The following is a 144,179-nucleotide window of genomic DNA, read 5'->3' as shown; positions in this document are numbered from 1 at the left end:
CTCTCCCCTCTACTTACTCTTTTTTTAAAAAAAAAGCTGCTAAACATTTCCTGTCATCTGGAGCAGCGAATGAGGGAGGGGGATGTAAGCCCAGACAGGGGGAGGTGTGAACATGACAGCAAACTCTAAGGGCTTATTCCCTCCCCCCGACACACTGAAGGTTTTGATTATGACTGAAAGGCATAACTAGGTGTGAAGAGTAAGTGGAAACTGTTAAAAAATAATCAGTCCTCTTTAAATAGACTCCCGTTCTTGTGATCTCCATTTTTTATTGGTTTTAGATTTACCCTAGGACATGAATCATTAGAATTATATCAAGTGGATCAATCTATTTATTTACAAAATATTTAGAGAGAGCAGTGAGTGTGCAAGGAGGGGAGGGGAGCAGGGCCAGAAAGGCATGTGAGCTTTTTCCAATGAGACTCTCTCAGCTCTAATCAAATAGATGCACTTGAAAAACAAGCAAGGAAAAAAATCCTACAGAGATGATTGTATATTAAAACAAGGGAATTGTTTGCAGGGGTAACGGAGGTATAAAGCATGAATCATCACGTAAAGTATGAGAAATGTTAAGAAGACTAGACTAAAAATAGTCTCTTTGTTATCTGTTTTCTGTTGTGTTCTCTTTCCTTTGTCCCAGCTGGGTATTCTCTTCCTAGTGAAAAGATAGAGAGGGTCATCAGTGTGAACACAAGTTGAGAGGCAGTGATGCAGCCATAGGACCAAGAATTGTAGCGATGCTGTCGATTCAGCATTTTACAGTGTGTATCATTTCAAAGATGTTAATTTACCGGGTTGTCATAGTCTTGAGGCAGGAAAGCTAGTAAAATCCCTATTTTATAAATGATGCAACTGAGACTTGGATAAGTTGCATGAATATTTCAAAATCACACAGCTAGACAAAGGTAGGGAACCAGGGAAGGGCCAGCAAGAAACATAATAAGGGGACCAGGCAGTATTCATGGCATTGTGTTTATGAGCCACGGATATATATCTACTCTGACTCCTGGAAACCTGATATCTTAGAGTGACCATTCACTGATTAATTATACTCCCATACAATGGGGAAATAACAGGAACAAGACATAATCCTTTTTCTCATGGATTTCTGACATCAAGGGTGTGATAACTCTATGGTGGCCTGCCAGAGTCCACGGACAGGGCAATCTGGAGTCCTGGTCCTGCAGGGTGCGATGGGATAATATTGATCAATTCAATTTCTTAACCTGTTTCATGATGTGATTCATCACATTGTCCCAGAGCAGAGCAAGCAGTTCAGATAATTAACTGGCTCTTGGGTGGGTGGTATATAGGAAGAAGAAATTGGGGTGGTGGATGATCTGAAGTCCTGGAAGACAGGCAAAATGAAAAGCAAATCTGTCCACTGACAGTAGTAACCCAACTGCCAAGCTGGGATTTTAAGGGAGGTTTATGAAGCCTGGGGAGGGAGAGAAAGAACTGAGTAAGGCAGGAATCTACTCTTCAGAGGGAAATTACAGGATGAGACAGTGACTCCAAGCTGGGTTGCACCGGGGTAGGGTCTTGGAGCTCTGGACTTGGACTCAGTAGTAGAGTAGTGATGGGGAAGTGACAGAATTAACACTTGGGGAACAATGTCAAGCTCAATAATTAGCCATAGAACACCGTGATTCAGGGCCAATTTTCCATTAGGGAAACCTGGGTCACAATACTAAACAGAATCCAGATGGAGTTGTAGGAATGAGAACAAAGTGTCTTTAGCCTTTTCTGTGTCAGTCACCACTTAGTATGGGAGTAGAGAGGAGGGATTGCTACTATGGGTCAGAATCTCTCCTTAGAGCTATGTTTATCATCCCACTTGCTCCTCACAAAAGCCCTGCAAACTAGGATTTAACTCCATTTTCAGTGAGGAAACTAAGGGCCAGAGAGATCATGAAATCATTCTTGGGATACTTCTAATATTAATGGAAGAGTTGGGATGAGAACCCTCTGTCTAATGACAGATATCCCAGTATTTCTACTCCATTGTACTGTTTGATAATAAACACAGTGAGTTCAAAGGTGGGGTGAGGAGTGGGCCAACTGTGGGGTGATCTGGAAGAAAAGGACTAGGCAATCTAGGTGGTATGGGGAGAGGGGAGGTGGCCTTTATTGGCAGGGGGTTGGGCCTTATTATCATCACCATCTTCTAAGTAGTTAAGCTGCCACAGTCCAATGGGCAACAAAACTGCACACACACCTTGCAGCCATTACTAGTGTCACAAAATGCGAAGAGGTTGGATGGAGAGTTTGGGTAAATTGAGTAGATGGTCCCATCCCAGTTGCAACCACAGGCCCTGGTTGAATTTGAGCATGGCATGAGTGGGTTGGCAGGGTTGACAGAGTGGGGAGAATTTTTTACCTAGAGATTCTCCCTTGCCTCCAGAGCTGTGCCAATAAAATGTCTTCAATTTATACAACCATATAAAGCGCTACATTATTCCCATTTTACAGATGATGGTCATCACAGAAATAGGTGCCCAATAAGTGGAAAACAACTTGTGTTCACATAAGAGGGCAGCTAAGTTGTCCAAATTCATTCGTATGATTGTGTTGGTCATTTATTAAAATACTATCTACTCAGAGCATTTATTTTTAGTAATGCAAGAAAATGTACATGCTATGGTAATAGGTGAAAACTGGTTTGGTTTCTGAAAGGCGATAGAAGATATGGGACAGAATCCAAAAAGAGAATCACTGCTTGTTCAGATATTACTGTTATTAGTTATAAAAATAATAATAGTAAATAAACCAGTAAACCAGTCATAATAATCGCTAAAATAGATAATAAAGTACTGAATACTATGTATATACTCTAATAGTAAAACACTAATTACTAAATGTATACTAAATAATATTAAATACTAAAATACATAGTAAAATATTACTAAAACAAAAATAATGGCTTAATTGGTATAATTTATGTAATTTAGAAAGTAATTTTATCTATAATATATCATTTTAATCTGCTCTACTGTGTATAGATAGGCAGGATGGTTTCACATCCCAGTAAGACCCTGTAAAAAAAATTTCCAGAGGTATCTTCTTTTAGGCTGATTTTATAGTAGATGAATATAATATATAATAGAAAAAGTAATTTAATTTTCTAATGATTAATCCATTCTGGATATTTTTCAATTTATATCCAGAAAATTAAATGAAAGCAACAAACGTACCTCAGGGATCATGTTAGGTGCTGATGGGAGATATGAAGATAAGCCGTAGCCCGAGCCCAGGAGAGACTTCCGTCTTTTGGGAGAGACGATATGGGAGTTCTTGGAAAGAAAAAATAATTATAAATGATTTGAGTGATGGTTCAAGGCTGGTCTAGATGAGATGTCGCCAGCGAACTCACCAAGTTGATTGCTAACCAGAGGTATTCAGGCAAGAGAGAGAGCTGATTGAGTGCCATTGCATTAGTTAGGAAAGGCTTTTCCTGAGGAGTTGGGCTAAGATGTGGGAGTCCCAGAGCCTCCAGGCAGAGGCGGTAGACTACCCTCCTTTTGCTGGAGTCTAACAGGCCAAAGTTCAAGTCCGTTTAATCACTTCCTAATGGGATGACTGGGGACAGCTTACCTCTCTTGCTCAACTCTTAACCAGCATGAAGCTGTGAGGATGAAACCCAGAGAGCTGCACGGTGAACCCTCCAAAGATGTTGGGGTCCTTTCCCTCATCCTTCCCTCTTTAGCTGGGGCCATAGGTAAGCAGGGTACTATGAATCAAAGCTCCACAAATCATATGAAGACCTCCCAGACAGGTAGTTGAGCTGGGATATTACACTTGGGTTTCTGTTTTCTAAAACCTGAAAAGATCCTACAGGGAGCAGTTGGAGGTAAGGAAGAAGAGCACGGGCAGGTTCTGGGCTAAGACCATGGCAGGTGAGCCGGGTTCCGGCAGTACACTGATCTGCAGGTGACTTCTGTGGGCATTAATTTGCCGGAGGGGAAGAAGCTATGTAGGAAGATGGTGACTGGCAGGCATCTGAGGGAAGAGCTCCCCCGGGGGACATCTGGCATCTGCCTTCTAGCCTAGGTCCACAGACTGGTGTTGGAGCCTTGTGCAAAGGGGTGCAAGCAGAACCTGAGTGAGCTGTTTTGGATGGAATCCTAAGAATTATGGGAACAAGGGAGCATGAATGCCACTGCTCATGGACCCCCAAACTTGCTTGACATGACTGACAAAATACAACGAGCCTCTCCCATTCACAGCCAAATGCCATGCAGCTCTGGTGTCTTGAGGGCTCCAGGGAGAGGTGCCAGTCTCAGGTGGGCATGAAACCTGATGGGCAAGTCAGGCCTCACGGATGTCCTGCTGGCAGAATGGACTGCTTTGTAGGTACAAAGCAATGCTGGACACACATTGGGTTACTAGGGGAGGGCTTCCCAAGGTGCAGAGGGCCAGTGGAGCAGTATTTTTATTATTATGGCTCCATTTGATCCCACAAATAGATGACATCAGATCCCTTGACCACAGTGGGACAAATAAAGGCCCGAGCAGGCCCTGGCACCCCTCTTTCCAGTCCCCAGCTCCAGCACACATAGAGAAGCGCATGCACATGGCTGGTCTGTAGCCTGGAGACATGTGAAAAGGTTGTCTCCACATGCTGGTTTTCGAGGTCTCGTGAAGCCAACAGGCCATGGTTGCCAAGTGCTGCAAACAGCAACATCTTTGATCCCAGGAAGGAAAAAAATCTCTAGACTATATTTGTTTGGAAAAAGTTTAGCAGCCTTAAATAGGTCAAGGGTGGTGAATGACACTCTAAAGGTATTGAAAGGCACCGATTTCTTTCTTCCCTTTTATTTAAAATTTTGAGTGCTTTTTAATTCTTTTTTGGTAAAAATAATGCATGCTTATTATAAATAATTGAAAAGTACAGAAATTACATAATTAAATAAATAAAACATGATCCTAAATCCCAGAAAATGACAATATTTTGATGCACATCCTTCCATGCTCACATAGCTATATATTTTACACAAATGTCATACTGTTGCCTGCTCTTTTTTTTTTTTTTAATCCCACTCACCAGTATGAAAGGTTATTTTCCCATGTCATAAATACAAATCCACATCATATTTAATGGAAGCTTATTATTCCACTTCATATATACATTCTATAATTTGTTTAATCAATCCTATTCTTACAAAACATTTAGCTAGCCTTATAAAGTTTTCAAAATTATGGACAAAGATGAGACGAACATCCTGGGCAAACTTCTTTGGCTCTTGTTTGGTTATTTTCTTATGTTACAGTTCTAGAAGTAGGATTGTTGAGTAAAAGCGTATGTATAATATTCTGGCCTTTGATACACGAGAGTGGTTTCAGTCTGCCCTACAGAACTTCAAAAGGGGTGCCTTGGAGACCCCTGCAGGGAACAGTAGCAGGAGAGCATGAGAAGTCAAAGCCCCAGGCCCTCCAACTCCTCTCAACCAGAGAAGCTCCCTTTATATCAGTTTTATAGATTGGTCTCCATGTAAGATGTTGTATGAAGAAATAGTTTCTTGGTTTAAAAATTATATTTATAAAGTTTGAAAAGCACAGGTAAAGTCCAATGATTGCAACTTGGTGACACAAACTGGCTGAGTAAATCCATGCTTGCCTCAACCTGTGTGTCCTTGAACTGGTATGATGTTGATTTTCCGGGGACTCAGGGAAATGATGGTCTTACTTATCATAATAATGATGATGATTTTCATTGAGGCAAGAAGCCCAAATTGGACTAACTTTAATCAAGAGCTGAGGAAATGCCTATAAGGCACAGATTGGGGGAACTTCTGAGAATAAGACTGGAAATTCCAAGATTCCTAACCACCTGATAACATCTAGCTCCTACCAGCAGAGTAGAGGTAAGGGCAAGGGTAGTCCCTGCCTCTGCCTCCCTCCCTCCCTTCCTTTCTTTCCATCCCTTCCCCCATTCTGGTACCAGCAAATACAAGTGCACACAGAAAGCCATGGCTTGTTCCCCAGGGCAAAAGATCAACCGCATTGAGGGTCTGCCCACCACCCGACCACTAGGCAACTCCAAGGCATTTCCAGGATGAAGCCAGAGCTCCTAAACATCCTGGCCAACTCTGGCCTCGGGACCTCGGATATATCATCAGTGTCCCTGGCCTTTGGGGAAAGGGAGGCTTTCATATCTTTAGTCAAAGCGAGGGAACAAGAGTTCTGCCTAACTAGTCAATTTTCCTAATGAGCTATAAGAAGCTGCTTTTGTGCTGAACGCTCTGCCCTCATTATGACTGTGCTTCCCAGAAGCAACACTCTCTCTGCCCATTGTAATGAGCAGAATGCCGGAGTGAAACACAGTTTTAATGAGTTACAGCATGGATGTAAAGCGGAACAACTTGCATCTGAGAGCACCTCAAAGTAAGGTTAGGGCTGGCGGGTACATTTATAGCAGTGGAGTGAACCATTTGGAGGTGACTTCTCTCATTAGCCAAACTGGAAGAAACCAAGTGGGCTTCGTTGGAAACTACACCCTGACGGACAGGTGCCCTCTCAGGGCAAAAGAAAGAAAATGTACTGTGACCTTGAGAAATAGACAGATTAAATAGTTCCAAGTCATAGACATGGCAGTATTATGTTACTTTACAATATGCAATATTGGCACTGGCCCAGAGCACGCTGGGAATCGAGGTGAACAGAGCCAGGAAGGAAGGGATTCATTAGAGGAGCATAGCGGGTATGAGTGAAGGTCACGTGGAGATAGGAGAGACTAGTGTTCTGGATCTAACTTATACCAGCCAGTGAAAGCTAATTGCTAGGTGGTTAAGAATTTTGAAAAGCGGTCATTGACTATTTGTCATTATTAACATTTAAGTTATATGAACTGGCTATTGAATACATTATGTTTGTGAAATAAAATTCATGTTTTATGGCAAGACAGGAAACACTTAAACATAAAAAATACTTTCTCTGCCCTTTGGCCTCCTCTCTCCCCGCACTGTGCATTGTGTATCTGCATTATGCATGGACCAAATCTCCTCCATCTGTAGAAATACCTGCTCAACCATAAAAAGTAACATTCTCCCAGCATCAACAAGACAAGTCGTTAAAGATAACATTCCTTCTTGATAAGGGGTCACATGGCACTTAGAACTGGATTGTGTAAGCTGTCAATAATACGCCATTTAATGTACAGCCCCCATCTCAAAAAACTTATGTTACTGTGCCTCGACTTCTAACAGGTGGAACAGTTCTCAGAGCTTTCTGAGATGCTCTTCCCGGGTTATAATCCTCAAATTTGGCTCGAATGAAATTTTTCATTTCTTTCTTAGATCGACTGATTAATTTTTCATCCGCATATTATAAACAAAGATAATACTCAAAACTTCCTATTTATTTTACTACATTTTACATTAACAGTTCTCTTTAGGTTGTTCATGTCTGTTATATTCAATGATGTCATGTTGGTAGCTTGAAATTGGGCAGGGTGAGAGTATTACCAACATGGAAATCAGTAGATGCTACACATCAGGGCGTGGTTTATTGTTTTGTGGATTGTCTATGTAGAGAGCTATAGAAAATAATGGAAAAATGCTAATAATGCAGATTACACTTACAAGTGCATCATATCCTTAGCCATTACTGTGTGAATAGAGTACAAAAAATTTAAGGAAACACTCTTCCATTATGTGAAAACTATTATCCAAATCAGCAAGGAGGTCAGTCTGTCACTAATGAATGAGTAAAGTTCCCACATGTATCTTTGTTGTCTCATTTTCATCTTCCTCATTGACATAAAAAATATCAGCATTCGCATTCATGTTGGAGCTACACTCATTTATCAACTGAAGCCACAGGTTGGCTATAGAAATAAGGGTTCATAAAAAATAAAAATAATCATTCTGTAAGAATCAGCAGACTATGTAGAAATTTCAATAAAGAGTAGTGTATAATTCATTCTTATTTGTATATTATGTACCAGAAATCTTTTATATAAATAAAATTTATGATAAATGCATGAGATGTACATATATCACACACTCAGATATCTCATATATACATACATAATTTTTTGGGGGGCTATGTGGTTGTTAAACATTTACCAGGACACCACTGAAGAGACCACCCCATCTCCAAGGGTCTGTGAGCACTGAGCATCTCGGCGTGGTGGAGTAGGGGAATTAGGGTTTTGGGCCTAGGTTAGAATATGGGTGCTGGGTCTGACTTCTGTGTGTTGTTAGACAGTTACTCTCACTGAGTTTTAGTTCATCTGTAAAATGGAGATATTAATACTCACCTTTAAGGACTGTGGTAATTGCAAATGAGATCAAGTGTTGCATTATGATAGTGCCTGGCATTTAGCAGGCTGCTATTATAAATTTATTACTCTGATTATGATCATGATTATTTGCAAGCAAAGGTGTTACAGGTCCAGTTCAGTATCAGACATGGTGAAATGCCTAAGGATGCTCTGATTTGTGAGGAGGAAAGAGATATGACATTAGATGCCTTCAGAAGGGCTGCTCTCCAATATCACCAGTGAGTACTTGACCCTTCAGCTGGACTTGAGAAGCAGGGTGCAGGTTAATAAACATCGATTGTTTGCCAAGTTCTTCCACATGTGATACCTTACTTCATCTTCATGATAGTTCTGTAAGGGAACGTAGAAGATCTTATTTTCCAATGATGGCTGACATGGTATTTCCCTTCTCATATTTCCTAGAGCTTTGCCATCCCTCTGTCAGGAGGTAGAGGCTAATTCCCTCCCTTGAAGCTGGGGAGCCTTGTGGCTCAATTATAGCCAGCAGAAGACATCAAAAGTGACAGAGCATGACTTCCAAGGTGATGCAGCTTCTGTGTCATCGATGAGGACACTCACCTTCAGAGCCCTGAGTCACCGTAGAAGAAGTCCAACTATCCTGAATCCTCAAAGCTGCAAGGAAGCCCCGCTGTCTGGACAGTGGCCCTAAATTTCAAGTCCTCCGCATCCAGACTTCAGATCTGTAAGTAAATGAACCTGATTCCCGTTCTTGTCCTTTCCAAATTACTGACCTTCAAAATCTATGAATATTGTCAAAGGGTGGTTTTATATCACTAGGTGTGAGGTGGCTTGTTACACAGCAATAGTTATTGGAATTGAAATGCTTCTCACACGCCAGTTATGAAGACAAGAACACTGAGGCTTGGATTGGATAATGACCTTAACATGGTCACCTGGCTGGTCACTGGCAAACTTGAGATTCCCTCTCAGGGCTTCCTGACTGGAGATTCCATGCTCTTTAGACTATGCTACACTTGCCTGCTCCTTGGAGGGGAGAGGACTGTCGCTCTACTAACTAGCTGGGGCTCAGAGGGGCAGGGAGGGGAGGAGGAGGATAGAAGCTAGCCATCATAGAGAGTCCCAGGGCTGGGCTCTTGTTAGAAACAGTGGGGCTGGAGTGGGACCAGAGGAACTGACCCTTTACAGCACGGACGAGCTGGGTTCAGACTCTGAAAACAATTCTCTCTTAGGAAAGAAAAAAAACAACAACAACAATTCTCCTCTTAGAAAAAAAAAATCCCAATCCTGGTGTTTTGGTGTTTGCAGCTGCTTCTGTTGTGAACATAACACATTTCCACCTGGGGATTGATTTGATGAGTGTATTTGACAACATTTTCTGCGGTTATAATTCCTCAAGTTCTAGATATCAGAGGACGCAAGAACTTGCAACATTTCAACCTCACTTCCTAATATCAGGAGACAGCAGAGAGTTTGGTCTCCCTCAGAGGCTTCTAGGGCTCAGCGGGGGAGCAGCGGGCCTCCAACCCTGTACACAGCAGCTGCACACCAGTCCAGGGTTAGCTCTAGGGAGTATCTTCCCTGAGAAGGCAAGGTGTGCTGTGGATAAGCTCCCTAGCTTTTCCCTCGGTTACCTGCGTGCACCTTTATTCACCTGTCTTAAATATTTCTCCAATGCCTTCTTTTCAACCTTAGGTCTCTACAATATTAATAACAATCATTATCATCATCACTATTTTTAAACAGCTAATACATATTGATCACCTCCCCTTATGTGCTATACACATATATCTCATAATAAATTTACAAAATAATCCCACAAGAATGGCCTGATTATGACCCGCATTTTACAGATGGGGGCGAAGGCACAGAAAAGGCAGATAATTTATAATCCACAGAACTGGATTCACATCAAATGTAAAAGAGCGAACGGCTCTCATTCCTTAGTATTATATCTCTCTAGAACGTATTGTCAAATAACAGCAAGGAGGAAGAGGAGAGATGAGGAATTGATTATGGATAATAATAACTTTCATTTATTGAGTACTTATTTGGTGCCTGGTACCTTGCTAGTCTTCAAAATTAGCAATCCAACGTGATAAAACCGTCTTACGGATGAAGATTCAAAGGATCAGAGAGGTGAAGTAACTTGCCCCATGCAGTAAGACCTGAGTGTGTCTGATTCCAAATTCCATGTACCTCTCTACTAAGTTCTCCCAAGACAGACCCTATTCATGGTGGTGGGGTTGCTCCTAGGCCCCGCCACCTCACTGCCTCACCTGGTTCTCCAAACTCACATAGCTTGATTGACTTATGTTGTCAAGTTTCCTTAAATGCAGGACCTAAAGGAAGAGGCAAATGCCAGTTACCAAGGTGGTTCAGAGGTGGTGCCCCCTCTGGACAGGACCAGGCCCCATTCTGTTGCATATGGAGCACTGAGGCCTCTTGCCCTAGTCTAAGATTCTTGCTGAACTGAGCTGGCACCTGCCCTTGGAGTGCTTGGTCCAGTCTAGAGATGGTCTTTGGGCTGTGGAATCTTCATAAGTTCCTTCTATTCCTTTGAGGTTTGTTTCTCGCTTAACCTATACTGTGAAGCCATCTCTGACTCCCCTGGACACATTTGGAAGATTTCTCCCATGTCTTCCCCCAGAAGCAGGAACATAATTCTTTCAAGGTGCTAATTCCATTGTGTTGTTTATTTACTTACCCGTCTCAGTCCTTATCAGACTCATTTCCTCAAGGACAGGAAATGGATTTTCTTCATCCTCAACACCTACAACACCTGGCATAGAGGAGGAACTCAGAAAGTTTATTAATACACCATTCATTTTAATTGAACACCTACTTCCAAGTTCTTTGTTTAGATTGACTCAATTCTCAAAAACAACCCTGTGAAATAGGCACGATTATATCCTATGATGGTTAATTGTATGTGCCAAGTTTACTGGCCATCGGTGCCCAGAGATTTGGTCAAATATTATTCTGATGTTTCTGTGAGGGTGTTTTGGATGAGATTATATTTAAACTGGTGAATTTGAGTAAAGCAGACTGCCCTTTATAAAGTGAATGAGCTTAATGCAATTACTTGAAGGTCTGAGTAGAACATTTAAAAGAATGACATAGCCCGAGGACATGACAAAAACTGGTTAGAACCAACTAGGTCTCTCAAGCAAGAGGGAATTTTGCCAACAGAGGGCTTCTGGACGTAAACTGCAACACCTTCTCTTCCTGGGTCTCTAGGTTGCGGGTCCACCTTGCAGATCTTGGACTTTCCAGGTTCCATAATCACATGAGCCAGTTTCTTAAAAATCATCTCTTTCTCTGTACATACATGCATCCTATGGGTTCTCTTTCTCTGGAGAACTCTTGTCTAATGCATATCCCCATCTACAGATGGGGAAATTCAGGCCCAGAAAGAGTGAGTTATTTGTCCAGGGTTACACAGTTAATAAGTAGAAGAGCTAGGATTTAAACCCAAGGAGTTCTGACTCCAGAGTCTGTATTTCAAACCTTTCTACATATTGCCACTCTCCTGTGGCAGACACAGTTCTAAGAACAGTGGCAAGAAGATAGACAAGGTTTCTGCTATCTTGGAGCTTGTGTTTGAGTGGGGCAATGGCGGGTTATACAAATATGTGCAAAGGGGCACATTTGCTGCATCCTGGCTTGCAGGAGCCCAGGTTAAAGAGGGGAGATTCAAGGAGTAAAGAGAAGAATGAAAGGGGCCCAAGGGAAGGGGTTGAAGTTTCTAGAATCCAAAGGCTAGTTCATGCTAGACCACACGCACTCAGGGCAGGTACCAGCTCAGATAGCCCCAGTGTAAATGAATCAGTGTTTGGTTTAGACTAATAACTGATGTCTTGAATAAGGGAGATCAGAGTTCTATCCTGCCCCCTGGTTGCCCCTGTGGGACTGGTTGGAAGTAGCAGGTTCCTCTGTCTGAGTGTGGATGTTATGATATGTGATGGCCATGGTGCGTCTATCTCTGCTTTTTCTAAATTGAGCCATTTCCCCGTGGACAGTGTTACCTTCTTTATCCAGTCTTGGATGCTCTGTGGTCTCTAAGTTCCATGTAGGGAGTCGGCTAAGATCGATAAGACTGAGCTGGAATCCTCAGCATTAGAGTGGGTTGGGTATGGCAGATCAGATCTGTAATGGACAACAAGTGAAGAAGACACAATCCTTACATTTCCCAGGCACGCCACTCTGGCCCCCCTGCTTCGAGGCTCCAGGCACTTTTGAAAAGGAGGATCCAGAAGATTCTAGTGGCCTAGGTTAGTTGGAGGGAGAGGAGACTATTGGAGGTGCTGAGGAGGCTGGGGAGGAAGGGAAGAGTATCATCTCCCTTTAGGGTGTCATGCTGAAACAGGAGGGAAGGGGGCAGGGCACAACCTTTAAAAGAATGACATAGCCCGAGGACATGACAAAAACTGGTTAGAACCAACTAGGTCCAAGATGGCGGAAGAGTTGACTTCTAGTGAACCTTGATCCTCATTATACGCTCATTGTAACACATTAACATAAGCTAAGTGACACACCCACCAGCCCCATGACAGTTCTGAGGCGGACCATCAAAGATCAAAAAGTGGGAGGGGCCCAATTCCTGGAAATCCCCACCCCTTCCCCAAAATAGCTGGAATCCTCCTCCCACTTATTAGCCTATGAAATTACCCACCCCTATAAAAACTGACAGCCCCATACCCTGGTGCCACTTGCCTTCTGAGATGGCCCACACTCTGTCTATGGAATGTGTTTTTCTCTAAGTAAATCCACTTCTTACCTATTACTTTGTCACTGAATTTTTTCTGCCATGAGACATCAAGTGCCTGAGCTTCATTAAGTCCTGAGACCAGGTGTGTGATCCTATTTAAAAGACTGTTGGTTCAGGTCCCAATCTGAGTTGCACAGTTGCAGCCTGAAACCTCACACAGTTGACGAGGTGAGAAGCTGGGAAGCAGGAAGCCCTGTGACCTGCAGGTGTATGTGCTCCCTGGAGATCAGGGTGTGATTGCAGAAGGCATTGGAGCCGAGAGGGGCTGGCCGCTGGGCAGGCAAGGAGAGCTGCCAGTTTTGAAAGCCACTTTGCTCAGAGGCCACTGGGTTAGGTGCTGGCTGACCAATTTGTTCTGGTTTGTCCAGACCTTTCCTGGTTTCAGCACTGAAAATTCCAGGTTCTAAGAACCCACTCAGTCCTGGGCAAACTGGTACAGTTAGTCGTCCTGGGTGAAAATCCAACTCTGAGGTAGAATTGCCGGGTGAGATTTTTCATGGGACATACTTATACTAAATATGTGTGTGTGTGCATGTGTGTATGTGTGTGTGTACAAAATTTTATTTATTTTTCTGAAATTCAAATTTAGTTGAGTGTCCTGTATTTTCATTTCTATATCTGGCAACCTTACTCTGAGATGTTTGCTGTGTTGTTACCACTGAAGAAAGAAGGTATTTATTATATGAAGAAGCCCCCAGATGTGGCAGGTTAGGAAATTCTCTTTGTCTCCTCACCAAGAAAGGAGGGGTTTAAGGGAAGCGGGACCCGACCGGTAAGGTAATGAGCATCTTGAACTCAGACCTGATAAGAGCATCAATAGTTAGGAGTTGGTCTGCTTGGTAAGTGCATAGACTCCCAGAGCAGCAGGCCAGGTTCCAGTGCTGTGTCTGCTATTTACAGCGTCTGCTGCCCCGGACAAGTTATTTCATCTTCTGGCACCTCCATTTCCTCATTTGACAAATGGGGCAATGGCAGTACCTACCTCCTACGATTACTGTGATGACTCAATAGCTTGATATATATAAAGCTCTCAAACAGAGCCTAGCATGTAGTAGGGCTAGTTTTTGCCTTGCTGGCATTCTTCCTCTTTTGGCTTACACCACTCTGGTGAACGCTCCCTCTAAATTCTTGGGCTTCATGGTCCCTGAATCCAGGGTGGTCATGTGACACATCCTAGTCAAGGACCCTTTCAGAGTCCAGACCAGTAATTGGTCCAAGGATGGCAAGAATGGGCATGTAGCACAGGTCAGTCCAATGAAGGTCAATCCCATGGCTTTTGTCAGGTCAACTGAGGGAGAAGAGCCCTTTTTCCCTGTGGCTGGTCCATATGGAAGGACATGATCCTGGAACACCCAGGAGCCCTATACAAAGACTGTCTGCCTTAGAGCGGGAACTGGGAGTGGAGAAGAACAAAGTCCTGCTATCCCAGTGTGAGCTCCTGGACCAACCTTGCCTTGCACGTGGCTAAGAGCATGACTTTGGAGTTGGCTTGTGGGTGGGAACCCTAGATCTACTGCATATTCCCTGCACAACCTTGGGTGGGTTCTTGCGCCACCCTGTTCCTCATCCCCTTGGTTCAATGGGGATAATAATAGCGTCTCCTTAGAGGGCTGCTGTGAAGATTGCATGGGTTGCTATATGTAAACTGCTCGGAATGGTGCCGGGCACAGTGAACGTGCTCCATAAATACTGGCTGTTACCATCACCACTGAACCCTTCTGTCCTGTGAGGCAATACAGCCTCTTTGGGGCCCACATTGGTTTGGGTAGAGTGTATGTCACTTGTTACCAGAAGAATTCTCACTAATTAAAGTGCGTTTTTGGAGGGCCTGGAGTTCTAGAATGACTCATATGCCTCTCTGGGGAGAACAAATATTTGGCAAGATTAACTTGGACAGGTAACTCGTCAGGAAGAGAAATTTGAATGAGAGTTCATGGATGAAAGCAGTGGTTCTGGAAACTTGAACATGCCCTTGGAGAGCTTATTAAAACACAGATTGCCAGACCGCCACCTCCAGCGTTTTCGGTTTAAAAAGTCTGGGTGGGCCTTGAGAATTTGCATTTCTAACAAGCTTCTGAGTGATGCTCTGCTGAGGCTTCTGGTCTCTAGACATTACACTTTGAAAACCACTGGATTAGATGAAAGGCCAAAGCAATGACATTGATTATTAGTTTTATGTTAGTCAGTCTCGTATCATGGCTGCTATAAACAAGACACTGTTCTAAGTGCTTTATAAATACTAATTTATTTCATTTTCATGGCAGTTTTTTAAAATATAGTCACTATCACTATTTTGCAAAGGAACAAACTGAGGCACAGAAAGATTAAATGACATGCCTCAAGTTTGTTGCTGGAGAGCTAGGAAATGCACCCAGGCATCTGGGGTGTTCATAGCTTCTATTTTAGGCTGTCTCTCACTAATTTCTATGCTATATAGAAAATGAAAGGATTTGAAAAATACAGAGGCTTGAGTCCTGCCCTCAAATTGTGGTTCTCTGGGTTTGGAAGGGATAGGCCTATGTAGCTCTGCCAACTTCAGAAAACCACTCAGATGACTCCAAGAAATGGAAGCATTGCCTCTGATCCTGGCTCTCAGCTTCTCACCAGGTATGCCTTCCCCCGGAGGAGGGCCTTTCCTCTGCGGAGGTCAGGGGCACGGGGAGAAAGCCCCTCTCCACTGCAGGTGGTGGGATTCCTGGGGGAGCAGTCACCTGGAGCCAGAGGTTACATGATGCCTGTAAGATCAGATGTGATCTTTAGCAACAGTTAGCATTTCTCCAGCTCCTTTGAGTAGCAACTCCACTTGCTTTATTTTGTTCCACTCCTTGTCTGTCGGCCTGTTTCCAGTTCCTGAGGGACGCTCCGACCAGGCTTGGTAAAAACCTGTCCATGGTGTTTTGTTTTGAGCACAGGATGGCATTTCCATGCGGTTTCCATTGGCTTGTTGATTTATTCTTAGAGAGAAAAGGGACACCAGATGAGAAACTTGTCCTGTTTGCAACACTGTGAGGTGCTTGAATGTCCTTTTGTATGAACTCAGTTTCCAGTGCTGGAAATAATAGCGATGTATTAATAAATATAGAGATAAGCCAGTCCTGCCTTTCCTCTCAACTTCTACAACCACCGTTGCTTCTCTCCTCCAGAGCCACCTTTACAACAGAGGGAACTGTGCAGAGAGGGGAAATGACTTCCAAAGCTCTTGAACGACGGGGTTGAAATCAGGGTACAGAAGGAGGAAATACTTTTCAATAAAGGGTAATCCAAAGGTCAGTCTTTACATGAGTGTAGGTTGGGAGCAAGGCTCCTACCTGTTTTAAGTTAGTTCAGACATACCACCTAGATTTCCCCATGACCTTGACGAAGTACAGTTTTGCCCTCAGGGATAGTATATGGTCACCTTGGTCACTGGGACTAACATAGCAAAAATAATGCAGCAGGGTCATTGGGCTTTGTTTTGAGTTTGCTTTTGTTTGGATTTAAAACACCACAATTTCACTGTTCAGGAAGCAGTTCAGACAGACTTGAAATAGTAATGGAATTTTCTTCTATTCATGTGATCGCTCGTTCTTTCATTCATCACTGGTTTGTTGAGTGAGAAGCTCTCTGTGGAGGGAGAAAGAAAAAGACACGCAAGCCACAAGCCGTAGCCTTACTTTGGGAGCTTACAAAATAGTGAGGGAGGGAAATGCCTTCAGGGCAGTGTACAGTAAATTCTACATAGGGGACGGGGACTTGAATCAACATATATTATGCATAGGGACTGTGCTAGGTATTTTAAATATGTTAGGTTATTTTATCTTCCCTAAAATCCTCTGGTATAAATATAACAGATGAGGATACTGAGGCTTAGAGAGGATAAGTAAATTTCTCAAGATCTCAGAGCCAGTTAATGACAGAGCCAGGTTCTAACCCTGTTTACTTAGGTTCAATATTTGCGTTATCTCTGCTCTGCCATGAGCTGCCAGGCACGTAGGTGTGTGTTGGTAGGTAGATGTTAACAGATATAGACATGCGTGCATGTATGTTACAAAGAGGGTGCTTTAACAGGGGTGCCTAGTAAAGGAACCCCAAAAGAGTCTGTGTTTAGAAGATCAGCAGAGAGATGAGCATTCCAGGTGGAAAAAAGATCCAACAATGCAGTGAAAATTGGGAGGTATATGGCAGGTTTGTAGAACCATATGCCAGGAATGCATGGACTGTGCAGGAAAATAACGGGGAATGAAGAGTAAGAGGAAATCTGTGGCCAAATAATAGAAAAAGTAGAATGCTGAACCTAGGATCCTAGACTCTGCATGCTGTGGCTGTTGGGTGCTGATTGACGGCCATCTGTCACAATTTCACGCAAGGCTACAGTTCTCTCACCCAAGGCCCAATAGAACTCAATGTGATGGTGTCCCCTAGACCCCAAAGAATTGCTTCAGATTGCTGACATTGCCCCAGTTTTTATGAGGCTGATGTCAGCCTCAGCACAAGCTACTGTCATTCCATTTCAGTCATAATAAGAATTAACACTGGGAAGAAAACCCAAACAGTCTTGAAACAGCCCCTCAGTCCCCTTCTTCAAGGTAACCTGATCCAGGGACATCTCCCACATATGGAGCATCTGTGGGAGCATCGCAAAGAACCACAGCACTCCGGGCAAAGGGTCTTCATATCCAACCTCTTCTGACTTACATTCCCCTCATTCCCTACCTCCTCCACCCACATGCCACCTTGTAACCTCCTGGGAATTCCTCTCCAAATGGTTCCTTCCCCAGATCCTCTCTGCTTCAAGATAGCACCAGTAATATTCCAAGCCCCCTTCACTTCTCTGGCCACCTTGTAAAGGGCACTCACCCTGACGTTGATTCGTTAATCCTCATGCCATATATTTGCTTAGTTTGCTTAGTTTAAGTCACGCAATTTGTTCAGTGTCATTATTTGCAGTGCATTCTTTAGAAAGCAAAGGGATTAAATAAAAATTTCATGGTGTGTTCCCCATACTGACTACAGTGTCCACACTTGGTATTTCATTTTGGCAAAATATGATTGAGTGAAACATAGAGGTAAGACTTTAATGGGAACAGGAAGAGAAGATGTCAATGAAGGCAACAGCCTTATGGATAAAGGGTGGAAGGGAAGGGGAGAGGTATGGTGTATGTGCATATATTGACTGACACCCAGTAGATACTTAGGAGCAGCGACAAATAGCTTTGATTTTTTGTGCATGAATACCTTGGGTCTTTTTATTCTTATAATAATTATTATTTTTAATTGAAGTATCATTAATTTATAATGTTGTGTTAGTTTCAAGTGTACAGCAAAGTGATTCAGTTATACATATTTATATATATATTTTTTCAGATTCTTTTCCATTATAGGTTTTTACAAGATACTGAGTATAGTTCCCTGTGATATACAGTAGGTCCTTGTTGTTTATCTATTTTATGAATAGTAGTGTGTATATGTGAATCACAAGCTCCTAGTTTATCACTCACCACACACACTTCCACTATACCCGTTGGTAACCATAAGTTTGTTTTCTATGTCTGTGAGTCTATTTCTGTTTTGTAAATAAGTTCATTTGGATCATTTTTTTAGATTCCACATATAAATGATATCATATGGTACTTGTCTTTCTCTGTCTGAGTTCCCTTAGTATGATAATCTCTAGGTCTATCCATGCACCTTGGGTCTTTTTAATGCCAGCTGATGGGTTGACTTCTCTCTGTTCAAATACTTCCTGCACTCTATTGGAGACCTACTTTAAGTTTCTGTATCCAAAAAAAGATTCCACCGTGAACCAAATGCGCTGGGGAAACAGTGCCGTATAAGACATTGGCCCCGAAATTAAGGAGGATCCATTGCAGTCAGATGGCAGAAGGATAATTGAGATACAATGCAATACACGCAGTGGGGACACAGAAAAGGACGATGAACCAGGCCTGTGTGGGAAGGGGTTAGGACAGAGTTTAAGAAGGACCATGCAGCAGTGCTGACATTTGAGCTGAACCCTAAAGGATGTATAGGAGTTCATCAGGAACAACAGTGAATGGTGGAAAGGGAGAAGGGAATGGATGATATTCAAGAAGGAAGGAACAGCATGTATGAAGGCATAGAGAAAAGGAAGAGCAAAGCTATGGGAAATGGTGAGAAGGTTAATATAGCTGACTCTGGGTATAAGAACGAAAGCAATAAAAGGCAACACTCTTCTCTTCTGGCCTCCCTTCCAACTTGTTGGCTGTGCGGCTCCGTCTCTGCAAGCTCATCCTCCTCTGCCTGGTCATTAGAGATTAAAATCCTCAAGACTTGATCTTGAGCCTGCTTTTCTTCCAATCTGTGTCTTCTTCCTAGGCAACCTTATTTATGCCTGGTTTCAATCACACCTATATGAGAATCTCACATGTTTCTGTATCTCTAGTTTAGTATCTCTAGTTCAGAGAATCTCACATGTTTTTGTATCTCTAGTTTAGTATCTCTAGCTCAGAGAATCTCACATATTTTTGTATCTCTAGTTTAGTATCTCTAGCTCAGAGAATCTCACATATTTCTGTATCTCTACTTTACTATCTCTAGCTCAGAGAATCTCACATGTTTTTGTATCTCTAGTTTAGTATCTCTAGTTCAGAGAATCTCACATGTTTCTGTATCTCTAGTTTAGTATCTCTAGTTCAGAGAATCTCACATGTTTTTGTATCTCTAGTTTAGTATCTCTAGCTCAGACTCCCAGTCCTGCATATGCCACTTGGAATTCTCAAAGGCATCAAATTTGGTTAAACACTGAGCCTCTAGTCTTTACTTTCTTAAGCTGGTTCTTCTTTCAATTATCAGCACCACCATCTATCTAGTTGTACAAGTGGGACATTATCCTGAACACTGGCATTATTCCAAACACCTTTCTCCAAATTTCACATCCAATTCACCACTAATAACATTGATATTAGTTTTTCAATATTTCTCAAATCCATCCACTACTATCTACTTTTATCAAGTCCATAGCAGTTGAAGTTACAATTTCTTGCCTAGAGCATTGCTATATATCCTAACTTGTCTTCCTGTTTCTACTCTTAATCTCACTTTAAACTCTCTAGTTCAAAGCAAGGGAATCCTTAAAAAAATAGGAATCTGAGCATGATGGTGGATTAAAGGTCATAGCAATTTTTCCTAGTATCGAACTATGTTCGTTGGATAAATGCTGCATGGCTGATTTGGGAAAAAAAAATAAGGGGATTTCTTAGAGATTAGGCATTGAATAAGAGTGCAGATCAGCAGAATGTAGGATTTACCATGGTAGATTATAATCTGTGTTTCAATGGACCATGTATATCAGAAAAAGAAATCAAAGGCTGACCCAACACAGGACAGGAATAAAAGCAGACACCCAGAATAAATCTGAAACTTACAAAGGATGACATCCTCATGAAGTAAAATAGGAAAAAAAGATTTTTTTTTTTTCTGCTGAGGGATGTATGCAAGTATTTTTAATGACTATTCATAGAGTGGGAAAAATATCCTTTAAGAATTACTATTAACAAGTCTTTATTCTAGTCTTGTGACCTGAAGAAACAAAACCTAAGCTTAAATATACATATTTAAGGAAGTCAAGTTTAGTCATTCCCCAGGTGACTTGGAAAAAAAAACCAAATCCTGTCTGGAGGAACACAAATGCAGGCTTCAAAGAATTCCCACAAATAAAAAGAACATCAGTAAACAATAAAAAATAAATTAAAACACATGAAGAGGCAAAGTCAAGATGAGCAAAATTAAGCAACAAAACAAAACAAAAGCAAATTCATAAACAGACCCATAAAGTCTGCTTTTATTAGAATTTGGATACAGAATAGCAAAAAGGTGTTGAAGAAATACTAAGCAATTTGAGATGACAGAAAGCAAGATGAAAGAAGAATCTACCAAGATTAGTGTGGCACCTAGGAAAAGGAAACAAGTAAATATCCTAGAAATGAAAACCCTAATAATGTAAAATAAATTATATCATAGTTTAGACACAGATAGATAGAAAATTAATATAATGGAGGCCACTGGTGAATTAAAGAACTGCAATCTAAAAAACAGAAATTCTTGAGAATATAGACAAAAGGGCAGAGAAGATAGAAAATATCACAGTGTTCAAGACATATAGAAGAAAGAGTGAGAAGATATAATACTTATCTAATTGGAATTCCAAAGGGAGAAAATAGAGTGGAGAAAGCCAATATTTCAGTTGGTAATGGCTAAACTCCGTAATTGATAAAATATATCAATGGTTAAGTATAGAATGGCCACTAAATCACATCTAAAATAAATAAAATGAAACTTATTTTTAAATGCATTTTAATGAAACACAATATAGAAATTAACGAACATGGAGAAGTTCTGAAAAGCAGTCAAAGAAAAAATGTAGTTGAATTTTTTATGTTTTTCTGGTATTCTGAGACCTTACTGAAATCATTATTGTTTCTAACAGTTTTTTTGTGTGTGGATTTCTTGGGATTTTCTACATACAAAATTATTCCATCTGAAAATTGGGATCATTTTATTTCTTCCTTTCTGATCTGTATGCCTTTTATTTCCTTTTCTTTCATTATTGCATTGGCTAGAACATCTAGCACTATTTTGAGTAAGAGTGATGAAGGCAGACATCCTTCCCACGTTCACGATCTTAGGGGGAAACCATTCAGTCTTTCACCATTAAGAAGAATGTTAATTGTAGGCTTTTTTGTAGGTACTCTTTATGAAGTTGAGGACATTCTCCTCTATTCTTATTTTTCTGAGTGTTAATTATTAATGGGTGTCAAATTTTCACAAAGACTTTTTTTCTGCATTGACTGATATGAGAATGTGATTCTTCTTCTTTAGCCAGTTAATAGGCTGGATTACAGCAATTTATTTTCAAATATTAAGCCATTCTTATATCCTTGGAATAAACTCCCCTTGATCATGGTGTATGATTCTTTTTATATATTTCTACCTCTTATTTGCTTGTATTTTATTAAGGATATTATGTCCATATTCATGAAGTTATTGGCCTGTAGTTTTCTTTTTTTTTTTTTTGTACTGTCTCCATCTGGTTTGGATATCAAGTTAGTGTGAGCTTCATAAAATGTATTGGGAAGCACTTCCTCTTCTGTTTTTTAGAAGGGACATGTAGAATTGGTATTATTTATTTTTAAATATATGGTAGAATTCTTCAGTGAAACCATCTTGACCTGGAGATTTCTTTTGGAAAGTTTTTAAATTATGAATTAAATTTCTTAACAGTTATAGAGCTATTAAAATTACATATTTTATACTGTGCAAGTTACAATTTTAATCACCTTCAAGTTTACAATTAAGTGGTTTTATGGTATTTACAAGGTTGTGCAACCATCATCACCATCTAATTCCACAACATTTTCACTACCTTTAAAAACAAACCTTTTACTCATTAGCAGACACTATTCATTCCTCCCTGTCCCTGTCCTTGGCAGTTACTAATATTATACTTTCTGTCTCTGGATTTATCTATTCTGGGTTATTTTAAATAAATAAAATCATGCAATATGGGATCTTTTCTTTCTGGCTTCTTTCACTTGGCATAATGGTTTTGAGGTTCATTCATGTTATAGCATGTATCAGTGCTTCATTTCTTTTTTTTTTTTTAAAGATTTATTGATTGATTGATTGATTGATTGCTATGTTGGGTCTTCGTTTCTGTGCTAGGGCTTTCTGTAGTTGCGGCAAGCGAGGGCCACTCTTCATCGCGGTGCGCGTGCCTCTCACTATCGTGGCCTCTCTTGTTGCGGAGCACAGGCTCCAGACGCACAGGCTCAGTAATTGTGGCTCACGGGCCTAGCTGCTCCGCGGCACGTGGGATCTTCCCAGACCAGGGCTCGAACCCGTGTCCCCTGCGCTGGCAGGCAGACTCTCAACCACTGTGCCACCAGGGAAGCCCTGCTTCATTTCTTTTTATGGCTGAATAATATTCCACTGTATGGAATACATATTTTTTCCATTCATCAGTTGATGGATATGGGCTCTTTTCATTTTTTTGACTGTTATGAATAATGGTACTTTGAATACTCATTTACAAGTTTTTCATAAATTTATGTTTTTAATTCTCTTGGATAGACACCGAGGAGTAGAATTTCTGGGTTGTACAATAGCTCTACGTTTACTTTTTTGAGGAACTGTCAAAATGTTTTCCAAGGTGACTGCATCATTTTACATTTTTATCAGCAATGTTTAATTTTTTTTTAAAATTTTATTTATTTATTTATTTATTTTACTTATGGCTGTTTCGGGTCTTCGTTTCTGTGCAAGGGCTTTCTCTAGTTGCAGCAAGTGGGGGCCACTCTTCATCATGGTGCGCGGGCCACTTACTATATCGCGGCCTCTCTTGTTGTGGAGCACAGGCTCCAGACGCGCAGGCTCAGCAATTGTGGCTCATGGGCCTAGTCGCTCCATGGCATGTGGGATCTTCCCAGACCAGGGCTCGAACCCGTGTCTCCTGCATTGGCAGGCAGATTCTCAACCACTGTGCCACCAGGGAAGCCCATCAGCAATGTTTAAGAATTCCAATTTCCTCATGTACTTGTCAGCATATATCATTGTGTATTTTTGATTACAGTATCCTAGTGGGTAGGAAGTAGGATTTCATTGTGGTTTTGATTGTCATTTCCCTAGCGACTAATGATGTTGAATGTATTTGCTTTGTGCTTATAGGCTATTTGTATATCTTCTTTGGAGAAATGTCTATTCAAATTAATTGACCATTTGGTAATTTGTCTCTTTTATTGCCCAGTTAAAAGAATTATTTATGTATTCTAGATACTAGAACTTTGCCAAATATGTGATTTACAAGTAATTCCCCCACTTTGGGGGGTTGACTTTTTACTTTCTTGATAGGGTTGACTGAAACACAAAAGTTTTAAATTTTAATTAAGTCCAATTTATCTATTTTTTCTTTGCTCGTTCTTTAGGTACCATATCTAAGAAACCATTGCCTTTTCCAAGGTAAAAAAAAAAAAAAGATTTACCCTATGTTTTCTTGTAAGGGGGTTATAGTCCTTACATTTAGGTCTCTGAACCATTTTGAGTTTATTATTGTATGTGGTTTGTGGTATTAGTCTAACTTTATTGTTTTGCTTGTGAATGCCTAATTGTCTCATCACCATTTGTTGAAAAGACTATTATTCGTTCATTGAATTGTCTTGCACCCTTGTCAAAAATCAGCTGCTTAAAGATGTATGAATTAATTCTGAGCTCTTAATTCCAATTCATATATATACATTAGTACCACACAGAAGTCTTGGCACTAAAACTTGGTAGTAAGTTTAGAAATCAGTAAGTGTGAGCCCCCCAAATATGTTCTTTTTCAAAATTGTTTTGGCTATTCTGGGTCCATTCATTTCCATACAAGTTTTAGGATCAGGTCACGAATTTCTGCAAAAATACATTTGGAATTTTGATAGAGATTGCATTAAAACTGTAGAACAGTTTAAGCACAGTAAACCCAAAGTGATCAGATGGCAGTCTTAACTTCCATTTCTTAACAATGTTAAGTATTTCTATCTATGAATACAAGATATCTTATTTAGGTCTTTCAATGCAGCTTTTTTTACCTTTCTGTGTGCAAGTCTTGCATCTTTTTAAAAATTTACTGCTATGGATTTTATTCTTTCTGTTGCTATTGTAAATGTAATTGTTTTCTTGATTACATTTTTGAATTGTTTATTTCACATTTATATAAATGCATTTGATTTTTGTATATTAACTTGTATCATACTTTTTTTCTGTACTCATTTATAAGATCTAACAATTATTTTTAAGTTTACTTTGTATTTTCTGTATACAAAATCAAATCATCTAAAAATAGAAATAGTTTTGCTTCTTTTCCTTTTCAACTTGGATGACTTTTATTTATTTTTCTTTTTCTATTTACCTTGGCTAGACCCTCCAATACAATGTTGAATTGAAGGTGTAAGGACAGACTTTTTCTTGAGCCTGATTAAAGGGTAAAAACTTTCGGTCTTTCAGCATTATTATGTAGTCTCTGAATTTTACATAAAAATCCATTCTCAGGTTAAGAAAGTTCTCTTCCTCTTACAGTTTGTTGACTGTCTTTATTGTGATTGTTTATTCATGTAGAGCTAACCTTCCATTTCTGGCACAAGTCCCACTTGGTCATAGTGTGTATTCCCTTTTTTATGTTGCTACATACAGTTTTCTAGTATTTTTGTGTGTATATTCATGAGGGATTTGGGTTTCTAGGCTTCTTTTCTTGTGGTATCTTTGTCTGGTTTTAGTATCAGAGTAATATCAGCTTCATAAAATGAGTTGGGTGGTGTTCCCTCTTCTGTGTTTTTGAAGAGTATGTGAAAGATTCATGTTAATTTTTCTTTAAATGTATGTAAAGTGAAGCTTGTGTTTCCAGGCTTTATTCATGGGTAGTTTTTTGATTACTAATTCAACCTCTTTACTTATTATAGTTTTTTTTTTTTCCAGATTCTCCATGTCTTCTTGAATCACTTTCCATAGTCTCATTTTTCTAGGAATCCATTTTATTTAATTATCTAATGTGTTGACATACAATTATTCATAGTGTTCTCTTTTAATCCTTTTCATTTTTGTAAGGACAGTAGTAATATCCCCTATTTCATTCTTAACTTTAGTAATTTGCATTTTTTCTTGTTTTTTCATGTTCAGTCTACCTAAAGGTTTGCCAATTTTGTTGATCTTTTCAGAGAAACAATTTCGGTTTTGTTTATAGTGTTTTTCAAATCTTTTAATGTCTTGTTGATCTTTTTTTTAGTTGTTCTATCCATTATAAAAAGAAAGGTATTGAAGTTTCCAACCATTACTGCTGAACTGTTTATTTCTCCCTTCATTTCTGACACTTTTTGTTTTATTTATTCTGAAGTTTTTTTGCTAGGCCCGTATATGTTGAAAATTGTTATATCTTCTTGACTGATTGTCCCTTTTACTACTAAAAATATTCTGTATTGCTTCTAGTTCTAATTTTTATCTTACAGTCTATTTAGTCTGATATTAATAAAGCCACTCCAGCTCTTGTTTGTTACTATTTTGCATTTCATGTTTTTTTTCATGCTTTTACTTTAAAGATTTATTTTTCATATTTGAAGCTAAGTTATGTCTCTCATAGACAGCATAAAGTTGGATCATGTTTAATATGGACTGAACTAGTAGTGACCTGGGCTTCTTCAATAAGAGGCTCTAGGCAGATGCTTTCATCAGCTTCAAAGTGGTACATTTCAGAAATATTATAAGAATATGCTAAAGGTACCAATGAGGTGCCTATCTCATTGTGGATCCTGACAAATGGGCAGGGATCTCAGGAGTGGCACAAAGGGAGATGATCACCAGAACTCTGGAAGTGAGTATCAACTAGCCTTATATCCTACATGAAAAGAAATTTGTTTGACCATGATTGAGTTTCTCATCTGTGGATTTGGCATGGCTTCACATCTCTTCTTGTTATGAAACAGACGATTGGATACAAAGAGGCAGAGCCATCAGTTCAGTATCTGTAGATGACTTTTTCAGCAGTACTGTATGCTGGTGACCATTCCCCTTTTCCTCATCTGCAATTTATTTGCCCTAAAGCCTTGCTGGTGACCATTCCCCTTTTCCTCATCTGCAATTTATTTGCCCTGAAGCCTTCAACAAAATTCGGAATATTTGGGTGTTAGAGGCTGCTGTCCCCAGGAAACTAAATAACCATGTCCACATTAAAACATCTGGCAAAGCATCTGGCAGCTAGCGGGAACCAAGCAGGCAGAATGGAAATCCTAGAGAAACATGACATACGGTATATTGCAGTGACTAACTCAGCATGTGGGGGTGTGATGGTAATGAAAGAGATATCATGCATGATGGGGTCCCCAGATAAGCTCTCATGCCCTTCCCCTGTGGACCTGTGCTTCAGTTGCTAAAGAAATAACTGTAGGGGCTTCCCTGGTGGCGCAGTAGTTGAGAATCTGCCTGCTAATGCAGGGGACACGGGTTCGAGCCCTGGTCTGGGAAGATCCCACATGCCGCGGAGCAACTGGGCCCGTGAGCCACAACTACTGAGCCTGCGCGTCTGGAGCCTGTGCTCCGCAACAAGAGAGGCCGCGATAGTGAAAGGCCCGTGCACCGCGATGAAGAGTGGCCCCCGCTTGCCGCAACTAGAGAAAGCCCTCGCACAGAAACGAAGACCCAGCACAGCCAAAAATAAATAAATAAATAAAATTTAAAAAAAAAAAAAAAAAAGAAATAACTGTAGTGGGCTGATATTTTCCGTGACCTCTCTTTTTTAAATCTTCATCTTCTATGGGAAGCAAAGAAAATAAGAAACTGACCAGAAGGCCAAAAGCAACAGGATGTTGTTCCCTGTGCAGAATTTGACATTGTTGATTGACAAATTCCTTGTGAATTACCTTTCTCCCTAGGTAAACCATGACACCATCCTATCTGCTTCTCTTCTAACAGACACTCTGCTCACTCCCTCTCCCTTCCCTTAGCTGCATCCTCTTTTTCATCTTACTCAGAAAATGTGGTGTTGCTTGCCCTCTTCTCTACACACTCCTATTTCTTAGAGGCATAAACCCTGACAACCGTCACCTATTTGTTTGCGTTCAGGCACTCACAGATCATTCATTTATACAGTACCCAATTTTTTGCTGCTCTTACAAGAAAGGCACTAAGCAAGGTAGTGAAACCTCCTGCTCTTAAGAAGATGACAACCCAGAACAAATATCCAGCTACCCCCTCTCACCTGATATGACCATATTAGTGATTTATCTGTTCTAATTGGTTGGTTTCTGTGTTGTATTAGTATTTTGACTATTAGCTCTGCCTAGGTAGAGTATATCACACAATCAAGAAAACATATCCAAAGTTGACTTCTTTCTTGTACTCTACATATTCAGTTTTATGGTTTAAAATTTCTTATAGAGATCCAAAATATAAACAACTAGTTTTAACAAAATCTTGGTTTTAAAGGTTCAAGTCTCTCTCTCTCTCTCTTTTTTTTTTTTTCCAAAACTTGCATCACCAACACTGAGCTGGAAGGGACTTCAAAATTGGGCTGGTGTCTTATTTCACAAACGAGGAAGCATCCCTTAGCAGGAGGCTGTGACTTGCCTGGTCACGCAGTTGACTAGAACTCAGATCTTCCAATTCTAAGTTCAGTGTGCCAGCAATTTTGAGGATTTGGAGGTATTTTTCAATTTCCTACCAGCTGCCCTGGCATGCAGACACAGTATTACGATTCTTTAGAGGGGTGTTGTAGGGCATTATAAAGAATATGTGAAGACCACATGTACGAACAAGTGCATCATTTGTAATGGTCAGAAGGATAGAATAACTGCAGTGCTATTCTCAGGCCAGACCTTATTCTGCCACATGTTTAAATGGTGCCATTTTATTTGCCCTTCCCACATGGCACTTCAGCAAGGCCGTAGCTATTGTCAAATTAGCTGTCATGACAACGGTATGCCTGGATTCCTCAGGGACAGTACTGTTTCAAACAGTATGTCCCAGCAAGTTTTAATATTCAGGCATCCAGAGACATGTTCCAAATTGTTTTGCACACACACACACACACACACACACACACACACGCACACTCACACATACTCACACACTCGAGATACAAATGTCCTTTGCCAGATCTTGTGTCTTGATATTTGCCTAACAGTATATGGCCACTGGACCGATTAGAAACATAGCAGAGAACAAGAGGCAGAAACACTGACAACAAAAAAGTGACAGCTGACAGTCTGATAGTGAGGGAGGAGGCAAAAAAATTTAAAAAGAGAGAGAGAGAAACCACGGCAGTGAGGGCCCTTCTGTGTAGTGGAGAACTACTTGGCACATATCAACATTATTATGACAGTAGGGGCCAATAATGGACATTAGTAATGAAAATTCTGAAACCTCAGCGAAAAATGTCATTGTTTTCCATATCTTTTGTTTCAAAATGCCAGGATGTATATCATAGACTTAACATTTCCACTGAAAATGGTTAAAATATCTTAATGGTATCTTAAGATAATAATAGTGTAATAATAATACTAATAATAGGGAGGAGAAGTCTTTTTGCTTCTTTAAGGTTACTTTTTTCATTTGTCCTATCTATTGCAATCTTCAAATGAATCCAATGAAACAGGTGTTCTGCTAACCATTGTCACTCAGGCTAATAGTGGAGAATACAAAAGATTAAAACATTACTAGGAAAACACAATAGACTGTGGGAATGGCTCCCTCTCATGTGTCCCCAGACGTGTGGTGTCCACACTCATCTGTGGACTCCCAGGGCTGCTGGGTCTCTGGGACAACTTCCCTGCTGGACTCCACTGTTTCTGGGGTCCTTGCTTGCTGACCCCAAGATAATCCACTACAAAATATTCCTCTATTGTCTGATTGGGACAACTTGGCCATTTCTACTCCCCAACCCAGGAGACATAACCCCCTATCTCTCCTGCCCTCAGTGTCTTCCTGAAACCTCCACGACACAGGTTCTGTCTGACTTTCCATGATTAGATTTCCCTCCCTCTTCTGACATCCAAACCATGTGGAGTGGGCTGGTGAAGGCAAAAGCAAACAGGTCCTAATGCAAGAAACTGTCCAAGTTCCCCACCTAGGGCCTCCATGTCACCCTTTCACCTAACATCTGCGCTCTGCCCCACCTCTCTCTCTGTTCTGCTTGGGCTGTTGAGGGATGACCTTTGCTCTTTCCTGGATCAAGGGTCATATTCACCAGGCTGGCTGTCAACTCTGATGTGTGCAGTTGTCTGCCATTTCTATCAAACTCCTCTTGCAAATTAGACTCCTGAGTGGGCCTGGCCAATTAGCCCTCTAGACAGACCAAGATACGTTTGACCCTGAAAGGATCAGACTTCAGCTTTTTACAAGGGACATCTTTTGTGAGCCATGGTGAATCCTCTTGAACCCATCTTGTTGCAGCCATTGATAGTGAAGAGTCCTGAGCAGATTTCAACCAGCTTCCTGCAGGTGCAAGGAGACAGCACTTTTCCCTAAGCCCATAGAGAAATACTTCCCTTCAGACTATTCTGAGATGGATTTCATGCAATTCCTTGGAAGCTCCAAACTGGTTCAGCATCAGTTCCCTGTGGCGATGGCCAACTGGATAACACCTCCATGAACGGGTTGCCCTCCCTCTCATTCCACTGTCCCTCCTTCCTGAGATCATGTCCCAGATAGACCACCATGCCTGCAAGCCTTTTGTTCAAAACTTTGATCTTTATGGCTGGGTGGTTGGGGGGATGTGTAGGGAGGAGGAACTGGAGCTCAGACCAAGACAGTTTTGCTTTCTTGCTCCAGGTGAAAAATAACAATAAAAAAAAAAAAAGAGGCAATCTTTATTGAGCGCTTACCATGTGCCAAACACAGTTCAAAACACTTGGCACGCTCTAACAAATTTAATGCAATATGTGGCTTTTACAAATGAGCAAAGGGAGACTGTGTTGACAAGACTTGTCCTGAGTACCTCAGATGGAGGAATGAGGGCGTGAAGCTGGTTAGGTCTTCTGAACCTAGATTCAGAGTTCTTGCCATTGCATGAGGGTCAGTTTCCAGCTCTTTGGAAACCTTGGGGAGGCAGACAGCTCATTTCTTAACAGCTGAAGACCATGCTAGTGTAAACAACGTTTGGGACAGTTGCTTAGATTTTGGGGTATCTGTCATCTCCTGTCCACTTAAGCTGGTCAGAGGTAACATGCTCTGTCTTGCTCTGGTTTAGGGTGTACCAAGTCCCAGTGTAGAGAACCTCATTCGTGAGGTCACCAGGACCGGCATGCCTTTATCCCTCCAGGAGAGGGAAAGATGCTCCCGTGGCTTGGTGGACCCTCAGTGGCCAGCAGCCTTGATTGTCCATGTCACACGAGTGTTGGCCTCAATCTCTCTCTCTCTCTCTCTCACACACACACACACACACACACACACACACACACACACATCGTACATACATACACATACACCTCCCTAGAACTACAAATGGGAATAAATTCCATCCTATGTGTTATAAGGCCTAATTGAGCTGCAAAATTGCCTTTGGAAATGAAGGCTCCAGGAAACCCTCCCCTCAAATGCAACTCAGCAGACAGGCCCACCCCTTCAGAGACTGACTTGACATCTTTCATGAACCTCAGCCTAGCCCTTCACGCCTCACAGGTTCCAGTGCTTCGTGTTGGATGAAGCCCACATTCCCCAAAGCTGTCTCACACCTCCACTCAAAAAAAAGCAGCTGGCCATGCCACTGGCCGGTTTATGGTACAATAGCTTTCTTGCAGCATGCTTATAAATATTTATAGCACCGAGTGAGCAGTAATGGGCTGCTATTCAAACACACCTGCTGGCGAAGAAAGAAATAAAAAAGAAAAGGAAAAAACACTACACACACATATTTATGCTCACTATATGAAGGTCATTTTGGCATTTAGACCAAGAAAGCGTCTGCACAAAACTAACCAAACAATCGCTGCTTTCCCAAGGTCTGTGGTCCAGGCATGCAGTGTTTGCTGTGAGGATGCAGGGCAAGGACTCATTTTGTTTTCAAATGTTGCTTCCCCCCAGATAATGAACATATTTTTTGAACTACGTAGGGAAATACTGAACTGTACACAGGATAAGAAAAATATTACCTATATATCTTAACTCCCAGAGGTAATAGTGTTAACATTTTGGAATTTTTCTGTCTATGCACTAAGAAATCTATACTCTATGTGCTTTTTTGAGCCCTGTTTTATTACAGTTAATACGGTATCTTTAAAGAGTTTAAAAATCTTTTCTAATTTGAGAGTTGAAAATGATATTTTCTTGTTCCAATTTGCATTGATTTGATTATTGAGGGTTGCGTATTAAGTCAGTCAATACAAATATATCCCGGTGCTGCTGAGTGTAAAGTCCCTGGCATGGGTAATGGGGATGGGAAGATGTGAACTGGGCAGATCCTTCCCCTCAGAGGTTTACTGTCTGGTGGAATAGAAAAGGATCTTCTCTCTCTGATATATTATTTCTTCTTTTGTGACCTGTGTATTCAGATCTTTTAATAGTTTGGCTTTTGATTAAATGAGGGAGGCAACGTATTAGCAAGAGATATTTTATTTCTCTCCTCTGTCCTACCATCAAGCCAACTTTCAGAATAAAGAATGGCATGTACAATATTGCTTGTGAGTTTTCTTTCAAAGAATTTGGAAAACACTGCCTCTGGGAGGGCTGAGAGCAATTCCGTCAGCTGTCTTAACATGGGCAAGAGGGAGTTCAGGTTAAATCAGAGGAGATAGAGAGCAAGCTAAATGACTGATTCAAAAAGCATATGTGTTTGTGTATATAAAAATATACACACAGGTATATACATATGTGTGTGTATATATATACATATATATATATATATATATATATATATATATATATTCTGTACATGCCATGTTAAACCCTTACAATTCATGGGAATAGCTTTAGTAGTATGGCAAGTAAGTATGCTTCAAATAGCCTTTTTTTTTTGACATTTTATTTATTTGTTTATTTATTTATTTAACATCTTTACTGGAGTATAATTGCTTTACAATGGTGTGTGAGTTTCTGCTGTATAACAAAATGATTCAGCTATACATATACATATATCCCCATATCTCCTCCCTCTTGCGTCTCCCTCCCACCCTCCCTATCCCACCCCTCTAGGTGGTCACAAAGCACCGAGCTGATCTCCCTGTGCTATGTGGCTGCTTCCCACTAGCTGTCTTACATTTGGTAGTGTATATATGAACATGCCACTCTTTCATTTCGTTCCAGCTTACCTTTCCCCCTCCCCATGTCCTCAAGTCCAATCTCTATGTATACGTCTTTATTCCTGTCCTGCCCCTAGGTTCTTCAGAACAATTTTTTTTTTCAGATTCCATATATATATGTTTTCTCTTTCTGACTTACTTCACTCTGTATGACAGACTCTATGTCCATCCACCTCACTAAAAATAACTCAATTTCATTTCTTTTTATGGCTGTGTAATATTCCATTGTATATATGTGCCACATCTTCTTTATCAATTCACCTGTAGATGGACACTTAGGATGCTTCTATGTCCTGGCTATTGTAAATAGTGCTGCAATGAACATTGTGGTACATGACTCCTTTAGAATTATGGTTTTCTCAGGGTATATGCCCAGTAGTGGGGATTGCTGGGTCATATGGTAGTTCTATTTTTAGTTTTTTAAGGAACCTCCATACTGTTCTCCATAGTGGTTGTATCAATTTACATTCCCACCAACAGTGCAGGAGGGTTCCCTTTTCTCCACACCCTCTCCAGCATTTATTGTTTGTAGACTTATTGATGCTGGCCATTCTGACTGGTGTGAGGTGATACCTCAATGTAGTTTTGATTTGCATTTCTCTAATGATTAGTGATGTTGAGCACCCTTTTGTGTGCTTGTTGGCAATCTGTATATCTTCTTTGGAGCAATGTCTATTTAGGTCTTCTGCCCATTTTCTGATTGGGTTGTTTGTTTTTTTGATATTGAGTTGCATGAGCTGCTTGTAAATTTTGGGGATTAATCCTTTGTCAGTTGCTTCATTTGCAAATATTTTCTCCCATTCTGAGGGCTTTTTGTCTTTGTTTATGTTTTCCTTTGCTGTGCAAAAGCTTTTCAGTTTCATTAGGCCCCATTTGTTTATTTTTGTTTTTATTTCCATTTCTCTAGGAGCTGGGTCAAAAAGGATCTTGCTGTGATTTATGTCATAGGGTGTTCTGCCTATGTTTTCCTCTGAGAGTTTTATAGTGTCTCGCCTTACATTTATCTCTTTAATCCATATTGAGTTTGTTTTTGTGTATAGTGTTAGGGAGTGTTCTAATTTCATTCTTTTACATGTAGCTGTCCAGTTTTCCCAGCACCACTTAATGAAGAGGCTGTCTTTTCTCCATTGTATATTCTTGTCTCCTTTATCAAAGATAAGGTGACCATATGTGTGTCAGTTTATCTCTGTGCTTTCTCTCCTGTTCCATTGATCTATATTTCTGTTTTTGTGCCAGAACCATACTGTCTTGATTACTGTAGCTTTGTAGTATAGTCTGAAGTCCAGGCGCCTGATTCCTCCAGCTCCATTTTTCTTTCTCAAGATTGCTTTGGCTATCCTAGGTCTTTTGTGTTTCCATACAAATTGTGAAATTTTTTGTTCTACTTCTGTGAAAAATGCCATTGGTATTTTGATAGGGATTGCATTGATTCTATAGATTGCTTTGGGTAGTATAGTCGTTTTCACAGTGTTGATTCTTCCAATCCAAGAACATGGTATATCTCTCCAGCTCTTTGTATCATCTTTAATTTCTTTCATGAGTGTCTTATAGTTTTCTGCATACAGGTCTTTTGTCTCCTTAGGTAGGTTTATTCCTAGATATTTTATTCTTTTTGTTGCAGTGGTAAATGGCAGTGTTTCCTTAATTTCTCTTTCTGATATTTCATCATTAGTGTATAGGAATATAAGAGGTTTCTGTGCATTAATTTTGTATCCTGCTAGTTTACCAAATTCATTGATTAGCTCTAGTAGTTTTCTGGTAGCATCTTTAGGATTCTCTATGTGTAGCATCATGTCATGTGCAAACAGTGACAGCTTTACTTCTTCTTTTCCAATTTGGATTCCTTTTATTTCTTTTTCTTCTCTGATTGCTGTGGCTAAACCTTCCAAAACTATGTTGAATAATAGTGGTGAGAGTGGCCAACCTTGTCTTGTTCCTGATCTTAGAGGAAATGGTTTCAGTTTTTCACCATTGAGAATGATGTTGGCTGTGGGTTTGTCACATATGGCCTTTATTATGTTGAGGTAGGTTCCCTCTCTGCCTACTTTCTGGAGGGTTTTTATCATAAATGGGTGTTGAATTTTGTCAAAAGCTTGTTCTGCATCTTTTACGATGATCATATGGTTTTTCTCCTTCAATTTGTTAATATGGTTTATCACATTGGTTTGTGTATATTGAAGAATCCTTGCATCCCTGGGATAAACCCCACTTGATCATGGTGTATGATCCTTTTAATGTTCAGTTGGATTCTGCTTGCTAGTATTTTGTTGAGGATTTTTGCATCTATGTTCATCAGTGATATTGGTCTGTAGTTTTCTTTTTTTGTGACATCTTTGTCTGGTTTTGGTATCAGGGTGATGGTGGCCTCACAGAATGATTTTGGGAGTGTTCCTCCCTCTGCTATATTTTGGAAGCGTTTGAGAAGGATAGGTTTTAACTCTTCTCTAAATGTTTGATAGAATTCGCCTGTGAAGCCATCTGGTCCTGGGCTTTTGTTTGTTGGAAGATTTTTAATTACTGTCTCAATTTCAGTGCTTGTGATTGGTCTGTTTATATTTCTTCCTGGTTCAGTCATGGAAGGTTGTGCTTTTCTAAGAATTTGTCCATTTCTTCCAGGTTGTCCATTTTATTGGCATATAGTTGCTTGTAGTAATCTCTCACGATCCTTTGTATTTCTGCAGTGTCAGTTGTTACTGCTCCTTTTTCATTTCTAATTCTATTGATTTGAGTCTTCTCCCTTTTTTTCGTGATGAGTCTGGGTAGTAGTTTATCAATTTTGTTTATCCTCTCAAAGAGCTAGGTTTTAGTTTTATTGATCTTTGCTACTGTTTCCTTCATTTCTTTTTCATTTATTTCTGATCTGATCTTTATGATTTCTTTTCTTCTGCTAACTTGTGGTTTTTTTGTTCTTCTTTCTCTAATTGCGTTAGGTGTAAGGTTAGGTTGTTTATTTGAGATGTTTCTTGTTTCTTGAGGTAAGATTGTATTGTTATAAACTTCCCTCTTAGAACTGCTTTTGCTGCATCCCATAGTTTTGGGTCATCGTGTTTTCATTGTCATTTGTTTCTAGGTGTTTTCTGATTTCCTCTTTGATTTCTTCAGTGATCTCTTGGTTATTTAGTAGTGTATTGTTTAGCCTCCATGTGTTTGTATTTTTTACAGATTTTTTACTGTAATTGATATCTAGTCTCATAGCATTGTGGTCAGAAAAGATACTTGATTCAATTTCAATTTTCTTAAGTTTACCAAGGCTTGATTTGTGACCCAAGATATGACCTATCCTGGAGAATGTTCCATGAGCACTTGAGAAAAAAGTGTATTCTGTTGTTTTTGGATGGACTGTCCTATAAATATCAATTAAGTCCATCTTGTTTAATGTACCATTTAAAGCTTGTGTTTCCTTATTTATTTTCATTTTGGATGATCTGTCCACTGGTATAAGTGGGTTGTTAAAGTCCCCTACTATGATTTCCCCTTTTATGGCTGTTAGCATTTGCCTTATGTGTTGAGGTGTTCCTATGTTTGGTGCATAAGTATTTACAATTGTTATATCTTCTTCTTGGATTGGTCCCTTAATCATTATGTAGTGTCCTTCTTTGTGTCTTGTAATAGTCTTTATTTTAAAGTCTATTTTGTCTGATGTGAGAATTGCTACTCCAGCTTTCTTTTGATTTCCCTTTGCATGGAATATCTTTTTCCATCCCCTCGCTTTCAGTCTGTATGTGTCCCTAGGTCTGAAGTGGGTCTCTTGTAGACAGCATATATATGGGTCTTGTTTTTGTATCCATTCAGCCAGTCTGTGTCTTTTGGTGGGAGCATTTAATCCATTTACATTTAAGGTAATTATTGATATGTATGTTCCTATTCCCATTTTCTTAAATGTTTTGGGTTTGTTATTGTAGGTGTTTTCCTTCTCTTGTGTTTCTTGCCTAGAGAAGTTCCTTTAGCATTTGTTGTAAAGCTGGTTTGGTGGTGCTGAACTCTCTCAGCTTTTGCTTGTCTGTAAAGGTTTTAATTTCTCCATCAAATCTGAATGAGATCCTTGCTGGGTAGAGTCACCTTGGTTGTAGGTTTTTCTCCTTCATGACTTTAAGTATATCCTGCCACTCCCTTGTGGCTTGCAGAGTTTCTGCTGAAAGATCAGCTGTTAACCTTATGGGGATTCCCTTGTGTGTTATTTGTTGTTTTTCCCTTGCTGCTTTTAATATGTTTTCTTTATATTTAATTTTTGATAGTTTGATTAATATGTGTCTTGGCGTGTTTCTCCTTGGATTTAACCTGTATGGGACTCTCTGTGCTTCCAGGACTTGATTAACTATTTCCTTTCCCATATTAGGGAAGTTTTCAACTATAATCTCTTCAAATATTTTCTCAGTCCCTTTCTTTTTCTCTTCTTCTTCTGGGACCCCTGCAATTCAAGTGTTAGTGCATTTAATGTTTTCCCAGAGGTCTCTGAGACTGTCCTCAATTCTTTTCACTGTTTTTTCTTTATTCTGATCTATGGTAGTTATTTCCACTATTTTATCTTCCAGGTCACTTATCCATTCTTCTGCCTCAGTTATTCTGTTATTGATTCCTTCTAGAGAATTTTAAATTCATTTATTGTGTTGGTCATCATTGTTTGTTTGCTCTTTAGTATTTCTGTGTCTTTGTTAAATGTTTATTTTATTTTCTCCCTTGTATTTCCAAGATTTTGGATCGCCTTTACTATCATTACTCTGAATTCTTTTTCAGGTAGACTGCCTATTTCCTCTTCATTTGTTTGGTCTGGTGGGTTTTCGCCTTGCTCTTTCATCTGCTGTGTATTTCTCTGTCTACTCATTTTGCTTAACTTACTGTGTTTGGGGTCTCCTTTTCACAGGCTGCAAGTTTGTAGTTCCCATTGTTTTTGGTGTCTGCCCCCAGTGGCTATGGTTGGTTCCGTGGGCTGTGTAGGCTTCCTGGTGGAGGGAACTTGTGTTCTGGTGGATGAGGCTTGATCTTGTCTTTCTGGTGGGCAGGACTGCATCCGGTGGTGTGTTTTGGGGTGTCTGTGACCTTATTATGATTTTAGGCAGCCTGTCTGCTAATGGGTGGGGCTGTGTTCCTGTCTTGCTAGTTGTTTGGCATAGGGTGTCCAGCACTGTAGCTTGCTAGTCATTGAGTGGAGCTGGGTCTTATCATTGAGATGGAGATCTCTGGGAGAGCTTTCACCTTTGATATTACCTGGAGCCGGGAGGTCTCTGAGGGACCAATGTCCTGAACTCGGCTCTCCCACCTCAGAAGCACAGGCCTGACACCCGGCTGGAGCACCAAGACCCTGTCAGCCACATGGCTCAGAAGAAAAAGGAGAAAGAAAGAAAGAAAGAAAAAATAAATATATAAAATTAAATTAAATTAAATTAAAAAGATATTAAAATAAAAAATAAAGTTATTAAAAATAAAAAATTAAAAAGTAATAAAAAAGAAAGAAAGAAGAGAGCAACTGAACCAAAAAACAAATCCACTAATGATAACAAGCACTAAAAACTATAGTAAAAAAAAAAAAAGAAAACGGACAGACAGAACCCTAGGACAAATGGTAAAAGCAAAGCTGTGCACACAAAATCACACAAAGAAGCATACACATACACACTCACAAAAGAGAGAAAAAGGAAAAACAAATACATATATTTATAAAAAAAAGAGAGCAACCAAGCCAATAAACAAATGTACCAATGATAATAAACTCTAAATACTAAACTAAGATAAACATAAACCCAGAAACAAATTAGATGCAGAAAGCAAACCCCAAGTCTACCGTTGCTCCCAAAGTCCACCGCCTCAATTTTGGGATAATTCATTGTCTATTCAGGTATTCCAGAGATTCAGGGTATATCAAGCTGATTGTGGAGATTTAATCCGCTGCTCCTGAGGCTGCTGGGAGAAATTTCCCTTTCTCTTCTTTGTTTGCACAGCTCCTGGGGTTCAGCTTTGGATTTGGCCCCGCCTCTGTGTGTAGGTCGCCTGAGGGCGTCTGTTCCCGCTCAGACAGGTCGGTGTTAAAAGACCAGCTGATTCGGTGGCTCTGGCTCACTCAGGCCTCGGGGAGGGAGGGGTATGGAATGCGAGGCAAGCCTGCAGTGGCAGAGGCCGGCGTGATGTTGCACCAGCCTGAGGCATGCTGTGTGTTCTCTCGGGGAAGTTGTCCCTGGATCAGGGGACCCTGGCAGTGGCGGGCTGCACAGGCTCCCGGGAGGGGAGGTGTGGATAGTGACCTGTGCTTTCACACAGGCTTCTTGGTGGCGGCAGCAGCAGCCTTAGCGTTTCATGCCCATCTCTTGTGGCTGCGCTGATAGCCGCAGCTCACGCCCATCTCTGGAGCTCATTTAGGCGGTGCTCTGAATCCCTTTTCCTTGTGCATCCCAAAACAATGGTCTCTTGCCTCTAAGGCAGCTCCACACTTTTTCCCGGACTCCCTGCCGGTTAGCTGTGGCGCACTAGCTCCCTTCAGGCTGTGTTCACACGGCCAATCCCAGTCCTCTCACTGGGGTCTGACCTCCGAAGCCGGAGCCTCAGCTCCCAGCCCCCACCCGCCCTGGTGGGTGAGCAGACAAGCCTCTTGGGCTGGTGAGTGCTGGTCGGCATGATCCTCTGTGCGGGAATCTCTCCGCTTTGCCCTCTGCACCTCTGTTGCTGCGCTCTCCTCCGTGGCTCCGAAGCTTCCCCCCTACCGCCCCCTATCTCCGCCAGTGAAGGGGCTTCCTAGTGTGTGGAAACCTTTCCTCCTTCTCAGCTCCCTCCCACTGGTGCAGGTCCTGCCCCTATTCTTTTGTCTGTGTCTTTTCTTTTTTCTTTTGCCCTACCCAGGTACGTGGAGAGTTTCTTGCCTTTTGGCAAGTCTGAGGTCTTCTGCCAGCATTCAATAGGTGTTCTGTAGGAGTTGTTCCACATGTAGATGTATTTCTGATGTATTTGTGGGGAGGAAGGTGATCTCCATGTCTTACTCCTCTGCCATCTTGAAGGTCTCTCCAAATTGCCTTTTGTTTAATGTTTTCCTGTGGATTTCTGGGCAGCTGCTGTGATGCCTTCTGCATTTAAATAGTAAAGTGTTATAAACATTAAAGAACAAAGCCTCACTGAGTACATGCCAGTGTACTCATGTCAGACTTAGAGACTGAGTCCAGAGAAACTCAGAGATAGAACAGATGTGCTGTATCTGTTCCTCAATGACCCAAGAACTGGACCAGTGCTCACACTAATAAACTGGGTGGTTTCAATACTGTCCACCAGGCAGGGGCCATCCACAGTTACTGACACTGTGCAGAAAGGCTTGATGTGGGATAGACGTTTGTGTGGTGCCTATGAAACACTCCACACATAACTTGTGGTTCATATGGGAAGCTTTACAAAGGGAATATCTGGCTGTCACAGAGTGACTAAACTCAGCATCACTAAGAGTAGGTCAGCCAAACATTACATGCCTCCTCATGTGATGTGAAGTGAAATTCAGCACCTCCTGTGAACTTGCTTAAAATATGTATTCTGAAATTAATTAAGCCTTTAACTCTACACTCCACATTGCAGGAAATACAGGGAAAAGGAAACACGTTAAACAACACGATGAGAAGACAATCAGCCAAATCCAGAAAGTGGGATGTTTGTACAAGAAAAAAAAAATACCCTGGTCTCTTCATCAAGGATAAGGAGGAAGTAACTATTCTAGATTAAAGAAATTTAACAGACTTAATTATCAAATATAATGCATGCTTCCTGATTAGAGTCTGATATTTAAGACTCCTAAACTATACAAGACATTTTGGGAACAAGTAGGGACATTTGAATGCTATCTTATTGCTATATGACAGTAGAAAAAAATTTGTTAATTTTATTAGGTGTGAAAATAGTTTTGTGGGTGTGTTGGAAACGATCCTTGTTTTGGGAGATGCATGATGGACTGTTTAAAGATAAAATGTCACCATGGTTTATCAAAAATATAAATAGATAAATGTAGATAGATAGATAATAGCTAGGAGTGATAGGTAGATAAATAGATCATAAAATGATTTACAGGTAGGTGGAGATAGATTGATAGATATGAAGACAGAAAGATAAGAAGGTAGATGAAGCAAATGTAGAAAAATATTATATATGTTGAATCTTTCTAGATATATAAGTAGTCATGATACTATAATTTCTGCTTTTCTATGTATTTACAAATTTCTATAATTCAGAGATTTTAAAAAGTGATGTCTCTGTCAGGTGACCTCAAAATCCCTAGGGAAAGGGGGAAGAGAATTTCATTGCTGTTAAATTTCTTTTATGCCAAAATGGAAGCACAGAGAGTTAATTCAGGTCACTTATTCAGAGATTTAGAAACAAGGTTTAGTCATGGATTTTCCCAGATATCACAGGAAGCCTAGCATTGGGATGAAACTTTACAGTCTTTCTGACAGTTCTCATCTATGTTTTTCTCCCCCAAATATTTCACTGCTTGTGTTCCTTTTCTTCATCGTGGTGTATTGAAGTAGATAGTGCATTTGATGTAGAGTGAGAAGTTGTAGGTTTGGATTCAGGTCTGTTACTTCTAGCTGCTAGGCCTGGGGCAGATTATTTCATCTCTTCATCTTCACTTTCTTAAACCATAAAATTTGAATATTAAACATATTTGCTTCACAGAATTACTGTGAGGCTAGGAGAATGTTTCAAAGAGTCTACAGGTGTATTGTTAAGGGGTGAAACGTGTCCTCCCCAATCCCTAATTCATGTGCTGAAGCCTGAAACCCAGGACCTTAGAACGTAACTGTACTTGCAGTCAGGGCCTTTAAAGAGGTAAAATAGATGGTTAGTGGGAAGCAGTCACATAGCACAGGGAGATTAGCTCGGTGCTTTGCGAGGAGCTAGCGGGGTGGGATGGGAGGGTGGGAGGGAGGCTCAAGAGGGAGGGGATATGGGGATATATGTATATGTATAGCTGATTCACTTTGTTGTACGACAGAAACTAACACAGCATTGTAAAGCAATTATACTCCAATAAAGATCTATTAAAAAAAAAAGAGGTGATTAATTTAAAATGGGGGGGTGGGGCGCTTAATCCAATCTGACCGGTGTCCTTATAAGAAGAGGAAATTTGGACAGTGAGAGATTCCAGGAGTACACCTGCACACAGGAAAGACCATGTGAGGACCCAGTGGGACCATGAGCATCTATAAGTCAGTGAGAGAGGTCTCAGAAGAAGGTAACCTTGTGACACTTGATCTTGGGCTTCTAGCCTCCAGAACAGTAAGAAAATTAATTTCTGTGCTTTAAGCCACCCAGTCTGTTACATTTTATTCCTAATCAAACTGCTGTGTGATGCTCTCTCTGTTTTTTTTTTTTTTTTGGCCTTGCCTCAGGGGTTGCGGGATCTTAGTTCCCCAACCAGGGAAGCACGGAGTCCTAACCACTGGACCGCCAGGCAAGTCCCTGCTGTGTAATGCTCTTACCTTCTAGGATCAGTGTTTTTTCCCTTGGTCTCTGATACAGTTCTGTCCTGGACCCTATCTATCCTTCTAGCAGCCTTATCTCAAAGAATCCTTCTGTGACATGTGGGTACCCCTCAGGGATTTCATTTCTTACTGAAAGTACTTTTCAGTTTGTCAATCAGTCATTCAAAAAAATTTAATGATCTCCTACTATGTGTCAAACTATTATAGACACTTGAATACTTAAAAGAAGAGAAACCAAAATCAATGCCAAATTAATCTTCAGCCGTTAAACAGAAAGGTTGTTGAAGGGGTTCCCCGCTAAGCATTTTGGGAAAAAAAATAATTTCCCTGAATTCTCACAGTCCTTCTCTCCCTCATTCAAATGATTCTGCTGTCACCACCTTTGAAACTTTGTATAATCTTATTTGGAGTGTGACTGGTTGGAGGATGGATCAGTTAATAAGTCATCCAATCAACAGATATTAATTCCTGTCCTTTGTGAAACAACAACATTAGAGAAGAATGTAAGGCATGGAGTTTGCCCTCAGGGAACTTAAACAAATTTTTAAAAGCTGCACAACAGGAAGGCAAGGAGATATCACAAGGCAAGACGTGATTAATCACCACATGAGTGAATGGATGGTGTAAGGGATATTGTGGTTCCATATTAACAGGAGGGTGGTGGGGACAGTGGTGCTGCCAGTGACAAGAGGAAGGGGAGAGAAAGAACGAGAGAAAGAAGAGAGGGAGCGGAAGAAGTCGAGTCATAAAAACTTGGGGAAATCAAGTAAAATGCAGCAGAGAGGTAACCAGCCAAATGGATGGTGCTAAATACACACACGCATTTCAAAGCCGCGACGACTAATAAAGGAAAATACAAATGAAGTGGGACCAATTTAAAAACAAGTTAAGGCCAGCGTGGCCCAGAGTGAGAAAGAACGTAGGATAGGAATTTATACTTGTCATAGGAACCAGAACCAGCCCTGGAGGGAAAGCTCACTGGAGGGCAGGAGTGGTTGAAAATAAAATTTCAAATATGCATCCATATTTAGCTTTGCCGAAGACATGAGAAGGAAAGGCTTCTGGAGAGGACTGACAAAATTGCCACAATGTGCAGAGCTTAAGCCACCATTTTGGCTTAAGAGAATAGCTCTTTCTTAAAAAGAATGATAGGAACGGTTTGTCAGTGGCTTATGATTCTGGATCCAAATTGGAAATTAGAAATGGTCCATTGTTATTACTATTCGCATAGTTGTAGACTATCAGAGCTGTGTGGTGATTTGGTTGACAGTTCGGCATTAGAGCTGTCAGAAAAAAGGATGGACTTTGCTGGGGTCTTGTTAGACCACATGGGGCAATGGAAGCTGAATCCAGAGCACAAATCATTCCTGGCCTTGGGGATGTTCCTACAAAAGGAGAAGGGAAGCTCCAGGGTGACAGGGGAGTATCCTGGGATGAGAGCCGCTGGGCTGGGAATCTCACACACCAAGGAGATGCCTTCCCACTCTTCTCCTCTCTCTCTCTCTCTCTCTCTTCCTCTCTCTCTGCCTCAATAGTGATCCCTCCTTTTCATTTCTTTTTAACCCCAGTTTCACTCTCCTCTCTACAGCTTGGTTTCCTCAGTCTACTCTTGTTTCCTGCTCCGTAAATCATCAATATGTGCAGGACTTTGCTTTCCTTGGTGCAGACACAGCCCTAACTATGTAACCCCGAGACTGGGGTCTCCACAGCTGGGCCAGTGGATTCCCTGACGACCTAATTGCAAATCCCTAGGCAAATACAGTTGTGTTACAGCTCGTGTCGAGTTTCAGGTTAAAGTCTGCTTGTGAGACAAAAGCTGGACTTGAACATGCTTTGGAAGCACTACACTGGAAACTGACACCATCACTTTTCAATATGTCAGATCCAGCCACGGTTTCTTCTAAGAACTGGATTAGATTATGGTTTCTTTGAGTACGAGATGAAGTTGTTGATTTGCCTTTTGGAGCCAAGCTTTATGAAACAGGAGCATTTTAAAGACAAGCATGACGCTTAGCTTGATTAGATACTCACACTCTCAGAGGCACTTAGGAAACAGCACAGACCAGGGGATAGTAGATTCCTATCAACCATCTCAAGGCTACTGTAGCCATAGCTCCTCAATGTATGGAATGGTGCTAGGAATCCTTCGTGATATTAAAGTGATTTGTCTCTATGTCTGTCTCTCCCTCCACCATCATGTTCATATCTGAATTCTGCAGTGTGACATGAATCCGTTTCAAAGGGCCCCCTCCCACTCAGGTGTCTACCTGTGACTTGAGCAAAATGGGGATGAACTGCATGAGGCAGGCAAACTGCTCAGCAGGGCCTCTGAGAGGGGCAGTCCAGAGAAGATGGCGGTGGGGACCTGACATAAACCTTCTAGAATGAATGAGTTTTTATCAGGGAACAAGAAAGCCTGATTCTGTGGCCACTGTGTGACTATTAGCAGATAGATCCCTCTGAGGGTGGTGGGTGGTAGGTTGGTGGATTATCCTATCCGTCCTTGTTCTTGAAGCAGAGAGACTCAGGGTGCTTATTCCTGGCCTCTTCCTTACGCTCAGAGCCAGTTTCTTGGAATTCAATGAAATAGTTATTTGTAAGTTTGGAGTTGAATGAGAGCCTCACGTAAGGGTAAAGAGCACAGAAACCGTGAGTCCAGATGTTGAGGTTAGACAGTTGTGAGTCTTAATCCAAACCGTGCATATCAGCTGTGGCTTTGGACAAATTATTGAACTTTTATGGGCCTCAGACTCCTTACCTGTAAAATGAGCGTTGTAAGACTTACCATGCAGGGGTCTTGAAAGGATTAAATGAGATAACGCCCAATCCCCGGCACATCATAAATGATGTGCGTGAGAGTTCATAAAGGCTTATTTGAGCGTGACTGTCTGTGATGTTCTTTGGAGAGTGAGGAAGAGGGCAGGAGAGAGACAGATGGCTCAGGAGCCTATGGGCAGGACCACCTTCATGGGCGTACATCCTGTGCAGTTTCACTGACCCTGTGCTCAGAAGAGCTCCACACTTGGTTCAATGCTCTGCTCTCACTGTCTAGAAATTTTTAATTTTTGAATGAAGTGTCCCACTTTTTCGTTTTGCACTGGGCCCTGCGAACTAGGTAGCTGGTCTTGCCTGTGGGTGTTATGAGCTGTTACCGCCTGAATCCAGTGAGTGATCAAAGGAAAGGAAAGAGAGAATATAGTTAAGGAGGTTTCCAAGACCACCTTCAGGCTCTCTGATTCCCTTGAAGGGCTCACAGAAGCCAGCAAAGCCATTCTATTCATGGTCATGGTTTTCTACCACGAAAGGATACAGATTAAACTCAGCAGCAGAAAAAAAGAGCTTAGGAGAGGGTCCAAGAGAGACCCCTTGCAGAACTTCCAATTGTGCTTTCCCAGTGGAGTCATGCAGACGGTGCCTGCTTTTCCCAGCAATGATCGATGGTAACATGGGACCCAAGGCCCCCACCATAAATCACGTTGCTAGCATAGACTATTTGGCATGGCCCGAGTTTCCCAGATAAACAAAGACAGTCTTATCAGGCAGGACATTCCAAGAGCTTTGAGATTACTTCCCAGAAGCCAGTCAAGGGCCAAAGCATTCTTTGGGCAAGGTTAATACTTTACTGCACAGAGAGACCATCAGAAAATTTCAAAGGAAAATAAAGTGTGACTTAGTGAATGATGGAAAGAAAAAGAGCAGTGGGTGTAAGAGGAAAGCAGTGGTTCTCCAAGGACCCCAGGGAGCTTGAACACTGTGGCACAATGAACAGAAACTGGGAAACCAAGAGAGTTCTTCACTGTTTAAATAAAGCAAAACTGGCATTTATTGTAACTGTAACTGAAGGCATTACATTAAATCACAAATCAGTTATTAAGGATGGTATGACAAAGACTGTCCTTGTATTAACTGAGTGGGAGGCTTTGTGTGCTTGCCTTTTGCTCTGTCCTACTGTCCCTGGTAACTTGCTTGGAAGACTTGAATCAGCCTCTCTGGGGTCTTACCCAGGTCTCCCATTTCTCACTAGCAACTTCCTACCACCTATTCTGTTTCTCAGCTTCCCACCACACGCCACGACACATGCGTGTGCGCACAGAAACACACACATGTTCACACTCATACCCAAACTCTCACCTGGTTCACTGCCCAGGGTGACTGTATCCACGTGGGCAAATCTTCCTGCAAAAATGCTCACGGGAGGCCATTCAACCTAAGATGTGTTTCCTCCTACCAATTGCCACCTTCTTCACCAAACCTGCCCCCAACACAACTTCAAATAAAATCTCTCTGGGCCTTGTCTACAGCAAATATTATTCACCTTTTCAACCTCCACAGCTGGGTGCTTCATATGTTGTTGGGACTCAATACACATGAAATAGTTTGAATAATTGACCCCTTATCGCCATTTATCAGAAGCAGCTTTCCTTACATTTTACTCTTCCCTTAAAAGGAAGGCCTGCCACCCAGGTCTGCTGGATTCTCTTAGCAAGAAAAGCTATGTCCCTGGAGATGATAAATGGTTCCAGAAGCTTCAGCCCTCACATGCCAGCTCCCCACTTTGTGATAATAGAGAAGTAGCCCATTAATTCAGCAGAGATACATTTCCTTTTACAATGTCCTTGATTTTATTTTGCAGCGATTCCTCAAAATCACAGGTTAAGGGAGTGTGTTTGCTGTAGGTTGCCTCTACGCAAATTAAGAAGGGAAAAATTATTTGCTCCCTCTCTTCTTTGCCCCCTCAGACCCTCTTTCCTTTCCCTTTGGTGCTCCTGCCTACCCAAGTCCCCTCATCTGGGCCTCTCTTTAGCAGTCCCGCTTACAGTGTACTTGATGGACCCCTGTGTTTGGCATTGGTTCATGGAATTCAACTTTCCAAACACTTTGACATCATTCTCAAGGTCCCAGTGAGACAGATAGGGCAGGAGTCATCATCATCACGATCATCATGCTTTTTTTAATCCCAATCACTTTAAAGTTATAAAAACTGAGATCTAACTAATTTAAATGAATCAAACAGAATGCAAATTCAGACTTCTGATCCATTCTTTTTCATTAATCATTACTTTGGTCATTAATGCTGAGGGCAGGGCTGGCAGATATATGGCATTCTTGTTGGCACTTTCCATTCTGGTACCCACTGTAAGTATCCCAGTCTCTTGTTCCTTCCTGAAGAACCTAGAATAGCTTAGGAATACTTAGAATAGTGCTCTGGGCAATCATTACCCACTGAACAGTGTTGGCGTGTGAATTAACACACAATTTCTATTCTTGTCTAAGGTAGTGACTTCCCAAGTGGTATTGGAAGAGAAAATTCCTGCAGAGCAAATGCCTTTGATATTTCATGGAATGACTCTTACTTGGAGGAGTTTCAGAGGCAAATGCAAGGGAACTAATTTTAAAGTGTGCCTGTGATTTGCCAAACTTTGTGTTAATCCACATGACAACTTGTTTGCAATGTCGTTTGTAATTTTCAGTTGAGGAAACCAAGTCAGCATTTAAGTCACTTTCCCAAACACAAAATAGTGCAAGAGACAGAGTCAGGATTAGACTCAGTCTGAGCCACAACTCTGCTACAGACGTGCCCTCACCCACCCTCCTCCCAGCCCTCTGACTGAACTCCTTTTCATCTTATTGTAATAGCATGTTTCTCAACATTAAAAGAGAATGGCTCTAGAAAAACTAAAGGGCAGAGAAAGGAGATAAATATGGGAATGATGCCAAGCTGTGCTGTGTGTGATCTTGTGTATAAAGGTACGAAACCAGCATTATGTCATTATTTTCACTAACTAAGTGTTTAAGCATTATTCTGTGCAAGTATGTAAAATTTATAACCTGTTTTTTCAATTCTTCTTCTGTTTCCTTCAAGATACCCATGCATGTGTGTGTAACAGTTTTTCTCTTGGATGCTCTGCGGTAAGCAGATCAGGATCAATGACTGTGACAGGAGCAGGAGGGACATAAAAGAATATCAGAGGCTCGATCAGCCAGCCAGTATTGATTGAACACTTTTTGTGTATTTTTTATTGTTCTAGGAACTGTGGGACCACAGAGAGTGCAAGACAGTGTCACTTCTCTCTGAGACATTTTAATGAGATTAATTTCAAAGACCTTACTCTCTGATAGAGAAAAAAAATATCCACCCTAGGAAAGGAATAGCATCACAAAAAGTTAGGATTTGAAAGAGTCCTAACTTCATGTGACGTCATGTGACTTGCTGTTGCCTCCCTGGCTGAAGGGTTAAATAGATGAAATTGTGCTTATATAGCCCGACCAGCAGGGGCTCACACAGCCTTGTAATGGCACGTCTGTTCTCTGTGACTTCTACCCAATGACCGATTCTGCCATCGGGGCAGCTCAGAAAAACTCTCTTCCTTCTCGGAAGAGCTCCTGTTATATTTGAAGGCAGCTACCATTCCTTCCCTTAGCTACTTCTTTTCCCCTTGAAACCTCCATTCTTTTCCCATTGAAACCATTACTGCAGTCATGTTCCAGAACCTTCACCATCCTTTGTTTCAATTCCCTCTGCTTAGCCAGAGTCCTCCATAAATGTGATTGGCAGAAGCAAGCACAGTTCTCTAGGGGGGACTAACCTGGGCAGAAAATGCTTGTGTCATTTATTTCTAGCCCTGGACATTGTACCTCTTTCAATGCAGACTAAGTCTGTGTTAATATTTTAGCAGTTGCATAATGTTACTGGCATCTGTTAAACATAGGCTTCCTAAGCTTCATCAAATTATTTTTGTAGGAATGGATGCCAAATTAGAGGCACTCTAGGGCAAGTTTAAAGTATTTTAAAGGAGTTAGTCACGAGACTTGAGTGCTAATTCTGATTCCAGTACTTTTTGGCTGTGAATCCTTGGGGAAGTTCCTACCTTTTAGTGGATTTCAAGTTAACATCCCTGTCAAATAGGCAATTGAACTAGATGATTTTTCAAGTTCCTTATACTATGAAATTTCTGAGTCTGATCTATTACATCTTCTAAGAGAGCAATTGCTGTTTTGAACCTACGTGCAAAATTTCACATTTGTCCCATTTATTCCAGTATATTTTGCCCAGAGTTCCAGGCTTTTAAGACCTTTTTGACTTACAATCCTAGAACTGAGTGCATTAGCTTTTGTGTATTACAATATTTTATTAGGAGCAGATCAGCCATTTAATAAGCTCTTTTAGAATATTGCCTGAACAGCTTGCTTCCCAACCTTGGTCCTGCTCAGCCTTGATTCCTCAACTCAGCCCAATTCCTTGCTACTGACACTCCCAGGTTTATGAGCTGGCAGTTTGCAGAATCCATGCTTTACTGCTTTGGAAAAATTAGGGTTAAAATGATGTCGGCCACCTCTAGGCATAGTTCCTCTCCTCTCTGTCCCTCAGAGATCGCTATCACATCTACAGATTCTTTTAGCACGTGTGATGGACACTTTGCCATATAATTTTTGTCTGTCCAGTAGTCCATTCTTTCTTATTTTTGGAGAATTCCCCCACCGCACATACTGTTGGTAGATTGCAGTAACACCTTTCCCACGATGGAAGCCAAAGGAAAGAATGCTTTCCTCTCTGCACTGCCCTGCAGCCAGGGTAGAGGAGCAGGGTAGGCCTGGCCCATCACATCCTTCTGTCGGGGCTTTGATTTTGGAGGAAGTGATACAAGGATGAAGGGTGCGTTCTAAGCAGCTGTGGGGCTTTCCCTGGGTGTCTAAAATTGTCGCAAGTTGGAGAGCATCCTTACCTAATGGTTCACCCTCGAACTCAGATGTTATAGTTCCTGCCTACAGACCCTCAAGAGTCACAGAGGTCTTGCCATTTTTCAACATTTTCATCCTCTCCGTTTTATGAAACTCCATATCGTTTCAATAGATTCTTCCTGTAATTAAGATAGCCCCAAATTGCTAACTGTTGTTTGCAACAAAGAACCCTGAGAATAACAGCACGGTAGACACTGGAGGATGTGATGATTGCCAAGACACTGCCTCCTAAGGATATCTCTCCCTGAAGAGATTGGTGAGCACAGAACACTGCCTATATCTGCATATCCCTTACCTGTGTAGTCCTGACCTGCTCCCTTTGTGAGCCGTGCTCAGATTTACCAGTCCTAACTCAACCCATCTCTGGCTTTTTCTTCGTGTTCCCCATGTCTTGGACTGGTATACTCCTCCGTCTCTGTACCAGGGTTTGGATCCAACAACAATCTCAGCATTGATTCAGAATTCTTCCAGACTCCTTGTTCTGTTTCACAGTTACTTTGCTTTCCAAGGAACAAGAATGTCTTAATTCTCCCTTTGGCCTGGATCAGGTCTCTCTCTAGTACTCCTTCCCTTGGCAATATCAGCAGCTTACACAATTTTAAATACTAACCCCTTGATTGTAACTCCCAAATTTACATCTCTGTGTGACTTCTACCCTGAATTCCAGACTCCTATTTCCAACTACCTCCTTGACATTTCTAATTAGATAGATGACTAATAGGCGTCTCACACTAAAATTAAGCACACAACCCCTCATCCTGCTCTGCCGTAGCTGCCTCTACATCAGTTGATGGCTTATTTTTCTTCCATTTTCTCAGGCCAAACACCTTGGGATTATCCTTGTCTGTTCTTGTTCTCCTATACCCCACATCCAATATCTCTGGAAATTTTGTTGGCTGCATCTTCAAAATATATCCATAATCTAACTTGTAAACTTAATTTGATACTCTTTGGAAAGACCATTAGCTTTATTTCAAAAGCCTGACAAGTTGATTACAAATTTGTTTGGCAAAACAGACAAGCACGGCAAGTTCTTCTGAAAAAGAAGAACAATGAAGGAGTAGCCCAACAAGGTATGAGAACACATTATAAAGCCTCCATAATGAAAACAATGGGAATTGGTACATGAATAGCACAAAAGACCAATAAGACAGACTAGACAATCCAGAAATAGATCCTATTGTATATCATATATTTTTTATGGAATAAAATCATTACCTCAAACCAGTGGAACAGAGAACGAACAGGTTGGAGTGAACACAGATAAAAAGTATACATTTCTGAATATTCCTTATTTTGTATAATTGATATTGGAACTAAATAATATTCTACATAATTATAAGATAAAACCAAGTTAAAGTGAAAATAAAGCTATCCCTGGATTTAAAAGCTAAATGAAAGTAATGAACCTTAAAGTGTATCATGTTTTAGCATTTTTTTTTTTAAAAGGGAACCCTTGTGCACTGTTGGCATATAGTTAGTTTTTTTTTTTTAATTATTAGCGACTTTAATTATTATTTATTTATTTATTTATTTTTTGGCTGTGTTGGGTCTTCGTTTCTGTGCGAGGGCTTTCTCTAGTTGCGGCAAGCGGGGGCCACTCTTCATCGCGGTGCGCGGGCCTCTCACTATTGCGGCCTCTCTTGTTGCAGAGCACAGGCTCCAGACGCGCAGGCTCAGTAGTTGTGGCTCACGGGCCTAATTGCTCCGCGGCATGTGGGATCTTCCCAGACCAGGGCTCAAGCCCGTGTCCCCTGCATTGGCGGGCAGATTCTCAACCACTGCGCCACCAGGGAAGCCCTGTTTTAGCATTTTTGACATAACTATACAGAGTAGGATTATTTCAAGTGTATTTAAAATGAATAACTTGTGTGCTACACTTAAAAGCATGAAATAAAATTGCAGTCCCCGCCAAATCTTAAACTGCCTTCAGCAATAGTATTACTATTAATAATATTGTATTATTATTTTAAAACAGATACACAGCCATATAGTAAAATGTTGAGCCTGGAACCAAAAACAAAAACGTAGAAATACACCACACAAAAATTCCCAACTGATTTTTGGTCAAAAGTAATACCGTGATGGTAAGATAACTTTATCAATAAATGGTGCTGGGGCAATTAAGATGTCTGTAGACAAAAACAAAAAATTCAGCCTATGCTACCTCATGCTTTATACAAAAATCAACTTAAAGTGGATCATGGATTTAAATGTAAAATGCAAAACTTTTAAACTTTTAAGAAAAAAAATAGGATAAAATCTTTGGGATCTAGAGAGAGGACTGAGACTTGACACCAGAAGCATGATGAATAAAGGAGAATTTGGTAGATTGGACTTCATCAAAATGAAAAACTTTTGCTCTCTAAAAGGCCTGTGAAAGAAATAAAGACAAAAACTACAGACTGAGAGAAAATATTTGTCAACCATATATGCAGTGTAGGACTACTCTCCACAATATATAAAGAATTCTTAAAACTCAACAGGTGGTAAAGCAAACAATTCAACTTTTAAAAATGGACAAAAGACTTGAAGACACTTTTCTCTCAATAGGAAATATTGATGGAAAATGAGCACATAAAGAGAACTTCAGTACCATAAGCCATTACGGAAATGCAAATTAAAACCACAATGAGATATTAGCACATACATAGCCAAATGGCTAAAATAAAAAATAGTAACAACAGCAAATGCTGATGTGGATGCAGAGAAACCTGATTATCTATACATTGTTGGTGGTAATAAAAAAAAAATGGTACAGTCACTCAGAAAACATTTGACAATTAAAATAAAATAACATGCAACTACCATATGAATCAGCAATTGTATTCCTGGACATTTATCTCAGAGAAATGAGAATTTATGTCATACAAAACCCTGTACATGAATGTTTATAGAAACTCTATTAATAATATTCTGAAACTAGAAACAACTCAGATGCTCTGTGAAAGGTGAATGTTTAAATCAATTCTGATATATCCATACCATGAGATAGTACTTATAAATAAAAAGGAATGGGCTATTGATATACACTATAGCCTGGATGAATTTTCAGAGAATTATGCTAAGTAAGAAAAGCCAATCCCGATGGTTACATATAGTATGATTCCATTTACAAAATATTCTTGGTAAAATTATATATATCTAAAAAGAGCAGATTAGTTGTTTTCAGGGTTATAGGAGGGAGTGGGAGGGAGGTGCATATGGCTATAGAAGGCCAACATGGGGTATACTTGTGGTGATGGAAATGTTCTGTATCTTGACTGTATCAATGTCAGTGTTCTGACTGAGAAATGTTACTATAGTTACACAAGATGTTATCATTGGTATCTCTCTGTATTATTTCTTACAACTGCATGTAAATTTACAATTATCTAAAAAAATTTATCTAAAAAGAATAATTATGATAATGCATTGAAATGTATCAAATATTTTAAATCCATGAGTTCATAATGATACAAAAACAAAAATCATATTGTTCACTTTTGGAGGATGCTAGGAAAACAACTCATTATTCTGAAAACTGGCAAAATAAGGCAGATAAACATCCATCTGCATTTTGTTTTTAAATTATACCTCGAGTAAGTCAAACATTTGATATGGAAAATATTCTGTTTAGAGTTTTAAAGAAAATGAGCAAAAAAAGAATGCTATTGCACTACCATTAGTTTGAAAGGCTGAATGAAATAATGGATCAATGCAATGGTTCTGATGTCTACTAAGAATATCAAGGGCAAAACTAAGGGGAAATCCATGGTGGACCAGGGTGACAACATCTGAATCCCTGGCTCAATATTTTTTAGTTAATTAATTAATTAATTATATTTATTGCTGAGTTGGGTCTTCGTTGCTGTGCGTGGGCTTTCTCTAGTTGTGGCGAGTGGTGGCTTCTCTTGTTGCGGAGCATGGGCTCTAGGCATATGGGCTTCAGTAGTTGTGGCACGCGGGCTCAGTAGTTGTGGCTCGAGGGCTCCAGAGTGCAGCCTCAGTAGTTGTGACACACGGGCTTATGTGCTCTGTGGCATGTGGGATCTTCCCGGACCAGGGCTCAAACCCGTGTCCTCTGCATTGGCACCACTGTGTCACCAGCGAAGTCCCCCTGGCTCAATATTAACATCAGACAAAAGAGGGAAAGTCAGACACTAAGTGCCTCCCAGTGAAAATATATATCACCATCTATGAAATATTCTTAAAAAAATAAGAAAAACCACAACAATCTGAATAAGGATCTAAATCTAATTGCCAGAGTATGAGACATTTAGGGAACAAATAAACAACCCATAGGATGCATTCAGCAAAACCTAAAGTGTGGGAACATCTACAGTACTAGCAACCTATTTTCTTCAAAAATGCATTTAAGGAAAATACAAAAGGGGAGGCGAAATCCCTAGGTTATAAGACCTTAGGAGACGTCAAAGAACTGCAATGCCTGGGCCTTGTTTAAACACGGATTTGCAGAAGAAAATTGTAAAAGCAAAAATTATGAGACGATAGAGTAAATTTGATCACTGGTTAGATATTTGATGCTGCTAAGGAATTATCGTTAAGTTTTTCATACGTAAAAATGACAATGTGGTTATGTTCTTAACAAGAGTCTAACCTTTAGAGATACCTACGGAATTATTTATGGATTAGTTATTTGCTTCTCGCTAATCCCGTGGGAGCAGAGGACAATGACTGGGTATAGGAAAAGCAGGATATGCCACGACCTGAAGTTTTTTGATGAATCCTCACTCTACTTTTCTGTTCACACCATCTTTGTGTAGGTTTGAAATTTTTCATAATAAAATATAAAAATATATCCAGGAGCCTTTACTTCTTACTGTCAACTGCTAATTGCCTGGTCCAATCTACCACCATTTTAATTTGAGGTGTTATAGTATAATCCTAACTGATCTCCTGGATTCTACCCTGGTCCTCTTTCCATCTCTTTCCAACACAGTAGTCATGGTAATCTTCTTAATACCCAAGTCGGATCCTGCAGAGGAGATGTATACAGAGTTCTGCCAGGGCTCCCTCCTAGGTTGAAGTTATATCATCTCCATCCACGCAGGATGCCTGCGGCCTCCTGTTCAGCTGCCTACACCAGGCAAAGCTGCAAAATCTCTGGTGGTTGTTTGTAGCATTTCTGAGAGTATCAATTTTTCTGTGGTTCAGTCCCCCACACAGCATCCCCATGGGGTGGTTGTACACCTGTTTTATGTTTCTCCTTGCTCACGTGCTTTCCCGTCCATGTTTGTATCCTTGGCCTTTTGCAATTCGAGCTTGTTAGAGAGCTCCCCATGACACTACATATCTTACTTTAGCAGCATTTCCTCTGTCATAGGAATTGTCCATAATTATAGTGTCATAATTTCTCTTTTCAGAAATTCCCCATCTCATGTCCACCATGCTCTCACTTGGATTCTCTGACTATGAGAGACTCCGTACCATTTCTTCAAGTTCTGTGATGTTTCAAACCCAAGGAAAAGATTTTAATGTTTTCTGAGCATCTACTATGTGCCAGGCATTGTGCTCGCTAGTCATATATATCATTTCATTTCATTCAAACAATAGTGCTAGTAGCTAAAATGTTCATTTGTATATCCCTTAGAAATAAGAAAAATTAAATTCAGAGAATTTCAGTCAGTGTTTGAAGGTCATGTATAGAACAGTCAGTGGAATCAGGATTGGAGAATATATTTCTTTTCTATTAAAAAAATGAAGATTTCATGGCCACTTTTTTGATAGATCTTCTACAGACTCAAGCAGGTCTTCAGAATCATAATTTCTCCATTTCTTCCATCTCTGCTATCTGCTTGTTTCTTCTGTGAAGTGCAACATCATAGGGACTTGGAAGAATTGGGCTTCCAGCAGCTCTTGGACAGTTGAAATCCCTCTTTATTCTTTTATATCTATTTGGTAATGTACATTTAGAAGAAATCAGCCATGTCTTTGGACTGTGGAGAAGTATAGAATATTTGCATGATATTGAATCTGTTTAAAAGGATAACATAAGCCCTTCCCACTGGACATCTATCTCTGTTTAATATCCACTCTGAGGCATACTCCTTAGGTATACATTCTTACCACCTGTTAGATGAGAGTAGGCTTCTATCTCAATTCTCAGTTAATTTTAACTTTAAAAAAGGTATCTGAAGTGTGAAGTCTTTAGAGTTATGTAGTGGAAAGAGTGCTGGACTCAGAAAATTTGAGTTAAAAGATAACAGCTAAAGTTTATCAAGCGTATTCTATATGTGGCAGGCACAGCTGTTAAGTACTTTTCATTGGTTATTTTATTTGAGCTACCCAACATCCTAAGAGAAAACCATTATACAGATGAAGAACTGGAGGGCTGGATGGGGCTGTGTAATGTTCCCAATGTTACATAGCGAATAAGTACTAAAGCTAAATTCAGATCTCTGTGCTCTTAACTGCCACTCCACTGTACTTCCCAGCTCAGGCATTCCTAGCCCGAGCCTTGTGAAGTCACTGAACTTCCTTGATGCTCTGTGAATGGAGATAATAACAATTGCCTCACCAGTAGGGAACGTGAAAACTTTGAGTACACTGAAAATGTTTTACAAGCATAATGGATTACCATTGTATGAAATTGGCAGTGCCAGTAATAACAACAGTGTTTATTTGAGATACTGTATGGGCCACCATCATCCTTAGCATTTCATATCTCATTTAATCATCACATGAGCTGTATGGAGAGATAGCAAGATAGTATTATTCTTACTATTTTAGAGACAAGAAAAAACAGAAGGAAAGATATAATATAATATATAAAACTATGTGAACTATGTATAAAAATACATATGCTTTCTGAATGTCGTATTTCTGACCATAAACCTTTAGAGAATCCCTAGTGGAAGCAGTGTTGGCTCTTCATTTGTGCTTGGATAATGCTGTATACTCATTTCATTTTTTCCAGGAGGGTCACAGCAGTAGGTGAGAGAGCTAGAGGGACAGGTGCCTCTTCCTCTGCCCACCTGCCGATCCACAAAGCTCTGTATGACCACATACAGTTGTTTCTTAAAGAATCAGACACATGCACTGTCATCTCTCCAGGAAGTTTTGCAGCCATTGTCAGAATTCATTTTCGGTGACAAGACATAATGGACTTGGGGATTCATTAACAGACAGAGCACTCAGAAATCTGTTGTATGAGTAGGAACAATCTCAGACAGAAGGTAGGATTTACTTGGTCAATGGAACGTTTTAGAGGATTTCCAGTGTCGAAGCTTTGTATTTAGCTTTTTTCCCTCTGTGTCCTGAAGAAATGCCCTTAAGGCCTCAGCATTAAAAAGTCTGGGAAAATAAGCAGGAAGGGATGGGCTGGGGACACATGCTAGCTCATGCAAGCAGGGGACTAGACTTCAGAAGAAGGCTTTCCGGTCTCCCTGAGGAAGGGTCAGCTTAAGGTCAGTAGCTAGGGATGATTAAGAGTAGGGCACCCTCTCTCTAACCTCTCAAAGTACATTTGGCCAAGAAAGGCTTCCAGTTTTCTGGTGAGATCTTGTAGCACCTTGTCAAATCCTCTTGAAGGCAAGGCAGGTGAGAAGGTAGGGAAAGTGAGATGCATTTGACATGCTTGCAATGGAAATCAGGTACACGGGGACAGCACAGTGAGAAGGTGACACACGAGTGCTTACAGAAAGTGGACATCTTCTCACAAACAGTACCTCCTATTTAGAGTCTGGCACTGTTGTTCTTTTGCCCTCAGTTTTTTCCACCTGGTAACTCATACTCTTTCATTCAAGGCATTCATCCAATAAACTTCGACAAGAACCCTTCTCTGAGTCTGTCCCCCAGGTTACGGGCTCCTCTTTCATGTTTGCTACACTTTGTACGAGTCTTGATTGCAGTACTCTTCACCTGGTATTCCCTCGATGGTTTACCTGCTTATCTACCTTTTAGCACAGTGAAACCCTGAATAGCACAGAAGACATCTTTTACTGTATATTTCAAGCACCCAGCCATGCCCAGTACCTTGTAGGTGTGTCAGTCAATGGGGTTCAATGAATATTCAGTCTGAAAGCCCTTTAGGCACCAACAGCTTGGGAATCTTAGATAAGATTGCTTTCATAGTTTCTTCCTAAATTTAGTGGCTATATCAGCACCCATCTCAAAGGGGCAGGTCCCAGGATTCACCGTACTCTTGAAGTTATAATTCGTGTGGCTGGCTGCATGGTGTCTCCCTTGCCCACTGCCTCTATGTCTGCTTTCCTGCTGCAGGGTGTGGGTGGAAGCTCAGGTTTCTGCCAGGCCCTGATGACATCAGGAGACTGGAGAGAGAAGCAGAGTGCCTGCCAACTAGCCCTGCTTGTTCTGTTCTCTGTTCCCACCATCTTGTTCCCTTTTATTGATGCCCGTGGGATGGGGGCTCAGGTCTTCACTGGGCTCTGCTAATACTAGGAAGGGGGAAAGCTGACTAGGCTGTCTGGTACCAGCTTGTTCTATTTCCTTGATGCCAGCTGAAGGGAGAGGCCCAGCTCCACTCTGGGTCCCACTGATGCCCTGCATGGGTTGGGGGAAGTGGAGCCCTTCCTTGGACCAGCATGTTCGGTCTCACTGATGTTGAGGGATGAGGGTAGGAGGCCCAGCTATTGGCTAGTCTCTGCTGGTCCCCCTGGCAGGGAGATTGGGGTGCCTTTTGGTGGTGGGGTGCCAGCTCAGTTCCTCTAGGTTCTGTTGTGGGACTGTGGTTTTTCTGTTGGAGTTTGACAAGAGCAGGGAAGTTACTGCCAAAGCAGTTTTTTGTTGTTAGACAATCCATTTTCTGGTCCTTTGGCTAGAGGAAAAAGGCTTTTCTTGGACCTCTGCTGGTTGTGCCTCTTGGCGGTTCCACGTGGGAGGCTTCTGCAGTGCCCTGTCTGGGATACAGGCAGGGCAGCAAAGAGACCCAGGAACGCCCCACCATGCTGTTCCTTGAGTCCCAGTGTCCCTAGGCCGTCTGCCTGCTTCTGTGTCGTCTTCCTATGCCCATTCACCGGTTTTCTAGTTTTAAGGTGAGAAACTGGGGAAATGAAACTACTTCATGTTGGCCAGAACTCATACCATTTCTGGCTCATACCTGGATGTAATGACTTGAAATCGTGGCTCAGCCTTTCAAACTACCGCAGGCAGTGTGAGCAAAGACCCATCAGCCCAATTTGCCTATGGTTCTAGTTCTGTGAGGTGTACCATCCTAACAGCCTATAAGAGGAGCCCCCTTGAGGACAGGCACGGTGTCTTACTCATCTCTGCATTCTCCATGCCCAGCATGCTGCTTGGAAGCTCCAGGCCAAAGGTTTTCAGTGAATAAAAACAAAGGCTCCTTTAGCAGAACTGGAGAAGCCTTCCTGTATGACAAGTTGCCTGATGTGCTTTTCTAATCTAGAGTCGAGATTGATTCCGACCTTGTTTGCTCCCCAGTGGATGTGTGATGTGGAGGAAGCAGGGTCTGCAGCCTGCTGCAGGTGACTGAGACTCTGAAGGCGGCACACTCCCCAGGAGGGGCCAGGCTGCAGCATTCCTTCCTTCCTAGCTGCGTGGTCCCCTGGATGTGTGGTTAACTCAGCAGGGCAAAGCCGCCTGCGCTAGCCTGCCTGGTCGTTATTCACGTGAGGACAGTGGGTGCCGCCTCTACTATCAGTGGTTTTGTGGGAGCCTGGAGGCTGACCTGCTGGCGGGGGGGGGGCTCCTCGTTTTGGTGTCACAGTTGACAGTGGACCTCACTAGGTGCTGCCTGGTTACGAGGGAGGGGGCAGGCAGGAGAGAACTAAAGACAGTGAGGGAGAGACGCACGCTGACAGAGCACGGCGGAAGAACAGAGAAACAGAGCACAAAGGAAGGAGATGCTTTTCCTTCGTTTTTACCTTTTCTGCGATTGGCTCTCTGGGCTGCTTTGGGCTACTTTTTTCCTTCTCAGCACGCAATATATTTGACTACCCAGGAATAAAACATCAAAACCTAAAATGTAATTGGATGTAGGAAATATTGATGGGGCGCCAGAAGCATTCGGGATGCTGTTGTGAGCAGAGAGGAGCTGCCACTGCATGAGGCGGAGATCAGAAGGTGGCAAAGCCCAGCTCCTTGCAGGCGAATCCCTCTGAGGTCCGAGTGACAACATTTACCCCATCACCACGTGTATCAGTAAAATGATTATTGATATCAACCAGGGAAGATTCGGGGGTGGGGGGTGGAAATGGAAACAAGAGGAGACCTAGTTTCAGCCGGTAATGATACAAGAGTCAGATTTAATAAAAACAAATTGTTTTAGCATTAGTAAGAGTTAACAAATCTGATTATTTTTGACTGTATGATCCTTGGAACTCTTGGCTGTCACTCAAATAGCTGGTGCTACACTCTCCAGGAGGCAAGCCCCTCTCCTCACTCCTCCTGCTGCTGTGTGTGCATAGCCTGGCTCTGGACAGAGGCTCATGCCCCTTCTGGTACCTTCTTCTCCTCTTTTCACTGCTCCCTGCAAACTCTTATCTAGGCCACCACTTTTTACTATCCTTGATGCAATTCTCTGAACTCCAGGAAACAGCATGTGAGTATATACTGTCTGAGATCATTTCCTAAATATTTTATGTACAGTGAAAATCGTTCAAGGGTGAATGCCTGTTTGCAGGTTTTTTGTTTGCCCGGCAGTGCCCAGTTCAGAGCTGGGCACAGCGCATGCCCAGTGAATGAGGGCCAAGGGGCCGACACAGCAGCTAGGAAAGGCCTAGCTTCTGCTCTGTCCTCATCCTCACATTTCCATTTCCCATCCTGCACTTGCTCTGCGTCGTCTGCCTTTTATGGGGCTGGACTGGCTTGCATTTCCAGAAGGATGGTGGCAGGAAATTAAAGCCTGTCACCAATCAGTGACGCTTGTGGCATGTCCTGGATGAACACGGCACAGTGGCTCATGGGGTTACTAAGCAAGAGAGGTGAGAGCAGCCACCAAGCATCAGGGAGACTTTCTCGTGGAATGAAAATGCAGGGACCTCACAGCAGCTGGCCAAATGCTGGTAATTCCAGGCCTTGAGATCTTCTCCCCAGAGGAGGTATCCTGGTTGACAAGCATGGCTCTTTCTGGTTACATCAAGGCTTATTTCATTATTAATACCAACAATACATAGTAGTACTATGATTTATAGTTAGTATGGGCAATTGTTATGGACTAAATGTGTGTTTCCCCCCCCAGAGTCATATGTTGAAACCCTACCCCGCAATGTGATGATATTAGGAGGTAAGGCCTTTGGGAGGTAATTAAGATTAGATGAGGTCATGAGGTTGGAGCCCTCATGCATGGAATTAGTGCCCTTATAGAGTCACAAGAGGGCTTGTGCTCTGCCTTGTGAGGATATAATGATAAGTTGGCAGTCTGCAATCCAGAAGAGGTCCTCACCAGAACCTGACCATGCTGGCTTCTTGATCTCAGACTGCCAGCTCCAGAACTGTGAGAAATAAGTTTATGTAGTTTATAATCCACTCAATCTATGGAACTTGGTTAGAGCCACCTAAACTTAGAACCACCTAAACTAAGACAGCAGTGTTTGCTGAACACTTATTATTTTCAGGGTACTGGGTTCATCTCTTTGTATGTAGCATCTTAGTTTTTCCACACCACAAATCTGTGAGTTATTCTTCTCATTTTATGGATGACAAAATAAAGCTCAGAAAACTTAAGCAATTTGCCCAAACTGACTTAGGAGTTAACAGTGTGGCCATCAGCAAACCTGAAATTGTGCCCTTCCAATGCCCATAACCTTGGAAACTCTGGAGCCACTGGTGAAAATGGCAAAATTCAAGATATCTGAGTTGACAGGAGAAGGATTTTCTCTGTGGAAGCTTAGTCAGAGGGGAGTAGCATCTTCTGGAGATTTGGGTCATGATAACACTCTAAGGAAATAGAATAAAAATAATAGTGACTGTACTTCTACCACATACCATTTTGTTAAGCATATATTGTCTAGGTAAACGGAACCTACAGGTGAGGTCATACACTGTGTCCTGGTCCAGGCTCCTGGCAATAGCACAGTCAGACCTCACATATACCCAGGCCTAGCCCTCGCCATCCTGTTAAGCCAGCTCTGAAGATCTCCAGGCCGATGCTCTTCCAATGCTCTGTGTCTCACATGAACTGAAATTCCTAAGCATGGTTGCCCTACCCTTGCTTTAACTAGACCTCGTCCTGTCCTTGACTCCAGCTTCATATTCTTAGTTCTTTCTTTCATTTCCTGCAGTGGCAATGCCGTCAGAAGCAGTGTCTGTGTCCCTTTGCTCCCCTCTCCCGAGTTCTGCATCAAGGTTACTCCAGGCTATGCTACCCGCTATCTCAGCTGTCAGCAGGCCCTTCTTTGGGGATGTAGGACACCCAGGGAGAGTGATAGCCAGTCTTATCAGAGCGATGCCACTGGGGCTTGTGGAGGGGTCAAGGGCAGTGCATTTTAGCTGAGTTGATCATTTCTGGAATAAATCAATGGGCTAACATTGGAATTTGATGAACCTTGAATTGTCCGAGACTAGGCTCATGTATCAGGCCACTAAGTGCCTCCTAATTGGCCCAAGTCATGTCTGGGTTGGCCAGACTACACCTGACAAGCTGCGTAGTGTCATGTGATGGACAGATGCGGGGCAGAGATGCAGTGTCATTCAAGTATTTGTTAAGTGACTGATCTACACATGGCCTTGGGCTAGGCTCTTGTTGGTTGAGGGACTGGGGATGAGTGGGATTTCTGAGACAATAAGAGGAGCAGTGTTTCCACTTGGTACCTGCTTGGCAGGTATGGTGATGTGTGTTCTCATCTAACACCTCTTAGAATCTCTAATTTCTTGAAGCTGTATATTCTGTTCCACTACTCAGAACCTGGTGCAGATCCTGATAGGGTTGTTCAGTAGTACTCAGAATGAAGGAAGTGATCTGTCAATCAATGGAAAGATTTTGGTAAAATGTGAGTGCAGAGCCCTTAAATTGGGTGGAGAAGGGAGATTATCTTCATGGGATCATATATTCTAATAAACATCTTAGAACGGAGGACAATAAGGTGCTTAGTTGAATGTGGGCACCAGGGAAGGCTAGAGTTTGACTTGGAAATGGGATTAGAATGAAATGGAATGGGCTCTGAACTAGAAAAATGATCTTCCATAAATGTGGCAATTATACATTCTGCTCTTTCTCCACATTGGAGAACACGTGGACAATTTCATAATTCCTTCTCTCCAAAATGGTAACATGTGCCTTCTCCCTGCTGCTCAGGGCACTGAGGACAATGGCCTGAAAGGCTCCTGCAGGCCCTTTTCTAAGAATTTCTAAGAAAGACTGAGGAAGACCCTGGAGAAGTACAGGTTGTGACCATTATTGTAACACCAATGCGATAGCTATTAACCTTAGCAAAATTCCCCATAGCTGTGCCCACTTGAATTCATAAGACTCACAAGAGGCTTCAGTCTACATGACACTCTGTACAAATGGCATTTCAGTCAACAAGTAACCTCAAATGAAATGGATCGCTCGTGGTTTTAGAGCCCAGTGCTAAGGGATCTGTGGGAGAAACCAAAATAATTGGATCATATTTTATCTACATACAGTTTATCAAGGAAAGACACTACACACAAAATCATACATCATCAACTTCCGAAGAGTCTCATTAGACTCTCCAAACTTGTAGTAGTTGGAGATTTTGTTGTTCTATACATGACCTTGAATAAGCTAATCATTGCTGGTGATTGGAATTTTTCTTTTTTCTTTTTCTTTCTTCCTTCCTTCCTTCCTTCCTTCCTTCCTTCCTTCCTTCCTTCCTTCCTTCCTTCCTTCCTTTCTTTCTTTCTTTCTTTCTTTCTTTCTTTCTTTCTTTCTTTCTCTCTCTCTCTCCCCCTCCCTCCCTCCCTCCCTCCCTCCCTCCCTTCCTTCTTTCCTTCCTTCCTTCCTTTCTTTCTTTTCTTTCTTCTCCTCCTCCTCCTTCTTCTTTCAGAGAGATTTTTCTTACAACATTTGCTTTAACAGGGTTTTATTTGCACAAAAAACTGACAAGATAGAAAATGTTAGAGGTAAAATTATGCTAGTATCTGGCATCTGGTGCCCCTCCTACATGCCCAGAGCATCATGTGTCATCTCTAAGCCATACGATGATAAGAGGTCTTATCATACACATTTTACAGGTGACAAAATTGCAGCTTGGAAAAGTTGAGTACCTTAATGAAAGTCACACAGCTAGAAAGGGAAGGAGCTGGAAGGAAAACCCAGGGATGTCCAAATCTAAACAAACACTCTACTACCCCTGGGAATGGTGTTAATCAGTAAACGTCTCTTGCAAGTGATGAGCTCACAGCCCCCCTCTTAGCAGGAGTTGGGGATGAGTGGTCATCCTGCTTTAAGACTGTCCTAAAGGTCTGAGGAAACCTACGGATCAATGCCATCAGCCCCTATCCTCCAGGAACTCACCAATCCTAGATGAAGAGACAGACGGGAGGGGAGTGAAAGAAAGCTTTGATAGGTGACAGTTAGACAAATCAGCAAAAATGAGTGGGGTTAGCAAGGCATCCAAGGTGGGAAGGGCACCAGGGGTGGAGGGAATAACATGTGCCCTGGTGCCGAAATGCAAGAGTCTTGTGGAACCACAGCAGTGTGATGGGGCTGGTGCAGGAGCGTGGGAGGAATGGGGGAGATAACAAATAAAGGAGGCCCAGAGGGGACAAGGATATGGGGCCCAGAGAATGGCATTCTTGGATTCAAGGAGAAGCAGCCTGATTGCCTCTTGTAGGGGCGGAGGGTGCAGATTGAACATGGCTCTCTGCCCTCACACACACCATCTCCTGGATGCAAATTAATATGGCCAAATAGCCTTTCTTTTTAAAGCTTTCTCACACTGGCATGATAACTAAAAAAGGAGGCTGGTGGAAAGGAGGAGCAAATTGATTTGGGAGCCACGTGCTGGTCTGCCTGAGCCAGGAAAGCAGGCATCCTCCCCTCCCAATGATACACCTTTTCCAAAAGCTGTGTGCTGACAGCTCTGACAGCCCCTCCGTCGCCACAGTGGCGTTCTGGGTGCAAGAACTGAGCAATGAGAGGGACCGGCACCTGAGACAGAAACACACACACACCCAGGGAAGGTAAATGATGGTACACAGGACATTTCTCTCTGAGGTTGTTCCCCCAGCAAAACCAATTACTGGACTTTTCCTTGCGAACGTGCAGTGAGTATCAACTTATTGGGGGCTGGAGTGAAAAGATGCTATGATACATCTTTGTGATATTCATGAGTCTGCTGAGAGTTCTGAGGCAAAGGATTTAGTATTTCTGGGCTTCTGCAGGTGGGGAGGGTGTGAAGTGCCATCTAAGAAGAGCTCTAAGGAGTGGGGTGTTGAAGTGGCACGTTTACAACAGATGCACTTAGGAATTGCAGGTGGAAGTTGGAATCAGCCTGGGAGAGGAGGAAGAACTGATCACATAAATAAAAGACCTGCTAAAGTGCAAATTCACTGTTCTTTCCGGAGAACGGTGGGAGGTTTTCTACTGCAATCGCCGTATTAAACTGGGATGCAGAGCCAGACGTCCCAAAAACATGCAGGACTCATCTCCGTCTCTGCCAAGACTAATGCTACCCAAATGTGTATTCATGGCCTGTTATACCAGGCTTTAGCATCACAAAGGATCATCTCTTAGCTGTGCCATCAAGTGGGAGACAGGGATGGTCACGGAGGGAGAGCTGATACCGTGGCTTCACGGTGTCTTGCTGCCATGTTGAATTTTCCATGCCCAGGCCTGGCCAGAGTTACAGGAATCTGGTATCAGCCCTGTGGGCCTACCCTCCATCCACCCCTGCCTTTTCCATCTCCCTCGGGTCTTTCTTTGCAGGCATCTCCTCCTTTCCCTTCAGGGGTACTGTGATTGGTTTTACAGCTTCTGTGCTGCACGAAGGTATCAGCCAAAAGGGACCAGGAGCATATACAAATACAGAAGAACTCCTTTACAAAGCCATGTGCATGGGGTATTGTGTTTGCAAGAGGGGCTGCTTTTTCCTGATACGCTCATAGAAGAGCTATAGGCAGGTGCTGGCTTTGCTTCTCCCCTCACAGGGAGAGCAGGACTGAACAGAAACCCAAGAGACCTGAGCTGAGCTAGGTGAGCAGATGCAGTGGGCAGAAGAGGGCACTGGGCAGGAGAGGCAAGACACTCACGGAGGGCAAATGTCCCTGAGACACACTCAGAACCCTGCTCTGCCTTTCCAAGGGACTCAGCCGCAATTCTTGGGGAGCAAAATCAAGTCTCCTCGCTTATACAGATACCCAGCTGTCCCTTCCATTCTCCCTTTGATTCAAGTGGACTCATTCTCTCCTGGAATTAAGGGTATGCCCCAAACTCACATTTATTTTAGGAGCAAATAAAATTAGCAGAGCCACGAAATTGTATTAGAGTTGACAAGGCTCTCAGAGACTTTCTCTCCTGGAAGTTGCAAATCACTAGCTGGCAAAGAGACTTATTTGACACTCGGAGAATTATGTAGGTATTTATGTATTTATTTATGTATTTATTTATTTATTATTCCTTCATTCATTCATCTATTTTATTTGTTTTCAAAAGGCAATTCTCCCAAACAGGGCGTGATTTCCCCAGGGCTCCACTGTCCCCATCCCCCACCAGGTTCATTTGCTTTGACCATTTGCATAACCCGAGTGGGTCTTGGAAGCATTTGAGTGTGTGCCCCTTGTTCTTGTCCACTTCCCCATTTTACAGATGGAGAGACTGAGGCTCTTAGAGGGTAGGTGTTGGCACCAAGTACACATAACCAGTCATTGGAAAGGGTCCAACTTAGAACTGGTCTCATATTTCCCTTGTTCAGTGCTGTTCTCTTCACTTAGAGATGCTTTCCAAGTCTTGAAATGACCACACTGTGTTTAGCTCTGTTTGATCTTGACCTTAACCACCTTCATGGTCTTAATGGAGCCTGCCAGGCTACATGCTTTCTTTCCCTTGCAAAGGGGAATTGGAAGGGAGAAGACACCTTCAGCCTCTTCTTTTTTGTCTCCCGAAGGTCTGAAATGATGCACAATTGCAATGAGTTGTGAGCAGTATCAAGGCCGCCTCCTTAACTTTGAATTCATCCCCTCCTTGTCTACAGCCATCCCACCCCGAACGCGCCCAATCTCATCAGAGTGCATCTCCTCCTGGCCTCAGCCAAATCCTTCCCTGCTCTGTCTCTACTTCCCCTGATGCCCTGTCTGTCCCCACTCAGCTTCTTCTCTTCTGGAGGATTCTTCTTGCCTCCCAGTATTGCTCGGCCATAATCTGTTGAGCAGCTGATGTTTCTTCCTGCATGATCCAGTCACCAGAAGTGGGGTTTCTGGGGCTCACACACTGTTCCCAGCTTCTTAGCCACCTCGTTTCCTGTTGCTGGCCTGCTTCCCTTTTCTCATGGCTGTCTAGTTCTACTTGGTCTTTTTGCCCAGAATTCTCTAGATCATACATTTTTAAGAGCAAAAAGATGTTTCGAATCTTGCCTCTCAAAACTTTCCACTTACGAGGGTTTTGACCCCTGTATTCAGAATAGCCTGGGTAAGGGAGACAGATAGAAGGAGGTTTCTCTCTTAGGTTCGATAGCTCTTGAATGACTCAGGAATGTACTCTGCTTTACTACATGGTCTCCAAAGGGTTAATAGTGCTGCCACCTCTCCGCCTCCTGGAGGAATTTCCTAACAAACATCCATCCATCCATCCAACAAATATTGTATCACAGAAACTGTGATCAAGCCCCCCAGTCTCTCCACCACATACCTCTTGGTGGAGGGAGACAGATAATAGGGAAACAAGTAAATGAATAAGATGATTTCTAAGAGTGATACATGCTACAGAGAAAATATAACCAGATGATGTGATAGAAAGTGATGGGTTTGAGAGGCTTCTTTAGACTAAATGGCAAACAAAGGCCTCACTAAGGAGGTGATATTTGACCTGAAAGATACAAAGAAATCAACCAGGTGAAGACCTGAGGAAGAGTGTTTCAGACAAAGGGGATCACATGTATAAGAGTCCTGGGACTGAGAAAGCCTGGTGTATTACAGGAAAGGAAGGAAGGCCAATATGGTGAAGCACAGTTATAGAGTTGGATAATGGTAGGAGTTGAGATCAGAGAGCTGGATAATTCCTGGTAAAGAATTTGGAACTTTTCTCTAAATCTAATGGGAAGCCATTAGAGGGTTTTAAGCAGGGGAAAGACATGTTACAATATATGTTTTAAATGTATCACCAAGACTGCAAGATGGAAAATGGGATATTTGCATTCTCGCCCTTGCTGGCTTTGATAAAGCAAGTTGCCATGTTGAGGAGGATTCCACAGAAGGAACAGACGGGGACCTCTATCCAACAGCCCACTGGAAAGTGATTCCCTCAGTCCAATGGCCCAGAACAAACTGAATCTTGCCAACATCCATGTAAGGAAGCTTGGAAGCAAATCCTTCCCTGGTCAAGTCTTCAGGTGAGACCCCAGCCCTGGCAAACAGCTTGATTGCAGCCTTATGAGTGACCCTGAAGCAGAGGACCCAACTAATTTGTGCTCAAACTCCTGGCCCACAAAATCTATGAGATAATAAATGTTATTATTTTAAATTTGTATGTCTAAGTTTGTTGCATTTTTTTTTTTAGTGCACCAGCATGTAGGAAATATGAAGTGTTTGAGTGACCAGTTAACTCTGAATGTCAGAAGCCAATCTAAGTGGGCATCTTGTTAAAAGCAAAAATAGGGTCTGAAATATTGAGGGGGTCCCACTCTTAGGAAGCATACCAAGAGATTCTAAAGTTTAGTGGTCATGGTGTTATAATTAGCATCTGTGGGGATAATTCATAGTCAGACTTTACAGTAGAACAAAAGAAGACTAAGTAAAGGCTCAGGTTTACTTAAGGTCAGGCCGAATGAGTTCTTGTTATTGCAGTTCATTATGTCAGTGATTCTTTTGAAGATCTCACCTCCAAGGATAAACCACAGTTAAAGCTAAAAGTATGAACGGTTGAATCCAAACTGCTATTGAAAGAATCCAAAGTCTCCGAAGCCCAAAGAACTACTTCCCTAATGATGGACAGTCAAACAACAGCAAGGAGTGGGGGAGATCTTTTAAGGCAGAGCAAGTACTTTCAGCTCTTATTATTCTCATTCATAAGATCCTGGCCACAGGGCATGTAGGAGACTTTTTGAAATAGGCTCATGGAGACCACGAGGGAGTTTACTTTCAGGGTTCTGGGAACAGACTCGGTGATACCAGTGAGCCCTGTAGGCATAGCCAACTGCCTAATGGCGAGCATCCTAAGGGGCATGTTAGTCTCTGGCTTGATTGAGACTATGCTAGTATCCTAGGTGGTGGGGAACAGGTCTGTTCAGGAAACAGGGATCCCAACCACACTGGACAGCTGCTCATGGATTAAATGATTGAGCAGGGTAGGTCAGCAGCCAAAGCTTAAAGTTTGGTGATAGGGTCCAGTCTTTTAGATTATGAACAGAAATGATGTGTCAGCTTTAAGCTGTGGTTTGTATCTCTGCCCTTAAAAAGGAATATAGTGGTCAGGATATGGGTTCCATGGAGCTGCTAAGGTAAAGTCTATTTCTTGAGACAGCATAAGATAATAGCCACAGGATTTCAAAAGTTATCATGGGAAAATAGAAATTCCAAACAAGCTACTGACTTTGATTCACATCTTCCATTCATATACAGAATGTGTCCCAGGTTATTTATAAATCTTCATGTACCTCCTACTATCCAATCTGTATCTGAAACAAAGTGAAACAGTAGAAGTAAAGTAACACACACAAAAAAGGAAAGAAGGAAGTAATTAAAAAAGAAGGGAAAGAGAGAACTAACACTGATGGAGGACCTACTTGTGCTTTAACTTTTAAATCCCCAAATGACCTTGTAGGGCTAAGTGCTGTGCCAAACAAACCTCAACTTTCAGGGGCTCGATGAAATAAATACTTATTTTCTTTCTCATGTAAACGTCTCAGTGCTCACGTACCAGTGTGGCTCTCCTGAGCATCTTCCCAACAGTGACTCAAGGATCCAGTCATCTTCAATCTCAGGGCACTGTCACTTTTAATAACCACATGGCTTCCAAGATTGCCAAAGAAGAAGCAGAGAGTGTGGCAACGACATACAGATACTTATGCATGTACATATGCTTTTAAGTGAAAAGGGTGACTTTGATCTCATTCCATTAGTTGGAACCAGTCATGTGACTGGTTGTCACCTAGATGAAAGGCAGGCTGGGAAATGTAGTCTCTGGCTGGACAGTCACTTCTCAGCAACAATTCTGCACCTTGGGGAGGACGTAATCTTTCAGCGTCCACTCATTATCTCTGCCTCAGGTTTCCAATGAGAACACTGGAGCTCAGAGCAGTTGCTCAAAAAGTTGCACAGACCTTATAAGTGACACAGGCAGCACTGGCACAGTGGAGAGAAAACTATCAGACAGATTGATCTGATGTGACAGCTTCCCCAAGGCCTTTGGATTTCCTGGTCTCACAATTCTCAGGCAGATTTGATTAAGGGTCGGGGCTCTCAAGTCGGGTTGTCTTAGTTTTCAGCTTGGTGCCACCACTTATTAACTGCATGATAGTGGGCAAATGGCTTCTCCTCTCTTAGGCTTGGTTTTTGCATTTATGAAGTGGACATAATAATGGTATCTTCATCAAATGCCTTTCGTGAGAATTAAATGAATTATTGCAAGCAAAGAGCTTAGATTGGTACTTGACAAACAGTCAGTGATAAGTGTTACCTGAGGCTCTTGCTGTTGTGATCTCTCGATCGGTTCCATTTTGGGTTCATCTGCCTCAGTATCAAAGCCCTTTGTTCTTCCATCTCATACTCATTCATGACATACTTCTGTGCCCCGACCCCATCACAACTTCCTCTCTTCTCCCTTAGCTTTAGGGAGGATAAGTTTCCTTCTCCCTAAGAACATTTGTAGTATTTAGCCAAATGACCAACTGCTTTCTTCCCTCTGGAAGAGAGTGGTATTTTGAGACATAATTATCTCATCATCTTAGCCATCTCGCTCTGGCTTCAACACAACAAAGATTTTCTCACTATATCTGCACTGAAATAATTATACAGGATGGTTGTATGATCTGCATATATTTTATTCTACAAATGGCTGAGTTTTAAGAGTAGTAAAACCGATAACACTGCTTATTAAAACTGTAAAATACATTGCGATTCAGGCATACCTAAAGACAGATTGAATAAGCAAATTCAATTTGTACCAATGAACTCAGGTTAATACAAAGAAAAGACTCTCTCCTTTTGACCTCTAATCTATGTTTATGTGGATAATGTTCAACAGACAGGAGATATTGTTGCTCTCGTCACCTTGCCTGGGTAGAAAAGGCCTAATGTTGAACTTTTAAATGTTAAAGAGGTCATTCATAATGAACTTACATGCTAGGAATTTTCCCAGTGAATGTCACATGCTCCAGTGTCACTGACCTACTTCCCCTAGGTCTGCATACCCCAAGGAATACAATGGCCCAGCCACAAAATAGGCATCACTGGGCCACGCAATAACCTTTCCTTTACACGGTGGTCTCCCTTGACATGGGGGGCATTGCATGCTAGCCATTGTGGGCTCTCAACACTGGACCATTGTGGGTGATGCCCAGGGCACACTTCTTGGATTCAGAGGTCATTCCTGAATGAGATTGAGGCCTTTTCCCAAATTCAAGGGCTCATGAACACCCCATGTCACTAACATGTCTGGTAAAGAACTAGGGTCCATGGTCTGGGCTCTCATTCCAGTGTGAATTTCTCTTACTCCAAATTTTCTTCCTTCCTATGTAGTTCTTCCTGTGTAGTTTCTTCTTCCTACGTAGATCATGACTTTGGGAAATCCCTGAAAGTTAAGTTCTAAAAGTGGCATTGGAAATCACCTAGTCCAAATTCCCCATCCTGAGAAAGTAGAGGCTTTAGGTTTCATTATTATTATTAATTAAATGGAAGAATGAAAGATTCTCTCACACCATCGTCACATAAGAGGTGAACCTTAAAGCAAATAACAAATATTATTTGACAGTTGTGTTTTGGGAGAGCAGTTTAGCAATATTTATCAAAACAGAAAAAGGTACGCATACATCGACTTAGTAATTAAACTTCTAGAGATTTCTCTACACCCCACATCATCGTTCATAATAGTGAAAAAAAAAACTGATAGCAATGCTAATGTCCCTCATTATAAGAGTGGATAAATAAACTATGGCACATCTTTACAATGGACTATTCTTCAGCCTTTGACAAAATAAAGTAGATCTGGGGAAAAAATGTCTATGCAAAAGAAAATGTTAGTAAAGGTTATTGTGGGAACAGAGAATGAAGGCAGAAGAAGGGCATATAGGAAAGCTTTCACTTTTCTTTTTATACTTTTTTAGTTCTTTTATACTTGTTTTACTTTTCTTACATTGGGAAAATTTTTCATTTAAAAACTCAGCAAGGATTTTCTAGTGGTTATGTGTACCATTTTCTATTTTATACCTTTATATACATATTTAAAAACTAACAAATTGTTATTTTTATAAATTGAAACATATATTTCATTGTAGAAGCTTTTGAAAATACAGATACTCATGATTCTACCACCCACTGCTTACATTATATCATATGCTTGTTCAACCTTTTCATTATGCATAATTTCATATATTCAAATGCCATGGAGTTTTTTTTCAATAAAAATATGATCACATTGTAAATACCTTTTTACAACTTGAAAGATCAAATTTCTGTGACATTAAATAATCTTTTACAACATAATTTTAATGATTGCAGAGTATTCAACTTTATAGGTAGCTTATTATTTCAGATCCCTAGATGTTGCATATTTAAATTGTTTTCAGAATTTTTTGTTTATTTTGTTTTTGTTTTGTTATTATAAATACATATTCATATGTATGCCCCTCAGGCTAAAATCTTAGAAGTGGATATACTGGTCAGAGTGTCTGCATATTATTTAAGCTTTTGATAAATATTGACAACTAATTCCAGAGAATTCCAAATTCTACTGAGTTACACACTGGGAATAGATGAGAATTTTCATTCACCCTCACAGTTATACTATTATATAGATGCTTTTAACAGTCAAGGAAGTCCTTAAAAATTCAGTTATATTTGCAGAGCTTTGTATCATAAAATATGAAAATTGACTCCTTTCTACCATAAAAAAGTGCAGGAAATGCTTGAAAAGACAAGGATGCATAGTTAGATAAGTCCCAAGGGACATGACCTCAACTAGGCAAATAGGATATTTTAGAAAACAATTAGGGCCAAGTGAAATAAAGTCAGGGGACAGGATGGAGAGGTCCCAGGAGAATGGCTGGTCAGGGAGGGCCTCTTTGAGAAGATTATGAGAAGGGGCCAGGTGTGTGAAGACCTGGGAAAGAGTGCATTCTTCAAGAGGAGATGGGAAATGCAAAGGCCTTGAGGTCAGGTCACAGGGAAAACTCTCAATTTTGGTGGATCAGAAAAAAAGGTCCTTGTGCCTTCAGCAGAGTGAGCAAGGCAGACGGTGTCTGAAGGTGAGGTTAGTGTGCTGGGCAAGAAAGGGGACAAGGGGCTTTGTAACTCACTGCAAGGAGCATAGATTTCGTTCTAAGTGTAACAGGAAGCTACTGGCCGGTTTTTAACAGTACAATATTACATTTTTTAAAAAAAATTTATTTATTTATTTTTAATCAGTCATCAGTTTTATACACATCAGTGTATACATGTCAATCCCAATCGCCCAATTCAGCACACCACCATCCCCACCCCACCGCGGTTTTCCCCCCTTGGTGTCCATACGTTTGTTCTCTACATCTGTGTCTCAACTTCTGCCCTGCAAACCGGTTCATCTGTACCATTTTTCTAGATTCCACATACATGCGTTAATATACGATATTTGTTTTTCTCTTTCTGACTTACTTCACTTTGTGTGACAGTCTCTAGATCCGTCCACATCTCAACAAATGACTCAATTTTGTTCCTTTTTAATTACATTATTTTTTTAAAGGTCTCTGAAGCTGCTGGGCAGAGAATGGATTGCAGGAGGTGGGTGGTTGGGTAGAAGCTGGGAAGCTCGTGAAGAGGACACGGCAGTAGTTTCAGTCCAGGTGATGGTGGCCTGAATGACAGTGGGAACAGTTGAGATGGGAAGAAGAGAATGGATTCTAAAGACAATCTTGCAGGCAAAAGTGATGGACATGGTAATATACGAAACATGGGAAGTGAGAGAAAAGGGAAAATTGGGCATGGCTCTTGTGTTTTCCCCCATGGAACTGGTTTAATGAAGTAGCTGCTTACTTAGAATGAGAAGATTGGAGGCAGGTTTGACAGTGGATCTCGGAGGCAGAATGCCTGTTTGGAACATGTTAGGTTTGATATTCTTGTTGGGCATACGCATTTAGGTGCCAAGGTGACAGTGGATATACCTCTGGGGTTCCGAAGCCATCTAAGAGATGGTGGTCAGTGCGCTTAAAGAGGATATTTAAAGCCATGGGTTTAGACGTGCGCATCAAGGATGAGAGTCAGAGGAGAATAGAGAGAAGACGTGAGGAGCAGAGGGAAGGAGGGGAGAGCATATGGGAGGGACAAGACTGAGTCCTGGGTCATTCCGAGATTCTGAATGAAGTAGAGGAAAATGTGCCATGAGGGAGATGAGAAAGGGCAGCCAGTGACACACTCGCCCTGGGAGAGTCTGGCACCCCAAAGTCAGGAGGACACGTGTCAAGAAGGAGGAGGTGGCCCGCTTCCTCCAGTGATGCTCTCAGAACCGCTAGCAAGCTGGCTGTTGGGAAAGTGAAAAACGGCTACTGTATTCAGCAGAGACGGGCCAGGTAGACGGGTGGCCAGCAAGCTGAAATTGTAGATCAAAGTTTGGAAAGAGACGTGAGACTAGAACCACGGTCCCTGATATATCAGCTGGGGAGCGTGCCAGTCTATATTATTTTTTTTTCTACACTAATTTTTATTTCAAACTATTACATACTCACATGGAGAAAAGAACAGGAAATGACTATATACATTTAAACAAATAATTATAAAGCAAACACCTGACGCACATTCACACAGGGCAAGACCTAGAACAGCACCAGCCCTCAGAATCCCTCGATTCCTAGAAGTATCTGCACGCCTGACTCAGGGATCGTCATTTCCTCGCTTTGCTTTTTACTTTTCCCACAGTGTGTATGCATCTTTCAACAATATAGTTTCGTTCTGCCTGATTTTGAACAAGACATAAAAGTAATTACACTGTATGTGTTTCGGAATCTCACTTCTTTGCCTCAGTCTTAACATTTAGAATATTCACCTTCCTGCAGATAGTTGCAGCTTGGTCATCTTAACTGATGTATTTGGTTGTATGGAGGTACCACATTCTCTACCCATTCTACTGGTGAGTCCAGTTTGAGGCCATCTGGAGCAATGCTGTTATGACTATTCGTGTACCTGTACATGTGTCTCTTGAGAGTATATGCCTAAGATTAGAACTGCTCTTTCATAGAGTACACATGCCTTCCATTTTAGGAGATAGTGGCAAACAGTTTTGAAAGAAATTTGACTAATAATTTATACTTCCACCAGCAGTATAGGAGAACTTCTCTTGTTTCACATTTTTACCCCACTTGGTATTAACAGGTTATTAATTTATTTTGCCATCAGATGAGTATACCAAGATATTTTATTGTGGCTCTATTTTTCATTTTCTAATCTCTAGTTTTTATTTGTTGGCTGCTTGGATTTTCTTTATTTTTCTATTTTGGTGAGAGTCCTGGTTTTGACTTTTTCAGCTTTTCTATTGTTTTCTGCCTTTTTTTTAATGTTGACTTTTGGCTATTCTTTATAGATTCCAGAAACTAAGCCTTTGTTGATTATGTGTCTTATGAAATTTTATTCTATATTTTCACTTGTTCTATGATGTCTTTTAATAAAAGAGAGGTTTAAAATTGTACCTTTTACGATTGCGCCAAAAAGGTAGGAAAATGCATGCCTGGGAAAGTCCCTCTGAGACTTAAGGTGCCCATATCTTTGGAGTCCTTTTGCTTTGGAATCCTCTGAATCACCCTAAGATGAGGCAAGAGGGAAACTTGAGGAGGTCCCATTTAAGAATGGGGAAACCACCTTTGCTGTTTAGGTCTGGAACCCTGTGATAATGAGGAAACCCCTGCAGATTTCAGATTTGGGCAAGCTTGTCTTAACAATGACAAGCTTGACAGTTGCTCCTGTAGTGCACAGAAAAAATTAAGCAAGTTGCCAAGGCAGTTACCTTAGCAAAAAACACAGAGGTTTTCCTTTTTGTTTCCTTTGAAAAGAATATTTGAAGATGCAGATTGTGGGAGAGGGAAAAAAGCCCCTGCTTTAGAAATGTCAACAGTTATCAGTAGGCCTTAGTCACAGATAAAGTGTCTTAAGGAGGTGTGGGAGGGGTGCCCTTCCTGCCTGCTCTGTCGGTGGGCTAGTCCCTTCACCTGTTCGTTTTTGAATCATCAACTGCCAACTCCCACCATCATTTCTCAGTCTATTTGACCAAATCCAAACCTATTTCCTCCCACTTCCAAATCACTGCCTGCCATTCAAACCCATGTAGGCGCACTCCAATTGGCATTTGGTTTGGAATTAATGCACATTAATGGGTGGTAATACATTTCTACTAGTGCATATATTTACTTGAAATACAATTTTCCATCTAATGCATTTTATTCACATCACTGCCTGATAACTGCATCCAGAATAATATCTTTAGTGATTATTCATTACTGAAATAATGTATCCGTACCAAACAGCAGCTTTTAAGTGGCTTCAGATTTTTTTTTTCTTTAAATTGAACATGTTTTTATTACACAGATAGAATAATCCCATTATCCTCACTAACTGAAGACAACAGCTTTCTAGGAGGCTATTTCACAAAACCTGGTGCAGGTGAGAACTATGGCTTTTCTCTGATGGGGGTGGGGTAGGTAGGGAACTGATTTTGGAGAAAGTGCTGCTGCTTCAGATGTGAATACAGATGTGGGATGAACAGCTGTAGCAGAAAGAAGATGAGCAAGTTGGGTAAAGCAAAATGTATGTGCTGTCTAAAACCAGAAGTGAAGGTAAGAGTTCTTTGAAAGCTGTAGATGAGTGGGGGCATGTGTGTGTGTATGTGTTTGTGTGTGTGTGTGTGTGACAGAGAAAGAGAGAGAGAGAGGGCAAAAATAGCAAAATTTAATGCAAGAAACCCCCTAGGATTACAGAGTAATTAATAAAGCATCACACTTCATGCAGAAACTTCAGGATAAATTGTCAGGACCTGCTGGAAGCCCATGTCATATCTTAGAGCTCAGGAGTCATTTATTGATTGGCATTTCTGTCATGTATACCACGTATACATTCTTCATAAGTGACAGTTATCATTGTCCCCATTTTCCAGGTTAGGAAACTGAGACTCAGAGAAATTAAATGTAGTTGTCCACAGTCTATATCTAAAAAGTGCTAGAAAGATAATTGGACTCTAGATCCATGTAATTCTAAATCTGATGATCCTTCCATGGCATTTGGAACTGACTAGTGGTTAAGAGCAGTTCAGATGGTTAGCAGACATTTGGTCCTGTCCAAAATGTCTGTAAAACATTAGGTCCATAAGACATTTGGTCCACACCAGAAAGGTACTTGATATTTAGTTCTGTCCAAAACCATTTGGCATAGACCAAACATGTTCATGAATGTTTTGGATGGGACCAAATTTCAAGGACGTTTTGGACAGAAACCAAATGTCCTGCATGGGTTCAAATCTCAGTCTTATCACTTATACTTACAAAATGTAGAGCCTTGGGCGAATTACTTGATTCGATGATTGCCATTTTCTTATAGGGATTTTGTGAGAATTCCCTGAGATTTCCCACGTGGAGAGCCCTGGATCATAAATAATTTTTCAGTTATCGGAAATCTGTCCTTTTCCCCCTCTCTGTGATCTAGATTGTTGAGTGCTTCACAGCTGAAACCAGACAGGAGCCTCTCTCCAACCTCCGTGAAATCTTGTGAAACCATGACCCCTCTGGTCCCTGGATCTGTGCCCCTTGCCCCAGTCAGGACTAGAACTGAACTAGACCTCCAGCCTTTCTTTGCACTTAGCATCAGCACTTTGGAGGGCAGAATGACAGTGAAGTTGACTGGCTACTAAACTTTATAGAAGAACCTGAATCATCTTCATTGTTTCATGGTGTTTTCCCCATTTGGCTCACCTGGGAAACACTTAAAAAATAAGGATGCTGGCAGCTCAGTCCAGGAGATGAGGATCCAAGTAGTTGGTATTTTTTAAAACTACTCATGTTTGTTATTATAATATTTCACTATTCCAGGAGGGCTCATAGCCAGTGGTCTAGAAATTGACTTAAGTTGAGTCTATATATGGGAAGATCAATAAGTCCCTGATCCAGGTAAAAGCTATGTTGCCACCTCCCGGGGCCAGATCAGGGGCTGAGAACTGGAGAAGAGTCCAATACTGCCAAGGACAAACCCAAGACATTGCATTCTCAATTTTCTTTTCTCGTTTTGACCTAGTTTTTCCTTTTTTTGTTTTCCTATTTCCTATGTAGATTTTTAAAAATTAATTTTAGTTTTAAAATGATCATACAGTAAAATTGAATCTTGTGTTGTTCATTCCAACAATCTGAACATGTGTACAAATTCATGTAACCGCCATAATTGGAATACAGAATGGTCACCCTATAAAACTCCCTTGTGATGTCCTTTGATAGTCGTCCCTCTGTATCCTCAGGGCATTGGTTCCAGGATCCCCTGCAGATACCAAAATCCTCAGATGCTCAAGTCCCTTATATTAAATGGTGTAGTACAGTCAGCCCTCTGTATCCACAGGTTCTGCATCTACGTATTCAACCCATCATGTCACGCAGGTACAAAGGGCCAACTGTGTATTTGCATCCTTTCCAAACCCCAACCCTGGCAATCACTGATATGCTCTCCATCACTATAGCTTTGTCTTTTTGAGGATGTCATTTAAATGTAATTACAATGTCTGTAACCTTTTGAGACTGGCTTCCCACACTCAGTACAATGTCTTTGTGATTCATCCAAATTGTTGTGTATATCAATGGTTTATTCCTTTTTATTGCTGAGTAGTATTCCATTATATGGATGTACTGCATTTTGTTTATCCATTCATAAATTGAAGGGCATTTAGGGTATTTCCAATTTTGGGCAATTATGAATAGAGTTGCTATAAACCTTTGTGTGCAAGTTTTTGTGGAAACATAAATTTTCATTTTCTAGGGTCATATGTGTGTGTTTAACTTTATAAAAAACTCACAGTTTTCCAGAGTGGCTGTACCATTTGGTATTCACACTAACAAGGCATGAGAGTTGTATTTGTTTCACATCTTCACCAACACTTGCTATCTTAGTTTTGTGTTAGCAATTCTGATAGGTAGATAGGGCTATCTCACTGTGGTTTTAATTGGCATTTTCCTAATGGCTAAAGATGTTGAAAATCTTTTCATGTGCTTGTGTTAGGCTTAAATAATCTTTGGTGAAATCTCTGTTCAGGTCTTTGGAACATTTTAGAAGTTGACTTTGTTTTCTTACTACTGAATTTTGAAAGTTCTTTATACATTCTAGATACAAGCCTTTTGATATATGATTGCAAATTTTTTCTCCCAGTCTGTAGCTTATCTTTTCATTTTCTCAATAGTGTCTCTCATCAGTAAGATTTTTTAATTTTGAGGAAGACCAATTTATCAATTTGTCTTACATGAGTTATGTTTTTGTTGTCATATCTATGAATTTTTGCTTAACTTCAGGTCATGAAGATTTTCTCCTCTGTTTTCTTCTAAAACTTTTATACATTTGTGTTTTACATTTAGATCTATGATACATTAAAATGTGAGGTTTAGGTTAGAGGTTTTTTGTTTGTTTGTTTGCATATAATGTCCAATTGTTACCACACCATTAAAAAAAACCACTATTCTTTCTCCATTGAAGTACTTTTGCACCTTAATTAAAAATCAACTGGCTATATTTCTGTGGGCCTCTTTCTGGATTCTGCATCATCCATTGGTCTGCGTGTCCATGTGTCTATCCTTTCACTGATAACACGCTCTCTTAATTACTGCAGCTTTATAAGAACTCTTAAAATTGTATAAAATGACTCCCACAATTTTATTTTTACCTTTTAAAATTATTTGAGCTATTTTAGTTTCTTTGTCTTTCCATATAAATTTAAAAATCAACTTCTCTATATGTACAAAAAGTTTTACTGGGATTTTGATTGGAATTTCATTAACTCTGTAAATAAATCTGGGAAGAATTAACATCTTTACTACTTTGAATCTTTTGACCCATGAACGTGGTATGTCACTCCATTTATTTATATTTTTGATTTATTTGACCAGTACACTTGTAATTTTCTGGCCATGGATCTTGAATATGTTTATTTTCATTTTTTGGAACTATCATAATAGCATTTTAAAAATTTAGTTTCATATTTATATTGCTAGTATATTGACTCATGGATGATTTTTATGTGGTGATCTTGTATTCTGTGACCTTGCTAGATTCACTTATTTGTTCTGAGAGGTTTTTGTTGTTGTTGCTGTTGTTTTTTGTTTTCATTTTCTGCAGATTCTACAGAGATTTGTAAATAGATAAACATGTTCAATTTTAATAAGGACAGTTTTATTTCTTAATTTCTCATCTGTAGGCCTTTTATTTTATTTTTTCCATTGCACTAGTTATGAATTCCAGTACTATGTTGAATAAGACCAATGGGATTGAGATTTCTCTTCTCAGTCTTAGGAGGAAAGTATTCTATCTTTACCAATAAGGATGATGATAATTACAGGTTTTTGTGAATGCTTTTTATTAGGTTAAGACAGTTTCTTTCTATTCCTAATCTGCTTAGGTTTTTTTTTTTTTTAATCATGAGTGGATGTTGTATTTTATTAACAAATTTTTGCTTTTTCTGCATCAGTTGACCTGACCCTATGGTTTAGCTTCTTCAGACTGTTCATACAGTAAAAAGTGAATTACCTTCATAGGTTTCAAAATATTGATCTAGCTTTGCATTCTTGGGATAAGCTCTACTTGGTTGTGATATATTATCGTTTGTATATTTTGATCTATTGATTTGCTTGTATTTTTTTTGTTATTGAAACCTCCTAGAACTAATAAGTGATTTACAGTGTTGTGCCGTTCTCTGCTGTACAGCAAAGTGACTCAGTTATATACATATAGACATTCTTTTTTTAATATTCTTTTCCATTATGGTTTATCACAGGATATTAAATATAGTTCCCTGTGCTATACATTAGGACCTTGTTGTTTATCCATTCTAAATGTAATAGTTTGCATCTACCAACCCCAAAATGATTTGCTTATATTTTGTTGACAATTTTTTGTGTTCATGTCCATGAGGGATATTGATATATTTCATTTTTGGCATTGTCTTTGTTTTTTGTTTCAGAATAATGCTTGCCTTATAATAAAATGAGGTGTAAAATGTTCTCTTCTATTGTCTGGATTAGGTTGTATAGAAATGGTGTCATATCGTCTTTAAATATTTGGTAGAATTTTCTAGTAACCATTTGGGACAGGAGATTTTTTTAGAAGGCTTTTAACTACAAATTCAAATGATTTAATAGTATAGAAATATTCAGGTTATCTGTATCATCTTGGGTGGGCTTTGGTACTTTATACTTTCTGAGGAATTGGTCCATTTTATCTAATTTCTCAAATGTATGTGCATAGAGTTGATTATAGATTATGATTCCCTTATTAATTTTTCTTTTAATGTCTGCAGTGTCTGTGGTGATATGAGCTCTTTCATTTCCAATTCGTCGGTGATTTGCATCTTTCCTCTTTCTTTCTTTGGAAGTCTTGCTCGAGTTTTATTGTTTCATTGATCTTCTTAAGAAATCAGCTTTTGGTTTCGTTTATATTCTCTATTGTTTTTATGTTTTCAATTTCATTTACTTCTGTTTTTATCTTTAGTTTCTTCTTCCTGCTTGCCGGGGTTTAATTGTCTCTTCTTCTAGTTTTGTAATGTGGAAGCTTAACTTATTGTTTTGAGTCCATTCTTCCTTTTTTAAAATAAGCACTTAGTGCTATAAATTTCCCTGTAAGCACTGCTTTAGGTAAATCCCACATTGTTTGATACGCTGCATTTTCAGTTTTGTTCTTTGTGGATATTCATGTCCTGTTTTCCACAGACTACTAGGATCCATAGTGGAGTCTGAAACTGTGATTTTGCCAAATGCACGTGATATTGGCATTTGCTACTACTGGCAGGTTTATGCCTTGTCATTCTTTCACTATCTTCATTCACTCGATAGATATTTATTGAGTGTTTACTATAATTTGGGCACTGTTCTAAGCCCTGCAGATACAGCACTGAACAAAACTTATGAGAATTTCTGCTTTTTTGGAGATTGCATCTTAGTGGGAAGATAGATAATAAACAAAGATATAATACAGTTTTAGGTAGTCATATGTGCTACAAAGAAACTTATAAGTTCCATCATTCCATTTAGTAGGAGTGTTATTTTATATAGATCAAAAAAGACGCTGAGCAGGTGTCCTGATTGAATCGATAGGGCTGCACTTGGTTACGTGGAGAAGAGCCTTCAAGGCAGAGAAGAAACCCTGCAAGACTGTGCAAAGGTCCGGGGGCAGGGTATAAGAAATGAGCAAAATAACAGTAAAGAGTAAGAGGATGAGGAGGTATGGTAATAGTTAAGGAGTATATTTTTGAATTGTTTGGTCCAACCATCGGCAACTGATTCCCACCCACTCTGATCCAAGTGGGTCTCAGGGAACTTATTAAAAGTTGCCAAGTTCCATCTCTAATAATTCCATCTGTAATTATTCTCTAATAATTCTGATTCAGGTAGGTCTAGTTGGTATCTATCCATCTAATCAAGCACTCCAGGTGAGTCTGGTGCCGGAATATCTTTGTATACATCCGATATACCACATTGGGCATATTCCAGCTTCTCAACTTCACTCTCTCATTTGGAATTTCTAAAGGCCGCAGATGACAGGTCACAAGACTGAGACAGCAGTAGCCACTTCATGCAGCCAGACAGATAGGCCCATCACACATATCCATCTTCTCTGCTCGGAAGGTCCGGCCTCATTTATTGTGGCAGCTATGACGACGCAGTCTCCGGGGATGGAGGAGACTGACACGACCCTTATGTTTTTCACAGTCTGGAAGCCTTGGCTCTTTGAATCACAGGATCTGATTTGAAAGGAAAGAAATGTGTCTCTTGGAAGAGAAATGAAAACAAACAAATAAATAAACAGACAAGTACAGATTGTAATTAGTTAGTAGCAAAATAATTAGTGACAAAACCGCCGCCGGGCAGGAGCTGGAGCAGACCTCTTCATTCCTATGTGGAGGCACTGACCCCACTAAATGCTTATGATTCGTCGTTTTCCAAGAGCCTCATTGATACCGCAGGACTGCCAAGACCCCGGGGACCTGCGATAGCTATTTCCCCACAATTTACAGGGAGAACTGGAGCGGGGTTGCTTGGGAGATTAATTAACTTGTCAAACAATTAAGCAGACAGGCTGTAATTGAGGTTTCCATTTCATAATTGATTTATCACATTGTAGCTTCTTGAATCCCTGGGCTCTGAATGGAGAGACTGCTGTGCAGGGAAAAACTTTTTAAGAGATGGCAGAAGGCTTCCGGCAGGGGGAGGGCAGGAGGGGAGCTCCTCCTGTTTTTCTACCTTCTAGCAACACTGCCAGGAGAATTCCGTTTATGGCCTCACAGCCTCGCCCAATCTAGTATTGTTTGGAGAGGCAAAGACTCCAAGGAATTTCCACCAGGAACACCTATGGTGCCAGAGCCACCCTCCGCTGTGATGACAGTGCCTAAAGAAATGTCACACATTACGAATTCATCCTGAGACTGTAACTGGAGGCCGCCTTCCCTGTGTTCTCAATGAGACATCAGGGGTTCTTTCCCGGATGCCACACCCCCTGAGAGCATCAGCTCATGACTGGTGTGCCACAGAATGCTGGCTGTTTCACAGTGTTAGCGTGCATCCGCGTCACCGGGGAGCTTGTCAGGCCAGCTGAGTCTCCAGTCCCAACCCAAAGACTTGGCCTTAGGAGGTCTGGGGTGGGGCTTAGGAATCTGCCTGTTGAACAGATCTTCCAGGTGATTCTACTGCAGGGACTCCAAAGAGTTAGTGTTTAGATCAGAATAGACTCCCCAGCCGCAGACCTGATTTGGACACCTTCGCCACCAGGTGTCTTGTGGCAGAGCCCAGGCAACAATCAGCATGCGTTTTGTGTGTCCCCACTCTTTACCATACAGTTGGATACCAGCGTGAGGGCCCTGGAGGCCTGGTGCCTTCTGGATCGATCACTTTAGGGATGCTTCAGCTCGCCTGCATCAAAAGGCAGGAGTAAAAGTTTACTCTGCTCTTTTGCATTTCCTTCTTGGTGCTTGTGGATAGGTTTGTAGTCCTGTGTGTATGTACGTGTGTCTGTATGCATACGCACACACTCACATGTATTTTGGTTGCATTTGCATGCATTTTTGTTTCATTATTTGCTTAAATCTCAAATTATTTTTTCAGACAAGGCATTCTGTAAATATCCTTTTCACCCCACTTTGCCCTCATTCTCACTTCTCTCCCAGCCTCGCTCCCAGCTAGACATCCTAAAGCAAATGTGCTCTGTCATCAGCTCTGAAGTCCTGTGAATTGTCATCCACCTAAAACCTCAAGTTTCAATAATAAGCTTAGAACACTGAGCTTCACTGAGGGAGCTTTCCCTACATCTCATCTATTTCCAATTAAGAAGCTCAAACCATGTCCAGAGTTTGAAAGAATTTCTTCTGACACCACAGAACAAGAGTAACTTTTATTTATTGATTTGCCTCAGAGCAAATGGCTTTTAAATAAAGCATCACAGATACTGTAGAAATCTCTCCTCCGCATCTTCATGCTCCTCTCCTGCTCCCCAGAAGCAACCATCATCCCAAAACTGATGTCTGGCGTATTTGTCTCAACCCTATTTTTTTTTGTTTATCTTCTATGTATACATATCCATAGGCAACACCATATATTGTTTCCTGAATTGTTTTCTAAGTTGTTTCTAATTTATACTAATAGTATTCTTCATCATTTGGCAGTCTTAATTATTATTCTTCAACCTGCTTTTTGCTCTGAACATTATATTTTTAAGATCTATCTTTCTTTGCCTCTTGTAGGTCAAACCCACTTCTCTTAGCTGCCATAGAGTATTCCTTCATCTGAGCGTGCTGTTTCTCTGTTGAGATCTCCCCATTGCTTCACCATTTAATGCAATAATCTGGTGACCTGACTGCAACTGTTCATGTTTCCTCCATGTGCACACGTGCTGAGGCTTCTTCTGGGTTAATACCTAGAGGAGGACTTGCTGAGTCTTAGACTATGTACGTTTTGAATTAGGTTTGGGCAGACACTGACAAATTTCTCTACTCAGTGCTTATACCAATATGTGAGAGCTACCGTTTCCTATGACCCACCAAAACTTAGTATTGCCAAACTATATAAATTTTTACAAGCACAATTGCAGTCTCTTATCCAACTAGAGTTGGGAGGGGCTCAGACTCTTCCTTTCACAAAATTTTCTTAGAAGGACCTAGGCTTAAGTGGTCAACCCACAAAATAAAGGAGTGAGATGAATTTAAACCTAGGGAATTCAGGTCTGCAAGAAAGTGTTCTAAAAACACAATAAAACCTCATCTATTGAGCTCTCCTTAAAATGCATACAAAGCAGTAAAAAAGCAGAAAAACCAAATTAGAGTCTATTTTTAATTGCAGCAGTTTAAACCAATAGCAAAGGAAAATAAATGTTAAGTTGCTGGGTCTCAACTATTCCAAATCCCTTGATTTTGGGTATATGTGAGGGTTAACTACAAGCATAGCATTCCAGGAAGGTTGTCTGTGGCTGGAGCCTCTCTCTTCTGGGCTTTGCTGAAATTGTAAATACTCAGTTATGCTTTGCCAGTCACCTCGCTTTCATTTTTAGCTTGCTTAACCTATGTCTTAACACTCCCCCCAGCCCTGCTGCCAACATATTTTATTTTTCTTTCATTGAACGTGCAAAGATAAACTTGAGGCCAGTCCTCATTTGAATTATTTTGCTGTCTGCACTTGAGAAGGCTATATTAATGAAGACTTGTAGGAACTGAATAATTGATGCATGTGTATTTCTGAGCTTAATTATCAGCAAAACAAATTCTCTTCTTTCTTTCCATTTTGTGTTTATAGACATTGTCTGAGTGGCTGCTCTGAAGGTCACACAGCCAGATTAGTTGCAGGAAAGCTTAGACTGCAGGTCTCACCCAGTCATCTGGTCCCCCAAAGTCTGGGCAGATAACAACGTCCAGATGTCTATCTGGAGAAAATTCAACTAGTTATTGATCCTCTTTGATAAGAAAAGCTCTAGTCCCATTCAAAGCTGCTGAAAATGACGTCTCTCTCCTCCAGGTGTTCACAACTTAGTAGCAGTGACAGAGCTCATGTAAATAACTCTAATACCAGGAAGATAGTTATTGGATGAAAAGTGAACCAGGAGACCATAACAAAATAGCCACCTGAAACTGCCCTCAATTCTCTGAAGAGGAAAGTCTGAACTTAAAGCCTGTGAAAGCACTTAGTAATATGCAGAGCACTAAATGAATGTAAAACAGTATGTCTCCCCTGAGAGATGAGGTTAAAATGTAGACTATTGGGCCCCACTCCCCAAAACAACTGACTTAGAATCTCTAGCTGGGGCCTGATAATCTGCATTTTTTTGCCTGTTCCGCTGCATCGTGGTTCTCCAGCTTTATTTGCATCAGAATCTCCTGGAGGGCCTGTGAAAACACAGGCTGCTGGGCCCCAGCACAGTTTCTGATTCAGAGGTTTTTTGAATCTGCATTTCTAATAGAGTTCCCAGATGATGCTGATCCAGGGTTTGTGCTTTGAAAGTCACCCCCTGAGCGATTCTTATGAACAGTAGCATTTAAAAACTACTTACCTGAGACATTATTTGCTTTAGATTGTGTCACCCAGAAATGAAGCTATGAAAAGCAAAAAGCTAGCAAAGAGGAAAGAAACTAGCAGGGGTGAAGAAGAACCTGACTCTCTAACCAGTTTGCATATGATACAGAATTCTCATCATCCTTGGCTCTTACTGAAGAAAGAAGACATACTTGCTTGGTCTCTAGGATAGTTACAATCTAATGGGAATCTTCAAACATACAATAACAACTTATAAGTGACAGAAACATAGACATACACCGGAGGCTTGTTACATAAGCCTCGGAGTAATTCCCTTGGAAAAAAACTTGTGAATTTGTTGTAGGGTTTGTACAAGGATGTCTCTTGGACAACGGATCCATGTAAACGGGGTTCCATACTGGAGCCTGGTTGTGGTGAGGTTCCAGTCTTCTCTTCCAGCTCTGGAGATAAGATCTTACTCTAAGCATCGTTGCTGTGGATTGAGGGAGCCAGTGGAGATTACTGGAATGACATTACTCACAGCCACCAATTTTAAAGACATATCACGCTAGGGCTGGAGGGGATCACGGAGCTGATGTAGTCCGTTATTTTATGGATTGGGATGCAGAAATTGACAAGGAAAAGAACTTATTCAAGTTCAAGGGAGAATTTATAAATCCCTGGACATTCAAGAAAAAGTATTGAGGAAGGTGAGGCATGAGGTTTGGCAAAAATATGAAGACAAATCCAGAAAAGACAGCAAAAGAAAGTGCAAGATGTTAATGAGTGGAAGACAGCAGACCCCCTGCTTGGTGGTAGGAATGGACCATATTATCTGGACAAAAGAGGACGGAAGGGATAAATACAAATGAGGCAGAGACAGAGAGAGATGGAGAGCAGTGGTGTTTTCAACATGCAGTCATTTCACAGACTTAAAACCAGACAGAGAACTTAGAGTTAGGGAAATTGGAAATTATTGGCCAACTGTATCAGAATCTGTCAATATGACAAATTCAGATTCCCTGGCCTCAATGTACCAGGAGTCTACAATTTCCCACCACGTGATTTTTACACAAATAAAGTTTTGAACTACTGCTCTAGTTCATTAAGTAAAGACTCCATTTCTCCTCTCCTTGCTTGTTTCCCAGGAAATGCATCAACTCCATTAGATGCCTGAGCCTGGTCTCCCAGCTTTACTTTGGATACCTCCAAGGACAGAAAGCTCATTCTCTCAAAGGCAGGCTCATTCTGTTCTCATGTGTTGACTTAGGTTAAGTGGTCCTCCCTGCCCTAAAGCGCAGGGTGGCACACGCCTTGGGAGCAGAAGTGCCATTCTGAAGGAAAGGTGTGTGGAGCCTTGACATCTCTCCGGCTCTTACCTTCCTCTCTCTGTCTCACGATTTCTTTAACCATCACCTGGAGATAATAACAGCTCCTACCTTGTAGGGCTGTTTTGGAAAGTTTTAGTTAGTTAACACATGTAGAGCATTTACAATGGTAGCTGGCGTGTCAGAACAGCCAGGGTTGGCTGTGCTCAGAGGGCCCTTTGTTTGTTTTAATGCTCTGCTGTCTCCATCTTGAAATTCTTAATAATTTTTGAGCAAGAGACCTCACATTTTCCTTTTGCACTGGGCCCTGCAAACTATGTAGCCGATCCTGGGAAGAACCCAGTATATGGTAACACTTGTAAGTTGGCATAGTTGCTCTAACATTTTGAAAAGATTAAATCAATAGTATGTTTTGTTTTTTTTTAAAATCTTGGCTCCAGGATGGTGTATCACGTTCATAGGAAGTATTGGGTCTCTCCTTCACCAAAAGCTCAAGCTTATACTTCCCATGGTAGGAGGGTCTCTCCAAGTTCCAGCCCTGAATGGGGGCTTCCCTAGCACTGGCATGAGCTGCCCCTGCCCTTGTTTCTCACTGTCCCATGTGTTGAACCCGGCTCTCTTCTGCCAGTCCCTGCACAGACTGCTCCTGTGTGTAGGGAGGGCATCCCCATTTCAGTTCCTTTTCAAACCTGAATCTTTTTTTTTTTTTTGGCTGTGCCACATGTGGGGATCTTAGTTCCCCAACCAGGGATCGAACCCGTGACCCCTGCAGTGGAAGCGCAGGGTCTTAACCATTGGACCGCCAGGGAAGTCCCCTCAGTTCCTTTTCAGACATCATGTTGAAACATTGATTCCAGAGCACAGGGGTGTGCCCAGGAGGCCAGGTCTCTGATAATGTTCAGCAGTAGTCACAAGCTGCCAGCTACACCAATTTTGAGTACCTTGCCATGAACTTGGATCACCAGCCTAGACTTTCAGTATGGTCATTTTATTTTTGGAGTCCTGTTTCTTGCATGGCCCACTCCAATCTATACTCTTGCTTCAAGTCTCAGAAGCCAGTTTTTGGAGAACAGATCCGCTGCTCCCAGAGTCTTTATGAGAGTTAATCCATCTTCTTCCCAGGGACCAGTTTTCACACCAGTGTTCTTGATCAGACATCGTCTCCATAGAGTAAAGGAAGTTGTTATTATACCCTGATCCCAAGGCAGTGCCGCCTTACATTTGTTTAAGCAATATGCCCACTGGGTTAAACCCTTTGTAGGGCAGAGAAGTCACTGCAACTCAGTCCAATTCCTTCTCCCCATAACTCTTATCCATTAGATCTATCCTGACCTCTGGCTGAATTCTTCTTCAATTTGAATCTCCTTCAAGAACTTAAAAGCAGAATGTGTGCAGGACACGCCACGTCTGCCGAGATGACAAAGTGGTAAATGGCTGAACAAGCCAATGCCCAGAGGGGTCTCACCCCCTATGATGTGCTTTGAAGGCAGTTCTCAGAGGAAGCAAAGTCAAATACTGAACAGTCCTTCCTGACCTTGAGCCGTCTCCTTGCACTGAGCCCCAAACACCCCATTCCTCTCCAGGAAACATTCTGTCTTCTCCCTGTGTTGGCTTCTTACTGTCTTCCCTGGTTTTCTGCCGTCCACTCAGCTGGCCATTGCAGTTTACAGAGACCACAGTGGGATGACGTGTACTCTCTCCGAAATGCTAGCTGTCTTTAGGTGGAAGAGGGATTTGGGGAGAAAACATGCTGGATTTTCATTTATTTTTAATTGTAAACAGCTTGAAATGAGCGTGCCACGAACTCTGATTTCATCCCTCTAGAGAGAGCCAGGCTGGGTTCAGCCCTTTCAGAGCCTTTAGGTGGCCACTGTGTTTAATATCTCGGGAAAGCAAGCAGAGCCCACGGAAGGAAGACTACGTGAATAGCATACTTCCAACAAGACCGCATTTCAGAGCCCACAGGACAAAGCTGATCCCAAAGGCACATCTGAGACCCTTCCTTCTTATGTCTGAGCTAGTATCAGCCATTCAGTGGAATTTATTTAAAAATAAATAAAACTACACACTTTTCCTGTAAATAAGATAAAGCGGTGCTCCCTAGTACTGACCCACTTTGCAACAGTGTTCTGCCCGCTGCCCTCCTGTGTCTGCCTCCTGCCTTAATTGAGACACTGGTCAGGGGACTTTCCGATTCCTCTTCATCTCCTGTTTCCAGAAAGGCAGGTTAACTCAGCCCAATCTTAGCATGGAAATTCCCTTAGGGTCTGGAGCTCCTGCCTACACTAAGTCGGATTGCTGCACAGCAACAATTTTGTTTATTCAAGAGGTTGCCACAAATGAAGCTGGACAGGGAGGAAAAATGGGCTAAAAGGAGGATCTTATTCTTCTTTTCGTCACTTGCTAATGAGGACCTTTACACTCAAGGGCTGTCCATTCTGAAAGGGCTCTAAGAATCATACCGACTCCTTAAATCTCTTTGTTGGAGAAAGAGCAGGAGAGCGAGCATGGGAAGGAGAGCTTGAGACAAGAAGTTTTTACTTTCTATTGTGCATTGTCAGCCATTGAAAAGCTGGAAAGTGAACGGAATCTTGCTTTCCTTCTAGGATCATATTTGTCGATTTCTTGTATGTTTCTTCTTCTGACAGCATCATTTCTTTTCCATGGATGATCTCTCTAAGGGTGCAGTGCCTAAGACTTTCTTTAGGAGATGCTCACTTAAGATTACATGAATAGCATCCTTGTAACATGACCATGTTTCTTAGCCCATCAGATACAGCCTAAGGATGTAGGTCACGAACCTACAAAATTACCAGTCATCTGACTACATCTGGACCACATCTGAACCGACCCAGTGCCAACCCTTATGCATGTGCTGTATCTCCAGTCAAGCCTTAATATTTGACCTCAACTTTGTGAGCAGTTCTGAATATCTTACCCTTTTCCATCAGGTTTCATGCTTTTTATGGTCAGCCAGTCATCTGATCCAGCCCTCCCTCTAAGTCAGTTTTCTCAGACAGCTCTGCTTGGGTAGCCTCCCAAGGTCTTCCCAACATCAAATTTTAACCAAATCCCTTGCAACTTCCTGATGCCAGTCCCACACACTCACTAACTTTCCGGCTCCTCCACTTGTCTGAGAGGAAACTACTCGAATGGGTCAAGGACAAGATGAAGTCCTTGGGGTCACACAAGTAGGCTGTGACCATGAGGTTTAGGGTTTTTAGTTTAGAGGGGCGATGCCTCTCCCGCAGAGCTGTTGTGCTGGGGGCAGCCCTGCTCCTGGGGCAGCCTGGTGGGTGGAAAGGAAGCACTCGTGGTGGAGGTCTGATAGTCACAGGCTTTAAGGAAGAAAACCTCTTTTCTCTTGTCCTTGCTTATTTCCTCCTCCCCTCCTTTGGAGAGGTGATGTTCAGAGGGCAAAGGTCACATTGGGACTTTGGGGAAGGGTGTCTGGAAACCAGCTCCTCAGCCTTCTTCTGGTCTCGGTCTCAAGTTGAAAATGCTAGGGAGGCTTTCAGGGTTGCCCTAGACTAGCTCAGCTCGCCTCCAGTAGACATTTGTTTCCAATTTGGTAGCAAAGAATGCTTTCAGTGAAGTGCTAAGTATGTCACCAAAGGAGGCACTTTGACCATTGTGCATGTCCTTTGAGCACCTACCATGGCTGTGTACGATGGTGGCTATCTTCCAGTGTTCTTGATGATGGCTCCCTGTGTGCCAGACTCTGTACTCGGTGATCTCCCTGCATTATTTCATCTATGAGTTGGGGAGCCCTCTCACTCCCAGAACATGAGGTGTACAGCAGTAAGTACCTGTCCAGATTTTTCAGACTGTCTTACTGTCTTACCTGGGGCACACGTGGAGGCAGACCTTGAACCCAGCACTGTCTAACTCCCGAGCCCTAGCTGTCAATCATGACACTATGCTCTATAGACTTACATTGGGTTCATTCAACAAGCTGGTATTATTCATCTATTGAACAGGCACTGGGCTAGGTCCTGGGGACACTGAAATGGAATAAGAGGACACAATGTCATCAAGCCTCACAATCTAATGAGGGGACATAAAATATGCTTCCTTGTGTGTCCTTCCACTGTCATCTTTGTCATCTGCGACTGTCTTCCCCGTCTGCCAGATCAGTTCAACTTTCTTGTCTCAGCCACTGAAGCCTCCCGCCCTCATCCCTCTGACTGTCATTTTGGTGTCACAGGCAGATGGAATACAAGAAGAGACTGTCTATGGGTGCGGGGTGAGGAGAGGAAGAAGGGAATGTGCCACAAAGCCAGAATCTGTCGAACAAATGATGTGACAGCAGACATGGTGTGGGTGACAGCTGGAAAATAGCAGTTAATAGCCCCTGGCCAGGCTGTGCTCAGGGAGATGGCATACTGAGAGACGTCATAAAGGCTTGTGGAAACACTGCTCAGAGCCCACTGAGGCCTTTGCAAGACACCCAGCCCAGTGCACATCTTTGTCACATTTACAAAACCCACTCTTTCGGAAACTGAATCTGTGCTGGTCCTTGCCCAGTGATGCATTCAGGGGATGCCATGCAGAGTCGACCAGCTGGACCTGGTATCTACTTAGCCATGGCTCTTGCTAATAAACACTTAGAAGAAATGATTGCCAAAGACTTGGGGTTTGGGTGAGTCTTCCAGCAACTCACGGGCTTCACTGCTGTGACTCCTGACGATAATGATGAAGATAACACAGGTTAAAATATCCAATGTTTTATTCAATATTTTGGTGAGTTTCAGTTACTCCTAATTATAATTCAACAGCTTTTCTACTTAAAACAATTATTGCCCTTTGCAATGAGCTTTGAAGCAAATACATTGTTTGCCATGATGAGTCACTGCTTCTGCCAGAGGTCTCTCTTTCTAGTCCTCCTCAACTCTGCTGCCTTTCAATTTGCAGCTAACTAGCGTTAGCTTATGGTTAACATTGTGTCTGCTCCCAGTATTAGTAACCAAGCTAATTCACAGAAGGGGGGAGGAAAAAAAGTAGCTTCAGTCACCCTTGAGACAATTATACTCATTAAAAATCAATGGGATCCAATTATGAGCAGCACGACTCTGACTCAGTTTAAAATGTATTGAACACCAACTCCCAGCCGAGTGACAGTGGCACGTCACGGGGATCTGACAGCTGTGGCAGGAAAGGAGACACTTGAACTTGCTTCTGTGATTGCATTCAAAGCCATTGCTTCCTTGTCATTATTGTCATCTTGTGTTTATTGTGTAATTTCCTCCTATGCTAAGTGTTAAATTAAGAGTGAGGGAAGATGCAAGGAATGAAGATTATCCTCCCTCAGACAGAGTTGTAATTAGAAAATGGAGGCAATGCTGGCAGAAATAGTCATCAGAAAAGGACACAAGCTGGAAGAAACAAGTTCAAACCTGAAGTGTCTGATAGGCCTCGGGTGGCACTATTCCCACTATTTTATTGAATAGTGGGTGGCAGTATTCAATAAAAACAAATTTTTATTGAATCCCGCTCTGACCCTAGGAACTCGGAGATGACTGAGATCACACCTGCCCTCGAGGAACTTGCCATGCATATTATGGTTTGTGGCTTCGTTTTATTCATCAAATCAACTACTGGGTTAACAATGGACTCAATAGGGGTGTTAGTTATACAATTTTAGAATAAAAGAGCTAGAGGCTATTATTAGTATTAGTAAAATATAGCATCCTCAATACTTTGTAATACCTACGTTACATTTGTTAACAACTGAATTAGACCACAGAGTTCAAGGACATGAAGTTCAACATAGTAAAGTGCTTTTCTGGGAAGGGCCTTTCAGAGTAAAATTGGGATTATCATTTATACTTACATTCCCCTCTCAATGTTTTGTGTGTTAGTACCTGCTTGGCAGTGTTGGGTGTTGGCTGGCTTGCTTGCTTGCTTGCTTGATTGATTGATTTATATTTTTCCCAGCTTTATTGAGATATAATTGACATATAACATTGTATAATTTTAAGGTGCACAGCATGATGATTTGATACACATATATATTGCAAATGATTACCTCAATAAGGTTAATTAGCACATGTACCACCTCACGTAATTATAATTTTTGCGTGTGTGTGGTGAGAACATTTTGGATCTTAGCAACTTGCAAGCATATAAAACAGTATTTTAAACTGTTATCACTATGGAAGTTTGTACTCTTTGGCCAATATTCTCCATTCCCCACCCCTAGCCCCTGGCAACCATATTCTACTCTCTGTTTCTATCAGTTTGGCTTTTTTTTTTTTTTTTAAGAGTCCACATATAAGGGAGATAATACAGTATTTGTCTTTCTTTGTCTGGCTTGTCTCACTTAGCATAATGCCCTCAAAGCCCATCCATGTTGTTTCAAAAAACAGGATTTCCTTGTTTTACATGGCTGGATAATATTCCACTCTGTGTGTGTGTGTGTGTGTGTGTGTGTGTGTGTATTTGTATATCACATCTTTATTTATTCATCTTTTTATGGACACTTAGGTTGTTTCCATGTCTTGGCTAATGTTAAGAGTTCTGAAATAAACATGAGGCTGCAGAGATCTCTTTGAGATAGTGATTTCAGCTCCTTCAGACTTATACCCAGCAGTGGTATGAATGGATCGTATGGTAGTTGCAGTTTTAATTTTTTGAGGAACCTCCATACCCTTTTCCATAGTGGCTGCTACAATTTACAGTCCCACCAACAGGGCACAGGGGTTCCTTTTTTTCCCAGCGTGCTTGCCAACATTTTTTATCACTTGTCTTTTTGATAATAGCCATTCTTAACAGGTTTGAGGTGATATCTCCTTGTAGGTTTCAAATACATTTCCCTGAAGATTAGTAAAGTTGAGTGCTTTTTTTATGTACCTGTTGGCCATTTGTATATTTCTTTGGAAAAATTCCTATTTGGGGGTTCTGCCCATGTTTTATCAGGTTTTTTGGGTTTTTTTGGTATTGAGTTATAAGAGTTTCTTATATATTTTGGATATTAACCTCCTATCTGATATATGGTTTGCAAATTTTTTTCCATTCGGTAGACTGCCTTTCCATGTTTAAAAAAATTTTTTTTTGGCTTTGCAAAAGCTTTTTATTTTGATGTATTTCCACTTGTTGATTTCTGCTTTTGTTGCATGTATTTTTGGTGTCATATCCAAACTATCAATGCCAAGACCAATATTAAGGAGATTTTTTTCCCTATGGAGTTTTATGGCTTCAGGTCTTATGTTTAAGTCTTTAATCCATTTTGAGTTAATTTTGGTAAGTGGTATAAAATAGGGGTCCAATTTCATTCTTTTGCTTGTGAGTATCTAGTTTTCCAAACACCATTCATTGAAAAGACTAACTTTTTCCTTTTGAGTATTCTTGGCTTCCTTGTCAAATATTAGCTGACTTTATGCATGGGTTTATTTCTGGGCTCTATATTCTATTCTGTTGATCTTTGTGTTTGTTTTTATGTGAGTAGCAAACTATTTTGATTACTATAACTATGTAGTATAGGTTGAAATTAGGAAGTGTGATGCCTCCAGCTTTGCTCTTTCTCAAGATTGCTTTGACTCTTCGAGGTCTTCTGTGGTTCCGTACAAATTTTAGAATGATTTTTTTCTATTTTCGTTAAAAAAATGCCTTGGAATTTTGATAGTGATTTCACTGAATCTGTAGATGGCTCTGGGTAGTATGAACATTTTAACAATATTAATTTGTCTGATTCATGAGCCCAGGATACATTTCCATTTATTTGTGTCTTTTTTAATTTCTTTCATCAATGTCTCATAGTTTTCAGTGTACAGATCTTTTACCTCCTGGCTTAAGTTTATTGCTAAGTATTTTCTTGTTTTCAATGCTACTGTAAGTAAGATTGCTTTCTTAATTTCTCTTTTTCATTGTTAGTGTATAGATATGCACTTGTTAGATATTTCATTGTTAATGTAGAGATGCAACTGATTTTTGTAGGTTGATTTTTTCTCCTGTAGCTTTTTATTAATTCTAACAGTTTTTTTTAATTTAATTTTTTTTTGGGGTGGAGTCTTTAGTGTTTTCTGTATGTACAACCATGTCATCTGCAAACACAGACAATTTTGATTCTTCTTTTCCTATTTGGATGCCTTTTTTTTTTTTTTTTCTGTTTCTTTCTTAATGTTTTGGGTAGGATTTCCAGTACTATCCTGAATAGGAATGATGAGAGTGGGCATTCTTGCCTTGTTCCTAATTTTAGAGAAAAAGCTTTCAGCTTTTTGCTGTTGAATATGATGTTAGCTATGGGTTTGTCATATATAGTCTTTATTATTTTGAGGTATGTTCCTTGTGTTCTCAATTTGTTGAGAGCTTTTATCATGCAAAGGTGTTGAATATTGTCAAATGCTTTTTCTGCATCTGTTGAGAGGATCATATGATTTTTAGTTTTTATTCCATTAACATGGTGCATCATATTTATTGATTTCCATATGTTGAAACATCCTCACATCCCAGGGATAAGTCCCACTTGATCATGATATATGATTCTTTTCATGGCTGTTGAATTCAATTACCTAAAATTTTGTTGAGAATTTTTTGCATTTCATGTGGTAAGCAGAGTAACCTGTGAGAATGAGGGGAAACTAGAACAGTGTGTTATGTTTTAGAATCCAAGAGAAGTGGGTGTTTTAAAATAGGGGGAGCTGTCTACTTGCCAGTGTTACACAATAGTACAGAAAATTAAGGACTGAGATGTGACCTTTGAACTTTATAATATGGGGTTGCTTGGTTTCAGTGAGGTTGTTGTGAGAAAGGTCTGATTACAGTGGGTTACAAGACAGTGGGATAGTGACTAGAATAGCTTTTCTATGAAGAGACAGAAGAAACATGGGATGTAGGTATAAATACTCTGAAATCAAAAGTTTTTTATTTCGTTTTGTTGTGTTTTAAGGTAGGAGTTAGTAGGGCATGTTTGTTTGCTTATGAGATGCTCCAGTGAAAAAGAAGAAATTAATGCTGCTGAAGGTAGTATCTAGTTGCACTGACAAAGCCCTCAAGAAAGAGTGTATAGCTAAAATCTAGAACACAGGTGGAGAGTACGGGATACTAGCTGGTTGTACAAGCCACAAAGTCATGGGATCTTGGAATGTTTGAGCTGACAAGGGTTTTAGAGTTCATCTAGTCCAATTATTCATTTGCTGATTCAGTCCTTCAAGTAATAGGTTTTGAAATCTTCCATGCAGCAAGCATGATTGAGATAGAACCTGTGCCCTTGATACATAAGCATATCCTCCTTTTTATAAACAAGAAAAATGAGACATAGAGGGTGGAATATCTAGCATAAAACCATACCTTTTTTTTTTTCAGCTAGAGCTAGAATGGAAATTCATGACTCTCTACTATCAATACATTTTGCTTAAAAAAAAAACCCAAAAAACAAAAACAAAACAAAACAGAAACACCTTTTTTAAAGAGTAGTTTTAAATTCATAGTAAAATTAAGAGAAAGTGAAATAAAGAGATTTCCCGTATACCCCTTAGCCCCTCACATTCATAGCCTCCCCCATTATTAACACCCTCATAAGAGTGGTACATTTATTACAATGAATGAACCTACATTGACACATCATATTTGCCCAGTTTGTAGTTTACATTATAATTCACTGTTGGTGTTGTTCATTCTATGGGTTTGGATAAATGTATAATGATATGTATCCATCATTATAGTATAATACAGAGTATTTTCACTCCCCTAAAAATCTGTGCTCCACCTTTTCATCCCTCCCCTCCACCCAAGCCCCTGGAAACTACTGATCTTTATACTGTCTCCATTGTTTCACCTTTCCCAGAATGTCATACAGTTGGAATCATACAGTGTGTAGCCTTTTCATACTGGCTTCTTTCACTTAGTAATATACAGTTAAGTTCTTCCTTGTCTTTTCACGGTCATTATTCTTTCAGTTAACCATCCAACCACTTAACTCAGAGCCTCATTTTCTCACTTATTATGCAGGTATGTAACACATGAGAACTGATGGAACAAGTTCTGTGTTGGGTTTACAAAAAAATGAACAAGATACCCATGAACACACATTCTCATGGGGGAGATACTATGCATACATTAAAGAATCTTTGTGAAGATAGAATGAAAAATAATATGGGACATCTCCTGAGAGCCAGCTTTTCAAACAAGTGTTAGTTATATGCTGTGTTACATTTATATGGATATAAGAAATCAGGCTAAATGGTAGAGATGCAACAGAGTTCCTCTTGATTTTCCTAAAACCCAAAGAGAAAAATGGAAACCTTTTTATTACAAATGTTTATAAAATAAGTCAAAATGTAACAACTTATAAGATAAAGCAACTGAACAAAACCAACAGGTGAAAATGTTAAAAGATCATAGCATCTAGGTGTTCAGGGAGCTTTTTGTTGGAAAGGCTGTTATATTTGAAAAGTTACAGCTTAGAGTGTTGAGGTCCTTTCCCAAATCTCTTGGAGTTTTGGGGAAGCATATTACTATCTACTTTGACCTCAGCATTAAGCCAAACAAATCTATCCATCTGACTGATATACCTGTCAGTCTGTTGAATCTGGCCACATCTATCCAGAGATGCTCACAAAAGTTCTAGACCCTCCACTGTCATTTGCTTGCATACAACTTGATCTTCAGCCAGCCTTTCCCTAGCTTCAAATGCTTGGCTTTCCAATCCTGAAATAAATTCTGTCTCATATTTTCTAAATTTGGCATTTGAACCTTATTTCTTTAGATTTCTGCTAACAAATTGACATAAGTCATCTTCCTGAGCCCTGTCAACCCATAGAATTATGAGAGATAATAATAAATTGCTGTTTTAAGCCACTAAGTTTTGGGAATGGTTTTCAACTGGGGATGATTTTGCCCCCCAGGGGACATTTGAAGATGTCTGGAGACATTTTTGGCTTTCATACTGGGGAGGGGGAGTGTTAATGTCATCTAGTGGGTAGAGGCCATGGATGCTGCTAAATACCCCATAATACACAGGACACCCCCCCCTCCCCAACCATAACACAGAATTATTGGGCCCAAGATACCAAAAATGTTAAGGCTGAGAACCTTTGTAATTAATAATCATGATCACTTTCTTTTAAACTTGTGCTGTTATTAAATGGAAAGGTCAGTTTTTCAGATTTTGAATAATGTACCTCATATACACTCCTATGTGTTATCCTGAAAACCCTTTCTCTTTCCTGTCTCTCCAAACCCTGCAAAGCCTTATTCAAATCCCCCATTCACAGAAGACTTCCTGACATCTCTCCTCTGCCTGTAGTAAAATACTAACATATTATACACTGCTAATTTCTTTTCTGGCATTTAGCTACATTTTTAGGTCTGTTAATCTGATATGGCTGTAAGCTCCTCAAAGTCAAACACCAAATTACATACTACTTTCAGACACTCCCAAAGGCCAAGCACCAGCCTACCATGAACAGTGTTGGAGATTGACTATGACCGTTTCTTATTTTCATGCAATTTTTATGAAACAATGCAGTAATTTTATACTAGATTGTAATATTGTGATTTATAATAAGAAATATATATTTAGTTTTTGTCCCCATTTCTGGCATAGAGCTCCTAAAACTCTTGGAATTTCCTAAGTGAAGAGAGGAATAAAGGTGTCTCTTTCTATGTTAATGAGATGACATTTGGAAAGCACTTAAGGATGGGGCTGGTTGCCAGTGGAACCAACCATGTTATTAGAAGGTTGAGACTTTCAGTTCTAGCTCCAGATCTCCAGAAAGATGAGAGGGACTGGAGATTGAAAATCAATTGCCGATGGCCAATGGGTTAATCAGTGATGCCTAGGTAATGAACTTCCATAAAAACCTAAAAGGAGAGGGTTTGGAGAACTTCCAGGTTAATGAACATGTGGAGTTGCTAGGACGGTGGCGTGCCAGGAGGGACACCCTTTCCCATGCCTTGCCTTGTTCATCTCTTCCATCTGCTTGTTCCTGAGTTATATCTTTTTACAATAAACTGGTAATCTAGTGAGTAAACTGGTTTTCCTGAGTTCTGTGAGCCACTGAAGCATATTAATCTAACCTGAAGAGGGGGTTATTGGTACCTTCAGTTTGTAGCTAGTCATTCAGAAGTACAGGTAACAACTTGGGCTGGCAACTGGCATCTGAAGTGGGGGGCAGTATTGTGGGTTTGAGCCCTTAAGCTGTGGGATCTATGTCCCACAGATATATCTATCTATCTATCTGTGTATCTATGTATCTATCTATCTATCTATCTCCAGGTAGATCGTGTAAGAATTGAATTAAATTTAAGACACCCTGCTGGTGTCCAGAGAATTGCTTATTGTAGGGAAAATCCTCCACCCATTTGGTGACCAGAAGTGTTGAAAGTGTTTTGTGTGAGTAGTAAAGGAGACTCACAGGAAAGAAACACAGAGTACAGAAGAACTGGGTTTTTCCTTACATAGGAAGGAAAAATTGTATTTTTCCATTTTATAGACTTTTCCGAGAGACACTGAAATTTCCTAGAGACACTATGAAGGAGCAAAATTTTTGTAGACTATTGAAATTAAATTTGTATTAGTCTTAATTAGATTGTTAAAAATTAAATTGTTCATTTTAATACCCATGGAAAGCACTAAGAAAATAACTCAAAATATATGGCAAAAGAAATAGTAAAAGAATTGAAATGAACACTAGACAATATCTATTTAACATAAAAGAAGTTATATTGATGGATTAGGGGAATAACAAAGAGATAAGATGTATGAAGAACAACACGATGGCAGACAGCATCCCCGCCTTTTTGGTAATTAAATTAAAGTAAATATTGAAACATTCCAGTTAAAAGACAAAATTGGTGGAATGTGTTAAAGAGTAAAAAAAAAAACAAAAAACATTATCCAACTATTCGCTGCCTGAAGTAGACACGTGTTAGATTAAAAAACACAAATAGATTAAAAGTATGAAAATAATATACCATACGATCATTAACCAAAAGGGACTTGGAGTGGTAATATTACCAGAAAATAGACTTTATAAGAAAAATTGTTACTAGAGACAAAGAAGGAGATTTTAACTATGATAAAGTATTATCCATAGCAAGGTATAATGATTATAAACATACATGCATGTAAAAGCAGACCCCAAAATAAAGGAAGCAAAAACTGACACAAGTAAAGGGAAAAATAAACAATTCAACTTATATTTAAATACTTCAATATTTGATTTTCAGTACTGAGAAAACACTAGACAGTAGATCAACAAAGAAATGTGACTTGAACGATACTGTGAAAAACTAGAGCTGAAACACATCTATAGAGCATGCCACCTGACAACACCAGAAAACACATTCTTCTTAAATGCACATGGAACATTCCTTAGGATAAACAATAGTTAAGGCCACCAAACAAATCTCAATAAATGTAAAAGTGTTGTTATCATACAAAGTGTGTTCTTTGACCACAATATAATGGTATTAGAAACAATGACAAAAGGAAATTTGGTATAGTTAGAAATCTGTGGAAATTACACTCTTAAATAATCAATGGGTAAAAGAGAAATCATGAGGAAATTAGAAAATATTTTATGAGGAATTAAAAAAAACACAACATGTGATACAGTGAAAGCAGTGCTTAAAGGGATACCTACATTTTCAAAGAAAAATATTAAATCAATAAACCAACCCTAAGAAACTAAGAAAAGAAGAGCAAACTAATCTCAAAACAAGCAGAAAGAAGGAAATAATAAAGATTAGAGTGGAGATAAATGAAATAGAGAACAGAAAAACAATAGAGGGAATAAGTAAAACAAAGTTGGTTTTTTGAAAATATTAACAAAATTGGAAAATTTTAACTAGTTTGACCAAGAGAAAAACCTCTAATTACTAAGTCAAGAAGAAAAGTGTAGACATTACTACTGATTTTACAGGAATAAAGGGGATCAGAAGAGAATACTGTAAATAATTTTATGCCAACAAATTGGATAGATGAAATAAGCAAGTTTCTAAAAACACTCAAATTACCAAACTAAATCAGGAAGGAATAGAAAATCTGAATAGATCTGTAACAAGTAAAGAAACTGAATGAATAATAATAATTAAAATCAAACTTCTCACAAAGAAAAAGTTCAGGACCAGATGACTTTATTGGTAAATTCTACCAAACCTAAAAGAATAAATATGAATCCTTCACAAACTGTTCTAAAAAAAGGAAGAAGAAACACTTCCCAACTCTTTCTATGAGGCCCTGATACCGAAACCAGCAAAGACATCACAAGAAAACTACAGACCAATATCTTTCATGAATATAGAGATAAAAATCCACATCCAAATACTAGCAAACTGCATCTAACAGCATATAAGAAGGATTATATGTTATGATCAAGTGGGATTTATCCCAGGAATGCAAAGTTGGTTCAACAACAAAACCAGATCACTGTGATAACTATAATAATAGAATAAAGAGCAAAAATCACATGATCGTCTCCACAGAGAAAGCACTTTACACAATGCAACATATTTTCATCATAAAAGCATTCAACAAACTAAGGATATGGAGGAACTTCCTCAATCTGAGAAAGTGCATCTATGCAAAAGCCACAGGCCATATCATACTTAATGCTAAAAGGTTGAAAGCTTCCCTCTAAGAGCAGAAACAAGAAGAGGATGTCTACTCTTGACACTTTTCAACATTGTAATGAACATTTTAGCCAAGGCAGTTAAGAAAAAGAAATAAAAGGCATCCAGATTTGACAGGAAGAAATAAAATCTCTGTTTGCAGATTGGATGATATTGTACATAAGAATTCTAAGTTACACACACACACACACACACACACACACACACACACACACACAATATTGGAACTTATAAGTGAGTTCAACAAGGTTGCAGGATACAAGATCGATATAGAAAGACAAATTGTGTTTTATATACTATCAGTGTACCATACAAAAATAAAATTAAGAAAACAATTTTATTTAAAATACTATCAAAAGAATTAAATATTTAGGAATAAATTTAACAGAAGAAGTGCAAGATTTCTATACTTAAAAGTACAAAAATCATCATTGAAAGAAATTAAAGAAGACTTAAATGGATATACATTCTGTGTCCATGGGTTAGAAAACCTAGTACTGTTAAGAAGGCAATGCTCCCTAAATTGGTCTGCATATTTAATACAATACCTATCAAAATTCTAACTGCCTTTTTTACACATTCTAAAAAGCTGATAATAAATTCATATGGAAATACAAGGCACCCAGAATAGCTAAAGGAAGCTTGAAAAAGAAGAACAAATTTGAAGGACTCACACTTGCCCATTTCAAAAAATTCACTGCAAAGCTAGAGTAAACAAGGTGGTATAGTATAGTCCTGGCATAAAGATATATGTATAAATGAATGAAACAGAATTGAGAGTTCAGAAACAAACCTACACATTTAAGTTCAATTTATTTTTAACAAAGTGCCAAGACAATTCAATAGGGGAAAGAGCAAGTCTTTTCACAAAGGTATTGAAATGACTGGATATCCACATGCAAAGTAATGAATTTGGAACCATGCGTTAGTCTACATACAAAACTTAAAATAAATCAATGAAAAAAAACTAGACGTGTAAAACTCTTAGAAGAAAACTTAGGAATATACCTTTATGTCTGGATTAGGCAATGGTTTCTTAAATATGATACCATAAGCACAAGTAAACAAAAAAATAGATAAATGGGGATTAACCAAAAATAATATGTTTTGTACTGTGAAGGACATTTCTTCAAAGACAAATCACCAAATGGGAAAAATATTTGCAAATCATATATCTGAAAAGGGGCTAGTGTCTAGAATACACAAACATCAAGAATAAAAAGATAAATTTTAAAAATGGACAAATTATTTGAATATCCATTTCTCCAAAGAAGATATGGAAATGGTAATCACCATATGAAAATATGCTCAACATCATTAGCCATTAGGTAAATCAATATTAAAACCTCAGTTAGATACCACTTAACACCCACTGGGATGACTATCATCAAAAAGACAGACAATACCCATCAAAAAACTTATATGTACATAGCAGCATTATACATAGAAGCCAAAAGGTGGGAACAATCCCAGTGTCCATCAATGACAAATGGATAAACAAAATGTGATGTATCTATACAATGGTACATTATTCAGCCACAAAAAGGAATAAATTTTACAGTATGTGAATTATATTTCAATAAAAAAGAAACTGTTGCAGCAAAACTGCATTGATTTCAGTGGCAAAAGGAAATAGAGATGATTGGAGCCCACAGATTCCCTTCACATAATAGAAAATAGTGGATTTTCCTGATGTGCTTTTGTAGTAAATACGGTAGTGTGTAATTTATTCACAAGACTTTCAGCTACCTGAATGTGCAAGTTGATAATAATTAGAACCCGAGGAACAGAGGTTTGGGACAAAAGACAGCACTAAAACAGATGGCAGATAGGAGGAAGTACAGCCTTGGGAAAGATAAAGAAACTGCATTCTAGCCTGTTGGGGAGGAGAAAGCTGAAATGTAGGTAAGAAAAGGGCTAATGGAACTAAATTAGTATGGTCTGTTATACTCTGGCATGACATTATCTGGTATGATTCCTCACTGGGATTTTCCAAGACCCCAAATCTAAATTGGAAGTGTCTTGGAAAATCCCAGTGAGGACTCAAGGGGAGTTGCCCCTTCACCAGGAAAAATTCAGTAAATCAGTGGCCTCTATAGGGAAAGTTAAGACACACAAGTCAAGAGGAAGCTTTTGTTTGTTTGTTTGTTTAATTAGAAGTTCAGGTATTCTAGGGATATTGACAGTTTCAAGAGATTCCCCCCCAAAATATTAATTGGCAGAATAAATAATTCCATTTGGGAAATGATATTCCAAGGCAATAATGCCTGCCTAAACCTTTTTTCTCCTTAGGTCTGGGGAAGTGTTAAAGTGATTTCTTTTCAATGTTAGCAATATCACATTTTATGTTGGGGGGGAGGAGCTTGGAAACAATCCAAATTACCCACAAAAGGGAACCAGCTAAACAAACTGCCTCACAAATGATGGCTCCTTTAAACATATTAAAATGGTAATACGTGACAATTTCAATATATGAAAAGCTCTAAACCATGAAGTGAGTTAACAAAACATAAAATTACATGCCAACTGATGACTAAATTTTATATATTCAAAAAGACTATATGTATGTTTTATTAAGGGGAAAAATAAGGAATATAGAAAGAAAGAACAAATATGCTTGCCAGATTCCCTGCCAATTATGTTCTTATAACACCATGAGTAACTTGGTGAAGTTGGTAATATTATCTCAACTTTATAGATGAAAAATTAATATACAGAAAAATTAATATAATTTGTTTAAGGATACCCAACTGATAAAGGCAAAGGCAAGATTCAGACTCAGCTTGGTTGATGCCCGAATTCATTGATCCATAGTCCAGTGAAATAGAATTTAATAGTTTTCTATTTCTTTTCTTTGGTTACCAACTCAATAAAGTCTGAGCAGTGAGATACCAAATGAGGTGATGATTTTTTTTCTACTCACTGCACTTACGTTGAATCTGCTTTCCCATCTCTTAAAGATGGCAGAGCCCATAGGCATCTATCAAATATTATCATTAAAAAGGTCATTTTAATCCAGTTTCATCTGGTTTCAAGCCCAAGCCTCATACCCTCAGTAAACATTTATCATCTCCCCTTTCTCTGATATCTACCAGATTTCAGCCCAAGAGATTTGCAGCCCATGAGAGAGGTCATGAGTGGCATGTGGGATCTCTTCTCCATTCTTTTCTCCTCTGGTTTCAGCTCCTGTGATGTCAGCTTGGGAACAGGGAACGTGAGAGAGAAAAGACATGATCTTATGTAACTAGCATCCTGTTGGTGGTCCTATTTTTGGCTTCTTTGTCTAATGCTACAGGTATCTAAATGTTGGCTCTCTCGTGGAATGCATGTGTAAGTTATCCAGATCACCTAACAGACCTCCACACTGCTAAGATCCCCTTACTGAAAGATCTGTCCTAGCTTCACCCTATCATTTCCCCGACTCCTCAGCTTCTTCCCCAGGGGCGTCCACCTAACAGCCTCTGGCTGCTGTGTTCCTCTGCCCAGTGTGCCAGCCTTCTTGGGTGGGATTCCAGCAAGCCAGCTCAGGTCTGGCTGCCTACATGGTGTTCAGTTAGCCCATTCACTGGAAACTCAGGCCATAAGAAACAGTGGGAGCCCAGGCTGCTCTGGCGCCACACCTCCTTTGTCTTCTGCCTCTCTTATATTCCTTGTGTGCTTTTGTACAAATAGTTTGAGAGAAAAAAAACAGCAGGTCCACCACATAAGCAGATACCCTAGTAAACAAATAAGATGAAATGAAATTTTTCCTTTCCTGCAGCACTAACCTCATAATTTCTACAAAGTGTTCTCCTGGAGATCCTCTTGCTTTTCTGGGCATGGGTGAGAAAAGCATCCACTCTCCCCATGGAAGGGAGGCAAATGTGGACACTTACTCTCCCAGGTTAGTAACTCATGTCTCTGACAATTCTCCAATTCTCAACCGTGACCTCCCCCTCCCAAGACTTTAATTTACATAGACTTGGGTGGTGATGGTGGCTCAGTTATACTGACATAGCAGAACAATTTGTTCCCCTTCCCCAACACACACACACACACACACACACACACTCACACACACACACAAACTCACGCACACTATGATGCCTTGGAAAGGATTTTTGTCCCCTAAATGTCTGAATCTCATTATAGAAAGTGGAATACTTGACTTTTGTATGTCCTAGCTTTGTACCCTGGTCCAGGAACAGAGAATTCCCTTTCAGAATCCTAGTACACTTATTAAGTCACCAAACTGTAAAATAACATTTGCAAAAGGTGGCGTATGTCCAATTAAATGCACATTAGCACTTAAGAGGGCTCTTCGCCACTCCCCTGATGCCTAAAGCATACCAAGAAAAATAGAAAACAGCTAGTAAATCAAAGTAATGAAACGTATTGAAAATCGTATCTCTGAAATCAGTGGGGGATAACTCTAAGGGAAAAATAAAAATTTCTATGGATTAAGAAGTTAAATTGTAGTATAAACAAAGAAAGATATATGCCATCTCTGCTTTCCTACCCAAATTAGCAGGAAATGCTCTGTCCCCCAGCTAGAGAGTACCAGTGGGTTTTGGTATCATGTTGTAAAAGTTAAGCTGACATTCTTCATTATGAGGGATTAAAATACTTTAAATCCCTATTCACCAACCCTGTTTATGTTTCTGTCTAAGTGTTATTTAGGATTATACTTTGGGTGCACACTGACTTTCTAAACAAATTTCATTCCCTATGTCCCCTTTAGAATACTCTAGCTAACTGCTCTGCTTACCATCCTAAGCCTGTCTGAAAGCTGCTTCCCTCTCTGCTTTTCTTCACCTCTACCCTTTGAAGCTCTCCTTTCCTATGTCTACTTAACAAAATCCCACCCACTACTGGAAAGTCAATTTAGAGCCCACCTTCTCTGTCCTGCTATGGGGACTTCTCTACTCTGCTTTCCTTTCTGGACAATGTATTTTCTTGAGTTGTTGCTGAGTGATTCTCAGAATGGATGTGCACATCCTAGGTGTTTGATGACATATTCTCCAAAGTGTCCGTGCTTATTTTTATTGTTTTGTGTTTATTTGGCCGAAGAGCGAGGAGTTGGAATGTTTTTACCCTGAAGATTATCTAAAAACGTAATAAAATCATCTGGATGACCCCAAAATGACTAACTCCATGTCATTTCCTCCCTATCACAAACTCACAAGCAAGTTTGCATGTGAGTTTTCAATCACATTGGCACCAGGAGTTCTCTAAGAATACTAGGGCAGAGATGAACTAAATATGTAAATTACAGATTCATGACAAGTGAAAGCCAAATAATTTAGGATATGCTGTGAGAAAGATGACTTTCCTACAGAAGAAAACCTGGGGGGACGTGAGTGATTGTATGGCCCAACGATATGGCAGGAAGGATTGAAAAGAACTTACTCAGTGGTCCTCAGCACTATACTCACATTGAAAGTAGAAATTTAGTTTCAAGAGAGTAACACCATCCATCTGACTAAATTAGCATTGTTGATTTAATGTTATTGGTTTTTGTAGTTTTGTTTGGGTTCAATTGCTAAATTTGATTTGGTGTTATAGTTTTATAAGTGCAATAAACATCAGTTATTTAGATATAATTTTAGGTTTGCACATATTTAAACAACATAAGTATTACAGCATAACATAGCATTTTATGTCAATGTTGAGGAATCTCTGACAATTTTTTTTAAAATGATGTGGAATACTATTCGGTTTTGAAAAACTGTGGCTTAGCATTGAATGCTTACCATTTGTTCATAGAAACATGTCTTTTTTTCAACACTGTTGTCAGTTCTTAGAGATCAGAGATTATATCTGTTTTCTGTGTCTCTCACAGCAGCTAGCTGGGTGTCTTACATATAACCATTGCTCAATAAAATTTATTGATGACTGTGATTGTACTGATGTACTTTTTCTGAAAGCTAAAGCTCTCAGAACTTCAGTTTTTCATATGTAACATGAAGCTGATCCGTTAATACATGGCTTATACATTCCCTGCCTACTCTGACATTCTAAACAATTTGCAAAAAAAAGCAGATCATGTCCATGCTAAGGATAAATCTGGTTATGAGAAACATTTCAAGCAAAGATAAAGACAAATCTAGTGATTGTGCCCATTGAGAGGAAGCATGGCTCCACATCCTTTGTTTTATAAAAGAGGGGAGGGATGAATCTCTTTTCAATGGTTGTAAGTCATGGTGCTTCACGCTGCCGACAATGAGATATTGGCTACACAACTACAGTTTTTCATGTGCTTTTTTCTTTGCTGAAGGGAATAAGGCATGATTTCCTTCTGGAAATAGTTGTAGATGAAAAGTAGTTGCATTTTCTTTCTTCGCTGCAAGTTTCCTGAAGGAACAATCAAGAAAGCAAATATAACCTACAGTTCAAAATGTAGTTGGGAAGATAAGAATAATCTCAGCCAAGAAGGACATAATAGGTATATAAAACTTCAACACAAATACAACTGGAAACCTCAGCAAAAGAGTGTGGAGACACAGACTCACCACCATCTTACAGTCATCACACTCTGACATATGGGTTGGTTTTCAAATATGCAGTTTATTGACCAAAGTACTTAAACTTCCTGATTTAATTCTCAAGAATGTCCAACCCCATTAACCAAATGGTTGTTTTTTCTTTCATGTTAGAGAGCTCTGAGTTAGCATCACAAGCCTACTGACTATAGATGTGTCACCTTGGCAAACTCTTAAGATCAGTTTCTTCACCTGTAAGATGGGGACAGCATTGATTGATTTTCAGATATGTTATGAGGATTGTGAAATTCTATATGTAAAGTTCCTGGTCTTAGATGAATGACTCAATAAATGGAAGTTATTTTCCTATTACCTTTTAAGATCTGGAGGAATAGAGATCCACTGTTCTCTGAGCTCAAAAGTGGTCCTCCATTCTGATGAATCATCACTATCATCCTGGGAAATTTGAAACACAAATTGTATAGACTCCACCCTGATTTAGAGGATCTGTGGTGGAGTCCAGGAATACCTACTTCAATCAGTCCTCCATCAAGTCCGAGAATCATTGTCCTAGGGAGCAGGGTCAATGTGCTACTTATATTTTGGATTCTTAATCCCTAGAAAGGGGTCTGGTACAAAGAAAGTACCCAGTGAGTTCTGTTAAATGAATCCTAAACAAATCTCCTCTATCACCCATGAGTGATGGCATTGATTCTGGTGTTATTCAAACTGACCATTCAGAAGATGGATTATCTGGCTAATTATGGCTGGCCTAATTAGAGAAAAGCCTATTATAAAGAACCTTGAAATGCTTTAAAGTAAAATTGATTTGGCTATATTTTATAATGTGATACAGAGTAAACTTCATTCCTTATAACATACAAGCCATCACTTAGAGTCTTCCTTATGTTACATACTTAAAACAGTAATAAACGTGGTGTTTCATGGCTGTCTCCCACATTTCCCTAGAGCAAGGACTGCCATGCCATTTTTGTCATCACTGTACAGAAGGCATTGCATATAATATGTAGAGGTGGTGACATGAGGTAATGCTCTTATCTCCTCCTTCCATGTCTTATTCCCACATTGCAGGGAGAGGAGTTTGAATAATGAAAGCAGTAGTAGTTTGTAGCAGTTCATAGAGTGATGTCAAAATGGCCAGGTTTAACAATTCAAGGGCTACCAAAATACCTAAGAGCACCTCGGGCACTGATGCTTAAATCTTCTAGCCAACAGCTGACCTTTCCCTCTATAGCAATTTTAGATATTTCAGTCAAAGTTTTGTCCCTGCTGGGGAGTGAGAAATTTTAAAATAAATTATCAAGTATTAGAAAACTAGAAAAATAGAGAAAATGGAAATTAATATTTATTAGCTCTCTAGGGGAGAGTTTTTAGCTTTCAAGCAGTGAAAGAACTCACGAAGATATGACTACAGAGATATAAGCAAATAATTATAAATTAAAGAGTAAAAAACAAACAGGGGAAAATATTTCCAGAATATATGACAGAAAGAGTGAATATTTTATATATAAAAAGATTATACAAATTGTTATAAAAATGAGACATTCTATAAATAAATAGGCAAAAGATAGTCTCAGTTAATTCATAAAAGAAGAAAATCAATATGCATCATATGCAAAAAATTCAGTTAGTAAACAAAAAATACAAATCAAAAATGAGATTCCATTTCAATTTTTCTATCAAATTAACAAAACTTAGATTAAAAAAATATAACAGTACCCTCTGAAAGGGGAAAAATGACTTATACTGTACCTATGTGAGGGTAAATTTATACAAGCTTGCATAGAAAGACATTTAATAATATTTATCAAGCGATATAAAAATGATCATACCTACTGAACTAATAATTCTACTTCTGGAAAATGATCCTAATGAAAAAAATAGAAAAAAAGAAAGAAAAATAATGAAGACAGTAATAAGAAATAAAACTCAGATTTGCAAGAGAAGCTATATTCGTTGCAATATATATTCATTGCAATAGTATAAAAACTTGGAAACAAGCTAAGAGTCTAAAAATGGATAATATTAAGTTAATTGTGATTCACTCACCCAGTGAAATATTATGTGACTATGTTAAAAATATATGCAAATAACTTATAATAATATAAATCACATTATAGGAAACACATCATATGTAGTTATGATTAAATTTAACCCTCTACCCCCCCACACAAAATAGAAAAGAAAGGCCAGGATCTTTATGTAGAATTACAGCAGTATAGTATCTCATGGATTGGTTTGTAGTTGAGCAGCTTTGATTGCTGGTTTTTTTCCCTACTATCACCTTTTGTGTATTATTTATATTTTTTCTAATTACCATGTATAATGGGAAAAATAAAAACTTACTCAAAATAATTCCCTCTAGCACTTGCTAACACAGTAGTAGGAATCCATCCCTATACTTTCAGAGGTTTGAGGGATGCCAGATGGACACTTTACTCTCTGGATGGAAAGTGTCACTGAGAGCCAAAGAGCCTTGAAAGACCTTCCTGCTCATCTCCGTGAGCAAATGAAAAAATAAATGTATTGGGTTGAGAACAAATGATTATAGTGACACTGGCTAAGAAAAAAATAAAAAAATATAGAAGTTAATATTTATCATTTCTCTAGAGGAACTTCTCTAGGCTTTCAAACAATGAAAGAAACAAAAAAAGATTTGGCTGTGAAAATAATTCAAAAGTCTGCACGTAAGTAAATATAACCAAAATTAAAAGATAAGCGACAAATGTGAAAATATTACAAAGAATGAATGTGAATCTCCCTAAAGTTTGCTGCTCCTAGAATTGTTTTAGCTCACTCACCGCTGGGTAGAATTTCTCTGGCAGGGGATGTAATGCATCCTAGATTTAGTTTGCCTTCTCAGGGAACATTAAAAACCACACCTATTGTCCTCTTATATAAAGTCCCAATGTGTGTGCCCAGGAGAAGAATGAGGTCAGCTATTTTTCTCAAAGCTAAACCTCGAGATTGTTCTGTGGTATAAAATTATTTATTCATTGTATTATTATGGGAGTATGCATTTCCCAAGTACAATATTAACATTATATATCCAAAGAAGTAAATTGGAATGTAGTTTACATAGCACTTGTGAAACACCTTTGAGGAAGCTTATGGGACCAGCCTCTAATATTTCTTTGCATTAGCTCCCTAGGGTGGATTAATCAAGGCCCAAAAGAAATAGAGCTGAAAAAGACCTTATGTATTATATTTAGTTTAAGAACCTTATTTTTCAGATTGGGAAACTGAAGGTAGACAAATGACTCACACAAACACAAGAACACAAAGACAGAGCTATACCTAAACTCCCAGATCTGTGCTCTTTACTTTAAAAAATTTTTTTTTCTTAAGGTGAAAAAATTAATAAATAAAATCAACTACTTTTCTCTTCACATTTCCCCAGAAAAACTGGTGTCTGCTGTTGTTAATACCGGAGTCAAAAGTCGCTAACGATCCATATAAGCACATTTTGGAAAAGAGATTAACAAGCATTTGACAATGATCAACCTGTATCTTTTAGAACAGGTACAGAGAAAGAGTGGATAAAACGTAAGAGTTAATGATTATGCCTACATTTGTTTATTTATTGGGCTTATATTTTTAAAGCATCATGTGCTCAATAAATGTGTCTTAAGACGCTACAGGTTTCAGATGAATGTAATGTCAGCACAAATCCTGAGCCTCTTTTTGAGTAGTTTGGTTTTCAGTAATATATTCAGACAATATTCCTCAGAATGTGGCATATATAATCCTGGTGTTGTGTGAAATAATACCAGGTAGCACTTTTTAATTTTTATAGTAAAGTTCCTATTTCATTATTTATGAAATTATAACCAGCACATCAAAACTTATTTTGTAGGTCATATTGCTTAGGATTTAGAGAAATATTTTAAGTAATTACATTACAGGTGGTATTATAAACATGACGAAAATTGGAAAGTGGTACAAGAAAGACTTAAGTTCCGGAAATGATGATTTAAGAAGTTCCTACACTGAAGGAATAATAATTCACAGAGGGTAGATGAGTCCTTTGGAAATAGCTGCTTTCAGGTTTAGAATTTAATTCTAGGACATCATGAGGCAACACCTTGATTAAATGGTCTTTGAAGAATTGGTCATCTTAATGACTAGAGAAAAATAACCCTTGACTCAACCCTCACCCATTAGGGAAGTGAACAAAGTCAAAATGCCCATCATATTGGGTTGATGGGACTTGCCATAGCAACAGAGCTAAATTCTTTCATGTTTTGCTCATTACAATTGACACTTTTTTTTCTGTTTGTGTTCTAGAAGTTATGTGTGTAATTAAAATATACAAAGTAACCATAAAATCATAGCATTTTAAAAATTACTTTTCTTTACTCTCAAACATCTCCAACTGTTTTACATTTCTTATCCCACTAATCTTCCCAAAACTCCTGGAAAGGTGGGCTGATGTATATATCACTGATACTCTGCAAAGAGAGCTGGAGAGACTCCTGAGCTCTTTTTACTCAAGGAGGTCATGAATACAGAAGAGGAAGGCAATTTCCAGGTTTTCTGATTGGCCCGGCATAGCCAGATCAATGTCTGCTAAGGCTGAATCAACCTGCTAAGCAGGCCTTAGCAGATCAATGTCTGCTAAGGCCTGCTAAGGCCAGGCTTTCACAGAAATCAGGGTAGAAGGATTGGTTAAGGTGATGTGTCAAAGAAACAGCCAAACATCCTGAGATGCTGTTTTTTTGTGGACTTCAGAGAGGTCCTTTGGGGTGCACTATGGCTCCACTGATTAGAAAATGTTAATGATTATGACACAATGACTTGTAGATTAAGAGTGTCCTAGTTGTTTAAATGAGTCAACCAGAAGTAGACTCTTATGCATTGAGAGGAATGGAGTTTTGATAGGCAATAGGATTGAAAGCTGTTTTTTGACTTTTCAGTTCCATGTTGTCATAAATGTGCATAAATGGTGAAGAAGGCATATAGGATTCTAAGGTAGTTAATATTTCATGGCAATGAGAAATACTTACTGAGAACCTCCTTTTGCTTTATGACCCATCATGCTGCTTTATTGTGGTTTTTGTCAAGACACTGTCTCAGTATTCATACTGACTATTGAATAGATCCAACTGAAAGTATGGCACCTCGTTTGGAAGATTCACTTACTACTTCTATTTAATGGCTTTACCTACAGGTTGTGATACCTCACATCCGTTGGTAGAAATGAAAAGGAATTGTAAACAAACAACTTGAATTTTACCTTAGGAACTAAAAAATGTTCTATTTTTTTTCTAACTGCATTGTAGTCAGTTCTTTTATTTATGAATAGTTTAAATAAAATTTATGACTGCTTACCTTTTTTAACCTTTGGCACTCATTTTGTTTGGAGAATACTTACACATTTCATAAAATAAAATAACCGTTGATTTAAAATATAAGTGTCTTAATAGAGAGGATTTTCATTTTAGGTCTACCCTAGTCAGATAATTTTTTTAGGAGAACTTGATAACTCTCACTATTCTTAAACTCAGAGCCATAAAGTCTAAGGTCCATAGTCATAACTACCTATCATATCTGACTCATCACAAACACCCATTATGGCCATCTCAGTTCAATGTAATTCCCTCTTACGTTCATTAAGCTCTATCTTGAATAAGATACCTTGCTAGATTTTTTTATGGGCATGGAGTTTGGAAAATACCATCTATACTTTGAAGACACAGTCCCCTCCTTCTTGGAGTTTATAATTTATCAGACTAGATATTTATCCATTCACTTATTAATGCATTCATTGATTTAAAAATGTGCATCTACCATGTACCTGTGCTAAGTGGTATTTTTTAATTTTTGTTTTTGCTTTTGTCAAACCATGGTTTTTCTTTTCTTTCCCCTGATCCCTAGACATAAACCTCAGGAAAGTAAGGCATACATACCAATTACTAAATTACAGGGTCTGTCTAGATAAATGCTATGGCAGAGGCTGCATGAGTTATGACATTACAGAGAAGAGAAGGATAATTTCTAGCTGGGGAAGGGAGAAAAATTCCATGAACCTGGTGACATTTGAGTTAAGTCTTGAAAGATGAATAGAGAGAACTTGAAAAGCAAAAGTAGAGGTAGGGGCGAGGAGCCAGGATTTGGAGAATGGGGAGAATAAGACTGCTTTGGGGACTAAGAGCAGCTAGAGAGGAAAGGCAGGCTGGTCTATTGAAAGTCTCATTGTCATGTTCAAGAAACTGACCTTTAAGCCATAGGAAGCTACTAAATGGCAGGATTAGTGTTTCTGTCCCGGAGATGTTAGATAGGTCCTTTTTTTTTTTTTTTAACCTCTTCCTCACTTCTGATCCTCTTTCCTCTTTCACCTGCCGTAAGTTCACTTACATTAAAATGCAATCGAGAAGTATGAGCTGCCTGCATTTTGATTCTACAATGAGGACACGTTGGCATGGTTGTTTTTCCAAGTGCTGGGCTGCACTGTGCGAAGTCTGTTACAGAGATGATACGATTTATGTATTAGCTACGGCAATATCTAACCACCCCACCCTTTACTGTCAAAAGCAATTAATGTGGATTACATATATTTGAAGGAAGAACTTCTTTCATTTCAAACCTTGGAGCATCTCCAGAGAGGATTAGGTAGGAAAATGAATGGTATCATTTGCATAATTTAGAGAAATATGAATAGTAATTTGTATTTGGAAAAGCTTGCTCAGACTCTTTCCAGTACATTGGTGCCACATGGCTTATCAGCTGAGTGTGACCAGGAAGCAAGAATTCCATATGATACAGTAGTCATAGGAGCAAAAAAACCCATTGTCGTGTTGCATGTGCTTTGATGCAAAATGAAAAACAAATAAATCAAAGTAACTTATTTTAGATTCAGTCTATATGACTGTCTGATGGATTGAAAAGAATATAGTCTTTAGGGCTCCAGGGATACGTATAAAATTTATAAACACCACTCTTGCTAGAGATATGCACTGAAGATAAAAATGAGAGGAACAGGTTTAACTTGTGAATTTAGAGATTTGAGTGGAACAAAAGGAAAGACTTTCTTTAAGTCACTCTCTTTTCTTAGTAGGCGTAGAAACATCATTCAGCCAGAAGCTGGAAATAGACCCATGCACTGCAAAGGAAGCAGTGTCTAACGTAATTTTCTTACGTAGCAGAGAGAGAACAATGACCTATTATGAGTAAATCCACTTGCCTTGACTATTATCACCTTTTCTAGGGGGTGTGTTCACAACTGTCTTTCACAGTTTTAACCAATAAGCAATGCCAATGATGGAGTCACTTCTGTGACACCAGACTTCCCATCAAAATAAACTACATATATGGACCTGAATCCCAGTGACTCTAGATTCACTACTTCTAAGGAAGCTTCATAGGCTGACTCATTTTCCTTGTCCAGTTTCTGAGGTCTATTGGAAATAAAAGACAAGCCTTGCCTGAATTTATACCATAATTTTGCTTTATGGCATTTTCAGGGTCCAGAGGGCTGGTGTGGTGAAATGTAGAGGGAATTAGCAAGAGACAACCTTTTGGGACCCTGCAGGTTGACAAGGAGCTATGGTGTGGAAGCAGAAGCTTCAGAAGCTGACCTCCATCTGAGATCAGGAACGAGAGGGCAGCAATTTAAATGAAAGAGACATGGATCATTTCTAAGCTATGTCCCGGCTGTCCTCAGCTTCATTTATCAACGTGTTGGACCACACTGACAGATTCGTAGGAGTCTCAGATGAGAAAAGATATTAATTTTCTTTCAGCAAATGAAAAAAAAAAAAGAAAGAAAGTTAGCATTCTTAGGTAATCTTAATTTGATTTGACCTAAGTTTGACATCAATCAATGCTAATAATGCTGGTACACAACATAGACCCTTATTTAGTACCTTGCAATTTATATGGGAAGATAAGATTTATCTCCGAATAAGCAGCAAACGAATTTTAAAAGTGTATATGTGTATTATTGCTATATGGACATATGTACAAAATAGTTATACTATTTGAAGATGAACGATAGCTACATTTGCTAGGGTAATCTCAAATAGACTGCATGCTTTTTGTGGGAAGTGCCAATGTATTTTTATCCTTTATGTTTCTGGCTGAGGGATAGTAACATCCCCATACAGCTCCCAGGTTCCATTCCTCAGAACCAAATTTCTACTATAACCCACCTTCCCTAAACCTTTCTCTTTTGCCCTTTGGAGATTTCCCCCAAGAGTTAAGCAAACTCCTTTGCATCCTCATCTCTTCCATGCACATTTGCTCTACCCTGATGTCTTCATTGAGTCTTGCTTGTTTCAGAGGTCAGGTTTCTCTGTGGCTCACATAAGCATAAAAACTCATTTTCCCAAGATCCAGATATTTCAGGGCCAGAAGGTAGCCCACTTTAGCCTTCCCAGGCCCTTTTCCAACCATTATGTCTCCAATCCCCCAAGAAAGCCCTAGGTCCCTTGAGATCTATAATATGGTCATCCCCTCATTGTCCTTGTCATCGAATGACCTTCTCTTCAGTCCCTAAGTCATTTATCCTTTGAAATCTTACAACCTTTCTCTCCACTGACTGTTGTCATCATCTGGGGTTTTTAGTGTGTATGTCAATGTCCCAATCAACACCTTTGCCTGTCTCAGTTCCTTCTCATTCTGCTCAGGTCACCAATCTCCTGGACCTTTATATCAACTCAAACTAGTCCACCTCTTAAATCTGCAGTGCCGATATCCTATTTGGTGACCATACTGAGCAGTTCTGCCTTCCATCTGCTTCTGACTCCTTTTTCCTTTGTTGCCATGCTTGCTATAGACAAGGACCCTTCCTCCTGTAAGCTTCACTCCATTTCTAAGAAGGTCAGCTTTAGCAACAGTTGATAATTGGTTATAAGTTTGGTCTATACAGTTCACTCTGCAAGTCTTCTCTTCTTGGTCTCAAAAATCTCTAATTGACCTTTGTAAGCCCTATGATTCTGTGGTTATCAGCAGCCATCATAAGCAAGAAACAATAACTTGGCATTGCTTCATAAGAAGGTACAGGCATATTATTAACTGTGTTTCTGACTCGTGTGAACAAGTGACTAAATGCCATTGACTTTGAACACAGTGTTTATGTATGTGGATTTCATTAGAATGAGCCTCAGTGTTTTCAGAAATCCAGCAATGAAAATCTCTGTGCTAAGGAATCATGGATCATTCATGGTAGCAAAACCAGTGAGAGTTTTTAAAGTCTTTGAATAATGACCCAACAAGAAGAAATAGAGCCCAAGTCTCCAGGAAATGGTTTAAGGATAGATCCTCAAAGTGATTTAAAATATTTCTTTCTAGCACAACCCTTTTATCTGACTTCATTAAAATGTCTCAGTATTGTTTATTCAACATACCATTTAATCAAAATCCTCTACTAGATTCTTCCCAAGATTCATTTGTGATCCATATGAGCAAACATTCTGGAGGGTTATAATGAAGAAAAATATAGGAGAATTATAGCAGCTTTCTTTTCTTTTTTGAACACTAAATATTTTAGTAATCCATCTCCATTTCTAAAATTGGTTTCTCTTTGAATCATGTATTACTTTGCTTTAGATAAAAAGCACTGTACATGTCTGAAATCAAAAAAGATTGGAAGGAGATTCAAAGAGCTATATTTCTTAATATTTACTTCTTAATCTAAATCTTTACTTCTCATGCGTAAATCCACAAAAGACTAAGCAAAGATACCACACCTAAAGACTGATTTTGTCATTTGGTAAGGAAATAGTTAATAGTTCTGCATCTTTTAGAGAGTGTTTTAATAGGATCTTATTTATTGTAGATTCAATAAATATATGGAAAATCAAATAAAGTCATTCAAGGAGAGAGCCTTCATTTCACAAATGAGAAAAATCAAGGTCCAGAGAGGTTAAAACAATAACGACTTTAAAAGCATTTATAATAATTTTAATGTGGGCTTCAGTTTTCTCTGAAGTCTCATGCCCTACATATGCATTGTCTCAATATTAAGAAAAATATTTTTAGTAGGGATTACCATGACCACACTTAGAGATCCATCACGATTATGCTAAGAACTAAAACAGAACTTACCTGATGTTTGTTGTAGTTATTGTTTGACTTCAGGTACTACTGGAGAATGAACAAGGTGGAAAAACATCAAGAGCTGATTTCCACTTGAGTCTTTTGGTTGAACATAATGAAAGAAAGAAGTGTGACAACATCTCCCATCCTACGTGGTCTTTTAGAACCTTGACATCCCTCCATCAAGAGATGAACCCTCATTCCCCTCCCCTTGAGTCTCGATGGACTGTTTCAAACCACATAACAGGGTAGAAGTTGTTAGCAGCCCAACTGTTATGAGGAGACCAAAACTAGCCCCCCCACCCCCCGAGAGGCCACACAGAGAGGTCCTAAAACTGCAACCCACTGCTGTTCCCCATTCCTGCTTTTCCAAATCTAACCACTCTTTTACTGTAACTGCAGGAAAGATCCCAAGTCAGAAACATCCAGTCAAGTGCTTCCCAAATCCCTGACTCATGGAAATTGAGATACAAGGAACTAATTGTTCTTGTTTTAAAACACTAAGATTTGGGGTGATTTGTCATGCAACAATAGTCATTGAAACAAAAATTATTTCCCGTGATCCTCTTCCCTTAACAGTCACAAGAAAGATTTGGGAAGTAGATATGAGACAGTATGTTTGTGATTCTTCGAAGGTTGTTACAAGGCATTAGGCACAGGGGCAGATCATGCACATCGCATCTTGTCCGTTGACTCACCTTGTTGTTCTGGAGCAGCTCCTGAGTTCCAGCCACTTCAGCTTGTCTCCTTCAGCTTGTCAAAGTGCTCGACCAAGTGTGCCTGCAACTCCAGGGCAAAAACGGCCAGTTTCTCCTGCATGTCACCCACAGAATCCAGGTTTCAGGTGCTAATAGAAAGATGTCAATTCCAGGTTGTCCTTATGGGTTTTTTTAATGAGTTCTTGTTTTCCATGTGGATTCCAGTTCATCTTCAAGTGTCCCAGTTTGCCTTTGCTTTTGCCTACATTCATCGTTCCTTTCCAACCTCAGGGCTGGCTGACCTATCTCAACTTAGACTCAACTCCAGATGTGCAGCCTCTTCTACCAGCTTTCACATAGGTTGAGGTCTAACCCCTATAGTAACTCTGTATTCTACATCACTCACAGAGGTTCCACTTCTGTGATCAAGTCCTGACTGATACAGAGGTATCAGTATCAGGATGCTTCTTGGAACATCCCCTAGAGATTGGTCCCTGAGCTGAGATAAACTGAGAAGACTTGATTTAGTCTTTGTTAGGGTTAGGCTACATTTTCCTAGGAAAACCATTTGTTTTGGGAATATGTGTAGCTTCCAGTTGTTCCAGTAATGTAAATGCCTGCACTCAGGGTTGGGAAGCTGGAGGGTAGGCTGGAATTTTAGAAACGCTCATGCAGAGATATGTATGAATTCTGTAAGTACCTAAATAGCAGAATCCAACTTGAGTGAGATGAGTTCTTAGAAAGAACATGTATTCATGATTCATGAGTCAGAAGCTGATGATGCTTAACTGCAGCTGCTTTTCTTCAGGAAGTCTGAAATCACTGATGTATTTATCTTTTCCATCAATCCGTCTAGTCTATCTTTATATAGTGCCTATTAATCTGTTTAAGACAACCAAGAGCCCAGCTCAGATTTGAAGTATTGGAAAAGATATGTGCAGATAAATAGAAGCGGTACTGTTAGTAAATAAACTGACTTAAAAAACATTATAAGAACTACTTATTCAACAGCTATTAATTAGAGGCATAGTAATAACTACCTGCCTTGTAAATCTGTGGTTTCTGCTTTATAAGGAAGGTGGGTAGAAGGGTAGAGAGATTGTCCATATGGCATCATATATTTTTCATGAACCGTGGACTTCCCAGACCATTTTTACCATTTTATGGGACGGGGAAAGCAATGTTAGATGTTTTGTTTTGATACCTAGATTGCTGTCTGAGCTATTCTTTGTAGAAGATGGTTTCCAGAAGAATGTTCAGGGGCTTCCCTGGTGGCGCAGTTGTTGAGAGTCTGCCTGCCAATGCAGGGGACACGGGTTCGAGCCTTGATGTGGGAGGATCCCACATGCTGCGGAGCAACTAGGCCCGTGAGCCACAACTACTGAGCCTGCACTTCTAGAGCCTGTGCTCCGCAACAAGAGAGGCCGCGACAGTGAGAGGCCCGCGCACGGCGCTGAAGAGTGGCCCCCGCTCGCCGCAACTAGGGAAAGCCCTCGCACAGAAACGAAGACCCAACACAGCCATAAATAAATAAATAAATTAATTAATTAAAAAAAAAAAAAAGAATGTTCAATCTCTCTGGCTATGTGTATCTTTATGGGAATGAGAAAGCCCATGAAAAAGAACCTGTTGAAAGAAAGAAAGAATGTAAGACAGATGGAGGCCAGTCATCACTTCATTATCAATAGCGGCTAAGTCAGAAGACAGTTTCATATGAGTTACATCAGCCTATAAAGCCAACACCCACAGCAGAAGGATAGATCTACTGAATCACAGACAGTTCTGAAGCAGAGCAAGCCCTGTAAATGAGGAACCTACATGGACACTGGAAAACTCCTGATTTCCATGGGTTGGTGTGTTCTCAAGAGGAAAATGAAGGGAAAAACTGACGAAGCAAGAATGACTATTCAGATCATGCATTCTAGCTCTGCTAAAATGGAATAAAGGAAGAAGTGGCAAGAGGCCAGGGCTATGGCACTAACTGAGCTCCTTTTACAAAGAAATAAATGCAAAGAATGGGAAAGAAGTGCTTGCCCTTAGTGGTGTGAATTAATAGTAAATTTTTGCTTCTTAGGGATGGGACCTAAAATATATTGTCCACAATCCTCTTCCACTGGATTCTTTTCTTTACCCCATAAACCTTATAACATATTTCCCGTTTAAAAAACCTCAGTAGCAGCAGTGGCAGCAAAAGCAACATCGTCCCGAGTGCTGTTTCTTGTTTTGGCACTTTTTTCACCATAAGTGTACCTTTATTGCAAAGTGACCTGCAACTTATTGGTAGGAAGGACTCAAAAAATGTCACCCTAATTCCTTGCCTCCCATTTGCTCAACAATCTATTGTAGTAGGCACATTGTCTGCATCAAATCTCCATTGAAATTATTCTTGAAGCCTTAATTGCAAAATCTAATGTTTCCTTGCCAGTCCTCCTGTCACCTGTGCTGTCTGCCACACTTGACAGGTTCCCTCCCTTCTGAAACTCTCTCTTCCATTGGCTTTCATTATACATGTCTCTCCTAGTTCTTTTCCCGCTTCCTTGGTTTCTTAATAATCTCAGTGATATTTTCTGAGAACTCAGAGAAGAGAGATCCTTCTTTATTTATCCTTAAAGTCCCAGTGTCTTGCACAGTGTCTGGTACCTGATGGATGTGATTACCCTTTCAATAGACATCCGTCTGTCCTGGGTCATGTTGACGCAGCTCTTTTTCAGGAGTTCTTTGTCCTATATGCTAAGGGAAGGTGACTCCTTTTCCAGTCCCAGGGGTGGATAATGATTTGTTTAATTGAATCATGTAATTTCCCCTTCCCACTAATTGATTTAAGCATGGATTCATGATTCAATCACATGCAAAAGGGAGAAAGCTTCTAAGGGACTTCGGGGGTAGATTTTCAGAACTAAGAAAAGGGAATGGATTAGTTTGTTAGGGCTGCTGTAACAAAGCAGCACAAACTGGGTGGCTTAAACAACAGAAATATATTGTTTTGCAGTTCTGGAGGTTAGAAGGCTGAAATCAAAGTGTCGGCAAGTTTGGTTCCTTCTGAGGACGCAAAGGATCTCTTGTAAGCTTCTCTCCTTAGCTCTTAGATGGTCATCTTCAGGGTCACTTAATATTCTCCCTGTATGTATGTCTCTGTATCTAAATTTCCCCTTTTTATGAGGACATCAGTCATATTAGGGCTAAAGGTAATGACTCTATCTCTAAATAAGGTCACACTCTGAAGTACTGGGGATTAAGACTTCAACATAAAAATTCTGAAGGGGCACAATTCAACTAATAACAAGGAGGAAACAACTTTTCTTCAAGATTAAGGATGCCTGGAGCTGTAGCAGCTACATTGTAACCATGAGAAGGCAATACAGTTAGCAGACCAAGAAACAGAAAGTGGTTGAACAATGAGAGAACCTGATCCTTGTTGGCATCTTTGATCACAGTAGTATTTTAGGAAAACAAATAAATCTGTGTTGTACATTCCATTTGGATTGGAGTGGGGTGAAACTGAGAGCAGATAAACTAGTTAAGTGATTGCTGCAGTAGTCTTAGTGGAATGACTTGAATTAAACTAGTGAAAAGAAGGGGTATAGTTGAGGCATCAACAAGGAAACTTTTTTTTTTTTTAAGTTTTTAATTATTTATTTATTTATTTTTGGCTGGGTCGGGTCTTCGTTTCTGTGTGAGGGCTTTCTCCAGTTGCGGCAAGCGGGGGCCACTCTTCATCGCGGTGCACGGGCCTCTCACTATCGCGGCCTCTCTTGTTGCGGAGCACAGGCTCCAGACGCGCAGGCTCAGTAATTGTGGCTCACGGGGCCCAGCCGCTCCGCGGCATGTGGGATCTTCCCAGACCAGGGCTCGAACCCGTGTCCCCTGCATTGGCAGGCAGACTCTCAACCACTGCACCACCAAGGAAGCCTGGAAACTTTCTTATAAGAAGAAAGATGGTAGCCAGAGATGAGTTTGGGACACATTCTTACTTCTCCCTGTCCGAGGGCTGCTAGTGCTGGTAGCTGCTTGGATTGCATGCAATTTAAGAAAAGTTGAGAAAGAAAGAGCCAGTTGATCTAATAACCATTTTATGACTAATAAGGACTTGTGAATTGAACATTTCCCTCTTCCCAGATGTACAATTTTAGACTTCCCCTGACAGTCTAAAAATAAGCAATTAAAGTAGGTGCTTTAAATCAATGTTCCCCAAACTGTGATTCATGAAATGCTAATTCTGTGTGTTAATAATAGATCTTATACAAATCAAAGGTGAGGAAAGACATATTCTGTGCCGAAATGAATTCAGAAATTTGGGTTAAGGTCCACCTTGCAGGACTTCTCAGAGCCTTCAGTATTCAAGTGTTGAGTGATAGGGATGTAGTGAGTAGTATTTACAAAACTAATAAAACACAGGGTTTAGCAATTGCAAACATTTTATCACGAGCATCTCACAGGAGTCTATCCTGTGGAGCACATTTTTGGAAATACTGCTGTAAACAATGATTTCACTCTAGGCTCCATTTTTTTCACTTTAGTATATCACACCCTAGCTATTCAGTCTCCTCAGTGTAATGAGCCCATTACAGATGGAATTGCCAATTCCCTGGTGACCCATGAGGCTTTGTGCAGTGATACTGACATCCCCATTTAAAACACTGAAGCAGGAAGAGATGAGGCATATAACTGTATGAATAGAGCTATCTCCAGGAGACAGGAAGGAGGAAAGGAAATCTATGAGTCTACCGCAGATGAGGTAATGGGCCCAACATTCAGCAAGACCTAGTGGGCACTGAGAGGCCACACTTGGATCAGAATCTACCAAATAAATGGCAACAGGCACCTCCGAGAATGGAATTTTCAGGTGAGAAAATGCAACTGCTCCTTCCCCAGGGAGAGAGTTTTTCTGGACTCATCTTCCTGGACATATGTTATTTTTTATTATAGGTCCCCAGGCAGTGGTGATGTCTGCATTTTGCAGCAAGATGGTTGTTTGTGTTTTATGCCCAGAACCTCTCCCAGGGGCCTCCCATGTCTGTACAACAGGTGACGTGGTTTAGAAGTTGAGAGCACACACAGGAACCCAGGTTCCAATTCTGATTCTGTACTTTGTGGATTTTGCTTTTGAAAAGGTATCTTAAGATCTTTAGATCTCAGTTTTCTCATCTATAAAATGGGGATACTTATAATAGCTCCCTTAACAAACTCTTTTGAGGCTTATACAAACCCAATGCTGGGTAAAAAATAAATGCTTAATAAATGTAATAAAGTACAAAAATTATATAAACTTTAAATAAATTACTGAATTATTTTTGAAACTCTGCCACACACTTTCAGGAGAGGGTATTTCTGGGCAGAATTTATGGCATATGCAAATCTATAGAGATGGGGTGAATTGCAAAGAATGAACAGAGCTGGGCTTTTGGGTTCAAGGTTGATTGTAGTCAGCTATGGAAAAGAGTGTGTGCCATGTTGTGGAGCTTGGACCCTACACCTGGGTCAACTCACTGGAGAATTTTAAGTTGGGGAGGGACATGGTTCATTCCTTGCAGACTAGAAAGGACACTTTGGTAGTAGCATGGAACTGTTTGTAAGTGCCAACATTTGAGAAACGTCCTTCACCTTCATGTAGTTTGCTGCCTAATTTAAGATAAATTAATTTGCTGATCCAACAGGTATTTACTACTAAAGCATCATGGTTGACAAAATAAGAAATGATTGATTGGCTTGTGCATGGTCATGTGTGCTGGCGAATACTGCTTCAGGCTTAGAAAATTGAATACATATTATTTTTGAATAGAATAATATACCTTTAGTTTTTAGTGTTTAGGAAATTTTCAGGAAAAGTATTGCCTTTCTCTTCACCTTATAAGAATGGCCTCTAAGTGACATTAGATGAACTATAAACCATGCCTGAGGCTCCCTGATCCCTGATACTGGAACATATTTTAACCTCTGGGCTCTTCATATGTGAAAATCCTATTGGTGGGAAATGAACTTCTGGATACAGACGCTGCATACCAGATTTCTCATCTTGACACTCCAGGCACCTTTATAATGTAACATCACATTCTTCAAATAGTATCTTCTCCTGATTCTTCTATGAAAACACTGTTCTCATGTGTCCGCAGTGGTGGCAGGTGCATTCCTGCCTCTGAAACTGGGCTCAGGCCATTTCCCATCCTTCTAACTCTTCTCTATGGGGATTATATTCTTTCTTCAGGGTGCATCTCTTATGTGACAATGGCATCGGATGCCCCAACCTTTTCCATCTGAACATCCTCTGTACTCCTTTTGAATGTATTATTGGTATCATTTGGTTGGGAGTTAATCTAAACTGCTTTACAAAAATGTGTCTCTCTTTATGAACACATTTTTGTTATAACTTGAGCAGGGTACGTCTGAAGCTGTGATGATGTCTACCTGTCCTGGGACAATGGAGGAGAAATAGCTGGGAATGGGTGGAGCTTTGGGTGGGAAGATCATGGAACCTTTTCTGGCTGCAGGACTGGCCTTTGAGGCAAGTGCTATCCAGTCCAATATGCTCAAAAGGATAAGGGCAGAAATGGAAATTAAGAGTCAAGTTCCTATTAGGATCTTTGGAAATTTCATTTATCTCTCTAGGCCTTGCTTTTCTCATCTGTAAAGTTAGGCAAAAAAAAATTCTTTTTTAATTTAAAAAACAAACCAAACCTACATCTCTTAGGGTTATTGTGGAAATTAAATCAGTGAACTTACACAAAGCACTTAACACTATGACTGATGCATAATAAGGACCCAATAAATGATGGTTATTATTATTATTATTATAGTCAGTAAACGAGAGGTTACAATAAAGTGCTCCTGGAACTTAGAAATAAATTACCCTCTGTGAGAGAAACTAGGAAAAATCAACACATAAAAAATGAGATTAACCATCTGTGGAATTAAGCTCTCCTCAAATGGTCTGCATGTCTGTGTAGCTGCAGAGATTTGGGAATCACCCAAGTCCAATCAAGCAGGCAGAGGTATTACATTACAAGGCCCAGCTGGAATGTGATTGATAAAAAAAAAAAAAACCAAAAACAAAAATCAACCCTGGACTCCAATCAATTATATTAGCATAACTGAGGAAAGAATGTCTCAAGAGAATTGATAGACTCTAGAAAAAGAAAGGGTCAAAGATCAAGGTTTTGCTAGTTTTCATTCAGCATCCTGGAAGAGGGGGGAAAGAAGAGAGACAGAGGCAAGAAAGGAAAGGCAGGGAAATAGAGGCAGGAAAACAGAGAAGGAAGAAGAGAGAGATAAAGGTAGAGAGATGGAGAGACACAATGGAACAGAAAGAAAGTCAGAAAATGAAAATAAGTTGAATCCAAAATGCAAGGATATTCAGGGTACTAGAGGGATAGAACTAAGATGATGAAATATTCTTTCCCTCAGAGACAATCTAATATTATTTGCTGTTCTTCCAAGGAAAACAGTGACACAATTTTAACTTTCAAGGCCAAGGGATATTTCTAACAGCTGCTCTGATCTTAGTAATGGGACTCAGCAGCTGAACCAATAGGAGACTTCAATTGTTGGAGGGGTGAAGTACCTCAGGGAGGCCTTCCTGGTCAATACTGACTCTGGAACTAGCCGGGTGAAGCCTGCAGGAGGAGTTCATAACTACAGTTGATCATAGCTGGTCATGCTTGATTAGATTTGAAACTATTTAATGCAATGAACATCCATTCCCAGCCCATTTTGTGCAGAAGAGTGGGTTACTTGGAAGATGAGTGGGATGACGCAGTTGCCTTCCAGGAACTTTCAGTCCAGAAGCTCTGTAAAGCTTGCACACTAATCCTCAAATAATTGATGCCAGAGGAGATCAAGGTGCTGCATGATCATGTAGAAAACAATGACTAATTCTGCTGAGGGGACTGTCCTTGAGAGGTAGACATCCCGGAGGGGGTGACGTTGGAACTGGCACTTAAACAGTAATGGGTATTTCCACAGACAGATAATAGGGTGTGGATGGCATTACAGATAGAAGTTAGAACATGAATAATAGGGATGTGTTTTCAATGGAATGTGGTGGTGAACTGGAGATCATTTAGTGCCTTAATCAGTTCAGGCTGCTATAACAACCACAGACAGGGTAGCTTATAAACAACAAAAATGTATTTCTCAGCTCTGGAGGCTGAGAGTTCAAGATCAGGATGCAAGCATGATTAGGTTGTGGTGAGGACCTTCTTCCATGTTGCAGACTGCCAACTTCTCCTTGCATCCTCACATGGCTCAAAGAGGGTGAGCGTGCTCTCTGGGGTTCCTTTTATAAGGGCACTAATCCTTTTCATGAGGTCTCCACCCTCATGACCTAATTACCTCCCGAAGGCCCATTTTCCTAATACTATTACATGGAGGGTTAGGATTTCAACATATGAATTTATGAGGGGATACAAACATTGAGTCACTTGCAATATCTGGGTGATGGAAAGAGAACTTACCAAAGTGCCTTTTATTTTGAACCTCTTGATATCTACAGTAAGATCCATGCAATAAGTACTCAATAAAAGCTCACAACTATTTTGATTTTCCTGCTTGAGAGACATATTACCTTTGACAAGGAATCACAGGCTATTTGAACATGTCATGCTCAATGTACTAAAGATTCTCAAATAAGTCACTAAAACATGTCCAACAGGGAAAGTAAAAAAAAGGAGCAGCTCTTAGGACTACTTGAGGAAAAATATGGATGATTCCCATTGTTTAAAGGCTTTCAGTGTACCAAAGGCATCAATTGTATATCAGTCTACCTAATTTAAATCCATAAGATGGATACTCTTTTGTCTCTTTTGCAATTGTGCTAACATTAAAAAAAAATTACACGTTTGGTCTTTGTTCCTGGTTCTTGACACTGTGCTCCTAAAGCTCTGGAATTTCCAGAATGATAAAGTGTCTTTGGTTTGTTAATGAGCTGACTCCTGGCTGGGATGTCTTGGTAGCTTCAGGATGGGGGTACTGGACGCTAGAAGGACCAAGCCATGAATAGAGATTTGGAACTTTCAGTGTACGTCTTGACCTCTGGGGATGAATGAAACCTCCATAAAACCCTGAAAAGACAAATTTTGGAGGTCTGGGTTAGTGAACATGTTGAGGTGCTGGGAAGGTAACATCCCAGAGAGGAGGATTGAAATCTTTGTGCCACCCTTCCCTCCCTCACCCCCAAACCTTGCCTTATGCATCTCTGACATTTGGCTATTCCTGAGTTGTATATTCTATAATAAACTGGTAAATGTAAGTAAAGGGTTTTCCTGAGTTCTGTGAGTTGTTTTAGCAAATTATAGAAGTTGAGGAGGGTGTTGTGGGAACCTTCATCAGAGGTATAGGTGGTCCCCAGGACTTGTGACTGGTGTTTGAAGTAGAAGCAGTCCTTAACTCAGTGACATCTGCACTAACTCCAAGCAGTCAGTGTCAGAATTGAAGGGAATTGTTGGATGCCAATTTGGTGTCAAAAGTGGTGTCAGAAAAAAGAAAAGGGGACAGTTGAAAAAATTAAGACTCAGAGGAGAAGTCATTTATCGGGATCACACAGCTTGCATATGAAAGAGCTGGGATTGGAGTCCAGGTCTGTAAGATACCAGAACCTTGCAGTTAACCAGGCTGGAAGGATTCAGGGGGGAGCCTCACTATTCTGTTTGGTGGAACCTGCTGGAAATCAAGAGAGAAGAAGGAATGGAGAGGTATTGCACCCGCAGACAAAAAATTTCTGCCTGCCATTCCAGGAAATGAAGAATGTTGCCTGCCATCAAGCCATCAGCCACTGCAGCTGCCCCCAGTGCTGCACCCTGAGAGGAATTCAGGATGGAGAAAAAGAGAATCCTGGCCCTAGATAGTTACGATGCATATCTAAGGAATGATTTTAATAAGCCCAGACTGTTGCATCCTCCCATACATAGAAAGGCACTAAAATCATTAACTTGAGCTGTATTTTTTGTGATTAGTAGTAATCTTTTTCGGCAAAAACTCCTGTATATCCTGGCTCATCCCTTATCTCTTTGGAGCAGTTCTCCAGAGTTCTCTGAGAGGTTGTCTCCTGGGCTATAGTCCTCAGTAAAGTCCCCAAATAAAACATAACCTGAAACTTTTACATTGTGAATTTTTCTTCAGTCAATGCACCCATCTCAAGAAGCTCAAGTTCAAACTTGAGCTCTGGACTTGGAGTACCTGGATTCAATTACCAGCTCTATTACTTTACCAGCAAACTTAACAAGTTGTTTAAACTTTGTACCTCAGTTTCCTTATGTGTAAAATGGCAAAATAATAAAACCGGGAGATTGGTTCAAGATGGTGGAGTAGAAGGACATGCTCTCACTCCCTCTTGCGAGAGCACCGGAATCACAACTAAATGCTGAACAGTCATCGACATGAAGACACTGGAACTCACCAAAAAAGATACCCCACATGCAAAGACAAGGAAAGGCCCCAATGAGATGGTAGGAGGGACGCAATCACAATAAAATCAAATCCCATAACTGCTGGGTGGGTGACTCACAAACTGGAGAACACTTATACCACAGAAGTCCACCCGCTGGAGTGAAGGTTCTGAGCCCCACGTCAGGCTTCCCAACCTGGGGGCCTGGCAATGGGAGGAGGAATTCCTAGAGAACCAGACTTTGAAGGCTAGCGGGATTTGATTACAGGACTTTGACAGGACTGGGGGAAAGAGAGATTCCACACTTTAAGGGCACACACAAAGTAGTGTGTGCATTGGGACCCAAGGGAAGGAGCAGTGACCCCATAAAAGACTGAACCAGACCTACCTGCTAGTGTTGGAAGGTCTCCTGCAGAGGCGGGGGGTGGCTGTGCCTCACCGAGAGGACAAGGACACTGGCAGCAGAAGTTCTGGGAAGTACTCCTTGGCGTGAGCCCTCCCGGAGTCCACCATTAGCTCCACCAAAGAGCCGAGCTAGGCCCCAGTGTTGGGTCACCTCAGGCCAAACAACCAACAGGGAGGGAACCCAGTCCCACCCATCAGCAGACAAGCACATTAAAGTTTTACTGAGCTCTGCCCACCAGAGCAACAGCCATCTTTACCCACCACCAATCCCTCCCATCAGGAAACTTCCACAAGCCTCTTATAGCCTCATCCACCAGAGGGCAGACAGCAGAAGCAAGAAGAACTACAATTCTGCAGCCTGTGGAACAAAAACCACATTCACAGAAAGACAAGATGAAAAGGCAGAGGGCTATGTACCAGATGAAGGAACAAGATAAAACCCCAGAAAAACAACTAAATGAAATGGAGATAGGCAAACTTCCAGAAAGAGAATTCAGAATAATGATACTGAAGATGATCCAGGACCTCGGAAAAAGAATGGAGGCAAAGATCGAGAAGATGCAAGAAATATTTAACAAAGATCTAGAAAAATTAAGGAACAAACAAACAGAGATGAACAATACAATAACTGAAATGAAAAATACACTAGAAGGAATCAATAGCAGAATAACTGAGGCAGAAGAACGGATAAGTGACCTGGAAGACAGAATGGTGGAATTCACTGCTGTGGAACAGAATAAAGAAAAAAGAATGAAAAGAAATGAAGACAGCCTAAGAGACCTCTGGGACAACATTAAATGCAGCAACATTCACATTATAGGGGTCCCAGAAGGAGAAGAGAGAGAGAAAGGACCCAAGAAAATATTTGAAGAGATTATAGTCGAAAACTTCCCTAAGATGGGACAGGAAATAGCCACCCAAGTCCAGGAAACGCAGAGAGTCCCATACAGGATAAACCCAAGGAGAAACACGCCAAGACACGTAGTAATCAAATTGGCAAAAATTAAAGACAAAGAAAAATTATTGAAAGCAGCAAGGGAAAAACGACAACATACCAGGGAACTCCCATAAGGTTAACAACTGATTTCTCAGCAGAAACTCTACAAGCCAGAAGGGAGTGACATGATATACTTAAAGTGATGAAAGGGAAGAACCTACAACCAACATTACTCTACCCAGCAAGGATCTCATTCAGATTCGATAGAGAAATCAAAAGTTTTACAGACAAGCTAAAGCTAAGAGAATTCAGCATCACCAAACCAGCTCTACAAGAAATGCTAAAGGAACTTCTCTAAGTGGGAAACACAAGAGAAGAAAAGGACCTACAAAAACAAACCCAAAACAATTAAGAAAATGGTAATAGGAACATACATATCGATAATTACCTTAAACGTGAATGGATTAAATGCTCCAAACAAAAGACACAGCCTCACTGAATGGATACAAAAACAAGACCGGTATATATGCTGTCTACAAGAGACCCACTTCAGGCATAGGGACACATACAGACTGAAAGTGAAGGGATGGAAAAAGATATTCCATGCAAATGGAAATCAAAAGAAAGCTGGAGTAGCAATACTCATATCAGATAAAATAGACATTAAAATAAAGAATTACAAGAGACAAGCAAGGACACTACATAATGATCAAGGGATCAATCCAAGAGGAAGATATAACAATTATAAATATATATGCACCCAACATAGGAGCACCTCAATACATAAAGCAACTGCAAACAGCTATAAAAGAGGAAATCGACAGTAACACAATAATACTGGGAGACTTTAACACCTCACTTACACCAATGGACAGATCATCCAAACAGAAAATTAATAAGGAAACACAAGCTTTAAATGACACAATAGACCGTATAGATTTAATTGATATTTATAGGACATTCCATCCAAAAACAGCATATTATACTTCTCAAGTGCACACAGAACATTCTCCAGGATAGATCATATCTTAGGTCACAAATCAAGCCTCAGTAAATTTAAGAAAATTGAAATCATATCAAGCATCTTTTCTGACCACAATGCTATGAGATTAGAAATCAATTACAGGGAAAAAAATGTAGAAAACACAAACACATGGAGGCTAAACAATACATTACTAAGTAAGCAAGAGATCCCTGAAGAAATCAAAGAGGAAATCAAAAAATACCTAGAGACAAATGACAATGAAAACACGATGATCCAAAACCTATGGAATGCAGCAAAAGGAGTTCTAAGAGGGAAATTTATAGCTATACAAGCTTACCTCAAGAAACAAGAAAAATCTCAAATACACAATCTAACATTACACCTAAAGGAACTAGAGAAGGAAGAACAAACAAAACTCAAAGTTAGCAGAAGGAAAGAAATCATCAAGATCAGAGCAGAAATAAATGAAATAGAAACAAAGAAAACAATAGCAAAGATCAATAAAACTAAAAGCTGGTTCTTAGAGAAGATAAACAAAATAGATAAACCATTCACCAGACTCATCAAGAATAAGAGGGAGATGACTCAAATCAATAAAATTAGAAATGAAAATCAGAAGTTACAACAGACACCACAGAAATACAAAGCATCCTAAGAGACTACTACAAGCAACTCTATGCCAATAAAATGGACAACCTTGAAGAAATGGACAAATTCTTAGCAAGGTGTAACCTTCCAAGACTGAACCAGGAAGAAATAGAAAATATGAACAGACCAATCAGAAGTAATGAAATTGAAACTGTGGTTAAAAATCTTCCAACAAACAAAAGTCCAGAACCAGATGGCTTCACAGGCGGATTCTATCAAACATTTAGAGAAGAGCTAACACCCATCCTTCTCAAACTCATCCAAAAAATTGCAGAGGAAGGAACACTCCCAAACTCATTCTATGAGGTCACCATCACCCTGATACCAAAACCAGACAAAGATACTATAGATAAAGAAAATTACAGATCAATGTCACTGATGAATATAGATGCAAAAATCCTCAACAAAATACTAGCAAACAGAATCCAACAACACATTAAAAGGATCATACACCATGATCAAGTGGGATTTATCCCAGGGATGCAAGGATTCCTCAATATATGCAAATCAATCAATGTGATACACCATATTAACAAATTGAAGAATAAAAACCATATGATCATCTCAATAGATGCAGAAAAAGCTTTTGACGAAATTCAACACCCATTTATGATAGAAACTCCAGAAAGTGGGCATAGAGGGAACCTACCTCAACATAATAAAGGCCATATATGACAAACCCACAGCAAACATCATTCTCAACGGTGAAAAACTGAAAGCATTTCCTCTAAGATCAGGAACAGGACAAGGATGTCCGCTCTCACCACTATTATTCAACGTAGTTTAGGAAGTCCTAGCCACGGCAATCAGAGAAGAAAAAGAAATAAAAGGAATACAAATTGGAAAAGAAGAAGTAAAGCTGTCACTGTTTGCAGATGACATGATACTATACATAGAGAATCCTAAAGATGCCACCAGAAAACTACTAGAGCTAATCAATGAATCTGGTAAAGTAGCAGGATACCAAATCAATGCACAGAAATCTCTTACATTCCTATACACGAATGAGGAAAAATCTGAAAGAGAAATGAAAGAAACACTCCCATTTACCATTGCAACTAAAAGAATAAAATACCTAGGAATAAACCTACCTAGAGAGACAAAAGACCTGTATGCAGAAAACTATAAGACACTGATGAAAGGAGTTAAAGATGATTCCAACAGATGGAGAGATACAACATGTTCTTGGATTGGAAGAATCAATATTGTGGAAATGACTATACTACCCAAAGCAATCTACAGATTCAATGCAATCCCTGTCAAATTACCAATTGCATTTTTTACAAAACTAGAACAGAAAATCTTAAAATTTGTATGGAGACACAAAAGACCCCGAATAGCCAAAGCAGTCTTGAGGGAAAAAAAACGTAGCTGGAGGAATCAGACTCCCTGACTTCAGACTATACTACAAAGCTACAGTAATGAAGACTATATGGTACTGGCACAAAAACAGAAATATAGATCAATGGAACAGGATAGAAAGCCCAGAGATAAACCCACGCATCTATGGTCAACTAATCTATTGACAAAGTAGGCAAGGATATACAATGGAGAAAAGACAGTCTCTTCAATAAGTGGTGCTGGGAAAACTGGACAGCTACATGTAAAAGAATGAAATTAGAACACTTCCTAACACCATACACAAAAATTAACTCAAAATGGATTAGAGACCTAAATGTAAGACTGGGTATTGTAAAACTCTTAGAGGAAAACATAGGAAGAACACTCTTTGACATAAATCACAGCAAGATCTTTTTTGATCCATCTCCTAGAGAAATGGAAATAAAAACAAAAATAAACAAATGGGACCTAATGAAACTTAAAAGCTTTTGCACAGCAAAGGAAACCATAAACAAGACGAAAAGACAACCCTCAGAATGGGAGAAAATATTTGCAAAAGAATCAACGGACAAAGGATTAATCTCCAAAATATATAAACAGCTCATGCAGGTCAATATTAAAAAAAAAAAAAAATCCAATGAAAACATGGGCAGAAGACCTAAATAGACATTTCTCCAAAGAAGATATACAGATGACCAAGAAGCACATGAAAAGCTGCTCAACATCACTAATTATTAGAGAAATGCAAATCAAAACTACAATGAGATATCACCTCAAACCAGTTAGAATGGGCATCATCAGAAAATCTACAAACAACAAATGCTGGAGAGGGTGTGGAGAAAAGGGAACCCTCTTGCACTGTTGGTGGGAATGTAAATTGATACAACCACTATGGAGAACAGTATGGAGGTTCTTTAAAAAACTAAAAATAGAATTACCATATGACCCAGCAATCCCACTACTGGGCATATATCCAGAGAAAACCATAATTCAAAAAGACACGTGCACCCTAATGTTCATTGCAGCACTATTTACAATAGCCAGGTCATGGAAGCAACCTAAATGCCCATCGACAGACGAATGGATAAAGAAGTTGTGGTACATGTATACAATGGAATATTACTCAGCCATAAAAAGGAACGAAATTGGGTCATTTGTAGAGATGTGGATGGATCTAGAGACTGTCATACAGAGTGAAGTAAGTCAGAAAGAGAAAAACAAATATTGTATATTAACGCATATATGTGGAACCTAGAAAAATGGTACAGATGAACCAGTTTGCAGGGCAGAAATAGATACACAGATGCAGAGAAAAAACATATGGACACCAAAGTGGGAAAGTGGCGGAGGGTGGTGGTGTGATGAATTGGGAGATTGGGATTGACATGTATACACTGATGTGTATAAAATGGATGACTAATAAGAACCTGCTGTATAAAATAATAAATTAAATTAAAAATAAAAAGATAAAAAATAATAAAACCGATTCCATATGATTTTTTTGTGAATTATATGAGTTAATATGTAAAGAGCACTAAAGATGTAATAGCACTTCATGTAATGACATAAATGTTAACATTAAAATTATTGTTGTTGTCATTATTGGAAAACAGCCACAAAATGATAGACCTATAATAAAACGCTACAACCTAGGAAAGAAGAAGACTTTGTTGTATTCTTATTTATTAAGATATAATGATAAAATAAGATGCCAATTTCATACATCATATATAGAAATAAGTGCTGTTACTTTAAAGTAAGAATGGGGCAATTCTTTGATAGAAAATAAAATCTTGGAAGACAAAATAACTAATCATTCTAAACAAAATTGTGAGACCAAAATTTCTTGGAGGAAGCGGCTAGTGCATTTCAGGGCAGGGAGTCTGTTCGAGGCCACTAGAAGAATCCAGCACTCCCTGTGAGATGGTAGAGAGAGTGGGGAGCTTTTTTCTAATTAGTGTGGTGATCTATAGGAGCTTTCCTGGCATGAGCTTGGCAATTGGACCTTACAGAGACATTAGGAGAAGAAGAGGAAAGCAAGAAGGTCAGAATCAGAAACAGTGCCCCAGGAACACACCAGGCAAAAAGGAAGTAGCCAAGAGCCCATGTGTCAGTATTCAGCATGTCATAGAAAATTCTGGGAGGATGGAGGCCAGTCTGGGGGTGGTAGTGAGGAGAGGGTGCACAGGGGCTGAAGGGGATGCTATCTTGTACCAAAGTATGGGGATTATAATAACTAGTAGGCATTCAGGGATATAGCCAAGAGGGCTGTGGTTCAGGATGTGGCTCTACTAGATCAAGCATAAGACTAAGTGCTAACAAGGGGAAGGAAGAAAACAGTCTAGTCATTGAGGCTGGACCACATGCACATTACGGGGGAGCTGCAGCATTGGGTCCACACTGCAGAGAGCTCGCTCCTGGCACTTTCCATACCAGATGCTAAATGCCAACCCCCACCTGCTGGTGTCGCTAAGCCACTTGCTGTTTGAGTGCCAGGCTTGAGGGACGCTAGCTGTTCAGAGCTAAAGTAGGCAGGAATGGCACACCGCACAGTTCCCGAATAGTATGCCTTGTTAAAAATATTTTAATACACCTTTAATTTTGGCCGGGAGAGCTAATTTCAGTCAGGTGTATTTATAAGAAATATTTCACATGTATTGAACAAGTAGGCTTTCTCTACACACACAAAGAAAGCGGGTGGAGAAGAGAAAGAGAGAACTAAACTTGAGATCAGTCAAATAATTGGGTTATTTGGAAAACAGCAAAGACCTATTTGGGGGACAAGTGCCATCATCTATTTTCAAAATCACCATTTTTCTCAGATCCAAGCATTTCTCCTTTGTCTGAGTCCTTACTGCTGGGCCTACGTGGGAAGTACTTCTTGACGGCAAATATATTCTGGCAGGGTTTAACAAGCACACATTTTACAATGAAAATAAACATTTGAAGAATTTCCTATCCTGGAGGGCTTGAAGATTAAGATATCTTCTCTCCAGAAGGTTTAAAAATGTTACTTCTTAAAACAGAAGGATGAACTCATCTACCTCTGAAACTACCACGGGTCAATTATCAAACATGCATTGGCCCTTTGCAATGTGTAAGACACCATGGCTCATAGGTGGTAGGTACAGGGCTAAGTGAGGGAGGATTCCTGCCCCGCAAAAAGATTCTAATCCCTCTGAGCCAACATGCCATGAATGAATATTGAAATGGTGCAAGGCAATGGATCGTATAGCCCTCTATCAGCCAGTATCCACTCAGGAAAATAAAAAAACACAGCAGTTATTTTAGCATTCGGAATTTAATATAGGGACTTAGTGAGACAGGAATTGAATAACAAAGGCAAAAGTGGCTGCTGAGTTAAGTTAGAGATTCTAACTTCAGGAAGCAAATACCACTCCCCACCCCTCCAGGCTGGGGAAACTAAAGAAAGAGAAAGGGGCTGTTAGAACCCAGGAGTGTGGAAGAGGGGCCTTGCAGAGTAGGGCACAGATCTCTGAGGAGGGAGGGCAGCCCAGCTAACAGGGGTGCTATGGGATTCAGAGAAGGCCCTGCAAAGAGCTGAGATTCAGACCTCTAAGGAGAAGGCACAAGGACGCCAATCCTAGCAATGTGTAGGGGGTATGAGGGAGGGAAGGGGTACTGATAATGGAATCAACTTCTTCTGCAGGGTGAAAAACTTCTTCTTCACTGGGGTGAAGTTGAGAGCAATGGGAAGCAAGTCAGAAGAAAGCAGTTCCTTCCATCTACTCCATCCTCCCGGTCTCCCTCTAGGGCCCACTGTTGGCAGAACTGAGCAGAGGGCCCCTGGCAAAGCAGAAATGTGGTTTTCAGAGTCCCAGCCCTAGCATCCCCAAAACAGAGTGAAGAGGGTAAGATAGGAGACAGTAGCTCGATAACCAAGAGAATACCTTATAAGAGGCACAGAGAGAAACTGTTTAGGGCACTTTAGATATGATGAAATGACTCTGGGCTCATTGGTCAGGCAAGGCTCCGTGGACAAACAAGTGATCTGATAGTTTCATTATAGCTTGGACAGATTCCACTGTAGGTCATTCATTCATCATTCATTTATTCACCCAATAATTACTTAAACACCTGCTAGATGTCAAGGGCTCTGTGAAACACTGGAAATACAAGGATGAATATGACGGAATAGGTCCCTATCTTCATAAAACTTGCATTAGAGAAAAGAGAAAAAAATAAAGAACAACTACCAAAAATCCAGATATGAATAAGCTTATGAAGGAAATAAAACAGGGTAATGTGATCAGGAGATACAGGAAGGGGTTGAGACCACTTCAAATTAAGCCATCGGGAAGGTGGTCTTCAAGAAGGAGTTTTCAGTGTAGACAGGAATGCTGAGACAGCTGAGTATTCACATAACTGAGAAGGGGGGTAGCCATAGGAACAGCACATAGGGCAAGTGCAAAAGCCCTGAGGCAGTAATGTGCTTGCAGCATTTAAGGAGCAGAAAGAAGGGCAGGTTGTTGGTGGCAGAGTGGACAAGGGGATTAGTGGTCAAGCACGAGGTGGCAGAAACAACCAGGCACACACCTTATAGGGCTGATAGGCTCTTTGTGGACCGCGCTGAAAATTTTAAAAGATCACCTATTACTGTTATGTGGAAATTGCACTGTTACAAAACAAAACAGGCACAGGGTAACCAACTGTCCAGGCAAGAGATTTTGGTGTTTTGGCTTCAGGTGGTAGCAGTGGAGATGGTGAGAAGTGATTACATTTGCAATATCTTTTCGAAGTATTCTCCAACAGAATTTGCTTGTGGAGTAGATAGATGCCAAGGGTGAGGGAAAGAGGGATTTAGGAATCTGCGGCATGAGGTAGGTAAGAGCCTACCTATAAGTTTGGGAGAATCTCAAGGAGGAGCGGGGTTGGGGGAAATTGGGGGAGGCGTGTTGGTCTGAGGCATCTCTTAGATACCCAGGTAGATGTAGAACAGACTGTTGGACTTGGGACCGCACCACTCATGGGAGAGGCGGTGCTGGAAATATACTCATGGGAAGACCACGGTGGAAGGATCAGCCAAGAAATATGGAGTAAGAGATACATGGAATGGAGCTAGCTTTGGGGTGAGCTATCTTCAGTCTAAATCAGGGGCTGAGGCAGCTCAGCATCTGCTAGGGTACACAGGGATACACAAGGGTTTTAGTCAAGTGGAGATTGGCAAAAATGGTTCACATCCTCCGATGAGGTTGGCACCACAGATCTAGGTGCTGAGCGCATTTTGGAGCAGGGGAGGTAACAGAACAGGAGGCAGTAAGGGAAAGGGCATCCCCAACAGGGACATCAGCCTGAGCAAAAACAGAGAGGAGGGATTTACTAAAATATTCTGTGGGATAGAAAGAAAACAACTTTTATTTAGGTCAGAGACGCCAAGGAGAAGCAGGGCACATCCTGAACAATGTGTTAGTATTGGAAATCTTCTTAGAATCCATTTATTCCAACCTCACACTTAGACCTGAGGAAGCTGAGACCTAGAGGTGTTAATACCTTAGGCAAATTCACACAGTCACTTAGTACCTAAGCCGTGCTCTCCTTCCGTTCATCCTCATCTTCTATGAGTGCATATGGTAGAGCTCATGCTGGGAAACTGCGGTTTTAGCTAGAAGCAGTGAGGAAATACAAAAGGCTTTTGAACAGAAAAATGGGGCAGCGTAAGTGATGCTTTGTGCGGAATTAATTCCCGTGGTCAGGAAGAAGACGAAGACCCAGGAAGGCCAGGTGGGCAGCCTGGGTGGAGGTCAAGGCACACGGGAGAAAAGCCTGCATGTGCACAGCCATCCTCCAGACACCCAGGTCTATGGCTAAGGCTGCAGTCCAGTTACAGGCAAAGGGGTTTTAAGCTAAAAGGTACAAATCCAGATCCTTTGCCTTCCTTGTTGTGGTGCTGTCTCAAGTCACACTATTTTCTTCCCTTGTCACTATCGTATGAGAAAGTGTGAGCAGGTATGGGGATATTTGGTGAGCTTGGGAAGGATGTGTGAACTGACAAATTCTTCAGAAACGCCTTTTCTTTCTTTTTTTTTTTTAATTTTTATTTATTTATTTATTTATTATTTATGGCTGTGTTGGGTCTTCGTTTCTGTGCGAGGGCTTTCTCTAGTTGCGGCAAGTGGGGGCCACTCTTCATCGCGGTGCGCGGGCCTCTCACTATCGCGGCCTCTTGTTGCGGAGCACAGGCTCCTGATGCGCAGGCTCAGTAATTGTGGCTCACCGGCCCAGTTGCTTCGTGGCATGTGGGATCTTCCCAGACCAGGGCTCGAACCCGTGTCCCCTGCATTGGCAGGCAGATTCTCAACCACTATGCCACCAGGGAAGTCCCCAGAAACCCCTTTTCTTGCAGGAGACATACCCATTTAAATTTGACTATCTAATCAGTGACTTAGGAGAAGGACTAAACTGAAAAAAAAATTGTATACATACAACAATTATATAAAATTAAATAAAATTGTATAAAAATAAAATTATATATATAACCTTCCTTCCTATGATATATATTATATATGGTTATATATGATACATAATTTTATAAAAATATATTTCTAATATATATTAGATATAAAATACATATATATCTCTACAATATCTATATTTGTATGTATGTATGTATGTATCTTCTATCTATCTATCTATCTTTCTATCTATCTATCTATCTATCTATCTATATTTTTAGGGATATCTGGTCTATTACCCCTAGTTGGATTATAAACTGTCCAGCTCATAAGTAGTGGTTTCTATGTAAGGTCCAAACCAAGATATTTTGAGACTGAAAATGGGTATTATTAATAATATTGCCAAGATGATGACTTGGGAACTGTCCCAGACAGAATGCCCCAGACAACTAGGAAATATGGTCATCTTATTTTTAGTTGTTTTTCCTCTGCTTTCCCTAACACCTAGTTTTCACACCAAGCACCATGGGAACTTGAAAAATGCTAACTGAATTTGAAAAGTCTGCTCCCCCCCGATTTTTAGGCAATTATGAAGAAGCACATTATGGGGATAGATTTTCAGATTTTAAGTCCTACGTGCAAATCCCAACTTTGCCAACAGCTTATTTGATTTTGGACAAGTTGTTTAACCATCCCAGTATGTCACTTTTGGTCTTTGTAAAATAAAGGTTTGTGTGAGGATAAAGGAGATGATACACTCGGAGGATCTTGTACTTTTAAAAATGTGAACCCCTTCTTCTATTAAAAGCACTCAGCAAATAGGGCCATTAGCGTACTGGAAAATGTTATTTTTTTCTTCCTTCCTTCCTTCCTCCCTCCCTCCCTTCCTTCCTTCCTTCCTTCCTGCCATCATTCATTCATTATCCATCCATCCATCCATCCTTATGGAAACCATAGTAAAGTGTCGGGCCATCCAGGAGACTAAATCACATCATGTAGAGCCCAGTATTACCCTTTCTCCCAAAACACTTATATATAGGTAAAATCTGCCTACTCTAAACATTAAAGGTGATGACAGCCTTTGGGTTAGCACTGACACTGCTGAACAAGATAATCACGCTATAGTTATATTGTACTTATTATACACAAATATAATGAAATCTATATAATTAAATCCATCATTGATGACAATAAATGTATTTCACCTGACTTCTGCAATTCTTCTTCCTCTGGGCTCTTGGGAAAAGAATTTACCATATCATATACCCTCAGATGAAGACCAATTCCTCCTTACTGCCCTTTTCTTCCTTCTTCTTACTTCCTTTTCTTCATATTGTTTAATATATTCACACCATTTATTTTTTGCAGAGGACTTTTTCATATTCTATTTCATTTCACAACAAATGCATAGGTGTATCGGTTTACAGTATTTAGCACATATTGAATCAGAGATCAGAGAGGTTAATTAACTTGCTCAAAGATGCTCAGGTAGTATGTGACAAAGAGGACATTTTAGCCTAGGAATTCAGTCTGTATTATTTTGAGAATATATTTATACTCAGGTTGTCTTTCATCATGTATAATCTAGGAAAAAATTACTTCTCTGAACAGTCACCTCTTTTTAAAAATTACCTGCCTCATTCTGGGTTCTCCAGACTGAACCTGATTGTGTAGGAATATGATAACAGTTTCTATGGCCAAATTAAGACCTTCTGACACCCAAAGTACCAAAATACTGTGTCCAAGGATCCCTCATGTGTAATTAAAAGTATCTAAAAACAAAACTAGCACAGATGTTAAAGTTAAAATAGCCTAAATTTTCTCTTATTACCAGAGTCTGGATAAGTTCACTGAAGCTCAATGTGTCTCATTTATTTTGCTTTTATCATTTACTTATTTGAGTGATGCCCTCTTTGCTGGTCCTCTAAGTGTATACTTGCTCCATTACAGGAAATCAGCTCTGATGTTCTCTCTGGGCCTCATCAAATGAGAGAGTTGGACCAGGTCACTTCCATTTGCCTCCAAACTCTCACCTTCTGCAACTTTGCTGTGGCCCTACCCAGCCTCTGTGGGGAGCAGCTTCAGAGAAGCTGATTTTGGTCTGGAGACATAGCATGACAGGTGCCAGGCCTTGACAAGGGCTCTAGCCTATGGAGCACAGCATAAGGGACACAAACCCCTTTTTCTCTCAAAGACCCATAGTCCACTCCCTCTCCGAAGGAGCTGGAGTCACGTCACCCTTTCTGCCAGCAGTGTGGACTTTCAGATGAGGTGCTCTAACATGCTCAGTGCATCTCCCTTTCCAGGGAGCTTCCGGTGACCACAGAGTGAGTGTTTGCAGCTTTGGGGTTCCTGGGTCTATTTATCAACACCTCCCCAAGTTCCTTGAGGGTAGCCCTACATACCACATTAGCCTTTATTTTATTTATTTATTTACACTGAGTTGTGTTTTGAGGGAAAATGAGAGACTGAGACAACCTCAGAGAGAACTGTAAATAAATGTCCCTTTTTACCATCGCCAGGGCCTGGCTGTGTGACATTTAACAGCCAGGGAATTGTCCCAGTGGCAGCCACTTCTCTCTGCACCCACCTGGTCCAGACAAGAGACTACGGTACACACTGCCCTCCTCCACTTGCCCCACGTGGTTTCCTTCCTGAGGGCTCAGATGGCTCTGCTCTCTATCTACTGGCCCCAGGGGCCCTCAGCTGTCATGTCCCATACCTGGTTCCCATACCTGGAGGATAAAAGAGGAGATGGTTCAAGGTTCCTATGTCTTCTCTCCCCTTCTGCTTAGACAAGGCCTCTGTAATGCTGTGTAGGGTGGGTCCCCCTTCAGCTGAGTGATGGTCTCTCGTCTACTCTGTGCTACCTTGGCCCTTGCTGAGCATCTCCCAGGCAGTCTGGGTCTTTAAGGTGGGAATTATGAGATCTTATTTGTCCTCTGACCCAGTACCAGCCCTAGAGTACAGGGTTTCCCAGCCCACCTCACCACCTTTGGGGAGGAAGGTGCAGGTAAGTATTGGGCTGGGGCTGAGTGTCAACCTG

Source organism: Balaenoptera physalus (assembly GCF_965194825.1).
Source record: "Balaenoptera physalus genome assembly, chromosome: 2".
Classification (NCBI taxonomy): Eukaryota; Metazoa; Chordata; class Mammalia; order Artiodactyla; family Balaenopteridae; genus Balaenoptera; species Balaenoptera physalus.
The sequence above is the reverse complement of the archived record's forward strand: the minus strand, read 5'-3'. Positions refer to the sequence as shown.